The 138879-nt window shown below is 50.7% G+C and overlaps 4 protein-coding genes across 4 annotated transcripts; all 4 read right to left on the bottom strand.

Annotated features, from left to right (window-relative positions):
• Positions 1-56323: 56323 nt before the first annotated feature.
• LOC130159883 (T-cell activation Rho GTPase-activating protein-like) lies at positions 56324-63085 on the bottom strand. Its single transcript, XM_056361913.1, has 9 exons — positions 63000-63085; positions 61372-61491; positions 60368-60452; positions 59221-59280; positions 58834-58995; positions 58640-58749; positions 58235-58430; positions 57953-58009; positions 56324-56413 (listed from the first exon to the last, which is right to left on the bottom strand). Exons 1-9 carry the CDS (start codon positions 63083-63085, stop codon positions 56324-56326), a joined length of 966 nt encoding a protein of 321 aa, XP_056217888.1.
• A 13181-nt stretch (positions 63086-76266) lies between these two features.
• Positions 76267-79467, bottom strand: LOC130159882 (T-cell activation Rho GTPase-activating protein-like). Its single transcript, XM_056361912.1, has 6 exons — positions 79164-79467; positions 78777-78938; positions 78583-78692; positions 78178-78373; positions 77896-77952; positions 76267-76356 (listed from the first exon to the last, which is right to left on the bottom strand). The coding sequence occupies exons 1-6, from the start codon at positions 79311-79313 to the stop codon at positions 76267-76269; spliced, it is 765 nt and encodes a 254-aa protein (XP_056217887.1). The 5' UTR covers positions 79314-79467.
• Positions 79468-79655: 188 nt separating this feature from the next.
• LOC130159881 (T-cell activation Rho GTPase-activating protein-like) lies at positions 79656-101497 on the bottom strand. Its single transcript, XM_056361911.1, has 9 exons — positions 101194-101497; positions 100807-100968; positions 100613-100722; positions 100208-100403; positions 99926-99982; positions 83006-83064; positions 81317-81436; positions 80311-80395; positions 79656-79691 (listed from the first exon to the last, which is right to left on the bottom strand). Exons 1-9 carry the CDS (start codon positions 101341-101343, stop codon positions 79656-79658), a joined length of 975 nt encoding a protein of 324 aa, XP_056217886.1. The 5' UTR covers positions 101344-101497.
• Positions 101498-101685: 188 nt separating this feature from the next.
• On the bottom strand, positions 101686-123523 carry LOC130159880 (T-cell activation Rho GTPase-activating protein-like). Its single transcript, XM_056361909.1, has 9 exons — positions 123220-123523; positions 122833-122994; positions 122639-122748; positions 122234-122429; positions 121952-122008; positions 105033-105091; positions 103344-103463; positions 102338-102422; positions 101686-101721 (listed from the first exon to the last, which is right to left on the bottom strand). Exons 1-9 carry the CDS (start codon positions 123367-123369, stop codon positions 101686-101688), a joined length of 975 nt encoding a protein of 324 aa, XP_056217884.1. The 5' UTR covers positions 123370-123523.
• Positions 123524-138879: the final 15356 nt, after the last annotated feature.

Below are 138879 nucleotides of genomic sequence, written 5' to 3'. Positions count from 1 at the left end.
GGTTTGGGGGCAACAAGGTTATGGTATGCCAGAGGTCAGGCGAGTTAGTGTCAAAGTGTGTTATTGTTATGGACAGAACCTGTGTTTGTTGGCCCTGTGTTCCTGGGGTTATGGCATTTTTATCATGTGTTCTGTGTGGTGATTTTTTTTTTTTGTGGAGAGTGCCTTTTTTCAGCTATTTTGCCTTTGTAGGGTTTGCATGGGGGCCTCTGGTTTGTGTACCAAGTTTCTTCTGGTTGTTTTTCTGCTGTGCTGGTGGACGGTGGTGTTTTTTTCTGTCTTGAAACCATCGTTACAGGCCTAGTATATCTCCTGCAGGTCAGGCAGTGTCACTTCTGGTGTGGTCTGACTCATTTCTGGTGAGTTGGTAGGTAGGTATGGAGGACTTGTGGTCCCTCCATGGAGGATGACTGCTAGAGGACTAAGAGGCAGATCTGTGGAGGGGTGAGAGGACTGCTGGCCCATAAGTAGTGACTGTCAGAGGACTAAGTGTACTTGAATTTACGTGGGCTTCCAAATTCATGGTTGTTTCTCCTGCCTTGCGGAAGAGCCATGGGAAGTCACCAGCCACACGGAAGGATAAAGGGTTTCCCACGGCTACGTGGCTTTTTGGGTTTTGCTTTTGAATAAGAAAGTCCTGTCTCTACATGAGTAGAACTATAAACGGTCAATTTTGCCAACTTTAGAAAGCAGGGAGCAGCACTTTTCTGCTGTGCCTCACATGGCGGCCAGGGCACGGTGAGAAACAGCAAGTGAGTTTCTTCCTGGAACCTTCTCCAGGGGAGCAGTGCTGCACTTGTCAAGGTGAGGGGTTTTTTGGCTCTATACGATTGCAAATGTGAGGGGTTCATTTTCAGAACACAGCTATTAGGGAGCAGAACATTTGTGCTGTGCCTCACATGGCTGCAAGGACAGAGTGAGAAACAGCAAGAAAATTCCTTCCTGGCACCTGCTCCAGGGGAACAGTGCTGCCCTTTCCCAAGATGTATTTTTTTTTTGGCTCTTAAGGTCTGCAGCTCTGCAGGGTCAGTTTTGCTCACCACAGAAAGCAGGGAGCAGAACTTTTGTGCTGTGCTGTTCCTCACATGGGTGCCAGGGCAGGGTGAGAAACAGCAAGAGGATTCCTTCCTGGCCCCTTCTCCAGGGGAGCAGTGCTGCCCTTTCACAAAGTGAGCACTGGTTCTGCATGAGTGCAAAATGTTTGGGTCAAATTTCTCACCACAGGAAGTAGGGAGGTGAACTTTTGTGCTGTGCCTCACATGGCTGCCAGGGCAGGGTGAGAACAGCAAGAGAATTCCTTCCTGGAACCTTCTTTATGGGAGGAGTGCTGTACTTTGCCAAAGGGACTTTTTTTGGATCTTAACGACTGCACCGCTGAGGGATTAATTTTTGCTCACCACGGAAAGCAGGGAGCAGCACTTTTGTGCTGTGCCTGACATGGCTGCCAGGGCAGGGTGAGAAGCAGCAAGAGAATTCCTTCCTGCCACCTTCTCCAGGGGAGCAGTGCTGCAGTTTGCCAAGGTGAGGTTTCTGGGCTCTGCGCAATTTCAAAGGTGAGGGGTCCATTTTCTGACCACAGAAAGCAGGGAGCAGAACATTTGTGCTGTGCCTGACATGGCTGCCAGGGCAGGGTGAGAAGCAGCAAGAGAATTCCTTCCTGCCACCTTCTCCAGGGGAGCAGGGCTGCACTTTGTCAAGGTGAGTTTTTTGGGCTGTGCATTATTGCCAGTGTAAAGGTGTCCAGTTTCTCCCCACAGAGAGCAGGGTGCACAACTTCTCTGCTGTGCCTGAGGTGGCTGCAAGGACATGGTGAGAAGTAGCAATAAAATTCCTTCTGGAACCCTCTCCAGGGGAGCAGCCCTGCACTTCCCCAGGCCATGTTTTTTGGTTCATGGTTTCCCAGGCCATGAGTTCAAAAGTGCTGTGTCAATTTTCTCACCAGAGAAAGCAGGGAGCAGAACTCTTGTGCTGTGCCTCACATGGCTACCATGCACGGTGGGAAGCAGCAAGAGAATTCCTTCCTGGTACCTTCTCCAGGGGAATTTCCCAGCTCCCGAGAGACTCCTGGCACTGGCTGCAAGGGGGCTCCCAGCCGAAGGGTGGGCCTGGGTGTTGTTGGGGTGTTAATTGGTGATGTCTCCTTTCCTTAGTCACGTTAACACTTTGGGATAACAAATGGATGCTTCGCTCCTGTTGCTCTTTTATCATATCGCTCACAGTAACTGCCACTGGTTCCTTTTATCATATTGCATGCTATTTTCTTTTATTGCAATATAAGAAACTGCATTTGATATATTCCATTATGTGATATACTTGATAGATTAGATTATATTTGATGTGGAGTTCAGCTTTGCTGTCTATCCAGTCAGCCAGCAAAACAGAATTTGATGTAGTCGGCAGCATACGAAGTAAAACTCTCTCTATTTAGGAAAAAAAAAAAAATGTTCCTCGACTTGCTATTGTCAGGTGGGAACCATTGCCTTATGGTGTTTGGGCCAGAGTGGTCTGGTGGTGCTGGGCAGTTGGGCCATGCCAGGGACAGAGGTTGTGGTGTCTGGCGGGACGTTTGATGCCACTGTATAGATTCCACTGTGTATACGTTTATGTCCAGGGATTCTGTTAAGGGAAGGCTGCTGGCTCGGCAAAGGGACAAGATGTCTGAGCTCCCCAGTTACCACGCTCTGATTTGCTGTGTAGCTCTACGTTAAACACACCTGCGCACAAAGGTTAGGCCAAGCTGACTCTCTAAAGCTGTTAGAAGTGACGAATTAAGGGACCTCTCATGCAGGGAGTCAGCCTTGGGAAGGATGGGGAACAAAGAATGGATGGGGAAAAGATCGGCGTTCTCTTCAGTGATGCAGAAAGAGCCTCTGGGTGAGGACGTTGTGGTCGCAGGAGGAGACAAGCCGATAAGAGTGCTGCGATCCGCAGAATGTTGGTTGGAATTCGGACAAAGGTAATTGTTGTGGGGGGAGATCGTGACCTCTGACTCAGATAGCCCCCCGAGAGAGGGCAAGGCCCCGCTTGGGGAGCACGGGGAGCTAGTAAAAAACCTCAGCAGTGCTGTCTGAGGGTGTGTGCTCGTTTGCATTAAAGCAAGCAACTTGTAACCCATCCCGTGCCTGACTGAAAATGCATGTGTAATGCGCTATGAGTGTGCAAGTGCTCTGCTGTCCATAGTGCGTACCCTCGAGGAACTGGGTGAGCACGCTCAGAGGAAACATTCCCCCGTGCTCCCAGCACTGCCATAAAGAATGCCGGCCTTCTGAAACTTGCAAGCAAGGCTTAGAGGGTTTTTCTCCCTGACCGACTTTATGGTATCATTCCCACCATACTGGAGAAAGCAAATCTTTTTCTGTTTGGTGGTGAAAGCAGCTTGGGGAGCGTCACTGAAGTGCAGCACTTTTTTAACCTCAGGTCTAAAGTGCCACCGGTCCTACCGTGGAATACATCCTTCCTCAGGCTTTCAGCAAACGGAAAGGATGCAACAAACCCACCCCACTAAGACGTCCTGCGCTTTTTTTATCTTCCCTGGAAGGTGGGGACATGACCCTGCTGGGCCATCTGTGCCACCTGCCTGGGAGCCAAGATGGTGCCTTTGCATTTCAGGCTAAGCACTTACCTTCTTTTTTTTCCTTTTCAGCGACTTTAGAGCCACCCTTAGGGAGGCTGGTTAAGCTGGTTTATGTACAGCTGGTCACCAGTGGAGGGAAACGGTAAGCTCCGCTATTGCCTCTGGTGTTTACTTGTTACCTTGTCGCTCGTTTGAGTGATCTTACCGTGCCCCGGCAAGCAGAAGCTAGCACGCCACTTTAGGCCTTGGTCTAATAGTCATGCAAAGCAATACTGAAAGTCATTCTGAGATCTGGAACAGGCCCCAATGTGCATTTTATAAAAGTGCATCTTGGCTGCTCTTTATCTTTGCATGGGTTTTTTTCCCGTTTCTCCAGACTGTTGAAGCTCTGAAAGGCGCCAGTGAGCTGCTCTCCCTCAGTTTGCTCCTTTGCCTTTGGGGAGTGCGGTTCATGTTTTCTTCATGGCTTTGCAGAGGAGAAAATCCATGAATACACCACCCTGCTTTTTTCACCTAAGCTAATTTCAGAAACTGCCTCCTTTAACTTAGACATGAAACTCTTCTTAACCTCTTTGTGCACTTGTAGAAAAGCAGGGTGGGGTGGGGGTTGGGGGATGGGGGTGTCTTCAGGAAGTGCCCGCAAAAGAGCCTGTGGGAGACCCTGTCCCTTGACTCACATGTGGGGTAGTGAAGAGCCTGAGAAAGTCATGGGTGTTTTGGTGTTCACCAAAGCAGGTTTTCGGTTTGGGTGGTTTTTTTTTTCTTATTTTCTTGTTATCTTATGTAGCTTATGCCACCAGGTAGTGACAGCCCGGGGGTGACAGGAGGGGACAGCAGGCAATGGCAGCCTGGAGGGTGACAGGAGGGGACAGTAGGTGGGGACAGGCCTGGGGGGGGGGGTACAGGAGAGGACAGCTGTTGGGGACAGCCTGGGGGGTGACAGGAGGGGAGAGCAGGTATTGAAAGCCTGGCGGTGACAGGACCTCAGGCGCCAGATCAGGCCGCGAGAGGCTGAAGGCGACTCACTGCGACCTGCAGGTCACCAACGCCTAGACCATGGAAGGTGCGTGGGGGCGGCGGGCGCGGGATGCGGGGACCGGCCGGCTGGCGGTGGCGCAGGTGGCCAGTGAGGCGATTGGGCCGCGGCCGGCAGCGGTGACTTGTGCTGGGGCCTCAGAGCTGCTCTTCCGTGGTTGTGCGCTGGCAGCTGGCGTGAGGGCTGTGTGCGCAGCCAGGCACAGCAGCGTACGGGGTCGATGTGCGGCACCGCGCGTGGAAGAGGTTTGGTTTCTGGGAACCCTTCTAGGTAAAACGATAAGGAAATGTGGGACAATGCCTTGTAATCACAAACCTGCCAGATTTCTTTGAAACCCGGCAGAGAATGCTGAACGTGATAGAAAAGGAGTGGGTGGCTAATTGGAAGGGGAAAAAAGTGGGTTTGGTGACTGAAATTTGTCTTCAACTACTTTTACTCCACCGCATTGCAAAAGTGGCGCTTGGCTGCTGCAGAAACTGCTCAGTAGCAACGTTTTGGATCAAGAGTGTATCTGTGAGTGAGAATCTATGCAGACCCTGGAAAGCCATCTTGTAGACGGGTGTTCTGTCTCAAGTATACTTGGCATTTCTTGCTAATACAGCTTCTTTGCTACACCAAAGACATTTTCATTCAGATGTTATTGAGCATCATTTCTTCGTTTCTTTCAAACGGTGCATTTTTTTCCTGGTACTGCGTGTTAAACGGTGTCAGGGCAATACTGAAGTTTTATGGCAGATCACTTATGGTGAATATACCTAGAAATGTTCTTCGAGAAGCCCTAAGTTCTTTTGAATCTCAGAAATGGTGCTTGATTCTCAGAGACGGTAATGGTTTCGTATTACTTAGCGTGCTGTTTCAGTTTGGTAATCTACCATCTGGCAAAGCTTGCATGTGATTAAAGACTTTGGGATATGACAGAAATAAAAAGACTTGGAAACCGTTGCCATTCCTTAAACATTCAAATTTTATCGGGTGTTTTGTTTTGGTTTTTTTCTTTTTTTTTTCCTGTGGTTCTGTGACATTCTCACAACAGTCTTTTCTTTACAATGTGTACTCATAGGTTTTTTCCCTCTTCCTGTTTGATGTATTAAAACTTAAACAGAATAACATGTCTGCTGCGGTAACTGTAACTTTGGCCCTAGCCTTTCAAGTGGTTGGACCTAAGCACGCTGTTTACCTGCAGATAGGTAAAGTATGTTCAGGAGAGTATCTGTGAGGAGACTTAACAGCACGGTGTTAGGGGTCTTGGGGGTGTTACGGGATCGCGTGTCATACGGCGGTAGAGATAGACATGCAGGTAGAGGCAGATGTACAGGTTGTGACACAGATACTTAGTGGAACTTCTGTAAGGGTGTCTTCCCTGTGAAAATGCAAAAATCCCCCAGTGGTTGTCAGAGCAAAGCTAAGGAATACATTTCAGTGTCATACACATGTATGCGAGATTTTGGGGTTTTACACATAACCGTGAATTTCCGTTTTTATTGAACAGCCTCTACGTGCTTAAAGTCACCTTCAGAAGATGAAGGAAAGAACTCGGCCAGGATGTTCTGCCTAAAGGGGGTTCTCGGAGATCTTCCCTGTGGAGATACGGTCGTGGGTTTTATAACTTGGTGCAGGAGTCCTGACTAAATGGTGACGTGATCTTGGAAAGACCTTTCAGTGAACCTTGAGTGAAGATGGCCAACTTGTTCAGATTTTTCGGGGCCGCGTGATCGCGGAAATCTCGTAATAGCAGCAATGCTAATAGAAGCTAAAAGTAAACAGGATTTTAAACATCACTGGGGGAAAAAAAAGAAAGAGATGGTGGACTCTCTTTGAAGATGGTGGGAAGGCAAAATGGATGGTTGGGATGTGTTTGAAAAGGTGGGAGGCAGGGTGGGGGTGTCCTCTTCCGTGCTCGCTGTTATAGAGACATGTTCTAGGGTTTTGTAAGCTAACAGGAGCAAAAGCAATGTAAGTGAGATCAGGAAAGAACCTCATGCTTTAGCAGACTCTGCTTTAGTGACTTTAGAGACCATTTTGCTGTTGGCATTGAAACGATTCCAAAAAAATGGAAAAGATTTTGCTGCTTGTGTTTGACTATCAGACCTGAAGATTTCTGGAAAGGTAACCTGAGACGATAAAAGCATGACGCTGTGTGTAAAATGTTGGGTTTGTATCTGTAAAGGGATTCCCTGAAGTGCTACGTCACGACGTGTCAATATCACTCTTACAAACTGACTGATGCTTTCTCTGTATTGATGTTGTTTCCAGAATACACAGATGATAATGCCCTGATTCCGGGGAACTCATCGGTAACTGTTAGGGGAGTCCCCGTCAGAGGAGTTAAAGCTACCGGCAAAACAGACCTTAGGTAAGTAGCCATAACACGTTGTGTTCTGTGGGAGGGGTTTCAGTGCGTTCACCTTCTTTGTGGCTGTTAGTTTACGGAGGCATTCAGGTTGTATCTTTCTTGTTAAAGCTGCTGTTAAATTGTGTTGTGACAGGGCAGATTTGAAGGTATCTGTCCCAAAGCAGACTTAGATTTTTCAGCCTGCTGGGACGTGGCATTCAAGCTCCAACAGTGGTAACTGTTCAGACGTTTGAATTGGGTTTGTTCTTGGGCTTGGTTTTTCTGAGAGTCAAGTTCTCCATCCTGTTTCCTCTATGCAGAGAGATTCCTTATTGTATGCTTTTGCTTTTAGTGCTTTTAGAGTAAACGGAGAGACACGTTGCAGTGTGAACCGGTGATTTGTTCCCATCTGCCAGCAGTCCGAGTCTCCGTGTTTGACTGCTTCCTTTGTCTGGGGGAGGGGGGCAGGGTATTCTTACACCCCAAAGGGGGGTGTGTGTGTGTGGGCTGCATGCTGTCTCCAGAGGAAGGACTGAGAGTGGCCAGCTGGCAAACCATGCAAACAAGAAGTTTCATTCTTAAGTGCTTCCTATTAGATTCCTAAAGACAATGTCTATGTCGGGCGAGAGAAAAAGAACAACATCCTAAAGCGTATTGCCTTTTGTGCCAGGACGGTGAAGGAACAGTTGATCTTTTCCAAACCTGAAGCTCAGAAAGCAGTTGAGCACATTCCCAAATGTTAGTAGTTACCTTTCTAAGTTTGTTTTCAGCCTAAGCTGCTCTCTGTGCTCCAGGTATTACTGCTGTATTCCTCAGATTTATGGAGGACAGAGAATCTGATTACAATTGCAGATACTCAAATGTAAGCCTGACTACAGCATTATCGCTGTCATCGATGTATTCGTCCAGTCCAGTTCTGTATCAGCTGCATCAGCATGGTTTGAATGGTCATGTTTTCAAGGCTTCTTCAAGACAGACCTCTCCTCCACCATTAGTAGATACTATTGACTTGTGGTTTTGCCATGTCTTTCTAATGTTAGTTCTCAATACATAAAGTGTACTGGCGAGTTACAGCGTGTCTCAAACAAACAGTACCGCAGCATCCTAGTACCCATGAAGCATCTGCAAGCAAAACCCCCTGAATTTATGTGGCTCTCCTGTAAGCTTTGGGCATATTACTGCAGTAGGTGTTGCAGTGCTTTCAGGCGCTACCAAGGCTTTCTGGATGCCACAGCACTGTGCTTCTAAACATGGCCTGGTTTGGGGGGTTAATTTAGATGGGGATGCTTAGTGCTGTCTTGTCAATATCGCCTCGGTTTCTGGTTGGATGGCACCCTCTCCTGGTGTTGGAATGCTGCCCTAAAATGAGAGGCTAGGTGCCCCTAGCATCAAAGATCCAAGAAATACCTGCCCGTGGGGATCAGGGATGTATGCCGCTGCTCTCCTAAAGTTGCAAATGGATCGGGCAAGTTAGCTTTCTCTTCCTTCAGCTGGAAACATTGTGGAAACAACTGGTAGAGTCGTTAGTGTTTGGGAATGATGAACGCATGGTGTCACGGTGGAGAGGCCTTCAGAAATGCGTTAGTCACCTTGTAGTATCTTCCTCAAGGCAAGTGGATGGAGAAACCATGGTGTGGTAATCTAAAGCGTTTCCTCGCACTTCCTCATGTTCAGGAGGTACGTGGCTGTACTTGCGAGCCTGGTGGTGGTGTAGCAGTGGCAGGACGTATGAGCCTTTCTATTTGTGCAGGACTTGCACAGCAGCCTTTGGGTTGCCTCTGCTCGTGGGACGCTTTGGATGATGTATGAATTGTTTGTTAACTGATGGACGGTTGCATGTGTGATTCATGAGTAGCATGCAGGTACAGACCAATGAGTATGTGGAATCTCGGCAAGGGCTTGTGTGCCATAAGTGTTTCCTAAAATATTGTAGCATGTTCAAGATGATCTTAAAGCAAATTCTGGTAATCCAGGCTTTTTTCCTTATTTTTTTAACACAGGCCTCCTCGACCACAGAAAATCCTTGGAACTGCTTTCAGGTGATGTTTCTACTGCTATTGGTAGTCACTTTAGGCTAGAGGATGGTGGGTACCTGAACACAGTGCTTGGGCCTCCACAAAGAAGCACTTTTCTACAGACACCTGTTCTTGTTTTGTCAGGGGAGTGTAGAAACCAAAGTGCTCTATCTGGTACCTGTTTGTGATAGTGGGGCTATACAGATTGCCTGAAGGTGCCTTCATATTTGGATGGCTGACTATTTAAGAACAGAAAAGTGTAGCACAGTCTTCATCGTTTTGAGACTTAGAGAGAAGAAAGAAAATATGTGAGGACTTCTTCTTGCACTGCTGTATTCTGTATCTTAGAGTAATTGGGGACAAAGAAGGAATGGGATTTGGGGTTTTATTTCAGTTGCACTGAATGTACCAGGAGAGCACACTTTATGTATAGAAATAAATTTCCATATTCATAAGACTATCAGAACACGGTGTTTTGGTGCTCAGGTTTTATAAACTGTTTTCACGGCTTTATGTTGGTTACGAGTGCTTTATTTTAAGTTCTGATCATCTTTCTTTCTTCTTCTAGAAGTCAAACTGAGCCAGCGAGTAGAACATCAAAAGAGGTATGTAAAAACACAAGCTGAAACTTTTTTCTACATGCTGCACCTAAGCCTAAGAAATGTAGCCTTGTACTAATTCTTTTATATATATAAAATATAAATGTTTTATATATAATATTTGTAATATATATATAAAAACATATTTTCCAGTGAAACACAGTGTATGCTGTAAATCCAATGTATTTGATTCAGCATAGTGAAAACTGAGCAATGCCAACTTTTGCACGGTGCTAATGTGAGCAGTGGTATTTGTGCCTAGTAACGCATTGCATTTCGTACTGAATAGGCTAGAATATTTCTTGTATGACTGTGTGTTGTACAGATAATGTGGGCTCATTTTTAGAGCTTGCAGGTTCAAGGTTTGCACCACTGAACTTGGTACCACCCTTCAGTACACCACCACTTTGAATTTACATTTGGAAAAGGGGCAGCATTTTTCTTCAGTTCAGAAAACACTGTCGTTCTGCTGCTAAGACATGAATAAGTAACTCGAGGAGATACTTGACTAGTGATGGCCTAGATCTCCATTTGGCCCTTGGGTGGAATGCTACGTGCAACAATGCATTTCAAAATAGCCCTCACAGTACAAACATTACTTTGTGGTGGTGTTTGGTTTTCATCTGTAAGTATAACTGCTTTTTCTTCACTCGAATGGTGTGAGGCATTACACGAGCTCTAGGTCACGGGATCTGATCACTTTGTAAGCTCTTAGGATAACTTAACCTAGAAATTCATGAACTTGGGGTCTAATGAAAGTAAATGAAAGACAGCGCAAAAACTATGCTGCGCTCGTGAACCATGCCTGTGTGCATTTAGAAAATGTTGAGCTATTAACTGATTAATTTAGAAACTGCACTGGCAATGTTTCCTGTAGTGACACTTCCTTCTCAAATAAACGGAAATATTTTTTTTAGATCCTTTTGAGCTGAAAATGGACAGCTTCCTTAACCCTCCGTCTTTTAAGCAGTTGTGAGCATTTGGCAAGGGTCCCCCTCTGAGGTATCCTGAGCGATAGATTGATCTCAAGAGGGGTTGGTTACTTTAGTTTCTTCCCATTAACAACGTAGGCATACGTAAAGCTGTTTAAGGTTTGGACTTTGTTTTGAACAAATACAAATTCCACTGGCTTGGAGGTGGCTCTTTCAGTGATGCTCAGAGGCTATAGCGCAGGCTTTCATACAGCAGTAGGGGTGAACTCTTGCTATGTTCTGATTGTATGCAGAACTTGAACATGTGTTTAATTTTTCTGAATAGATTGGCGACTCTTCCGCATCTCTTTCTCTGGCCCAGCTTATTAAGGTATGTTTAGATGTACTTTCTTGTGAAATAGTGGTTTTAAACCTTACACTGTGCTCTCTAGCTGGATAACTGCTGTAATATGAGCAAAACATTAATTGTTAATAATTCAGAGTGTTTATCCTAACTTTAAAATGTGCGTATACTTTGATACTATCCTGTAGAGAGTAGTTCCCAGCTTGGGAAGATGGAAGGGGAGCACCTTATTGGCCTCAGTGTGATGCTGCAGTATTACTCATCTGCAAGACACAAAGAAGCAGCACTTCAGAAGCTGTTTACCATTTTTCATACGACCCGTTAATTCTTCATTGGAACCTAACACAATTTTTACAGAAGAATTTAATTGGCTGTAAGTTATGGACATTGCTGGGGCCTTTGCAACAGCCAGAACAGACGTGTTTCTGGAACATGGGCAATAGCATGGCTGTTTTTGAATTTCTAGTCATTACCTAACCCTATGTTAGGTATGACCTAACCCTAAGTCTGAATTTTAAGACATAACCTTAAGACTTAACCCTATGACGTAAGCCTATGCCTTAAGCCTAAGACCTATCTCTAAGACTTAAGACTCAACCTTAAGGTTTAACCCTGAGAGTTAACCCTAATATTAACCCTAAGACTTAACCTTAAGATTTAAACTTGGGACTTAACCTTAAGACTTAAATTTAAAAGTTAATGTTAAGACTTACACCCTAAGGCTTAACATTAAGACTTAAATTTAACACTTAAACTTAAGACTTAAATCCTAAGACTTAACCCTGAGACTTAAACCTCAGACTTAACCTTAATACTTAACCCTAAGACTTAAAATTCAGATTTAACCCTAAGACTCAGTCTATAAGATGTAAACTTAAGACTTAACCTTAAGACTTAAATTTAAGACTTAACCCTAAGACTTAACACAAAGACTTCACCTTAGAACATTAAGACTTAACTCTAGACTTAACCCTAAGACATAATCCTGAGACTTCACCTTAAAACTTAACCCTAAGACTTAACCTATAGTTTAACTTTAAAACTTAACCCTAAGACTGAACCCTAAGAAACAACCTGACGACTTAACCCTGAGACTTAACCTTGAGACTTTACCTTGCGATTTAACCCTGAGGTTTAACCCTGTCTTAATGCTAAGACTTAACTTTAAGATGTACCATTAAGACTTAACCCTAAGACTTAACCTTAAAACATAACCTTAAGATTTACACTAAAAACTTAACCCTATGACTTAAACTTAAGGCTCAACCTTAAGACTTAACTTTAGGACTTAACCCTCAGAATTAACGCTAAGACTTAACCTTAAGACTTAACCCTAAGTCATAACCCTAAGACTTAAATTTTAAGATTAATTCACCACTCATCCCTCTGACTTAACACTGAGACTTAACCCTAAGACTTAATCTTAAAACTTAATCCTAAGACTTATGCCCAAGACTTAACTCTAAGACTTAACTCTAGGAGTTAACTCAAAGACTTAAACTTAAGAATTAAGATGTAGACTTAACTCTAAGGCTCAATACATAAGACTTGAACTTAAGACAACCATAAGGCTTAGCCCTAAGACTTAAAATTAAGACTTAAATTTAAGACATAACATTAAGACGTAACCCTAAAACTTAACCCTAAGACTTAAGCTTAAGACTTAAATTTTAAGACTTAACCCTAAGACTTAACATAAAGACTTCACCTTAAAACTTAACCCTAAGACTGAACCCTAACGTTTAACCCTAAGATATAACCTTAAGACTTAACACTAAGATTGAACCTTAAGAGACAACGTTACGACTTAACCCTGATACTTAACCTTAAAGTTAAGTTGACACTTTACCTTGAGACTTAACCCTGAGATTTAACCCTAAGACTATTAAGCATTCGCTAAGACTTAACTTTAAGATGTACCATTAAGACTTAACCCCAAGACTTAACCTTAAAGATTTAACCTTAAAACTTAACCTTAAGATTTACACTCATGATTTAACCCTAAGACTTCACCCTAAGACTTAACCTTATGACTTAAACTTAAGGCTCAGCCTTAAGACTTAACCCTGAGAATTAAGCCTAAGACATAACCTTAAAACTTGACCCTAAAGTCATAACCCTAAGACTTAAATTTTAAGACTTAACCCAAAGAGTTATCCCTAAGACTTATCCCCAAGACTTAACTCTTAAGGGTTAACCCTAAGACTTAAACTTAAGCATTAAACTTTATAGTTAACCCCAAGACTCAATCCATAAGTCTTAAACTTAAGAGTTAACTTTAAGACTTAACCTTAAGACTTGACCTAAAGACTTAACCCTAAGGCTTAACCTTAACACTTAAATATTAAGACTTAACCCAAAAGACTTATCCCTAAGATAAATTTTAAGACTTAACCTGAAGACTTAACCTTAAAACCTAACCCTAAGAACGAAGCCTAAGACTTAACCCTAAGATATAACCTTAAGCCCTAACACTAAGACTGAACCTTAAGACAGGCCCTGGGCCTGAGCCATCTCTGCAGGGATGAGGCCTTCCTCGGCGTCCGTCCCTCAAACCCTCCCTCCGGCCCCCACGATCCGTCCCTAAAACACTTCCCCTCTGGCCCCCAGTCCCTGCTGGCCCTGAAGGCCGGCCACAGCACTTGGTTTCAAGCCTGAGCTGGTCATGTCATGGCTGTTCTGGAATGTGGTACAGTGAAAGAAGAGATTGAAATGGCAAATGTTCCCCCCCAGAGTGGTCCCATGCTGGCAAAGGTTGTCCGAGGAGGTTGTGGGCTCTCTGTCCTTGCAGATCTTCAAAGGCCAAGGGCACACAGTTCTCTGCAACCTGCTCTAGATGAGCGTGCTGGAGCAGAGGGCTTGGCCCAGAGGACCTCCACGGGTCCCTTCCAACCCCACCCTCCTGTGTGGCTCTGTGCTTTGCTTTTCCTCCTAAAGCTCCTCAACTCAGCCCCGATGCCCGCTGGAAAGGGTGCTGGGGCAAGGGATGATCCCAAACTCCTCCCCGAGGGTCCTTCCCAGCACAAGAGCTCCCCACTCCGGAAGACACGATGGCAGACACGGTCAGGAGAGGGAAAAGATTCTTTTATTGTCAACACCAGCTGCGAGGGCCCAGGAGTCACAGCGGTTCAGCCGGTGAAAGTCAGTCAGCACCTGCAACGACAGAGTCAGAAAGCTCTGCTAAGCCCCCAGAGGCAGGAAGAGGCAGGATTTGGTTCCCCCTTCTTTGGAGGACACTGTTTCTGAGGAATTCCTCATGGCCCAGAAGGGAGAGCTCTTGCTGGCCTCCACTAGGGGCCTTCTCCCCAGGGGTGACCTCCCTAGGGAGCTGTGCGTGCGCAGGGATGCTGACAGTGCCCCTGTGCCACGCAGCAGGGCTCGATGGGGAGCCCCTGGGGAGCTGCCGTGGGGCTCATCCCAAACCCTGCTCAGCAGCAGCCCTCGCCGGCCCTTGCCAGCCAGCTGGGCTGACTTAGGGCCGTGTTCAGACTCGGGAAAGATGGGCAGCAGCGCCTGGTACGCACCTGGCCTTCCTGACGTGCTGCACCTTCCTGAATTTTCTCAGGTTTGGGCCCGCAAAGTCATTTCCTCTCTTCTCCGTTTTATTTTTGCTGTGCTGTCCCTCTCCTCTGCCCAGATTTCTTTTCTCTTTCTTTGTCTCGAGTTTTCCTTCTCCTGGTGGGATCCTGAAAAACTTTCCACCCCACAGCGTGATGAGAGGGGGAAAGCCCCAAGCCCCTGCAGTGAGCTCTCAGGTCAGGCAAGGGGAGCTCTTCCTACCTGGTTTCCTGGGGCAGGCTGGTCAGTTGTTGCAGGCATGCCGGGGACTCTGCCGTGCCCTCGGGGGTGGCTGGAGGCAAATCTGGAGGTGCCTAAACCAGAAGCGTGGGAGGTAACGGGTGGCAAGTAAGGGCCTGGGGTAGTGAGGGCCTGACTGCCAAATTGCCATCTTAGCTCTACAGAGGAGATGCTGGTTTGCATCATGCACATTTTGCACAGTCCAGCCACTGCAGCCTAGACTTGATGAAGCTGCGATGGAATAGGATCTGAGCAAAAGCCCTCTCAAGGTGACAGCTACTCCCTTCTGTCCCTTTGTGGGTGTTTTGTAGGTATGTTTTGTTTGATGAAGCAGATCATACTTCATGAAATGCATTCCAGAAACAGCCTTTCCAGTTTTCCTTAACACGTACCACGCTGGGGGGAGAGGAGGAGCCCCAAAGGCACAAGAGAGCGGCTGCCAGGAGGAGGCCCAGCGGCTGCTTGGCCTCCTGGGAAATTACTGTCCCACTTGAGACATGTTGTCCCAGTGTCTGTGGAGCTGCCGTACCTCTGCCGCTTTGGGCCCTGCCCCTGTGTCTCCCCCAGCTCCTCTGTCGATGTCCAGCAGAGAGGCGTCTGCATCCAGAAAGGCTTCTGCCGGACGCTGGGTGTCTGCTGTGCCTGCAGGGCCACTTTGCTCTTCGCACTGCAGCTCTGGAAAGCAAAAGCACGTGCAGCAGCGCGACTTCTTGGAAGTCAAGAACATCTCAAGCAAAGCCCAGCCAAGCCCTACACCGCTTGTCTCCTCAACGTTGAGGTTTCTGGCATCCCGAGCCCCAGTGTCTGTGACAAGCCTCAGCCCCTCCTCCTACCTGTGCGCCTGTCCATGGGTGCTGGCACCTCCTCGGCTGATGGAGGGGAGAGGCCGGCCACCTCCCCCCCAAAGATGTCCCCGCAGTTTTCAATGAGGAACTCCACCAGCACGTTCACCTGCAGACATGAAAGCCTTGGTCTCAAGCCAGGTGCCTGCAGACATGTCAAGCAGCCTTTCCCACTGCTGACCCTTTGTCTGCGCAGGTGGCTGCGGCTGGGGGTTGCTCTTCCAGGCACCCAGCCCACCAGCCCTGGCTCAAGGGAGGAGGCAGCCAGGGACCTCGCAACAGCCAAGCTCCGATGGGCCGGGAAGGCAGCAGCCGGCTGCTGGGTAGGGCGTACCTTCTCGGTCACTGCCAGCATGGCCTGCAGCGGGAGCAGGTCCTCGTTGGGTGGGCTCAGCAGGTTGGGCCCGATGCAGATGGCCAGGTTGCTGCAGCTCATTCTGCTGGTGGCTGCGTTGTGGCCGATGTGCTGCAGCAGGGCCATCAGCCGCTTCAGGAGGAGGAGATTGGCCACAGGCAACTTGTCAGCCACCCTGAGGGAAGAGGAAGACAAGGCTGATGAAGCAGAGGGTGCCCACAGCCGTCCCTGCAGCTGGCCCCAGGCGGGTGGGAGCCAGCAGCCGTGTTGCACAGCTTTGCAGCTGCCCGAAAAGACAGCTTTCTGAGGAACCCATGCCTTTGCAGGCAGGTCCCAGAACTCTCCCGGTCCCTGCTCAACAGGCCGGCGGCTGCCCACACTTACGCTTTCAGCTCCTCCACCTTGGCCTGCTTGCTGGCCCTCTCCATGGCTGCCATCCAGTCCTCGTAGAGGTCGATGACGAGGAGCTTGGTGGGGATGCTTCGCAGGAATTCCTGCAATGCCAAGGGCTGCAGGTGAGCCTTTGAACGCTGCAGGCCAGCCAGGAGCTCCTCCAGCTGCAGCTCAGAAGCGCTCACCTTCAAGATGACGGCCAGCAGCAGTGCAGGCTGGCTTCCCACATCGACTTCCGTGCCGCGGTCCAGGGCCTCGCGTAGCTGCCGAAGTTCTGTGCCGCCGGCAGCTCTGCGGAATATCCCCTCCGTCGTCGGTCCTTCCTGGTGCAGGACAGCCAGCAGCTCCTGCAAGAGATGCAGGACAGTGGCTTGGCTGAGGAGCTGCCCTGCAGCAGCGGTGGCCATGGCCAGCGCTCTTCCCCAGGCTGGGCTCTGTCCTCCTGCAAAGGGGCTGGGAGCAGAGAAGCGTGAGCCATGGGCAGAGAGCCCAATTCCCCAGTACCTGGAGCCAGGGGACGCTGCCTGTGGACTGAGTGGGGGGCTGGGGACCCCGTGTCCAGGCTGGCTTACCTGGATGGGCCGGGGCAGCGTGTTGTCCTCCCCACAGAGGGCTGCCAGGGGCTGCCCAAAGAGCGCCCTGCTGCAGCCGGAGCCCGCCTGCCCTGGTGCCTGGGCAGCGGCCGGGGTGCGCCGTAGAGCAAAGGGCCAGGGCAGCCCCATCCTCCTCCTGCTGCTGCTGCTGCTCCCTCCTGCTGCAAAGGAAAACAGAGTAAGACGCCATCAACGGAGAACCCCAGGCCAGCGGTCCCAGAGCCTGCCCTGCCCTGCTCTGTCCTGCCCGCAGCGCGATGCTGTGTAGTGCGGCAGGACAGGCAGGGAGCCAGCAGCTGGAACCGTGGCTTTGGCCCAGCAGCTGTGGCTTGGAGGCTGCCGAGAGCTGGTGTGCCACCAGGACAGCCTGTCCCAGCCCTTGCCCTGCCCTCCTGCAAGCTGTGGGCAGCCGCAGAGGCTCTGTGTCCTGCAGAAGCTCATGCAGCGGCCGCTCTCCAGCAGGTGTCCTTGCTAGTCCAGGTGCTGTCCTCCCGTGCGGTGCCCAACCTGCATGGCGACACTCAGGGGACAAGTGAGCACAGTTCAGTCCACTGCAGGAGGCTGCCTTTCTTTCCCAAACTCACCTGGCTCGTGGCAAAGTCCCCCTGCGTTTGCAGATGGGGCCGTCGCAGGCCCTTGCTTGGGATGAGCCTGCAAGAACCAAGAATCGGGCTGCGCTTGGAGAGCAGCCCCGCAGCAGAAAGGGCCAGCGGCGAGCTGCCCCCCGGCACCAGCAGCCTGAGCATGGCAGAGCTGGGACCCTCTGGCCTCCCAGGCTCTCTGCCCCGTGCGGCAGGTTTCGTCCCAGCTCCGCCAGCCAGCCAGTACGTACCAGCGTTCCTGGTGTCTCCCCCACCCCCTCTGCTGCGGAGTGGTACTGTGGGAACCCCCGCCCTCCTGCACATGGTCACCCCACTGGCTGCACATCCCAGCACAGCCAGAGATGGGTGCAAGGCAGCCATTCTCACCTCTGCCTGTGCCTCCATCAGCCTCTCCAGGCTCCTGGCGCGCACTGTCCTCCACTGGGCGGGACAGAAGGAGGGGAAGAAGGTGAGCAGCCATGGGTCTGCTGCTCGGCTGCAGGAGCAGTGCTTGGGGACAGGGCCCAGAGCAGAGAGACACTCACGGCGTGGCGGCGGCTCAGCTCCTTCTCCAGGAGCTTGATGGATGTTAGGCGGGTGACGCGGGCTCCCGTGCGTCCTTCTGGTGTCCTGTGCACCGGGAAGGGAGAGGGAGAGAGCTGGGTGAGCCCCAAGCCGTCTCTTGTCTCTTGTCAGGCAGCTGTGCGCGAGAGCTGCCTGCAGCCCCAGGGGCACCTTCCCCAGCTGGGGGCTGTGTTCCCCCGTGGGCCCAGCTTCTCCTGGAGCACCCCCCCCCGGCTTACCCCAGCAGCGTGGCCACCCACAGCTCCTTCAGTGCCTGGGAGCTGCAGAAAGAGAGGAGAGACAGCGTCAGGCCCTGCTGCCCCCAGCCCTGGGCAAAGGTGGGGGCCTGCACAGCCCTGCCCCGTGGGGCAGGACAGAGGCGCTGTCCAAGCCCTGGGTCGCTCTGTCCTGCCTGAGCAGCTGTATTTGCCCTTCCCTTCTGGGGGCCAAAAGGTGACGAGGGGATGCAGGATGGGGAAACATCCCCCATCCCTCCCTCCCTGCCACCGAGCTGCCTGCTCCCTGCCCAGGCTCTGCACGCAAGGCAGAGGCCAGTCTTCACGGGATGGCGTGGGCACGGCTGGGAAGCTCTCCTGCCCGACCACGACTCACCCAAAAGTGGCAATGCAGGAGCCGGTGGGCCAGGCGAGGATGACAGAGGTGCTGTCCTCATCGGTGCCTTGCTCCTCCTCCTCCTGTCCCTCCTGCCCCGCAGCCTCCTTCCCGCTGCTGAGCACCCACAGCTGGTCCAGGGCCAGGCGGAGCTGTGGGCGCAGGCTGGTGCCATGTCTGCAGAGAGCAGAAGCCGGCCCTGAGCTGGAGGGGGGCTCCTTGGGCTGGGTCCCCACGCGCAGAGCCCTGTCCCCCACCTGCCCTTGGGACGGACGTTGGTGCCTCCAGCACTGAGGGGCCGGGGCCTGGGGCTGGTGCCAGGGTGTCCCTGGGCCGGGGCTGGGGGGAAGGATCTGGGCTCTGAGGGTCTTACCGCAACTTGGCGACCACCAGTTCCTTGTGGAGGAGGAGCAGGCGCCTCTCGCTCCTCTTGCGGCCCCGGGTCAGCCGCACGTCTGCGCTCAGCACCGGCTCGGCGTCGCTGAGAGCCTCCCTGCAGAGCAGAGAGCGGCGGGCATGAGCAACGCCAGTGCTGCGTGGCCCAGCTGTGCCCGCGTGTCCCCGAGCCCTGGGGGAGCCCACCTGGAGCTGCAGCAGCAGCTGGCCTGGCCCATCCTGCCCGGGAGAGGAGGGCCCTGGCCGTGCAGCGAGGAGGGGGCCCAGCCGGCGACGGCGAGGCTGGGAAGCGGGGTGCTGGTGCTGCGGCAGCGCTGCTGGGCCAGAGGCTGCCTCCTGCCAGCGCCGCTGCGTGCCAGCACAGCTCTGCCCTGCTGCCTGTGGTGGCCGTGGGCTCCCCGTGACCAACGGTCTGAGCCCAACGGAAAGTGGGCGGGGCCTGCGGGGGCGGGGCTGGGGCCCTCTCCAGTATGGCCGGGCCTGCCTTGCCCGGGGGAGCCCCGAGCAGGACAGGGCAGGGGGCAAGGGCCACCTCCCTGCGCCTGCGGCCAGCGCTTTCACCTGGCTTTTTGACAGGGTCCCGCTCAATAAACGAAGCTGTTTTTCCTAGAGATGACCATTGTGGCTAGAGGCAGACTCCTCTTGGTGGAGGCCGGCCTAGCCGTTGGAAGGCCTCTGGCACACAGGCCGTGCTAGGCCTCAGGCCCCAAGGCGCTGGAATTGGAGCAGGCCCACCGGGAGGAAAAACTTCCATTTTTACCAAAAGACGGGGGGACTAGCAGCAGTAAAGAGCCGCTCGGGTCCTGCCAGGCGCCACAGGGAAATGAAATGTGTGGTGAGCTTCGGCAGGAATTGTGGTGCCCCTGGAGCACCACCCTTGCTTGGGAAGGCTTTATCCCACCTGGGTGTTAAGGCTTCACCCTTGGCGATCAGGGCTGGATGAGCACCACCCAGGAGCCCCTGCCCTGTTAGCCATGACCTTCACCCAGCCGGTGGCCAACACGGCCAGGGGCGAGTTTGTGGGGTAGGCCATGACCATGGCAAAGAAGGGACCCGTAGCCAGCTTTTGATGGCCCGTGTCTCGTTTCACTGTTGACCCTAAGCAATGCCTTGCTTCAAATAGAAGCGATGCAGAGAGTTACACACCCGCCCTTTTCAGGAAAAATGCAGGACATCAGAGACATGTAGCAACTTCTCTGCTGGCTGTTGTACACTGCAGCAAGAAGCAGCGTGGGTCCAGTGGCTAATGCTGGAAGGGGAATTCAGCACTTCTGGGAAAGGGATATAAAGGCACTCTTGTGGGCCAGGCTGGGATTGGGGAGGCTGGGTGGGTGTCTGGGGTCCCAGCTTTCCTGCAGTGCTGACTGTGTGCCTGCTGCTTGTTCTTCCCTGCAACGCCGGTTGCATCCACCTGCTGGGGCTGTGCTTGGGAAGGGCACCGGGGGTGAGCAAGCCCATGGGAGAGGGCTGGGGGGAAGCTCTTCTCCAGAGATCTACCAGAAACTGTCCAGAGCATCCGAGAGGATGCTCTGTGTGACAAGGGAAGGTGCCCGATGGTCCAATGTATGGAGCCTGCAGGGCTCCCATCAGGGTCCTTTGACCTACCCATCCTCCAGCCAGCAATCCAGGTGCCCCTGGGGGGTCCCATGTTGGTCTCCTGAGGTACCCTTTAGCCCCGGTGAAGGTGTCATGCCTCAGTGTGTGCTTGCCGGGCATGTTTCCTTCCTGCTGACAAGGGCGGAATTGCAGTTAAATGCCCCTGGGCGATCCCGAGCCAAAAGCAGATTTTTTTCTATGGGCCACACTGCTTTGCAGTCCATGTGTGTGGTTCAGCTCCTGCATGGGAGCTGAGGACACGAGGTGACCTAGCTCTGAAGCTGGCCACTCTTGCTCCAGGCAACTCCAGTTGCTTGCGTTTTCCTTCAGCTTCCCCAGCCTGATGATCTCCACTGTCACCTCCTCCCTGTCCTACAAGAAGTATCCCTCTCCAGGCCATTAGGACAGTGGCACAGCACTCAGAATCCAGATCACTGGTAGAGAAGTAGGACAGAGGAAAAGAGAAGTTCTCCTTTGAAAGAAATCCTTGTTTGTCCTCCTTTAGCTACCAGTGGATGAAAAATACGGGGACAGACTTTCAGGCCAGCCACAGCACTGGCTTTCAAGCCTGAGCTTGTAATGTCATGGCTGTTCTGGAATGTGGTACAGTGAAATGAGAGATAGAAATGGCAAATTTCCCCCCCCCCAGAGCGGTCAAATGCTGGCAGAGGTTGTCCAAGGAGGGTGTGCAGCCTCTGTCCTTGGAGATCTTCAAAGGCCAAGGGCACACATTTCTCTGCGACCTGCTCTAGGTGAGCGTGATGGAGCAGAGGGCTTGGCCCAGAGGACCTCCACGGGTCCCTTCCAACCCCACCCTCCCGTGTGGCTCTGTGCTTTGCTTTTGCCCTGGCGGAGATCTTCAGGGACTTTGCGTTCCATTTTGTGTTGCCTTAGGGCTACAATGTGCTGTGGTTTGGGGGCAACAAGGTTATGGTATGCCAGAGGTCAGGCGAGTTAGTGTCAAAGTGTGTTATTGTTATGGACAGAACCTGTGTTTGTTGGCCCTGTGTTCCTGGGGTTATGGCATTTTTATCATGTGTTCTGTGTGGTGATTTTTTTTTTTTGTGGAGAGTGCCTTTTTTCAGCTATTTTGCCTTTGTAGGGTTTGCATGGGGGCCTCTGGTTTGTGTACCAAGTTTCTTCTGGTTGTTTTTCTGCTGTGCTGGTGGACGGTGGTGTTTTTTTCTGTCTTGAAACCATCGTTACAGGCCTAGTATATCTCCTGCAGGTCAGGCAGTGTCACTTCTGGTGTGGTCTGACTCATTTCTGGTGAGTTGGTAGGTAGGTATGGAGGACTTGTGGTCCCTCCATGGAGGATGACGGCTAGAGGACTAAGAGGCAGATCTGTGGAGGGGTGAGAGGACTGCTGGCCCATAAGTAGTGACTGTCAGAGGACTAAGTGTACTTGAATTTACGTGGGCTTCCAAATTCATGGTTGTTTCTCCTGCCTTGCGGAAGAGCCATGGGAAGTCACCAGCCACACGGAAGGATAAAGGGTTTCCCACGGCTACGTGGCTTTTTGGGTTTTGCTTTTGAATAAGAAAGTCCTGTCTCTACATGAGTAGAACTATAAACGGTCAATTTTGCCAACTTTAGAAAGCAGGGAGCAGCACTTTTCTGCTGTGCCTCACATGGCGGCCAGGGCACGGTGAGAAACAGCAAGTGAGTTTCTTCCTGGAACCTTCTCCAGGGGAGCAGTGCTGCACTTGTCAAGGTGAGGGGTTTTTTGGCTCTATACGATTGCAAATGTGAGGGGTTCATTTTCAGAACACAGCTATTAGGGAGCAGAACATTTGTGCTGTGCCTCACATGGCTGCAAGGACAGAGTGAGAAACAGCAAGAAAATTCCTTCCTGGCACCTGCTCCAGGGGAACAGTGCTGCCCTTTCCCAAGATGTATTTTTTTTTTGGCTCTTAAGGTCTGCAGCTCTGCAGGGTCAGTTTTGCTCACCACAGAAAGCAGGGAGCAGAACTTTTGTGCTGTGCTGTTCCTCACATGGGTGCCAGGGCAGGGTGAGAAACAGCAAGAGGATTCCTTCCTGGCCCCTTCTCCAGGGGAGCAGTGCTGCCCTTTCACAAAGTGAGCACTGGTTCTGCATGAGTGCAAAATGTTTGGGTCAAATTTCTCACCACAGGAAGTAGGGAGGTGAACTTTTGTGCTGTGCCTCACATGGCTGCCAGGGCAGGGTGAGAAGCAGCAAGAGAATTCCTTCCTGCCACCTTCTCCAGGGGAGCAGGGCTGCACTTTGTCAAGGTGAGTTTTTTGGGCTGTGCATTATTGCCAGTGTAAAGGTGTCCAGTTTCTCCCCACAGAGAGCAGGGTGCACAACTTCTCTGCTGTGCCTGACGTGGCTGCAAGGACATGGTGAGAAGTAGCAATAAAATTCCTTCTGGAACCCTCTCCAGGGGAGCAGCCCTGCACTTCCCCAGGCCATGTTTTTTGGTTCATGGTTTCCCAGGCCATGAGTTCAAAAGTGCTGTGTCAATTTTCTCACCAGAGAAAGCAGGGAGCAGAACTCTTGTGCTGTGCCTCACATGGCTACCATGCACGGTGGGAAGCAGCAAGAGAATTCCTTCCTGGTACCTTCTCCAGGGGAATTTCCCAGCTCCCGAGAGACTCCTGGCACTGGCTGCAAGGGGGCTCCCAGCCGAAGGGTGGGCCTGGGTGTTGTTGGGGTGTTAATTGGTGATGTCTCCTTTCCTTAGTCACGTTAACACTTTGGGATAACAAATGGATGCTTCGCTCCTGTTGCTCTTTTATCATATCGCTCACAGTAACTGCCACTGGTTCCTTTTATCATATTGCATGCTATTTTCTTTTATTGCAATATAAGAAACTGCATTTGATATATTCCATTATGTGATATACTTGATAGATTAGATTATATTTGATGTGGAGTTCAGCTTTGCTGTCTATCCAGTCAGCCAGCAAAACAGAATTTGATGTAGTCGGCAGCATACGAAGTAAAACTCTCTCTATTTAGGAAAAAAAAAAAAATGTTCCTCGACTTGCTATTGTCAGGTGGGAACCATTGCCTTATGGTGTTTGGGCCAGAGTGGTCTGGTGGTGCTGGGCAGTTGGGCCATGCCAGGGACAGAGGTTGTGGTGTCTGGCGGGACGTTTGATGCCACTGTATAGATTCCACTGTGTATACGTTTATGTCCAGGGATTCTGTTAAGGGAAGGCTGCTGGCTCGGCAAAGGGACAAGATGTCTGAGCTCCCCAGTTACCACGCTCTGATTTGCTGTGTAGCTCTACGTTAAACACACCTGCGCACAAAGGTTAGGCCAAGCTGACTCTCTAAAGCTGTTAGAAGTGACGAATTAAGGGACCTCTCATGCAGGGAGTCAGCCTTGGGAAGGATGGGGAACAAAGAATGGATGGGGAAAAGATCGGCGTTCTCTTCAGTGATGCAGAAAGAGCCTCTGGGTGAGGACGTTGTGGTCGCAGGAGGAGACAAGCCGATAAGAGTGCTGCGATCCGCAGAATGTTGGTTGGAATTCGGACAAAGGTAATTGTTGTGGGGGGAGATCGTGACCTCTGACTCAGATAGCCCCCCGAGAGAGGGCAAGGCCCCGCTTGGGGAGCACGGGGAGCTAGTAAAAAACCTCAGCAGTGCTGTCTGAGGGTGTGTGCTCGTTTGCATTAAAGCAAGCAACTTGTAACCCATCCCGTGCCTGACTGAAAATGCATGTGTAATGCGCTATGAGTGTGCAAGTGCTCTGCTGTCCATAGTGCGTACCCTCGAGGAACTGGGTGAGCACGCTCAGAGGAAACATTCCCCCGTGCTCCCAGCACTGCCATAAAGAATGCCGGCCTTCTGAAACTTGCAAGCAAGGCTTAGAGGGTTTTTCTCCCTGACCGACTTTATGGTATCATTCCCACCATACTGGAGAAAGCAAATCTTTTTCTGTTTGGTGGTGAAAGCAGCTTGGGGAGCGTCACTGAAGTGCAGCACTTTTTTAACCTCAGGTCTAAAGTGCCACCGGTCCTACCGTGGAATACATCCTTCCTCAGGCTTTCAGCAAACGGAAAGGATGCAACAAACCCACCCCACTAAGACGTCCTGCGCTTTTTTTATCTTCCCTGGAAGGTGGGGACATGACCCTGCTGGGCCATCTGTGCCACCTGCCTGGGAGCCAAGATGGTGCCTTTGCATTTCAGGCTAAGCACTTACCTTCTTTTTTTTCCTTTTCAGCGACTTTAGAGCCACCCTTAGGGAGGCTGGTTAAGCTGGTTTATGTACAGCTGGTCACCAGTGGAGGGAAACGGTAAGCTCCGCTATTGCCTCTGGTGTTTACTTGTTACCTTGTCGCTCGTTTGAGTGATCTTACCGTGCCCCGGCAAGCAGAAGCTAGCACGCCACTTTAGGCCTTGGTCTAATAGTCATGCAAAGCAATACTGAAAGTCATTCTGAGATCTGGAACAGGCCCCAATGTGCATTTTATAAAAGTGCATCTTGGCTGCTCTTTATCTTTGCATGGGTTTTTTTCCCGTTTCTCCAGACTGTTGAAGCTCTGAAAGGCGCCAGTGAGCTGCTCTCCCTCAGTTTGCTCCTCTGCCTTTGGGGAGTGCGGTTCATGTTTTCTTCATGGCTTTGCAGAGGAGAAAATCCATGAATACACCACCCTGCTTTTTTCACCTAAGCTAATTTCAGAAACTGCCTCCTTTAACTTAGACATGAAACTCTTCTTAACCTCTTTGTGCACTTGTAGAAAAGCAGGGTGGGGTGGGGGTTGGGGGATGGGGGTGTCTTCAGGAAGTGCCCGCAAAAGAGCCTGTGGGAGACCCTGTCCCTTGACTCACATGTGGGGTAGTGAAGAGCCTGAGAAAGTCATGGGTGTTTTGGTGTTCACCAAAGCAGGTTTTCGGTTTGGGTGGTTTTTTTTTTCTTATTTTCTTGTTATCTTATGTAGCTTATGCCACCAGGTAGTGACAGCCCGGGGGTGACAGGAGGGGACAGCAGGCAATGGCAGCCTGGAGGGTGACAGGAGGGGACAGTAGGTGGGGACAGGCCTGGGGGAGGGGTACAGGAGAGGACAGCTGTTGGGGACAGCCTGGGGGGTGACAGGAGGGGAGAGCAGGTATTGAAAGCCTGGCGGTGACAGGACCTCAGGCGCCAGATCAGGCCGCGAGAGGCTGAAGGCGACTCACTGCGACCTGCAGGTCACCAACGCCTAGACCATGGAAGGCGCGTGGGGGCGGCGGGCGCGGGATGCGGGGACCGGCCGGCTGGCGGTGGCGCAGGTGGCCAGTGAGGCGATTGGGCCGCGGCCGGCAGCGGTGACTTGTGCTGGGGCCTCAGAGCTGCTCTTCCGTGGTTGTGCGCTGGCAGCTGGCGTGAGGGCTGTGTGCGCAGCCAGGCACAGCAGCGTACGGGGTCGATGTGCGGCACCGCGCGTGGAAGAGGTTTGGTTTCTGGGAACCCTTCTAGGTAAAACGATAAGGAAATGTGGGACAATGCCTTGTCATCACAAACCTGCCAGATTTCTTTGAAACCCGGCAGAGAATGCTGAACGTGATAGAAAAGGAGTGGGTGGCTAATTGGAAGGGGAAAAAAGTGGGTTTGGTGACTGAAATTTGTCTTCAACTACTTTTACTCCACCGCATTGCAAAAGTGGCGCTTGGCTGCTGCAGAAACTGCTCAGTAGCAACGTTTTGGATCAAGAGTGTATCTGTGAGTGAGAATCTATGCAGACCCTGGAAAGCCATCTTGTAGACGGGTGTTCTGTCTCAAGTATACTTGGCATTTCTTGCTAATACAGCTTCTTTGCTACACCAAAGACATTTTCATTCAGATGTTATTGAGCATCATTTCTTCGTTTCTTTCAAACGGTGCATTTTTTTCCTGGTACTGCGTGTTAAACGGTGTCAGGGCAATACTGAAGTTTTATGGCAGATCACTTATGGTGAATATACCTAGAAATGTTCTTCGAGAAGCCCTAAGTTCTTTTGAATCTCAGAAATGGTGCTTGATTCTCAGAGACGGTAATGGTTTCGTATTACTTAGCGTGCTGTTTCAGTTTGGTAATCTACCATCTGGCAAAGCTTGCATGTGATTAAAGACTTTGGGATATGACAGAAATAAAAAGACTTGGAAACCGTTGCCATTCCTTAAACATTCAAATTTTATCGGGTGTTTTGTTTTGGTTTTTTTCTTTTTTTTTTCCTGTGGTTCTGTGACATTCTCACAACAGTCTTTTCTTTACAATGTGTACTCATAGGTTTTTTCCCTCTTCCTGTTTGATGTATTAAAACTTAAACAGAATAACATGTCTGCTGCGGTAACTGTAACTTTGGCCCTAGCCTTTCAAGTGGTTGGACCTAAGCACGCTGTTTACCTGCAGATAGGTAAAGTATGTTCAGGAGAGTATCTGTGAGGAGACTTAACAGCACGGTGTTAGGGGTCTTGGGGGTGTTACGGGATCGCGTGTCATACGGCGGTAGAGATAGACATGCAGGTAGAGGCAGATGTACAGGTTGTGACACAGATACTTAGTGGAACTTCTGTAAGGGTGTCTTCCCTGTGAAAATGCAAAAATCCCCCAGTGGTTGTCAGAGCAAAGCTAAGGAATACATTTCAGTGTCATACACATGTATGCGAGATTTTGGGGTTTTACACATAACCGTGAATTTCCGTTTTTATTGAACAGCCTCTACGTGCTTAAAGTCACCTTCAGAAGATGAAGGAAAGAACTCGGCCAGGATGTTCTGCCTAAAGGGGGTTCTCGGAGATCTTACCTGTGGAGATACGGTCGTGGGTTTTATAACTTGGTGCAGGAGTCCTGACTAAATGGTGACGTGATCTTGGAAAGACCCTTCAGTGAACCTTGAGTGAAGATGGCCAACTTGTTCAGATTTTTTGGGGCCGCGTGATCGCGGAAATCTCTTAATAGCAGCAATGCTAATAGAAGCTAAAAGTAAACAGGATTTTAAACATCACTGGGGGAAAAAAAAGAAAGAGATGGTGGACTCTCTTTGAAGATGGTGGGAAGGCAAAATGGATGGTTGGGATGTGTTTGAAAAGGTGGGAGGCAGGGTGGGGGTGTCCTCTTCCGTGCTCGCTGTTATAGAGACATGTTCTAGGGTTTTGTAAGCTAACAGGAGCAAAAGCAATGTAAGTGAGATCAGGAAAGAACCTCATGCTTTAGCAGACTCTGCTTTAGTGACTTTAGAGACCATTTTGCTGTTGGCATTGAAACGATTCCAAAAAAATGGAAAAGATTTTGCTGCTTGTGTTTGACTATCAGACCTGAAGATTTCTGGAAAGGTACCGTGAGATGATAAAAGCATGACGCTGTGTGTAAAATGTTGGGTTTGTATCTGTAAAGGGATTCCCTGAAGTGCTACGTCACGACGTGTCAATATCACTCTTACAAACTGACTGATGCTTTCTCTGTATTGATGTTGTTTCCAGAATACACAGATGATAATGCCCTGATTCCGGGGAACTCATCGGTAACTGTTAGGGGAGTCCCCGTCAGAGGAGTTAAAGCTACCGGCAAAACAGACCTTGGGTAAGTAGCCATAACACGTTGTGTTCTGTGGGAGGGGTTTCAGTGCGTTCACCTTCTTTGTGGCTGTTAGTTTACGGAGGCATTCAGGTTGTATCTTTCTTGTTAAAGCTGCTGTTAAATTGTGTTGTGACAGGGCAGATTTGAAGGTATCTGTCCCAAAGCAGACTTAGATTTTTCAGCCTGCTGGGACGTGGCATTCAAGCTCCAACAGTGGTAACTGTTCAGACGTTTGAATTGGGTTTGTTCTTGGGCTTGGTTTTTCTGAGAGTCAAGTTCTCCATCCTGTTTCCTCTATGCAGAGAGATTCCTTATTGTATGCTTTTGCTTTTAGTGCTTTTAGAGTAAACGGAGAGACACGTTGCAGTGTGAACCGGTGATTTGTTCCCATCTGCCAGCAGTCCGAGTCTCCGTGTTTGACTGCTTCCTTTGTCTGGGGGAGGGGGGCAGGGTATTCTTACACCCCAAAGGGGGGTGTGTGTGTGTGGGCTGCATGCTGTCTCCAGAGGAAGGACTGAGAGTGGCCAGCTGGCAAACCATGCAAACAAGAAGTTTCATTCTTAAGTGCTTCCTATTAGATTCCTAAAGACAATGTCGATGTCGGGCGAGAGAAAAAGAACAACATCCTAAAGCGTATTGCCTTTTGTGCCAGGACGGTGAAGGAACAGTTGATCTTTTCCAAACCTGAAGCTCAGAAAGCAGTTGAGCACATTCCCAAATGTTAGTAGTTACCTTTCTAAGTTTGTTTTCAGCCTAAGCTGCTCTCTGTGCTCCAGGTATTACTGCTGTATTCCTCAGATTTATGGAGGACAGAGAATCTGATTACAATTGCAGATACTCAAATGTAAGCCTGACTACAGCATTATCGCTGTCATCGATGTATTCGTCCAGTCCAGTTCTGTATCAGCTGCATCAGCATGGTTTGAATGGTCATGTTTTCAAGGCTTCTTCAAGACAGACCTCTCCTCCACCATTAGTAGATACTATTGACTTGTGGTTTTGCCATGTCTTTCTAATGTTAGTTCTCAATACATAAAGTGTACTGGCGAGTTACAGCGTGTCTCAAACAAACAGTACCGCAGCATCCTAGTACCCATGAAGCATCTGCAAGCAAAACCCCCTGAATTTATGTGGCTCTCCTGTAAGCTTTGGGCATATTACTGCAGTAGGTGTTGCAGTGCTTTCAGGCGCTGCCAAGGCTTTCTGGATGCCACAGCACTGTGCTTCTAAACATGGCCTGGTTTGGGGGGTTAATTTAGATGGGGATGCTTAGTGCTGTCTTGTCAATATCGCCTCGGTTTCTGGTTGGATGGCACCCTCTCCTGGTGTTGGAATGCTGCCCTAAAATGAGAGGCTAGGTGCCCCTAGCATCAAAGATCCAAGAAATACCTGCCCGTGGGGATCAGGGATGTATGCCGCTGCTCTCCTAAAGTTGCAAATGGATCGGGCAGGTTAGCTTTCTCTTCCTTCAGCTGGAAACATTGTGGAAACAACTGGTAGAGTCGTTAGTGTTTGGGAATGATGAACGCATGGTGTCACGGTGGAGAGGCCTTCAGAAATGCGTTAGTCACCTTGTAGTATCTTCCTCAAGGCAAGTGGATGGAGAAACCATGGTGTGGTAATCTAAAGCGTTTCCTCGCACTTCCTCATGTTCAGGAGGTACGTGGCTGTACTTGCGAGCCTGGTGGTGGTGTAGCAGTGGCAGGAAGTATGAGCCTTTCTATTTGTGCAGGACTTGCACAGCAGCCTTTGGGTTGCCTCTGCTCGTGGGACGCTTTGGATGATGTATGAATTGTTTGTTAACTGATGGACGGTTGCATGTGTGATTCATGAGTAGCATGCAGGTACAGACCAATGAGTATGTGGAATCTCGGCAAGGGCTTGTGTGCCATAAGTGTTTCCTAAAATATTGTAGCATGTTCAAGATGATCTTAAAGCAAATTCTGGTAATCCAGGCTTTTTTCCTTATTTTTTTAACACAGGCCTCCTCGACCACAGAAAATCCTTGGAACTGCTTTCAGGTGATGTTTCTACTGCTATTGGTAGTCACTTTAGGCTAGAGGATGGTGGGTACCTGAACACAGTGCTTGGGCCTCCACAAAGAAGCACTTTTCTACAGACACCTGTTCTTGTTTTGTCAGGGGAGTGTAGAAACCAAAGTGCTCTATCTGGTACCTGTTTGTGATAGTGGGGCTATACAGATTGCCTGAAGGTGCCTTCATATTTGGATGGCTGACTATTTAAGAACAGAAAAGTGTAGCACAGTCTTCATCGTTTTGAGACTTAGAGAGAAGAAAGAAAATATGTGAGGACTTCTTCTTGCACTGCTGTATTCTGTATCTTAGAGTAATTGGGGACAAAGAAGGAATGGGATTTGGGGTTTTATTTCAGTTGCACTGAATGTACCAGGAGAGCACACTTTATGTATAGAAATAAATTTCCATATTCATAAGACTATCAGAACACGGTGTTTTGGTGCTCAGGTTTTATAAACTGTTTTCACGGCTTTATGTTGGTTACGAGTGCTTTATTTTAAGTTCTGATCATCTTTCTTTCTTCTTCTAGAAGTCAAACTGAGCCAGCGAGTAGAACATCAAAAGAGGTATGTAAAAACACAAGCTGAAACTTTTTTCTGCATGCTGCACCTAAGCCTAAGAAATGTAGCCTTGTACTAATTCTTTTATATATATAAAATATAAATGTTTTATATATAATATTTGTAATATATATATAAAAACATACTTTCCAGTGAAACACAGTGTATGCTGTAAATCCAATGTATTTGATTCAGCATAGTGAAAACTGAGCAATGCCAACTTTTGCACGGTGCTAATGTGAGCAGTGGTATTTGTGCCTAGTAACGCATTGCATTTCGTACTGAATAGGCTAGAACATTTCTTGTATGACTGTGTGTTGTACAGATAATGTGGGCTCATTTTTAGAGCTTGCAGGTTCAAGGTTTGCACCACTGAACTTGGTACCACCCTTCAGTACACCACCACTTTGAATTTACATTTGGAAAAGGGGCAGCATTTTTTTCAGTTCAGAAAACACTGTCGTTCTGCTGCTAAGACATGAATAAGTAACTCGAGGAGATACTTGACTAGTGATGGCCTAGATCTCCATTTGGCCCTTGGGTGGAATGCTACGTGCAACAATGCATTTCAAAATAGCCCTCACAGTACAAACATTACTTTGTGGTGGTGTTTGGTTTTCATCTGTAAGTATAACTGCTTTTTCTTCACTCGAATGGTGTGAGGCATTACACGAGCTCTAGGTCACGGGATCTGATCACTTTGTAAGCTCTTAGGATAACTTAACCTAGAAATTCATGAACTTGGGGTCTAATGAAAGTAAATGAAAGACAGCGCAAAAACTATGCTGCGCTCGTGAACCGTGCCTGTGTGCATTTAGAAAATGTTGAGCTATTAACTGATTAATTTATAAACTGCACTGGCAATGTTTCCTGTAGTGACACTTCCTTCTCAAATAAACGGAAATATTTTTTTTAGATCCTTTTGAGCTGAAAATGGACAGCTTCCTTAACCCTCCGTCTTTTAAGCAGTTGTGAGCATTTGGCAAGGGTCCCCCTCTGAGGTATCCTGAGCGATAGATTGATCTCAAGAGGGGTTGGTTACTTTAGTTTCTTCCCATTAACAACGTAGGCATACGTAAAGCTGTTTAAGGTTTGGACTTTGTTTTGAACAAATACAAATTCCACTGGCTTGGAGGTGGCTCTTTCAGTGATGCTCAGAGGCTATAGCGCAGGCTTTCATACAGCAGTAGGGGTGAACTCTTGCTATGTTCTGATTGTATGCAGAACTTGAACATGTGTTTAATTTTTCTGAATAGATTGGCGACTCTTCCGCATCTCTTTCTCTGGCCCAGCTTATTAAGGTATGTTTAGATGTACTTTCTTGTGAAATAGTGGTTTTAAACCTTACACTGTGCTCTCTAGCTGGATAACTGCTGTAATATGAGCAAAACATTAATTGTTAATAATTCAGAGTGTTTATCCTAACTTTAAAATGTGCGTATACTTTGATACTATCCTGTAGAGAGTAGTTCCCAGCTTGGGAAGATGGAAGGGGAGCACCTTATTGGCCTCAGTGTGATGCTGCAGTATTACTCATCTGCAAGACACAAAGAAGCAGCACTTCAGAAGCTGTTTACCATTTTTCATACGACCCGTTAATTCTTCATTGGAACCTAACACAATTTTTACAGAAGAATTTAATTGGCTGTAAGTTATGGACATTGCTGGGGCCTTTGCAACAGCCAGAACAGACGTGTTTCTGGAACATGGGCAATAGCATGGCTGTTTTTGAATTTCTAGTCATTACCTAACCCTATGTTAGGTATGACCTAACCCTAAGTCTGAATTTTAAGACATAACCTTAAGACTTAACCCTATGACGTAAGCCTATGCCTTAAGCCTAAGACCTATCTCTAAGACTTAAGACTCAACCTTAAGGTTTAACCCTGAGAGTTAACCCTAATATTAACCCTAAGACTTAACCTTAAGATTTAAACTTGGGACTTAACCTTAAGACTTAAATTTAAAAGTTAATGTTAAGACTTACACCCTAAGGCTTAACATTAAGACTTAAATTTAACACTTAAACTTAAGACTTAAATCCTAAGACTTAACCCTGAGACTTAAACCTCAGACTTAACCTTAATACTTAACCCTAAGACTTAAAATTCAGATTTAACCCTAAGACTCAGTCTATAAGATGTAAACTTAAGACTTAACCTTAAGACTTAAATTTAAGACTTAACCCTAAGACTTAACACAAAGACTTCACCTTAGAACATTAAGACTTAACTCTAGACTTAACCCTAAGACATAATCCTGAGACTTCACCTTAAAACTTAACCCTAAGACTTAACCTATAGTTTAACTTTAAAACTTAACCCTAAGACTGAACCCTAAGAAACAACCTGACGACTTAACCCTGAGACTTAACCTTGAGACTTTACCTTGCGATTTAACCCTGAGGTTTAACCCTGTCTTAATGCTAAGACTTAACTTTAAGATGTACCATTAAGACTTAACCTCAAGACTTAACCCTAAGACTTAACCTTAAAACATAACCTTAAGATTTACACTAAAAACTTAACCCTATGACTTAAACTTAAGGCTCAACCTTAAGACTTAACTTTAGGACTTAACCCTCAGAATTAACGCTAAGACTTAACCTTAAGACTTAACCCTAAGTCATAACCCTAAGACTTAAATTTTAAGATTAATTCACCACTCATCCCTCTGACTTAACACTGAGACTTAACCCTAAGACTTAATCTTAAAACTTAATCCTAAGACTTATGCCCAAGACTTAACTCTAAGACTTAACTCTAGGAGTTAACTCAAAGACTTAAACTTAAGAATTAAGATGTAGACTTAACTCTAAGGCTCAATACATAAGACTTGAACTTAAGACAACCATAAGGCTTAGCCCTAAGACTTAAAATTAAGACTTAAATTTAAGACATAACATTAAGACGTAACCCTAAAACTTAACCCTAAGACTTAAGCTTAAGACTTAAATTTTAAGACTTAACCCTAAGACTTAACATAAAGACTTCACCTTAAAACTTAACCCTAAGACTGAACCCTAACGTTTAACCCTAAGATATAACCTTAAGACTTAACACTAAGATTGAACCTTAAGAGACAACGTTACGACTTAACCCTGATACTTAACCTTAAAGTTAAGTTGACACTTTACCTTGAGACTTAACCCTGAGATTTAACCCTAAGACTATTAAGCATTCGCTAAGACTTAACTTTAAGATGTACCATTAAGACTTAACCCCAAGACTTAACCTTAAAGATTTAACCTTAAAACTTAACCTTAAGATTTACACTCATGATTTAACCCTAAGACTTCACCCTAAGACTTAACCTTATGACTTAAACTTAAGGCTCAACCTTAAGACTTAACCCTGAGAATTAAGCCTAAGACATAACCTTAAAACTTGACCCTAAAGTCATAACCCTAAGACTTAAATTTTAAGACTTAACCCAAAGAGTTATCCCTAAGACTTATCCCCAAGACTTAACTCTTAAGGGTTAACCCTAAGACTTAAACTTAAGCATTAAACTTTATAGTTAACCCCAAGACTCAATCCATAAGTCTTAAACTTAAGAGTTAACTTTAAGACTTAACCTTAAGACTTGACCTAAAGACTTAACCCTAAGGCTTAACCTTAACACTTAAATATTAAGACTTAACCCAAAAGACTTATCCCTAAGATAAATTTTAAGACTTAACCTGAAGACTTAACCTTAAAACCTAACCCTAAGAACGAAGCCTAAGACTTAACCCTAAGATATAACCTTAAGCCCTAACACTAAGACTGAACCTTAAGACAGGCCCTGGGCCTGAGCCATCTCTGCAGGGATGAGGCCTTCCTCGGCGTCCGTCCCTCAAACCCTCCCTCCGGCCCCCACGATCCGTCCCTAAAACACTTCCCCTCTGGCCCCCAGTCCCTGCTGGCCCTGAAGGCCGGCCACAGCACTTGGTTTCAAGCCTGAGCTGGTCATGTCATGGCTGTTCTGGAATGTGGTACAGTGAAAGAAGAGATTGAAATGGCAAATGTTCCCCCCCAGAGTGGTCCCATGCTGGCAAAGGTTGTCCGAGGAGGTTGTGGGCTCTCTGTCCTTGCAGATCTTCAAAGGCCAAGGGCACACAGTTCTCTGCAACCTGCTCTAGATGAGCGTGCTGGAGCAGAGGGCTTGGCCCAGAGGACCTCCACGGGTCCCTTCCAACCCCACCCTCCTGTGTGGCTCTGTGCTTTGCTTTTCCTCCTAAAGCTCCTCAACTCAGCCCCGATGCCCGCTGGAAAGGGTGCTGGGGCAAGGGATGATCCCAAACTCCTCCCCGAGGGTCCTTCCCAGCACAAGAGCTCCCCACTCCGGAAGACACGATGGCAGACACGGTCAGGAGAGGGAAAAGATTCTTTTATTGTCAACACCAGCTGCGAGGGCCCAGGAGTCACAGCGGTTCAGCCGGTGAAAGTCAGTCAGCACCTGCAACGACAGAGTCAGAAAGCTCTGCTAAGCCCCCAGAGGCAGGAAGAGGCAGGATTTGGTTCCCCCTTCTTTGGAGGACACTGTTTCTGAGGAATTCCTCATGGCCCAGAAGGGAGAGCTCTTGCTGGCCTCCACTAGGGGCCTTCTCCCCAGGGGTGACCTCCCTAGGGAGCTGTGCGTGCGCAGGGATGCTGACAGTGCCCCTGTGCCACGCAGCAGGGCTCGATGGGGAGCCCCTGGGGAGCTGCCGTGGGGCTCATCCCAAACCCTGCTCAGCACCAGCCCTCGCCGGCCCTTGCCAGCCAGCTGGGCTGACTTAGGGCCGTGTTCAGACTCGGGAAAGATGGGCAGCAGCGCCTGGTACGCACCTGGCCTTCCTGACGTGCTGCACCTTCCTGAATTTTCTCAGGTTTGGGCCCGCAAAGTCATTTCCTCTCTTCTCCGTTTTATTTTTGCTGTGCTGTCCCTCTCCTCTGCCCAGATTTCTTTTCTCTTTCTTTGTCTCGAGTTTTCCTTCTCCTGGTGGGATCCTGAAAAACTTTCCACCCCACAGCGTGATGAGAGGGGGAAAGCCCCAAGCCCCTGCAGTGAGCTCTCAGGTCAGGCAAGGGGAGCTCTTCCTACCTGGTTTCCTGGGGCAGGCTGGTCAGTTGTTGCAGGCATGCCGGGGACTCTGCCGTGCCCTCGGGGGTGGCTGGAGGCAAATCTGGAGGTGCCTAAACCAGAAACGTGGGAGGTAACGGGTGGCAAGTAAGGGCCTGGGGTAGTGAGGGCCTGACTGCCAAATTGCCATCTTAGCTCTACAGAGGAGATGCTGGTTTGCATCATGCACATTTTGCACAGTCCAGCCACTGCAGCCTAGACTTGATGAAGCTGCGATGGAATAGGATCTGAGCAAAAGCCCTCTCAAGGTGACAGCTACTCCCTTCTGTCCCTTTGTGGGTGTTTTGTAGGTATGTTTTGTTTGATGAAGCAGATCATACTTCATGAAATGCATTCCAGAAACAGCCTTTCCAGTTTTCCTTAACACGTACCACGCTGGGGGGAGAGGAGGAGCCCCAAAGGCACAAGAGAGCGGCTGCCAGGAGGAGGCCCAGCGGCTGCTTGGCCTCCTGGGAAATTACTGTCCCACTTGAGACATGTTGTCCCAGTGTCTGTGGAGCTGCCGTACCTCTGCCGCTTTGGGCCCTGCCCCTGTGTCTCCCCCAGCTCCTCTGTCGATGTCCAGCAGAGAGGCGTCTGCATCCAGAAAGGCTTCTGCCGGACGCTGGGTGTCTGCTGTGCCTGCAGGGCCACTTTGCTCTTCGCACTGCAGCTCTGGAAAGCAAAAGCACGTGCAGCAGCGCGACTTCTTGGAAGTCAAGAACATCTCAAGCAAAGCCCAGCCAAGCCCTACACCGCTTGTCTCCTCAACGTTGAGGTTTCTGGCATCCCGAGCCCCAGTGTCTGTGACAAGCCTCAGCCCCTCCTCCTACCTGTGCGCCTGTCCATGGGTGCTGGCACCTCCTCGGCTGATGGAGGGGAGAGGCCGGCCACCTCCCCCCCAAAGATGTCCCCGCAGTTTTCAATGAGGAACTCCACCAGCACGTTCACCTGCAGACATGAAAGCCTTGGTCTCAAGCCAGGTGCCTGCAGACATGTCAAGCAGCCTTTCCCACTGCTGACCCTTTGTCTGCGCAGGTGGCTGCGGCTGGGGGTTGCTCTTCCAGGCACCCAGCCCACCAGCCCTGGCTCAAGGGAGGAGGCAGCCAGGGACCTCGCAACAGCCAAGCTCCGATGGGCCGGGAAGGCAGCAGCCGGCTGCTGGGTAGGGCGTACCTTCTCGGTCACTGCCAGCATGGCCTGCAGCGGGAGCAGGTCCTCGTTGGGTGGGCTCAGCAGGTTGGGCCCGACGCAGATGGCCAGGTTGCTGCAGCTCATCCTGCTGGTGGCTGCGTTGTGGCCGATGTGCTGCAGCAGGGCCATCAGCCGCTTCAGGAGGAGGAGATTGGCCACAGGCAACTTGTCAGCCACCCTGAGGGAAGAGGAAGACAAGGCTGATGAAGCAGAGGGTGCCCACAGCCGTCCCTGCAGCTGGCCCCAGGCGGGTGGGAGCCAGCAGCCGTGTTGCACAGCTTTGCAGCTGCCCGAAAAGACAGCTTTCTGAGGAACCCATGCCTTTGCAGGCAGGTCCCAGAACTCTCCCGGTCCCTGCTCAACAGGCCGGCGGCTGCCCACACTTACGCTTTCAGCTCCTCCACCTTGGCCTGCTTGCTGGCCCTCTCCATGGCTGCCATCCAGTCCTCGTAGAGGTCGATGACGAGGAGCTTGGTGGGGATGCTTCGCAGGAATTCCTGCAATGCCAAGGGCTGCAGGTGAGCCTTTGAACGCTGCAGGCCAGCCAGGAGCTCCTCCAGCTGCAGCTCAGAAGCGCTCACCTTCAAGATGACGGCCAGCAGCAGTGCAGGCTGGCTTCCCACATCGACTTCCGTGCCGCGGTCCAGGGCCTCGCGTAGCTGCCGAAGTTCTGTGCCACCGGCAGCTCTGCGGAATATCCCCTCCGTCGTCGGTCCTTCCTGGTGCAGGACAGCCAGCAGCTCCTGCAAGGGATGCAGGACAGTGGCTTGGCTGAGGAGCTGCCCTGCAGCAGCGGTGGCCATGGCCAGCGCTCTTCCCCAGGCTGGGCTCTGTCCTCCTGCAAAGGGGCTGGGAGCAGAGAAGCGTGAGCCATGGGCAGAGAGCCCAATTCCCCAGTACCTGGAGCCAGGGGACGCTGCCTGTGGACTGAGTGGGGGGCTGGGGACCCCGTGTCCAGGCTGGCTTACCTGGATGGGCCGGGGCAGCGTGTTGTCCTCCCCACAGAGGGCTGCCAGGGGCTGCCCAAAGAGCGCCCTGCTGCAGCCGGAGCCCGCCTGCCCTGGTGCCTGGGCAGCGGCCGGGGTGCGCCGTAGAGCAAAGGGCCAGGGCAGCCCCATCCTCCTCCTGCTGCTGCTGCTGCTCCCTCCTGCTGCAAAGGAAAACAGAGTAAGACGCCATCAACGGAGAACCCCAGGCCAGCGGTCCCAGAGCCTGCCCTGCCCTGCTCTGTCCTGCCCGCAGCGCGATGCTGTGTAGTGCGGCAGGACAGGCAGGGAGCCAGCAGCTGGAACCGTGGCTTTGGCCCAGCAGCTGTGGCTTGGAGGCTGCCGAGAGCTGGTGTGCCACCAGGACAGCCTGTCCCAGCCCTTGCCCTGCCCTCCTGCAAGCTGTGGGCAGCCGCAGAGGCTCTGTGTCCTGCAGAAGCTCATGCAGCGGCCGCTCTCCAGCAGGTGTCCTTGCTAGTCCAGGTGCTGTCCTCCCGTGCGGTGCCCAACCTGCATGGCGACACTCAGGGGACAAGTGAGCACAGTTCAATCCCCTGCAGGAGGCTGCCTTTCTTTCCCAAACTCACCTGGCTCGTGGCAAAGTCCCCCTGCGTTTGCAGATGGGGCCGTCGCAGGCCCTTGCTTGGGATGAGCCTGCAAGAACCAAGAATCGGGCTGCGCTTGGAGAGCAGCCCCGCAGCAGAAAGGGCCAGCGGCGAGCTGCCCCCCGGCACCAGCAGCCTGAGCATGGCAGAGCTGGGACCCTCTGGCCTCCCAGGCTCTCTGCCCCGTGCGGCAGGTTTCGTCCCAGCTCCGCCAGCCAGCCAGTACGTACCAGCGTTCCTGGTGTCTCCCCAACCCCCTCTGCTGCGGAGTGGTACTGTGGGAACCCCCGCCCTCCTGCACATGGTCACCCCACTGGCTGCACATCCCAGCACAGCCAGAGATGGGTGCAAGGCAGCCATTCTCACCTCTGCCTGTGCCTCCATCAGCCTCTCCAGGCTCCTGGCGCGCACTGTCCTCCACTGGGCGGGACAGAAGGAGGGGAAGAAGGTGAGCAGCCATGGGTCTGCTGCTCGGCTGCAGGAGCAGTGCTTGGGGACAGGGCCCAGAGCAGAGAGACACTCACGGCGTGGCGGCGGCTCAGCTCCTTCTCCAGGAGCTTGATGGATGTTAGGCGGGTGACGCGGGCTCCCGTGCGTCCTTCTGGTGTCCTGTGCACCGGGAAGGGAGAGGGAGAGAGCTGGGTGAGCCCCAAGCCGTCTCTTGTCTCTTGTCAGGCAGCTGTGCGCGAGAGCTGCCTGCAGCCCCAGGGGCACCTTCCCCAGCTGGGGGCTGTGTTCCCCCGTGGGCCCAGCTTCTCCTGGAGCACCCCCCCCCGGCTTACCCCAGCAGCGTGGCCACCCACAGCTCCTTCAGTGCCTGGGAGCTGCAGAAAGAGAGGAGAGACAGCGTCAGGCCCTGCTGCCCCCAGCCCTGGGCAAAGGTGGGGGCCTGCACAGCCCTGCCCCGTGGGGCAGGACAGAGGCGCTGTCCAAGCCCTGGGTCGCTCTGTCCTGCCTGAGCAGCTGTATTTGCCCTTCCCTTCTGGGGGCCAAAAGGTGACGAGGGGATGCAGGATGGGGAAACATCCCCCATCCCTCCCTCCCTGCCACCGAGCTGCCTGCTCCCTGCCCAGGCTCTGCACGCAAGGCAGAGGCCAGTCTTCACGGGATGGCGTGGGCACGGCTGGGAAGCTCTCCTGCCCGACCACGACTCACCCAAAAGTGGCAATGCAGGAGCCGGTGGGCCAGGCGAGGATGACAGAGGTGCTGTCCTCATCGGTGCCTTGCTCCTCCTCCTCCTGTCCCTCCTGCCCCGCAGCCTCCTTCCCGCTGCTGAGCACCCACAGCTGGTCCAGGGCCAGGCAGAGCTGTGGGCGCAGGCTGGTGCCATGTCTGCAGAGAGCAGAAGCCGGCCCTGAGCTGGAGGGGGGCTCCTTGGGCTGGGTCCCCACGCGCAGAGCCCTGTCCCCCACCTGCCCTTGGGACGGACGTTGGTGCCTCCAGCACCGAGGGGCCGGGGCCTGGGGCTGGTGCCAGGGTGTCCCTGGGCCGGGGCTGGGGGGAAGGATCTGGGCTCTGAGGGTCTTACCGCAACTTGGCGACCACCAGTTCCTTGTGGAGGAGGAGCAGGCGCCTCTCGCTCCTCTTGCGGCCCCGGGTCAGCCGCACGTCTGCGCTCAGCACCGGCTCGGCGTCGCTGAGAGCGTCCCTGCAGAGCAGAGAGCGGCGGGCATGAGCAACGCCAGTGCTGCGTGGCCCAGCTGTGCCCGCGTGTCCCCGAGCCCTGGGGGAGCCCACCTGGAGCTGCAGCAGCAGCTGGCCTGGCCCATCCTGCCCGGGAGAGGAGGGCCCTGGCCGTGCAGCGAGGAGGGGGCCCAGCCGGCGACGGCGAGGCTGGGAAGCGGGGTGCTGGTGCTGCGGCAGCGCTGCTGGGCCAGAGGCTGCCTCCTGCCAGCGCCGCTGCGTGCCAGCACAGCTCTGCCCTGCTGCCTGTGGTGGCCGTGGGCTCCCCGTGACCAACGGTCTGAGCCCAACGGAAAGTGGGCGGGGCCTGCGGGGGCGGGGCTGGGGCCCTCTCCAGTATGGCCGGGCCTGCCTTGCCCGGGGGAGCCCCGAGCAGGACAGGGCAGGGGGCAAGGGCCACCTCCCTGCGCCTGCGGCCAGCGCTTTCACCTGGCTTTTTGACAGGGTCCCGCTCAATAAAAGAAGCTGTTTTTCCTAGAGATGACCATTGTGGCTAGAGGCAGACTCCTCTTGGTGGAGGCCGGCCTAGCCGTTGGAAGGCCTCTGGCACACAGGCCGTGCTAGGCCTCAGGCCCCAAGGCGCTGGAATTGGAGCAGGCCCACCGGGAGGAAAAACTTCCATTTTTACCAAAAGACGGGGGGACTAGCAGCAGTAAAGAGCCGCTCGGGTCCTGCCAGGCGCCACAGGGAAATGAAAGGTGTGGTGAGCTTCGGCAGGAATTGTGGTGCCCCTGGAGCACCACCCTTGCTTGGGAAGGCTTTATCCCACCTGGGTGTTAAGGCTTCACCCTTGGCGATCAGGGCTGGATGAGCACCACCCAGGAGCCCCTGCCCTGTTAGCCATGACCTTCACCCAGCCGGTGGCCAACACGGCCAGGGGCGAGTTTGTGGGGTAGGCCATGACCATGGCAAAGAAGGGACCCGTAGCCAGCTTTTGATGGCCCGTGTCTCGTTTCACTGTTGACCCTAAGCAATGCCTTGCTTCAAATAGAAGCGATGCAGAGAGTTACACACCCGCCCTTTTCAGGAAAAATGCAGGACATCAGAGACATGTAGCAACTTCTCTGCTGGCTGTTGTACACTGCAGCAAGAAGCAGCGTGGGTCCAGTGGCTAATGCTGGAAGGGGAATTCAGCACTTCTGGGAAAGGGATATAAAGGCACTCTTGTGGGCCAGGCTGGGATTGGGGAGGCTGGGTGGGTGTCTGGGGTCCCAGCTTTCCTGCAGTGCTGACTGTGTGCCTGCTGCTTGTTCTTCCCTGCAACGCCGGTTGCATCCACCTGCTGGGGCTGTGCTTGGGAAGGGCACCGGGGGTGAGCAAGCCCATGGGAGAGGGCTGGGGGGAAGCTCTTCTCCAGAGATCTACCAGAAACTGTCCAGAGCATCCGAGAGGATGCTCTGTGTGACAAGGGAAGGTGTCCGTTGGTCCAATGTATGGAGCCTGCAGGGCTCCCATCAGGGTCCTTTGACCTACCCATCCTCCAGCCAGCAATCCAGGTGCCCCTGGGGGGTCCCATGTTGGTCTCCTGAGGTACCCTTTAGCCCCGGTGAAGGTGTCATGCCTCAGTGTGTGCTTGCCGGGCACGTTTCCTTCCTGCTGACAAGGGCGGAATTGCAGTTAAATGCCCCTGGGCGATCCCGAGCCAAAAGCAGATTTTTTTCTATGGGCCACACTGCTTTGCAGTCCATGTGTGTGGTTCAGCTCCTGCATGGGAGCTGAGGACACGAGGTGACCTAGCTCTGAAGCTGGCCACTCTTGCTCCAGGCAACTCCAGTTGCTTGCGTTTTCCTTCAGCTTCCCCAGCCTGATGATCTCCACTGTCACCTCCTCCCTGTCCTACAAGAAGTATCCCTCTCCAGGCCATTAGGACAGTGGCACAGCACTCAGAATCCAGATCACTGGTAGAGAAGTAGGACAGAGGAAAAGAGAAGTTCTCCTTTGAAAGAAATCCTTGTTTGTCCTCCTTTAGCTACCAGTGGATGAAAAATACGGGGACAGACTTTCAGGCCAGCCACAGCACTGGCTTTCAAGCCTGAGCTTGTAATGTCATGGCTGTTCTGGAATGTGGTACAGTGAAATGAGAGATAGAAATGGCAAATTTCCCCCCCCAGAGCGGTCAAATGCTGGCAGAGGTTGTCCAAGGAGGGTGTGCAGCCTCTGTCCTTGGAGATCTTCAAAGGCCAAGGGCACACATTTCTCTGCGACCTGCTCTAGGTGAGCGTGATGGAGCAGAGGGCTTGGCCCAGAGGACCTCCACGGGTCCCTTCCAACCCCACCCTCCCGTGTGGCTCTGTGCTTTGCTTTTGCCCTGGCGGAGATCTTCAGGGACTTTGCGTTCCATTTTGTGTTGCCTTAGGGCTACAATGTGCTGTGGTTTGGGGGCAACAAGGTTATGGTATGCCAGAGGTCAGGCGAGTTAGTGTCAAAGTGTGTTATTGTTATGGACAGAACCTGTGTTTGTTGGCCCTGTGTTCCTGGGGTTATGGCATTTTTATCATGTGTTCTGTGTGGTGATTTTTTTTTTTTGTGGAGAGTGCCTTTTTTCAGCTATTTTGCCTTTGTAGGGTTTGCATGGGGGCCTCTGGTTTGTGTACCAAGTTTCTTCTGGTTGTTTTTCTGCTGTGCTGGTGGACGGTGGTGTTTTTTTCTGTCTTGAAACCATCGTTACAGGCCTAGTATATCTCCTGCAGGTCAGGCAGTGTCACTTCTGGTGTGGTCTGACTCATTTCTGGTGAGTTGGTAGGTAGGTATGGAGGACTTGTGGTCCCTCCATGGAGGATGACGGCTAGAGGACTAAGAGGCAGATCTGTGGAGGGGTGAGAGGACTGCTGGCCCATAAGTAGTGACTGTCAGAGGACTAAGTGTACTTGAATTTACGTGGGCTTCCAAATTCATGGTTGTTTCTCCTGCCTTGCGGAAGAGCCATGGGAAGTCACCAGCCACACGGAAGGATAAAGGGTTTCCCACGGCTACGTGGCTTTTTGGGTTTTGCTTTTGAATAAGAAAGTCCTGTCTCTACATGAGTAGAACTATAAACGGTCAATTTTGCCAACTTTAGAAAGCAGGGAGCAGCACTTTTCTGCTGTGCCTCACATGGCGGCCAGGGCACGGTGAGAAACAGCAAGTGAGTTTCTTCCTGGAACCTTCTCCAGGGGAGCAGTGCTGCACTTGTCAAGGTGAGGGGTTTTTTGGCTCTATACGATTGCAAATGTGAGGGGTTCATTTTCAGAACACAGCTATTAGGGAGCAGAACATTTGTGCTGTGCCTCACATGGCTGCAAGGACAGAGTGAGAAACAGCAAGAAAATTCCTTCCTGGCACCTGCTCCAGGGGAACAGTGCTGCCCTTTCCCAAGATGTATTTTTTTTTTGGCTCTTAAGGTCTGCAGCTCTGCAGGGTCAGTTTTGCTCACCACAGAAAGCAGGGAGCAGAACTTTTGTGCTGTGCTGTTCCTCACATGGGTGCCAGGGCAGGGTGAGAAACAGCAAGAGGATTCCTTCCTGGCCCCTTCTCCAGGGGAGCAGTGCTGCCCTTTCACAAAGTGAGCACTGGTTCTGCATGAGTGCAAAATGTTTGGGTCAAATTTCTCACCACAGGAAGTAGGGAGGTGAACTTTTGTGCTGTGCCTCACATGGCTGCCAGGGCAGGGTGAGAACAGCAAGAGAATTCCTTCCTGGAACCTTCTTTATGGGAGGAGTGCTGTACTTTGCCAAAGGGACTTTTTTTGGATCTTAACGACTGCACCGCTGAGGGATTAATTTTTGCTCACCACGGAAAGCAGGGAGCAGCACTTTTGTGCTGTGCCTGACATGGCTGCCAGGGCAGGGTGAGAAGCAGCAAGAGAATTCCTTCCTGCCACCTTCTCCAGGGGAGCAGTGCTGCAGTTTGCCAAGGTGAGGTTTTTGGGCTCTGTGCAATTTCAAAGGTGAGGGGTCCATTTTCTGACCACAGAAAGCAGGGAGCAGAACATTTGTGCTGTGCCTGACGTGGCTGCAAGGACATGGTGAGAAGTAGCAATAAAATTCCTTCTGGAACCCTCTCCAGGGGAGCAGCCCTGCACTTCCCCAGGCCATGTTTTTTGGTTCATGGTTTCCCAGGCCATGAGTTCAAAAGTGCTGTGTCAATTTTCTCACCAGAGAAAGCAGGGAGCAGAACTCTTGTGCTGTGCCTCACATGGCTACCATGCACGGTGGGAAGCAGCAAGAGAATTCCTTCCTGGTACCTTCTCCAGGGGAATTTCCCAGCTCCCGAGAGACTCCTGGCACTGGCTGCAAGGGGGCTCCCAGCCGAAGGGTGGGCCTGGGTGTTGTTGGGGTGTTAATTGGTGATGTCTCCTTTCCTTAGTCACGTTAACACTTTGGGATAACAAATGGATGCTTCGCTCCTGTTGCTCTTTTATCATATCGCTCACAGTAACTGCCACTGGTTCCTTTTATCATATTGCATGCTATTTTCTTTTATTGCAATATAAGAAACTGCATTTGATATATTCCATTATGTGATATACTTGATAGATTAGATTATATTTGATGTGGAGTTCAGCTTTGCTGTCTATCCAGTCAGCCAGCAAAACAGAATTTGATGTAGTCGGCAGCATACGAAGTAAAACTCTCTCTATTTAGGAAAAAAAAAAAAATGTTCCTCGACTTGCTATTGTCAGGTGGGAACCATTGCCTTATGGTGTTTGGGCCAGAGTGGTCTGGTGGTGCTGGGCAGTTGGGCCATGCCAGGGACAGAGGTTGTGGTGTCTGGCGGGACGTTTGATGCCACTGTATAGATTCCACTGTGTATACGTTTATGTCCAGGGATTCTGTTAAGGGAAGGCTGCTGGCTCGGCAAAGGGACAAGATGTCTGAGCTCCCCAGTTACCACGCTCTGATTTGCTGTGTAGCTCTACGTTAAACACACCTGCGCACAAAGGTTAGGCCAAGCTGACTCTCTAAAGCTGTTAGAAGTGACGAATTAAGGGACCTCTCATGCAGGGAGTCAGCCTTGGGAAGGATGGGGAACAAAGAATGGATGGGGAAAAGATCGGCGTTCTCTTCAGTGATGCAGAAAGAGCCTCTGGGTGAGGACGTTGTGGTCGCAGGAGGAGACAAGCCGATAAGAGTGCTGCGATCCGCAGAATGTTGGTTGGAATTCGGACAAAGGTAATTGTTGTGGGGGGAGATCGTGACCTCTGACTCAGATAGCCCCCCGAGAGAGGGCAAGGCCCCGCTTGGGGAGCACGGGGAGCTAGTAAAAAACCTCAGCAGTGCTGTCTGAGGGTGTGTGCTCGTTTGCATTAAAGCAAGCAACTTGTAACCCATCCCGTGCCTGACTGAAAATGCATGTGTAATGCGCTATGAGTGTGCAAGTGCTCTGCTGTCCATAGTGCGTACCCTCGAGGAACTGGGTGAGCACGCTCAGAGGAAACATTCCCCCGTGCTCCCAGCACTGCCATAAAGAATGCCGGCCTTCTGAAACTTGCAAGCAAGGCTTAGAGGGTTTTTCTCCCTGACCGACTTTATGGTATCATTCCCACCATACTGGAGAAAGCAAATCTTTTTCTGTTTGGTGGTGAAAGCAGCTTGGGGAGCGTCACTGAAGTGCAGCACTTTTTTAACCTCAGGTCTAAAGTGCCACCGGTCCTACCGTGGAATACATCCTTCCTCAGGCTTTCAGCAAACGGAAAGGATGCAACAAACCCACCCCACTAAGACGTCCTGCGCTTTTTTTATCTTCCCTGGAAGGTGGGGACATGACCCTGCTGGGCCATCTGTGCCACCTGCCTGGGAGCCAAGATGGTGCCTTTGCATTTCAGGCTAAGCACTTACCTTCTTTTTTTTCCTTTTCAGCGACTTTAGAGCCACCCTTAGGGAGGCTGGTTAAGCTGGTTTATGTACAGCTGGTCACCAGTGGAGGGAAACGGTAAGCTCCGCTATTGCCTCTGGTGTTTACTTGTTACCTTGTCGCTCGTTTGAGTGATCTTACCGTGCCCCGGCAAGCAGAAGCTAGCACGCCACTTTAGGCCTTGGTCTAATAGTCATGCAAAGCAATACTGAAAGTCATTCTGAGATCTGGAACAGGCCCCAATGTGCATTTTATAAAAGTGCATCTTGGCTGCTCTTTATCTTTGCATGGGTTTTTTTCCCGTTTCTCCAGACTGTTGAAGCTCTGAAAGGCGCCAGTGAGCTGCTCTCCCTCAGTTTGCTCCTCTGCCTTTGGGGAGTGCGGTTCATGTTTTCTTCATGGCTTTGCAGAGGAGAAAATCCATGAATACACCACCCTGCTTTTTTCACCTAAGCTAATTTCAGAAACTGCCTCCTTTAACTTAGACATGAAACTCTTCTTAACCTCTTTGTGCACTTGTAGAAAAGCAGGGTGGGGTGGGGGTTGGGGGATGGGGGTGTCTTCAGGAAGTGCCCGCAAAAGAGCCTGTGGGAGACCCTGTCCCTTGACTCACATGTGGGGTAGTGAAGAGCCTGAGAAAGTCATGGGTGTTTTGGTGTTCACCAAAGCAGGTTTTCGGTTTGGGTGGTTTTTTTTTTCTTATTTTCTTGTTATCTTATGTAGCTTATGCCACCAGGTAGTGACAGCCCGGGGGTGACAGGAGGGGACAGCAGGCAATGGCAGCCTGGAGGGTGACAGGAGGGGACAGTAGGTGGGGACAGGCCTGGGGGAGGGGTACAGGAGAGGACAGCTGCTGGGGACAGCCTGGGGGGTGACAGGAGGGGAGAGCAGGTATTGAAAGCCTGGCGGTGACAGGACCTCAGGCGCCAGATCAGGCCGCGAGAGGCTGAAGGCGACTCACTGCGACCTGCAGGTCACCAACGCCTAGACCATGGAAGGCGCGTGGGGGCGGCGGGCGCGGGATGCGGGGACCGGCCGGCTGGCGGTGGCGCAGGTGGCCAGTGAGGCGATTGGGCCGCGGCCGGCAGCGGTGACTTGTGCTGGGGCCTCAGAGCTGCTCTTCCGTGGTTGTGCGCTGGCAGCTGGCGTGAGGGCTGTGTGCGCAGCCAGGCACAGCAGCGTACGGGGTCGATGTGCGGCACCGCGCGTGGAAGAGGTTTGGTTTCTGGGAACCCTTCTAGGTAAAACGATAAGGAAATGTGGGACAATGCCTTGTCATCACAAACCTGCCAGATTTCTTTGAAACCCGGCAGAGAATGCTGAACGTGATAGAAAAGGAGTGGGTGGCTAATTGGAAGGGGAAAAAAGTGGGTTTGGTGACTGAAATTTGTCTTCAACTACTTTTACTCCACCGCATTGCCAAAGTGGCGCTTGGCTGCTGCAGAAACTGCTCAGTAGCAACGTTTTGGATCAAGAGTGTATCTGTGAGTGAGAATCTAGGCAGACCCTGGAAAGCCATCTTGTAGACGGGTGTTCTGTCTCAAGTATACTTGGCATTTCTTGCTAATACAGCTTCTTTGCTACACCAAAGACATTTTCATTCAGATGTTATTGAGCATCATTTCTTCGTTTCTTTCAAACGGTGCATTTTTTTCCTGGTACTGCGTGTTAAACGGTGTCAGGGCAATACTGAAGTTTTATGGCAGATCACTTATGGTGAATATACCTAGAAATGTTCTTCGAGAAGCCCTAAGTTCTTTTGAATCTCAGAAATGGTGCTTGATTCTCAGAGACGGTAATGGTTTCGTATTACTTAGCGTGCTGTTTCAGTTTGGTAATCTACCATCTGGCAAAGCTTGCATGTGATTAAAGACTTTGGGATATGACAGAAATAAAAAGACTTGGAAACCGTTGCCATTCCTTAAACATTCAAATTTTATCGGGTGTTTTGTTTTGGTTTTTTTCTTTTTTTTTTCCTGTGGTTCTGTGACATTCTCACAACAGTCTTTTCTTTACAATGTGTACTCATAGGTTTTTTCCCTCTTCCTGTTTGATGTATTAAAACTTAAACAGAATAACATGTCTGCTGCGGTAACTGTAACTTTGGCCCTAGCCTTTCAAGTGGTTGGACCTAAGCACGCTGTTTACCTGCAGATAGGGAAAGTATGTTCAGGAGAGTATCTGTGAGGAGACTTAACAGCACGGTGTTAGGGGTCTTGGGGGTGTTACGGGATCGCGTGTCATACGGCGGTAGAGATAGACATGCAGGTAGAGGCAGATGTACAGGTTGTGACACAGATACTTAGTGGAACTTCTGTAAGGGTGTCTTCCCTGTGAAAATGCAAAAATCCCCCAGTGGTTGTCAGAGCAAAGCTAAGGAATACATTTCAGTGTCATACACATGTATGCGAGATTTTGGGGTTTTACACATAACCGTGAATTTCCGTTTTTATTGAACAGCCTCTACGTGCTTAAAGTCACCTTCAGAAGATGAAGGAAAGAACTCGGCCAGGATGTTCTGCCTAAAGGGGGTTCTCGGAGATCTTACCTGTGGAGATACGGTCGTGGGTTTTATAACTTGGTGCAGGAGTCCTGACTAAATGGTGACGTGATCTTGGAAAGACCCTTCAGTGAACCTTGAGTGAAGATGGCCAACTTGTTCAGATTTTTCGGGGCCGCGTGATCGCGGAAATCTCTTAATAGCAGCAATGCTAATAGAAGCTAAAAGTAAACAGGATTTTAAACATCACTGGGGGAAAAAAAAGAAAGAGATGGTGGACTCTCTTTGAAGATGGTGGGAAGGCAAAATGGATGGTTGGGATGTGTTTGAAAAGGTGGGAGGCAGGGTGGGGGTGTCCTCTTCCGTGCTCGCTGTTATAGAGACATGTTCTAGGGTTTTGTAAGCTAACAGGAGCAAAAGCAATGTAAGTGAGATCAGGAAAGAACCTCATGCTTTAGCAGACTCTGCTTTAGTGACTTTAGAGACCATTTTGCTGTTGGCATTGAAACGATTCCAAAAAAATGGAAAAGATTTTGCTGCTTGTGTTTGACTATCAGACCTGAAGATTTCTGGAAAGGTACCGTGAGATGATAAAAGCATGACGCTGTGTGTAAAATGTTGGGTTTGTATCTGTAAAGGGATTCCCTGAAGTGCTACGTCACGACGTGTCAATATCACTCTTACAAACTGACTGATGCTTTCTCTGTATTGATGTTGTTTCCAGAATACACAGATGATAATGCCCTGATTCCGGGGAACTCATCGGTAACTGTTAGGGGAGTCCCCGTCAGAGGAGTTAAAGCTACCGGCAAAACAGACCTTGGGTAAGTAGCCATAACACGTTGTGTTCTGTGGGAGGGGTTTCAGTGCGTTCACCTTCTTTGTGGCTGTTAGTTTACGGAGGCATTCAGGTTGTATCTTTCTTGTTAAAGCTGCTGTTAAATTGTGTTGTGACAGGGCAGATTTGAAGGTATCTGTCCCAAAGCAGACTTAGATTTTTCAGCCTGCTGGGACGTGGCATTCAAGCTCCAACAGTGGTAACTGTTCAGACGTTTGAATTGGGTTTGTTCTTGGGCTTGGTTTTTCTGAGAGTCAAGTTCTCCATCCTGTTTCCTCTATGCAGAGAGATTCCTTATTGTATGCTTTTGCTTTTAGTGCTTTTAGAGTAAATGGAGAGACACGTTGCAGTGTGAACCGGTGATTTGTTCCCATCTGCCAGCAGTCCGAGTCTCCGTGTTTGACTGCTTCCTTTGTCTGGGGGAGGGGGGCAGGGTATTCTTACACCCCAAAGGGGGGTGTGTGTGTGTGGGCTGCATGCTGTCTCCAGAGGAAGGACTGAGAGTGGCCAGCTGGCAAACCATGCAAACAAGAAGTTTCATTCTTAAGTGCTTCCTATTAGATTCCTAAAGACAATGTCGATGTCGGGCGAGAGAAAAAGAACAACATCCTAAAGCGTATTGCCTTTTGTGCCAGGACGGTGAAGGAACAGTTGATCTTTTCCAAACCTGAAGCTCAGAAAGCAGTTGAGCACATTCCCAAATGTTAGTAGTTACCTTTCTAAGTTTGTTTTCAGCCTAAGCTGCTCTCTGTGCTCCAGGTATTACTGCTGTATTCCTCAGATTTATGGAGGACAGAGAATCTGATTACAATTGCAGATACTCAAATGTAAGCCTGACTACAGCATTATCGCTGTCATCGATGTATTCGTCCAGTCCAGTTCTGTATCAGCTGCATCAGCATGGTTTGAATGGTCATGTTTTCAAGGCTTCTTCAAGACAGACCTCTCCTCCACCATTAGTAGATACTATTGACTTGTGGTTTTGCCATGTCTTTCTAATGTTAGTTCTCAATACATAAAGTGTACTGGCGAGTTACAGCGTGTCTCAAACAAACAGTACCGCAGCATCCTAGTACCCATGAAGCATCTGCAAGCAAAACCCCCTGAATTTATGTGGCTCTCCTGTAAGCTTTGGGCATATTACTGCAGTAGGTGTTGCAGTGCTTTCAGGCGCTGCCAAGGCTTTCTGGATGCCACAGCACTGTGCTTCTAAACATGGCCTGGTTTGGGGGGTTAATTTAGATGGGGATGCTTAGTGCTGTCTTGTCAATATCGCCTCGGTTTCTGGTTGGATGGCACCCTCTCCTGGTGTTGGAATGCTGCCCTAAAATGAGAGGCTAGGTGCCCCTAGCATCAAAGATCCAAGAAATACCTGCCCGTGGGGATCAGGGATGAATGCCGCTGCTCTCCTAAAGTTGCAAATGGATCGGGCAGGTTAGCTTTCTCTTCCTTCAGCTGGAAACATTGTGGAAACAACTGGTAGAGTCGTTAGTGTTTGGGAATGATGAACGCATGGTGTCACGGTGGAGAGGCCTTCAGAAATGCGTTAGTCACCTTGTAGTATCTTCCTCAAGGCAAGTGGATGGAGAAACCATGGTGTGGTAATCTAAAGCGTTTCCTCGCACTTCCTCATGTTCAGGAGGTACGTGGCTGTACTTGCGAGCCTGGTGGTGGTGTAGCAGTGGCAGGAAGTATGAGCCTTTCTATTTGTGCAGGACTTGCACAGCAGCCTTTGGGTTGCCTCTGCTCGTGGGACGCTTTGGATGATGTATGAATTGTTTGTTAACTGATGGACGGTTGCATGTGTGATTCATGAGTAGCATGCAGGTACAGACCAATGAGTATGTGGAATCTCGGCAAGGGCTTGTGTGCCATAAGTGTTTCCTAAAATATTGTAGCATGTTCAAGATGATCTTAAAGCAAATTCTGGTAATCCAGGCTTTTTTCCTTATTTTTTTAACACAGGCCTCCTCGACCACAGAAAATCCTTGGAACTGCTTTCAGGTGATGTTTCTACTGCTATTGGTAGTCACTTTAGGCTAGAGGATGGTGGGTACCTGAACACAGTGCTTGGGCCTCCACAAAGAAGCACTTTTCTACAGACACCTGTTCTTGTTTTGTCAGGGGAGTGTAGAAACCAAAGTGCTCTATCTGGTACCTGTTTGTGATAGTGGGGCTATACAGATTGCCTGAAGGTGCCTTCATATTTGGATGGCTGACTATTTAAGAACAGAAAAGTGTAGCACAGTCTTCATCGTTTTGAGACTTAGAGAGAAGAAAGAAAATATGTGAGGACTTCTTCTTGCACTGCTGTATTCTGTATCTTAGAGTAATTGGGGACAAAGAAGGAATGGGATTTGGGGTTTTATTTCAGTTGCACTGAATGTACCAGGAGAGCACACTTTATGTATAGAAATAAATTTCCATATTCATAAGACTATCAGAACACGGTGTTTTGGTGCTCAGGTTTTATAAACTGTTTTCACGGCTTTATGTTGGTTACGAGTGCTTTATTTTAAGTTCTGATCATCTTTCTTTCTTCTTCTAGAAGTCAAACTGAGCCAGCGAGTAGAACATCAAAAGAGGTATGTAAAAACACAAGCTGAAACTTTTTTCTGCATGCTGCACCTAAGCCTAAGAAATGTAGCCTTGTACTAATTCTTTTATATATATAAAATATAAATGTTTTATATATAATATTTGTAATATATATATAAAAACATACTTTCCAGTGAAACACAGTGTATGCTGTAAATCCAATGTATTTGATTCAGCATAGTGAAAACTGAGCAATGCCAACTTTTGCACGGTGCTAATGTGAGCAGTGGTATTTGTGCCTAGTAACGCATTGCATTTCGTACTGAATAGGCTAGAACATTTCTTGTATGACTGTGTGTTGTACAGATAATGTGGGCTCATTTTTAGAGCTTGCAGGTTCAAGGTTTGCACCACTGAACTTGGTACCACCCTTCAGTACACCACCACTTTGAATTTACATTTGGAAAAGGGGCAGCATTTTTTTCAGTTCAGAAAACACTGTCGTTCTGCTGCTAAGACATGAATAAGTAACTCGAGGAGATACTTGACTAGTGATGGCCTAGATCTCCATTTGGCCCTTGGGTGGAATGCTACGTGCAACAATGCATTTCAAAATAGCCCTCACAGTACAAACATTACTTTGTGGTGGTGTTTGGCTTTCATCTGTAAGTATAACTGCTTTTTCTTCACTCGAATGGTGTGAGGCATTACACGAGCTCTAGGTCACGGGATCTGATCACTTTGTAAGCTCTTAGGATAACTTAACCTAGAAATTCATGAACTTGGGGTCTAATGAAAGTAAATGAAAGACAGCGCAAAAACTATGCTGCGCTCGTGAACCGTGCCTGTGTGCATTTAGAAAATGTTGAGCTATTAACTGATTAATTTATAAACTGCACTGGCAATGTTTCCTGTAGTGACACTTCCTTCTCAAATAAACGGAAATATTTTTTTTAGATCCTTTTGAGCTGAAAATGGACAGCTTCCTTAACCCTCCGTCTTTTAAGCAGTTGTGAGCATTTGGCAAGGGTCCCCCTCTGAGGTATCCTGAGCGATAGATTGATCTCAAGAGGGGTTGGTTACTTTAGTTTCTTCCCATTAACAACGTAGGCATACGTAAAGCTGTTTAAGGTTTGGACTTTGTTTTGAACAAATACAAATTCCACTGGCTTGGAGGTGGCTCTTTCAGTGATGCTCAGAGGCTATAGCGCAGGCTTTCATACAGCAGTAGGGGTGAACTCTTGCTATGTTCTGATTGTATGCAGAACTTGAACATGTGTTTAATTTTTCTGAATAGATTGGCGACTCTTCCGCATCTCTTTCTCTGGCCCAGCTTATTAAGGTATGTTTAGATGTACTTTCTTGTGAAATAGTGGTTTTAAACCTTACACTGTGCTCTCTAGCTGGATAACTGCTGTAATATGAGCAAAACATTAATTGTTAATAATTCAGAGTGTTTATCCTAACTTTAAAATGTGCGTATACTTTGATACTATCCTGTAGAGAGTAGTTCCCAGCTTGGGAAGATGGAAGGGGAGCACCTTATTGGCCTCAGTGTGATGCTGCAGTATTACTCATCTGCAAGACACAAAGAAGCAGCACTTCAGAAGCTGTTTACCATTTTTCATACGACCCGTTAATTCTTCATTGGAACCTAACACAATTTTTACAGAAGAATTTAATTGGCTGTAAGTTATGGACATTGCTGGGGCCTTTGCAACAGCCAGAACAGACGTGTTTCTGGAACATGGGCAATAGCATGGCTGTTTTTGAATTTCTAGTCATTACCTAACCCTATGTTAGGTATGACCTAACCCTAAGTCTGAATTTTAAGACATAACCTTAAGACTTAACCCTATGACGTAAGCCTATGCCTTAAGCCTAAGACCTATCTCTAAGACTTAAGACTCAACCTTAAGGTTTAACCCTGAGAGTTAACCCTAATATTAACCCTAAGACTTAACCTTAAGATTTAAACTTGGGACTTAACCTTAAGACTTAAATTTAAAAGTTAATGTTAAGACTTACACCCTAAGGCTTAACATTAAGACTTAAATTTAACACTTAAACTTAAGACTTAAATCCTAAGACTTAACCCTGAGACTTAAACCTCAGACTTAACCTTAATACTTAACCCTAAGACTTAAAATTCAGATTTAACCCTAAGACTCAGTCTATAAGATGTAAACTTAAGACTTAACCTTAAGACTTAAATTTAAGACTTAACCCTAAGACTTAACACAAAGACTTCACCTTAGAACATTAAGACTTAACTCTAGACTTAACCCTAAGACATAATCCTGAGACTTCACCTTAAAACTTAACCCTAAGACTTAACCTATAGTTTAACTTTAAAACTTAACCCTAAGACTGAACCCTAAGAAACAACCTGACGACTTAACCCTGAGACTTAACCTTGAGACTTTACCTTGCGATTTAACCCTGAGGTTTAACCCTGTCTTAATGCTAAGACTTAACTTTAAGATGTACCATTAAGACTTAACCTCAAGACTTAACCCTAAGACTTAACCTTAAAACATAACCTTAAGATTTACACTAAAAACTTAACCCTATGACTTAAACTTAAGGCTCAACCTTAAGACTTAACTTTAGGACTTAACCCTCAGAATTAACGCTAAGACTTAACCTTAAGACTTAACCCTAAGTCATAACCCTAAGACTTAAATTTTAAGATTAATTCACCACTCATCCCTCTGACTTAACACTGAGACTTAACCCTAAGACTTAATCTTAAAACTTAATCCTAAGACTTATGCCCAAGACTTAACTCTAAGACTTAACTCTAGGAGTTAACTCAAAGACTTAAACTTAAGAATTAAGATGTAGACTTAACTCTAAGGCTCAATACATAAGACTTGAACTTAAGACAACCATAAGGCTTAGCCCTAAGACTTAAAATTAAGACTTAAATTTAAGACATAACATTAAGACGTAACCCTAAAACTTAACCCTAAGACTTAAGCTTAAGACTTAAATTTTAAGACTTAACCCTAAGACTTAACATAAAGACTTCACCTTAAAACTTAACCCTAAGACTGAACCCTAACGTTTAACCCTAAGATATAACCTTAAGACTTAACACTAAGATTGAACCTTAAGAGACAACGTTACGACTTAACCCTGATACTTAACCTTAAAGTTAAGTTGACACTTTACCTTGAGACTTAACCCTGAGATTTAACCCTAAGACTATTAAGCATTCGCTAAGACTTAACTTTAAGATGTACCATTAAGACTTAACCCCAAGACTTAACCTTAAAGATTTAACCTTAAAACTTAACCTTAAGATTTACACTCATGATTTAACCCTAAGACTTCACCCTAAGACTTAACCTTATGACTTAAACTTAAGGCTCAACCTTAAGACTTAACCCTGAGAATTAAGCCTAAGACATAACCTTAAAACTTGACCCTAAAGTCATAACCCTAAGACTTAAATTTTAAGACTTAACCCAAAGAGTTATCCCTAAGACTTATCCCCAAGACTTAACTCTTAAGGGTTAACCCTAAGACTTAAACTTAAGCATTAAACTTTATAGTTAACCCCAAGACTCAATCCATAAGTCTTAAACTTAAGAGTTAACTTTAAGACTTAACCTTAAGACTTGACCTAAAGACTTAACCCTAAGGCTTAACCTTAACACTTAAATATTAAGACTTAACCCAAAAGACTTATCCCTAAGATAAATTTTAAGACTTAACCTGAAGACTTAACCTTAAAACCTAACCCTAAGAACGAAGCCTAAGACTTAACCCTAAGATATAACCTTAAGCCCTAACACTAAGACTGAACCTTAAGACAGGCCCTGGGCCTGAGCCATCTCTGCAGGGATGAGGCCTTCCTCGGCGTCCGTCCCTCAAACCCTCCCTCCGGCCCCCACGATCCGTCCCTAAAACACTTCCCCTCTGGCCCCCAGTCCCTGCTGGCCCTGAAGGCCGGCCACAGCACTTGGTTTCAAGCCTGAGCTGGTCATGTCATGGCTGTTCTGGAATGTGGTACAGTGAAAGAAGAGATTGAAATGGCAAATGTTCCCCCCCAGAGTGGTCCCATGCTGGCAAAGGTTGTCCGAGGAGGTTGTGGGCTCTCTGTCCTTGCAGATCTTCAAAGGCCAAGGGCACACAGTTCTCTGCAACCTGCTCTAGATGAGCGTGCTGGAGCAGAGGGCTTGGCCCAGAGGACCTCCACGGGTCCCTTCCAACCCCACCCTCCTGTGTGGCTCTGTGCTTTGCTTTTCCTCCTAAAGCTCCTCAACTCAGCCCCGATGCCCGCTGGAAAGGGTGCTGGGGCAAGGGATGATCCCAAACTCCTCCCCGAGGGTCCTTCCCAGCACAAGAGCTCCCCACTCCGGAAGACACGATGGCAGACACGGTCAGGAGAGGGAAAAGATTCTTTTATTGTCAACACCAGCTGCGAGGGCCCAGGAGTCACAGCGGTTCAGCCGGTGAAAGTCAGTCAGCACCTGCAACGACAGAGTCAGAAAGCTCTGCTAAGCCCCCAGAGGCAGGAAGAGGCAGGATTTGGTTCCCCCTTCTTTGGAGGACACTGTTTCTGAGGAATTCCTCATGGCCCAGAAGGGAGAGCTCTTGCTGGCCTCCACTAGGGGCCTTCTCCCCAGGGGTGACCTCCCTAGGGAGCTGTGCGTGCGCAGGGATGCTGACAGTGCCCCTGTGCCACGCAGCAGGGCTCGATGGGGAGCCCCTGGGGAGCTGCCGTGGGGCTCATCCCAAACCCTGCTCAGCACCAGCCCTCGCCGGCCCTTGCCAGCCAGCTGGGCTGACTTAGGGCCGTGTTCAGACTCGGGAAAGATGGGCAGCAGCGCCTGGTACGCACCTGGCCTTCCTGACGTGCTGCACCTTCCTGAATTTTCTCAGGTTTGGGCCCGCAAAGTCATTTCCTCTCTTCTCCGTTTTATTTTTGCTGTGCTGTCCCTCTCCTCTGCCCAGATTTCTTTTCTCTTTCTTTGTCTCGAGTTTTCCTTCTCCTGGTGGGATCCTGAAAAACTTTCCACCCCACAGCGTGATGAGAGGGGGAAAGCCCCAAGCCCCTGCAGTGAGCTCTCAGGTCAGGCAAGGGGAGCTCTTCCTACCTGGTTTCCTGGGGCAGGCTGGTCAGTTGTTGCAGGCATGCCGGGGACTCTGCCGTGCCCTCGGGGGTGGCTGGAGGCAAATCTGGAGGTGCCTAAACCAGAAACGTGGGAGGTAACGGGTGGCAAGTAAGGGCCTGGGGTAGTGAGGGCCTGACTGCCAAATTGCCATCTTAGCTCTACAGAGGAGATGCTGGTTTGCATCATGCACATTTTGCACAGTCCAGCCACTGCAGCCTAGACTTGATGAAGCTGCGATGGAATAGGATCTGAGCAAAAGCCCTCTCAAGGTGACAGCTACTCCCTTCTGTCCCTTTGTGGGTGTTTTGTAGGTATGTTTTGTTTGATGAAGCAGATCATACTTCATGAAATGCATTCCAGAAACAGCCTTTCCAGTTTTCCTTAACACGTACCACGCTGGGGGGAGAGGAGGAGCCCCAAAGGCACAAGAGAGCGGCTGCCAGGAGGAGGCCCAGCGGCTGCTTGGCCTCCTGGGAAATTACTGTCCCACTTGAGACATGTTGTCCCAGTGTCTGTGGAGCTGCCGTACCTCTGCCGCTTTGGGCCCTGCCCCTGTGTCTCCCCCAGCTCCTCTGTCGATGTCCAGCAGAGAGGCGTCTGCATCCAGAAAGGCTTCTGCCGGACGCTGGGTGTCTGCTGTGCCTGCAGGGCCACTTTGCTCTTCGCACTGCAGCTCTGGAAAGCAAAAGCACGTGCAGCAGCGCGACTTCTTGGAAGTCAAGAACATCTCAAGCAAAGCCCAGCCAAGCCCTACACCGCTTGTCTCCTCAACGTTGAGGTTTCTGGCATCCCGAGCCCCAGTGTCTGTGACAAGCCTCAGCCCCTCCTCCTACCTGTGCGCCTGTCCATGGGTGCTGGCACCTCCTCGGCTGATGGAGGGGAGAGGCCGGCCACCTCCCCCCCAAAGATGTCCCCGCAGTTTTCAATGAGGAACTCCACCAGCACGTTCACCTGCAGACATGAAAGCCTTGGTCTCAAGCCAGGTGCCTGCAGACATGTCAAGCAGCCTTTCCCACTGCTGACCCTTTGTCTGCGCAGGTGGCTGCGGCTGGGGGTTGCTCTTCCAGGCACCCAGCCCACCAGCCCTGGCTCAAGGGAGGAGGCAGCCAGGGACCTCGCAACAGCCAAGCTCCGATGGGCCGGGAAGGCAGCAGCCGGCTGCTGGGTAGGGCGTACCTTCTCGGTCACTGCCAGCATGGCCTGCAGCGGGAGCAGGTCCTCGTTGGGTGGGCTCAGCAGGTTGGGCCCGACGCAGATGGCCAGGTTGCTGCAGCTCATCCTGCTGGTGGCTGCGTTGTGGCCGATGTGCTGCAGCAGGGCCATCAGCCGCTTCAGGAGGAGGAGATTGGCCACAGGCAACTTGTCAGCCACCCTGAGGGAAGAGGAAGACAAGGCTGATGAAGCAGAGGGTGCCCACAGCCGTCCCTGCAGCTGGCCCCAGGCGGGTGGGAGCCAGCAGCCGTGTTGCACAGCTTTGCAGCTGCCCGAAAAGACAGCTTTCTGAGGAACCCATGCCTTTGCAGGCAGGTCCCAGAACTCTCCCGGTCCCTGCTCAACAGGCCGGCGGCTGCCCACACTTACGCTTTCAGCTCCTCCACCTTGGCCTGCTTGCTGGCCCTCTCCATGGCTGCCATCCAGTCCTCGTAGAGGTCGATGACGAGGAGCTTGGTGGGGATGCTTCGCAGGAATTCCTGCAATGCCAAGGGCTGCAGGTGAGCCTTTGAACGCTGCAGGCCAGCCAGGAGCTCCTCCAGCTGCAGCTCAGAAGCGCTCACCTTCAAGATGACGGCCAGCAGCAGTGCAGGCTGGCTTCCCACATCGACTTCCGTGCCGCGGTCCAGGGCCTCGCGTAGCTGCCGAAGTTCTGTGCCACCGGCAGCTCTGCGGAATATCCCCTCCGTCGTCGGTCCTTCCTGGTGCAGGACAGCCAGCAGCTCCTGCAAGGGATGCAGGACAGTGGCTTGGCTGAGGAGCTGCCCTGCAGCAGCGGTGGCCATGGCCAGCGCTCTTCCCCAGGCTGGGCTCTGTCCTCCTGCAAAGGGGCTGGGAGCAGAGAAGCGTGAGCCATGGGCAGAGAGCCCAATTCCCCAGTACCTGGAGCCAGGGGACGCTGCCTGTGGACTGAGTGGGGGGCTGGGGACCCCGTGTCCAGGCTGGCTTACCTGGATGGGCCGGGGCAGCGTGTTGTCCTCCCCACAGAGGGCTGCCAGGGGCTGCCCAAAGAGCGCCCTGCTGCAGCCGGAGCCCGCCTGCCCTGGTGCCTGGGCAGCGGCCGGGGTGCGCCGTAGAGCAAAGGGCCAGGGCAGCCCCATCCTCCTCCTGCTGCTGCTGCTGCTCCCTCCTGCTGCAAAGGAAAACAGAGTAAGACGCCATCAACGGAGAACCCCAGGCCAGCGGTCCCAGAGCCTGCCCTGCCCTGCTCTGTCCTGCCCGCAGCGCGATGCTGTGTAGTGCGGCAGGACAGGCAGGGAGCCAGCAGCTGGAACCGTGGCTTTGGCCCAGCAGCTGTGGCTTGGAGGCTGCCGAGAGCTGGTGTGCCACCAGGACAGCCTGTCCCAGCCCTTGCCCTGCCCTCCTGCAAGCTGTGGGCAGCCGCAGAGGCTCTGTGTCCTGCAGAAGCTCATGCAGCGGCCGCTCTCCAGCAGGTGTCCTTGCTAGTCCAGGTGCTGTCCTCCCGTGCGGTGCCCAACCTGCATGGCGACACTCAGGGGACAAGTGAGCACAGTTCAATCCCCTGCAGGAGGCTGCCTTTCTTTCCCAAACTCACCTGGCTCGTGGCGAAGTCCCCCTGCGTTTGCAGATGGGGCCGTCGCAGGCCCTTGCTTGGGATGAGCCTGCAAGAACCAAGAATCGGGCTGCGCTTGGAGAGCAGCCCCGCAGCAGAAAGGGCCAGCGGCGAGCTGCCCCCCGGCACCAGCAGCCTGAGCATGGCAGAGCTGGGACCCTCTGGCCTCCCAGGCTCTCTGCCCCGTGCGGCAGGTTTCGTCCCAGCTCCGCCAGCCAGCCAGTACGTACCAGCGTTCCTGGTGTCTCCCCAACCCCCTCTGCTGCGGAGTGGTACTGTGGGAACCCCCGCCCTCCTGCACATGGTCACCCCACTGGCTGCACATCCCAGCACAGCCAGAGATGGGTGCAAGGCAGCCATTCTCACCTCTGCCTGTGCCTCCATCAGCCTCTCCAGGCTCCTGGCGCGCACTGTCCTCCACTGGGCGGGACAGAAGGAGGGGAAGAAGGTGAGCAGCCATGGGTCTGCTGCTCGGCTGCAGGAGCAGTGCTTGGGGACAGGGCCCAGAGCAGAGAGACACTCACGGCGTGGCGGCGGCTCAGCTCCTTCTCCAGGAGCTTGATGGATGTTAGGCGGGTGACGCGGGCTCCCGTGCGTCCTTCTGGTGTCCTGTGCACCGGGAAGGGAGAGGGAGAGAGCTGGGTGAGCCCCAAGCCGTCTCTTGTCTCTTGTCAGGCAGCTGTGCGCGAGAGCTGCCTGCAGCCCCAGGGGCACCTTCCCCAGCTGGGGGCTGTGTTCCCCCGTGGGCCCAGCTTCTCCTGGAGCACCCCCCCCCGGCTTACCCCAGCAGCGTGGCCACCCACAGCTCCTTCAGTGCCTGGGAGCTGCAGAAAGAGAGGAGAGACAGCGTCAGGCCCTGCTGCCCCCAGCCCTGGGCAAAGGTGGGGGCCTGCACAGCCCTGCCCCGTGGGGCAGGACAGAGGCGCTGTCCAAGCCCTGGGTCGCTCTGTCCTGCCTGAGCAGCTGTATTTGCCCTTCCCTTCTGGGGGCCAAAAGGTGACGAGGGGATGCAGGATGGGGAAACATCCCCCATCCCTCCCTCCCTGCCACCGAGCTGCCTGCTCCCTGCCCAGGCTCTGCACGCAAGGCAGAGGCCAGTCTTCACGGGATGGCGTGGGCACGGCTGGGAAGCTCTCCTGCCCGACCACGACTCACCCAAAAGTGGCAATGCAGGAGCCGGTGGGCCAGGCGAGGATGACAGAGGTGCTGTCCTCATCGGTGCCTTGCTCCTCCTCCTCCTGTCCCTCCTGCCCCGCAGCCTCCTTCCCGCTGCTGAGCACCCACAGCTGGTCCAGGGCCAGGCAGAGCTGTGGGCGCAGGCTGGTGCCATGTCTGCAGAGAGCAGAAGCCGGCCCTGAGCTGGAGGGGGGCTCCTTGGGCTGGGTCCCCACGCGCAGAGCCCTGTCCCCCACCTGCCCTTGGGACGGACGTTGGTGCCTCCAGCACCGAGGGGCCGGGGCCTGGGGCTGGTGCCAGGGTGTCCCTGGGCCGGGGCTGGGGGGAAGGATCTGGGCTCTGAGGGTCTTACCGCAACTTGGCGACCACCAGTTCCTTGTGGAGGAGGAGCAGGCGCCTCTCGCTCCTCTTGCGGCCCCGGGTCAGCCGCACGTCTGCGCTCAGCACCGGCTCGGCGTCGCTGAGAGCGTCCCTGCAGAGCAGAGAGCGGCGGGCATGAGCAACGCCAGTGCTGCGTGGCCCAGCTGTGCCCGCATGTCCCCGAGCCCTGGGGGAGCCCACCTGGAGCTGCAGCAGCAGCTGGCCTGGCCCATCCTGCCCGGGAGAGGAGGGCCCTGGCCGTGCAGCGAGGAGGGGGCCCAGCCGGCGACGGCGAGGCTGGGAAGCGGGGTGCTGGTGCTGCGGCAGCGCTGCTGGGCCAGAGGCTGCCTCCTGCCAGCGCCGCTGCGTGCCAGCACAGCTCTGCCCTGCTGCCTGTGGTGGCCGTGGGCTCCCCGTGACCAACGGTCTGAGCCCAACGGAAAGTGGGCGGGGCCTGCGGGGGCGGGGCTGGGGCCCTCTCCAGTATGGCCGGCCCTGCCTTGCCCGGGGGAGCCCCGAGCAGGACAGGGCAGGGGGCAAGGGCCACCTCCCTGCGCCTGCGGCCAGCGCTTTCACCTGGCTTTTTGACAGGGTCCCGCTCAATAAAAGAAGCTGTTTTTCCTAGAGATGACCATTGTGGCTAGAGGCAGACTCCTCTTGGTGGAGGCCGGCCTAGCCGTTGGAAGGCCTCTGGCACACAGGCCGTGCTAGGCCTCAGGCCCCAAGGCGCTGGAATTGGAGCAGGCCCACCGGGAGGAAAAACTTCCATTTTTACCAAAAGACGGGGGGACTAGCAGCAGTAAAGAGCCGCTCGGGTCCTGCCAGGCGCCACAGGGAAATGAAAGGTGTGGTGAGCTTCGGCAGGAATTGTGGTGCCCCTGGAGCACCACCCTTGCTTGGGAAGGCTTTATCCCACCTGGGTGTTAAGGCTTCACCCTTGGCGATCAGGGCTGGATGAGCACCACCCAGGAGCCCCTGCCCTGTTAGCCATGACCTTCACCCAGCCGGTGGCCAACACGGCCAGGGGTGAGTTTGTGGGGTAGGCCATGACCATGGCAAAGAAGGGACCCGTAGCCAGCTTTTGATGGCCCGTGTCTCGTTTCACTGTTGACCCTAAGCAATGCCTTGCTTCAAATAGAAGCGATGCAGAGAGTTACACACCCGCCCTTTTCAGGAAAAATGCAGGACATCAGAGACATGTAGCAACTTCTCTGCTGGCTGTTGTACACTGCAGCAAGAAGCAGCGTGGGTCCAGTGGCTAATGCTGGAAGGGGAATTCAGCACTTCTGGGAAAGGGATATAAAGGCACTCTTGTGGGCCAGGCTGGGATTGGGGAGGCTGGGTGGGTGTCTGGGGTCCCAGCTTTCCTGCAGTGCTGACTGTGTGCCTGCTGCTTGTTCTTCCCTGCAACGCCGGTTGCATCCACCTGCTGGGGCTGTGCTTGGGAAGGGCACCGGGGGTGAGCAAGCCCATGGGAGAGGGCTGGGGGGAAGCTCTTCTCCAGAGATCTACCAGAAACTGTCCAGAGCATCCGAGAGGATGCTCTGTGTGACAAGGGAAGGTGTCCGTTGGTCCAATGTATGGAGCCTGCAGGGCTCCCATCAGGGTCCTTTGACCTACCCATCCTCCAGCCAGCAATCCAGGTGCCCCTGGGGGGTCCCATGTTGGTCTCCTGAGGTACCCTTTAGCCCCGGTGAAGGTGTCATGCCTCAGTGTGTGCTTGCCGGGCACGTTTCCTTCCTGCTGACAAGGGCGGAATTGCAGTTAAATGCCCCTGGGCGATCCCGAGCCAAAAGCAGATTTTTTTCTATGGGCCACACTGCTTTGCAGTCCATGTGTGTGGTTCAGCTCCTGCATGGGAGCTGAGGACACGAGGTGACCTAGCTCTGAAGCTGGCCACTCTTGCTCCAGGCAACTCCAGTTGCTTGCGTTTTCCTTCAGCTTCCCCAGCCTGATGATCTCCACTGTCACCTCCTCCCTGTCCTACAAGAAGTATCCCTCTCCAGGCCATTAGGACAGTGGCACAGCACTCAGAATCCAGATCACTGGTAGAGAAGTAGGACAGAGGAAAAGAGAAGTTCTCCTTTGAAAGAAATCCTTGTTTGTCCTCCTTTAGCTACCAGTGGATGAAAAATACGGGGACAGACTTTCAGGCCAGCCACAGCACTGGCTTTCAAGCCTGAGCTTGTAATGTCATGGCTGTTCTGGAATGTGGTACAGTGAAATGAGAGATAGAAATGGCAAATTTCCCCCCCCAGAGCGGTCAAATGCTGGCAGAGGTTGTCCAAGGAGGGTGTGCAGCCTCTGTCCTTGGAGATCTTCAAAGGCCAAGGGCACACATTTCTCTGCGACCTGCTCTAGGTGAGCGTGATGGAGCAGAGGGCTTGGCCCAGAGGACCTCCACGGGTCCCTTCCAACCCCACCCTCCCGTGTGGCTCTGTGCTTTGCTTTTGCCCTGGCGGAGATCTTCAGGGACTTTGCGTTCCATTTTGTGTTGCCTTAGGGCTACAATGTGCTGTGGTTTGGGGGCAACAAGGTTATGGTATGCCAGAGGTCAGGCGAGTTAGTGTCAAAGTGTGTTATTGTTATGGACAGAACCTGTGTTTGTTGGCCCTGTGTTCCTGGGGTTATGGCATTTTTATCATGTGTTCTGTGTGGTGATTTTTTTTTTTTTGTGGAGAGTGCCTTTTTTCAGCTATTTTGCCTTTGTAGGGTTTGCATGGGGGCCTCTGGTTTGTGTACCAAGTTTCTTCTGGTTGTTTTTCTGCTGTGCTGGTGGACGGTGGTGTTTTTTTCTGTCTTGAAACCATCGTTACAGGCCTAGTATATCTCCTGCAGGTCAGGCAGTGTCACTTCTGGTGTGGTCTGACTCATTTCTGGTGAGTTGGTAGGTAGGTATGGAGGACTTGTGGTCCCTCCATGGAGGATGACGGCTAGAGGACTAAGAGGCAGATCTGTGGAGGGGTGAGAGGACTGCTGGCCCATAAGTAGTGACTGTCAGAGGACTAAGTGTACTTGAATTTACGTGGGCTTCCAAATTCATGGTTGTTTCTCCTGCCTTGCGGAAGAGCCATGGGAAGTCACCAGCCACACGGAAGGATAAAGGGTTTCCCACGGCTACGTGGCTTTTTGGGTTTTGCTTTTGAATAAGAAAGTCCTGTCTCTACATGAGTAGAACTATAAACGGTCAATTTTGCCAACTTTAGAAAGCAGGGAGCAGCACTTTTCTGCTGTGCCTCACATGGCGGCCAGGGCACGGTGAGAAACAGCAAGTGAGTTTCTTCCTGGAACCTTCTCCAGGGGAGCAGTGCTGCACTTGTCAAGGTGAGGGGTTTTTTGGCTCTATACGATTGCAAATGTGAGGGGTTCATTTTCAGAACACAGCTATTAGGGAGCAGAACATTTGTGCTGTGCCTCACATGGCTGCAAGGACAGAGTGAGAAACAGCAAGAAAATTCCTTCCTGGCACCTGCTCCAGGGGAACAGTGCTGCCCTTTCCCAAGATGTATTTTTTTTTTGGCTCTTAAGGTCTGCAGCTCTGCAGGGTCAGTTTTGCTCACCACAGAAAGCAGGGAGCAGAACTTTTGTGCTGTGCTGTTCCTCACATGGGTGCCAGGGCAGGGTGAGAAACAGCAAGAGGATTCCTTCCTGGCCCCTTCTCCAGGGGAGCAGTGCTGCCCTTTCACAAAGTGAGCACTGGTTCTGCATGAGTGCAAAATGTTTGGGTCAAATTTCTCACCACAGGAAGTAGGGAGGTGAACTTTTGTGCTGTGCCTCACATGGCTGCCAGGGCAGGGTGAGAACAGCAAGAGAATTCCTTCCTGGAACCTTCTTTATGGGAGGAGTGCTGTACTTTGCCAAAGGGACTTTTTTTGGATCTTAACGACTGCACCGCTGAGGGATTAATTTTTGCTCACCACGGAAAGCAGGGAGCAGCACTTTTGTGCTGTGCCTGACATGGCTGCCAGGGCAGGGTGAGAAGCAGCAAGAGAATTCCTTCCTGCCACCTTCTCCAGGGGAGCAGTGCTGCAGTTTGCCAAGGTGAGGTTTTTGGGCTCTGTGCAATTTCAAAGGTGAGGGGTCCATTTTCTGACCACAGAAAGCAGGGAGCAGAACATTTGTGCTGTGCCTGACGTGGCTGCAAGGACATGGTGAGAAGTAGCAATAAAATTCCTTCTGGAACCCTCTCCAGGGGAGCAGCCCTGCACTTCCCCAGGCCATGTTTTTTGGTTCATGGTTTCCCAGGCCATGAGTTCAAAAGTGCTGTGTCAATTTTCTCACCAGAGAAAGCAGGGAGCAGAACTCTTGTGCTGTGCCTCACATGGCTACCATGCACGGTGGGAAGCAGCAAGAGAATTCCTTCCTGGTACCTTCTCCAGGGGAATTTCCCAGCTAGCTCCCGAGGGACTCCTGGCACTGGCTGCAAGGGGGCTCCCAGCCGAAGGGTGGGCCTGGGTGTTGTTGGGGTGTTAATTGGTGATGTCTCCTTTCCTTAGTCACGTTAACACTTTGGGATAACAAATGGATGCTTCGCTCCTGTTGCTCTTTTATCATATCGCTCACAGTAACTGCCACTGGTTCCTTTTATCATATTGCATGCTATTTTCTTTTATTGCAATATAAGAAACTGCATTTGATATATTCCATTATGTGATATACTTGATAGATTTGATTATATTTGATGTGGAGTTCAGCTTTGCTGTCTATCCAGTCAGCCAGCAAAACAGAATTTGATGTAGTCGGCAGCATACGAAGTAAAACTCTCTCTATTTAGGAAAAAAAAAAAATGTTCCTCGACTTGCTGTTGTCAGGTGGGAACCATTGCCTTATGGTGTTTGGGCCAGAGTGGTCTGGTGGTGCTGGGCAGTTGGGCCATGCCAGGGACAGAGGTTGTGGTGTCTGGCGGGACGTTTGATGCCACTGTATAGATTCCACTGTGTATACGTTTATGTCCAGGGATTCTGTTAAGGGAAGGCTGCTGGCTCGGCAAAGGGACAAGATGTCTGAGCTCCCCGGTTACCACGCTCTGATTTGCTGTGTAGCTCTACGTTAAACACACCTGCGCACAAAGGTTAGGCCAAGCTGACTCTCTAAAGCTGTTAGAAGTGACGAATTAAGGGACCTCTCATGCAGGGAGTCAGCCTTGGGAAGGATGGGGAACAAAGAATGGATGGGGAAAAGATCGGCGTTCTCTTCAGTGATGCAGAAAGAGCCTCTGGGTGAGGACGTTGTGGTCGCAGGAGGAGACAAGCCGATAAGAGTGCTGCGATCCGCAGAATGTTGGTTGGAATTCGGACAAAGGTAATTGTTGTGGGGGGAGATCGTGACCTCTGACTCAGATAGCCCCCCGAGAGAGGGCAAGGCCCCGCTTGGGGAGCACGGGGAGCTAGTAAAAAACCTCAGCAGTGCTGTCTGAGGGTGTGTGCTTGTTTGCATTAAAGCAAGCAACTTGTAACCCATCCCGTGCCTGACTGAAAATGCATGTGTAATGTGCTATGAGTGTGCAAGTGCTCTGCTGTCCATAGTGCGTACCCTCGAGGAACTGGGTGAGCACGCTCAGAGGAAACATTCCCCCGTGCTCCCAGCACTGCCATAAAGAATGCCGGCCTTCTGAAACTTGCAAGCAAGTCTTAGAGGGTTTTTCTCCCTGACCGACTTTATGGTATCATTCCCACCATACTGGAGAAAGCAAATCTTTTTCTGTTTGGTGGTGAAAGCAGCTTGGGGAGCGTCACTGAAGTGCAGCACTTTTTTAACCTCAGGTCTAAAGTGCCACCGGTCCTACCGTGGAATACATCCTTCCTCAGGCTTTCAGCAAACGGAAAGGATGCAACAAACCCACCCCACTAAGACGTCCTGCGCTTTTTTTATCTTCCCTGGAAGGTGGGCACATGACCCTGTTGGGCCATCTGTGCCACCTGCCTGGGAGCCAAGATGGTGCCTTTGCATTTCAGGCTAAGCACTTACCTTCTTTTTTTTCCTTTTCAGCGACTTTAGAGCCACCCTTAGGGAGGCTGGTTAAGCTGGTTTATGTACAGCTGGTCACCAGTGGAGGGAAACGGTAAGCTCCGCTATTGCCTCTGGTGTTTACTTGTTACCTTGTCGCTCGTTTGAGTGATCTTACCGTGCCCCGGCAAGCAGAAGCTATCACGCCACTTTAGGCCTTGGTCTAATAGTCATGCAAAGCAATACTGAAAGTCATTCTGAGATCTGGAACAGGCCCCAATGTGCATTTTATAAAAGTGCATCTTGGCTGCTCTTTATCTTTGCATGGGTTTTTTTCCCGTTTCTCCAGACTGTTGAAGCTCTGAAAGGCGCCAGTGAGCTGCTCTCCCTCAGTTTGCTCCTTTGCCTTTGGGGAGTGCGGTTCATGTTTTCTTCATGGCTTTGCAGAGGAGAAAATCCATGAATACACCACCTTGCTTTTTTCACCTAAGCTAATTTCAGAAACTGCCTCCTTTAACTTAGACATGAAACTCTTCTTAACCTCTTTGTGCACTTGTAGAAAAGCAGGGTGGGGTGGGGGTTGGGGGATGGGGGTGTCTTCAGGAAGTGCCCGCAAAAGAGCCTGTGGGAGACCCTGTCCCTTGACTCACATGTGGGGTAGTGAAGAGCCTGAGAAAGTCATGGGTGTTTTGGTGTTCACCAAAGCAGGTTTTCGGTTTGGTTTTTTTTTTTCTTATTGTCTTGTTATCTTATGTAGCTTATGCCACCAGGTAGTGACAGCCCGGGGGTGACAGGAGGGGACAGCAGGCAATGGCAGCCTGGAGGGTGACAGGAGGGGACAGTAGGTGGGGACAGGCCTGGGGGAGGGGTACAGGAGAGGACAGCTGTTGGGGACAGCCTGGGGGGTGACAGGAGGGGAGAGCAGGTATTGAAAGCCTGGCGGTGACAGGACCTCAGGCGCCAGATCAGGCCGCGAGAGGCTGAAGGCGACTCACTGCGACCTGCAGGTCACCAACGCCTAGACCATGGAAGGCGCGTGGGGGCGGCGGGCGCGGGATGCGGGGACCGGCCGGCTGGCGGTGGCGCAGGTGGCCAGTGAGGCGATTGGGCCGCGGCCGGCAGCGGTGACTCGTGCTGGGGCCTCAGAGCTGCTCTTCCGTGGTTGTGCGCTGGCAGCTGGCGTGAGGGCTGTGTGCGCAGCCAGGCACAGCAGCGTACGGGGTCGATGTGCGGCACCGCGCGTGGAAGAGGTTTGGTTTCTGGGAACCCTTCTAGGTAAAACGATAAGGAAATGTGGGACAATGCCTTGTAATCACAAACCTGCCAGATTTCTTTGAAACCCGGCAGAGAAGGCTGAACGTGATAGAAAAGGAGTGGATGGCTAATTTGAAGGGGAAAAAAGTGGGTTTGGTGACTGAAATTTGTCTTCAACTACTTTTACTCCACCGCATTGCCAAAGTGGCGCTTGGCTGCTGCAGAAACTGCTCAGTAGCAACGTTTTGGATCAAGAGTGTATCTGTGAGTGAGAATCTATGCAGACCCTGGAAAGCCATCTTGTAGACGGGTGTTCTGTCTCAAGTATACTTGGCATTTCTTGCTAATACAGCTTCTTTGCTACGCCAAAGACATTTTCATTCAGATGTTATTGAGCATCATTTCTTCGTTTCTTTCAAACGGTGCATTTTTTTCCTGGTACTGCGTGTTAAACGGTGTCAGGGCAATACTGAAGTTTTATGGCAGATCACTTATGGTGAATATACCTAGAAATGTTCTTCGAGAAGCCCTAAGTTCTTTTGAATCTCAGAAATGGTGCTTGATTCTCAGAGACGGTAATGGTTTCGTATTACTTAGCGTGCTGTTTCAGTTTGGTAATCTACCATCTGGCAAAGCTTGCATGTGATTAAAGACTTTGGGATATGACAGAAATAAAAAGACTTGGAAACCGTTGCCATTCCTTAAACATTCAAATTTTATCGGGTGTTTTGTTTTGGTTTTTTTCTTTTTTTTTTCCTGTGGTTCTGTGACATTCTCACAACAGTCTTTTCTTTACAATGTGTACTCATAGGTTTTTTCCCTCTTCCTGTTTGATGTATTAAAACTTAAACAGAATAACATGTCTGCTGCGGTAACTGTAACTTTGGCCCTAGCCTTTCAAGTGGTTGGACCTAAGCACGCTGTTTACCTGCAGATAGGTAAAGTATGTTCAGGAGAGTATCTGTGAGGAGACTTAACAGCACGGTGTTAGGGGTCTTGGGGGTGTTACGGGATCGCGTGTCATACGGCGGTAGAGATAGACATGCAGGTAGAGGCAGATGTACAGGTTGTGACACAGATACTTAGTGGAACTTCTGTAAGGGTGTCTTCCCTGTGAAAAGGCAAAAATCCCCCAGTGGTTGTCAGAGCAAAGCTAAGGAATACATTTCAGTGTCATACACATGTATGCGAGATTTTGGGGTTTTACACACAACCGTGAATTTCTGTTTTTATTGAACAGCCTCTACGTGCTTAAAGTCACCTTCAGAAGATGAAGGAAAGAACTCGGCCAGGATGTTCTGCCTAAAGGGGGTTCTCGGAGATCTTCCCTGTGGAGATACGGTCGTGGGTTTTATAACTTGGTGCAGGAGTCCTGACTAAATGGTGACGTGATCTTGGAAAGACCCTTCAGTGAACCTTGAGTGAAGATGGCCAACTTGTTCAGATTTTTCGGGGCCGCGTGATCACGGAAATCTCTTAATAGCAGCAATGCTAATAGAAGCTAAAAGTAAACAGGATTTTAAACATCACTGGGGGAAAAAAAAGAAAGAGATGGTGGACTCTCTTTGAAGATGGTGGGAAGGCAAAATGGATGGTTGGGATGTGTTTGAAAAGGTGGGAGGCAGGGTGGGGGTGTCCTCTTCCGTGCTCGCTGTTATAGAGACATGTTCTAGGGTTTTGTAAGCTAACAGGAGCAAAAGCAATGTAAGTGAGATCAGGAAAGAACCTCATGCTTTAGCAGACTCTGCTTTAGTGACTTTAGAGACCATTTTGCTGTTGGCATTGAAACGATTCCAAAAAAATGGAAAAGATTTTGCTGCTTGTGTTTGACTATCAGACCTGAAGATTTCTGGAAAGGTAACCTGAGACGATAAAAGCATGACGCTGTGTGTAAAATGTTGGGTTTGTATCTGTAAAGGGATTCCCTGAAGTGCTACGTCACGACATGTCAATATCACTCTTACAAACTGACTGATGCTTTCTCTGTATTGATGTTGTTTCCAGAATACACAGATGATAATGCCCTGATTCCGGGGAACTCATCGGTAACTGTTAGGGGAGTCCCCGTCAGAGGAGTTAAAGCTACCGGCAAAACAGACCTTGGGTAAGTAGCCATAACACGTTGTGTTCTTTGGGAGGGGTTTCAGTGCGTTCACCTTCTTTGTGGCGGTTAGTTTACGGAGGCATTCCGGTTGTATCTTTCTTGTTAAAGCTGCTGTTAAATTGTGTTGTGACAGGGCAGATTTGAAGGTGTCTGTCCCAAAGCAGACTTAGATTTTTCAGCCTGCTGGGACGTGGCATTCAAGCTCCAACAGTGGTAACTGTTCAGACGTTTGAATTGGGTTTGTTCTTGGGCTTGGTTTTTCTGAGAGTCAAGTTCTCCATCCTGTTTCCTCTATGCAGAGAGATTCCTTATTGTATGCTTTTGCTTTTAGTGCTTTTAGAGTAAACGGAGAGACACATTGCAGTGTGAACCGGTGATTTGTTCCCATCTGCCAGCAGTCCGAGTCTCCGTGTTTGACTGCTTCCTTTGTCTGGGGGAGGGGGGCAGGGTATTCTTACACCCCAAAGGGGGGTGTGTGTGTGTGGGCTGCATGCTGTCTCCAGAGGAAGGACTGAGAGTGGCCAGCTGGCACCCCATGCAAACAAGAAGTTTCATTCTTAAGTGCTTCCTATTAGATTCCTAAAGACAATGTCTATGTCGGGCAAGAGAAAAAGAACAACATCCTAAAGCGTATTGCCTTTTGTGCCAGGACGGTGAAGGAACAGTTGATCTTTTCCAAACCTGAAGCTCAGAAAGCAGTTGAGCACATTCCCAAATGTTAGTAGTTACCTTTCTAAGTTTGTTTTCAGCCTAAGCTGCTCTCTGTGCTCCAGGTATTACTGCTGTATTCCTCAGATTTATGGAGGACAGAGAATCTGATTACAATTGCAGATACTCAAATGTAAGCCTGACTACAGCATTATCGCCGTCATCGATGTATTCGTCCAGTCCAGTTCTGTATCAGCTGCATCAGCATGGTTTGAATGGTCATGTTTTCAAGGCTTCTTCAAGACAGACCTCTCCTCCACCATTAGTAGATACTATTGACTTGTGGTTTTGCCATGTCTTTCTAATGTTAGTTCTCAATACATAAAGTGTACTGGCGAGTTACAGCGTGTCTCAAACAAACAGTACCGCAGCATCCTAGTACCCATGAAGCATCTGCAAGCAAAACCCCCTGAATTTATGTGGCTCTCCTGTAAGCTTTGGGCATATTACTGCAGTAGGTGTTGCAGTGCTTTCAGGCGCTGCCAAGGCTTTCTGGATGCCACAGCACTGTGCTTCTAAACATGGCCTGGTTTGGGGGGTTAATTTAGATGGGGATGCTTAGTGCTGTCTTGTCAATATCGCCTCGGTTTCTGGTTGGATGGCACCCTCTCCTGGTGTTGGAATGCTGCCCTAAAATGAGAGGCTAGGTGCCCCTAGCATCAAAGATCCAAGAAATACCTGCCCGTGGGGATCAGGGATGTATGCCGCTGCTCTCCTAAAGTTGCAAATGGATCGGGCAGGTTAGCTTTCTCTTCCTTCAGCTGGAAACATTGTGGAAACAACTGGTAGAGTCGTTAGTGTTTGGGAATGATGAACGCATGGTGTCACGGTGGAGAGGCCTTCAGAAATGCGTTAGTCACCTTGTAGTATCTTCCTCAAGGCAAGTGGATGGAGAAACCATGGTGTGGTAATCTAAAGCATTTCCTCGCACTTCCTCATGTTCAGGAGGTACGTGGCTGTACTTGCGAGCCTGGTGGTGGTTTAGCAGTGGCAGGAAGTATGAGCCTTTCTATTTGTGCAGGACTTGCACAGCAGCCTTTGGGTTGCCTCTGCTCGTGGGACGCTTTGGATGATGTATGAATTGTTTGTTAACTGATGGACGGTTGCATGTGTGATTCATGAGTAGCATGCAGGTACAGACCAATGAGTATGTGGAATCTCGGCAAGGGCTTGTGTGCCATAAGTGTTTCCTAAAATATTGTAGCATGTTCAAGATGATCTTAAAGCAAATTCTGGTAATCCAGGCTTTTTTCCTTATTTTTTTAACACAGGCCTCCTCGACCACAGAAAATCCTTGGAACTGCTTTCAGGTGATGTTTCTACTGCTATTGGTAGTCACTTTAGGCTAGAGGATGGTGGGTACCTGAACACAGTGCTTGGGCCTCCACAAAGAAGCACTTTTCTACAGACACCTGTTCTTGTTTTGTCAGGGGAGTGTAGAAACCAAAGTGCTCTATCTGGTACCTGTTTGTGATAGTGGGGCTATACAGATTGCCTGAAGGTGCCTTCATATTTGGATGGCTGACTATTTAAGAACAGAAAAGTGTAGCACAGTCTTCATCGTTTTGAGACTTAGAGAGAAGAAAGAAAATATGTGAGGACTTCTTCTTGCACTGCTGTATTCTGTATCTTAGAGTAATTGGGGACAAAGAAGGAATGGGATTTGGGGTTTTATTTCAGTTGCACTGAATGTACCAGGAGAGCACACTTTATGTATAGAAATAAATTTCCATATTCATAAGACTATCAGAACACAGTGTTTTGGTGCTCAGGTTTTATAAACTGTTTTCACGGCTTTATGTTGGTTACGAGTGCTTTATTTTAAGTTCTGATCATCTTTCTTCTTCTAGAAGTCAAACTGAGCCAGCGAGTAGAACATCAAAAGAGGTATGTAAAAACACAAGCTGAAACTTTTTTCTGCATGCTGCACCTAAGCCTAAGAAATGTAGCCTTGTACTAATTCTTTTATATATATAAAATATAAATGTTTTATATATAATATTTGTAATATATATATAAAAACATACTTTCCAGTGAAACACAGTGTATGCTGTAAATCCAATGTATTTGATTCAGCATAGTGAAAACTGAGCAATGCCAACTTTTGCACGGTGCTAATGTGAGCAGTGGTATTTGTGCCTAGTAGTGCATTGCATTTCGTACTGAATAGGCTAGAACATTTCTTGTATGACTGTGTGTTGTACAGATAATGTGGGCTCATTTTTAGAGCTTGCAGGTTCAAGGTTTGCACCACTGAACTTGGTGCCACCCTTCAGTACACCACCACTTTGAATTTACATTTGGAAAAGGGGCAGCATTTTTCTTCAGTTCAGAAAACACTGTCGTTCTGCTGCTAAGACATGAATAAGTAACGCGAGGAGATACTTGACTAGTGATGGCCTAGATCTCCATTTGGCCCTTGGGTGGAATGCTACGTGCAACAATGCATTTCAAAATAGCCCTCATAGTACAAACATTACTTTGTGGTGGTGTTTGGTTTTCATCTGTAAGTATAACTGCTTTTTCTTCACTCGAATGGTGTGAGGCATTACACGAGCTCTAGGTCACGGGATCTGATCACTTTGTAAGCTCTTAGGATAACTTAACCTAGAAATTCATGAACTTGGGGTCTAATGAAAGTAAATGAAAGACAGCGCAAAAACTGTGCTGCGCTCATGAACCGTGCCTGTGTGCATTTAGAAAATGTTGAGCTATTAACTGATTAATTTATAAACTGCACTGGCAATGTTTCCTGTAGTGACACTTCCTTCTCAAATAAACGGAAATATTTTTTTTAGATCCTTTTGAGCTGAAAATGGACAGCTTCCTTAACCCTCCGTCTTTTAAGCAGTTGTGAGCATTTGGCAAGGGTCCCCCTCTGAGGTATCCTGAGTGATAGATTGATCTCAGGAGGGGTTGGTTACTTTAGTTTCTTCCCATTAACAACGTAGGCATACGTAAAGCTGTTTAAGGTTTGGACTTTGTTTTGAACAAATACAAATTCCACTGGCTTGGAGGTGGCTCTTTCAGTGATGCTCAGAGGCTATAGCGCAGGCTTTCATACAGCAGTAGGGGTGAACTCTTGCTATGTTCTGATTGTATGCAGAACTTGAACATGTGTTTAATTTTTCTGAATAGATTGGCGACTCTTCCGCATCTCTTTCTCTGGCCCAGCTTATTAAGGTATGTTTAGATGTACTTTCTTGTGAAATAGTGGTTGTAAACCTTACACTGTGCTCTCTAGCTGGATAACTGCTGTAATATGAGCAAAACATTAATTGTTAATAATTCAGAGTGTTTATCCTAACTTTAAAATGTGCGTATACTTTGATACTATCCTGTAGAGAGTAGTTCCCAGCTTGGGAAGATGGAAGGGGAGCACCTTATTGGCCTCAGTGTAATGCTGCAGTATTACTCATCTGCAAGACACAAAGAAGCAGCAATTCAGAAGCTGTTTACCATTTTTCATACGACCCGTTAATTCTTCACTGGAACCTAACACAATTTTTACAGAAGAATTTAATTGGCTGTAAGTTATGGACATTGCTGGGGCCTTTGCAACAGCCAGAACAGACGTGTTTCTGGAACATGGGCAATAGCATGGCTGTTTTTGAATTTCTAGTCATTACCTAACCCTATGTTAGGTATGACCTAACCCTAAGTCTGATACTTAACGTTGACACTTTACCTTGAGACTTAACCCTGAGATTTAACCCTAAGACTATTAAGCATTCGCTAAGACTTAACTTTAAGATGTACCATTAAGACTTAACCCCAAGACTTAACCTTAAAGATTTAACCTTAAAACTTAACCTTAAGATTTACACTCATGATTTAACCCTAAGACTTAACCTTATGACTTAAACTTAAGGCTCAACCTTAAGACTTAACCCTGAGAATTAAGCCTAAGACATAACCTTAAAACTTGACCCTAAAGTCATAACCCTAAGACTTAAATTTTAAGACTTAACCCAAAGAGTTATCCCTAAGACTTATCCCCAAGACTTAACTCTTAAGGGTTAACCCTAAGACTTAAACTTAAGCATTAAACTTTATAGTTAACCCCAAGACTCAATCCATAAGTCTTAAACTTAAGAGTTAACTTTAAGACTTAACCTTAAGACTTGACCTAAAGACTTAACCTTAACACTTAAATATTAAGACTTAACCCAAAGACTTATCCCTAAGATAAATTTTAAGACTTAACCTGAAGACTTAACCTTAAAAGCTAACCCTAAGAATGAAGCCTAAGACTTAACCCTAAGATATAACCTTAAGCCCTAACACTAAGACTGAACCTTAAGACAGGCCCTGGGCCTGAGCCATCTCTGCAGGGATGAGGCCTTCCTCGGCGTCCGTCCCTCAAACCCTCCCTCCGGCCCCCACGATCCGTCCCTAAAACACTTCCCCTCTGGCCCCCAGTCCCTGCTGGCCCTGAAGGCCGGCCACAGCACTTGGTTTCAAGCCTGAGCTGGTCATGTCATGGCTGTTCTGGAATGTGGTACAGTGAAAGAAGAGATTGAAATGGCAAATGTTCCCCCCCAGAGTGGTCCCATGCTGGCAAAGGTTGTCCGAGGAGGTTGTGGGCTCTCTGTCCTTGCAGATCTTCAAAGGCCAAGGGCACACAGTTCTCTGCAACCTGCTCTAGATGAGCGTGCTGGAGCAGAGGGCTTGGCCCAGAGGACCTCCACGGGTCCCTTCCAACCCCACCCTCCTGTGTGGCTCTGTGCTTTGCTTTTCCTCCTAAAGCTCCTCAACTCAGCCCCGATGCCCGCTGGAAAGGGTGCTGGGGCAAGGGATGATCCCAAACTCCTCCCCGAGGGTCCTTCCCAGCACAAGAGCTCCCCACTCCGGAAGACACGATGGCAGACACGGTCAGGAGAGGGAAAAGATTCTTTTATTGTCAACACCAGCTGCGAGGGCCCAGGAGTCACAGCGGTTCAGCCGGTGAAAGTCAGTCAGCACCTGCAACGACAGAGTCAGAAAGCTCTGCTAAGCCCCCAGAGGCAGGAAGAGGCAGGATTTGGTTCCCCCTTCTTTGGAGGACACTGTTTCTGAGGAATTCCTCATGGCCCAGAAGGGAGAGCTCTTGCTGGCCTCCACTAGGGGCCTTCTCCCCAGGGGTGACCTCCCTAGGGAGCTGTGCGTGCGCAGGGATGCTGACAGTGCCCCTGTGCCACGCAGCAGGGCTCGATGGGGAGCCCCTGGGGAGCTGCCGTGGGGCTCATCCCAAACCCTGCTCAGCACCAGCCCTCGCCGGCCCTTGCCAGCCAGCTGGGCTGACTTAGGGCCGTGTTCAGACTCGGGAAAGATGGGCAGCCGCGCCTGGTACGCACCTGGCCTTCCTGACGTGCTGCACCGTCCTGAATTTTCTCAGGTTTGGGCCCGCAAAGTCATTTCCTCTCTTCTCCGTTTTATTTTTGCTGTGCTGTCCCTCTCCTCTGCCCAGATTTCTTTTCTCTTTCTTTGTCTCGAGTTTTCCTTCTCCTGGTGGGATCCTGAAAAACTTTCCACCCCACAGCGTGATGAGAGGGGGAAAGCCCCAAGCCCCTGCAGTGAGCTCTCAGGTCAGGCAAGGGGAGCTCTTCCTACCTGGTTTCCTGGGGCAGGCTGGTCAGTTGTTGCAGGCATGCCGGGGACTCTGCCGTGCCCTCGGGGGTGGCTGGAGGCAAATCTGGAGGTGCCTAAACCAGAAACGTGGGAGGTAACGGGTGGCAAGTAAGGGCCTGGGGTAGTGAGGGCCTGACTGCCAAATTGCCATCTTAGCTCTACAGAGGAGATGCTGGCTTGCATCATGCACATTTTGCACAGTCCAGCCACTGCAGCCTAGACTTGATGAAGCTGCGATGGAATAGGATCTGAGCAAAAGCCCTCTCAAGGTGACAGCTACTCCCTTCTGTCCTTTTGTGGGTGTTTTGTAGGTATGTTTTGTTTGATGAAGCAGATCATACTTCATGAAATGCATTCCAGAAACAGCCTTTCCAGTTTTCCTTAACACGTACCACGCTGGGGGGAGAGGAGGAGCCCCAAAGGCACAAGAGAGCGGCTGCCAGGAGGAGGCCCAGCGGCTGCTTGGCCTCCTGGGAAATTACTGTCCCACTTGAGACATGTTGTCCCAGTGTCTGTGGAGCTGCCGTACCTCTGCCGCTTTGGGCCCTGCCCCTGTGTCTCCCCCAGCTCCTCTGTCGATGTCCAGCAGAGAGGCGTCTGCATCCAGAAAGGCTTCTGCCGGACGCTGGGTGTCTGCTGTGCCTGCAGGGCCACTTTGCTCTTCGCACTGCAGCTCTGGAAAGCAAAAGCACGTGCAGCAGCGCGACTTCTTGGAAGTCAAGAACATCTCAAGCAAAGCCCAGCCAAGCCCTACACCGCTTGTCTCCTCAACGTTGAGGTTTCTGGCATCCCGAGCCCCAGTGTCTGTGACAAGCCTCAGCCCCTCCTCCTACCTGTGCGCCTGTCCATGGGTGCTGGCACCTCCTCGGCTGATGGAGGGGAGAGGCCGGCCACCTCCCCCCCAAAGATGTCCCCGCAGTTTTCAATGAGGAACTCCACCAGCACGTTCACCTGCAGACATGAAAGCCTTGGTCTCAAGCCAGGTGCCTGCAGACATGTCAAGCAGCCTTTCCCACTGCTGACCCTTTGTCTGCGCAGGTGGCTGCGGCTGGGGGTTGCTCTTCCAGGCACCCAGCCCACCAGCCCTGGCTCAAGGGAGGAGGCAGCCAGGGACCTCTCAACAGCCAAGCTCCGATGGGCCGGGAAGGCAGCAGCCGGCTGCTGGGTAGGGCGTACCTTCTCGGTCACTGCCAGCATGGCCTGCAGCGGGAGCAGGTCCTCGTTGGGTGGGCTCAGCAGGTTGGGCCCGATGCAGATGGCCAGGTTGCTGCAGCTCATTCTGCTGGTGGCTGCGTTGTGGCCGATGTGCTGCAGCAGGGCCATCAGCCGCTTCAGGAGGAGGAGATTGGCCACAGGCAACTTGTCAGCCACCCTGAGGGAAGAGGAAGACAAGGCTGATGAAGCAGAGGGTGCCCACAGCCGTCCCTGCAGCTGGCCCCAGGCGGGTGGGAGCCAGCAGCCGTGTTGCACAGCTTTGCAGCTGCCCGAAAAGACAGCTTTCTGAGGAACCCATGCCTTTGCAGGCAGGTCCCAGAACTCTCCCGGTCCCTGCTCAACAGGCCGGCGGCTGCCCACACTTACGCTTTCAGCTCCTCCACCTTGGCCTGCTTGCTGGCCCTCTCCATGGCTGCCATCCAGTCCTCGTAGAGGTCGATGACGAGGAGCTTGGTGGGGATGCTTCGCAGGAATTCCTGCAATGCCAAGGGCTGCAGGTGAGCCTTTGAACGCTGCAGGCCAGCCAGGAGCTCCTCCAGCTGCAGCTCAGAAGCGCTCACCTTCAAGATGACGGCCAGCAGCAGTGCAGGCTGGCTTCCCACATCGACTTCCGTGCCGCGGTCCAGGGCCTCGCGTAGCTGCCGAAGTTCTGTGCCGCCGGCAGCTCTGCGGAATATCCCCTCCGTCGTCGGTCCTTCCTGGTGCAGGACAGCCAGCAGCTCCTGCAAGAGATGCAGGACAGTGGCTTGGCTGAGGAGCTGCCCTGCAGCAGCGGTGGCCATGGCCAGCGCTCTTCCCCAGGCTGGGCTCTGTCCTCCTGCAAAGGGGCTGGGAGCAGAGAAGCGTGAGCCATGGGCAGAGAGCCCAATTCCCCAGTACCTGGAGCCAGGGGACACTGCCTGTGGACTGAGTGGGGGGCTGGGGACCCCGTGTCCAGGCTGGCTTACCTGGATGGGCCGGGGCAGCGTGTTGTCCTCCCCACAGAGGGCTGCCAGGGGCTGCCCAAAGAGCGCCCTGCTGCAGCCGGAGCCCGCCTGCCCTGGTGCCTGGGCAGCGGCCGGGGTGCGCCGTAGAGCAAAGGGCCAGGGCAGCCCCATCCTCCTCCTGCTGCTGCTGCTGCTCCCTCCTGCTGCAAAGGAAAACAGAGTAAGACGCCATCAACGGAGAACCCCAGGCCAGCGGTCCCAGAGCCTGCCCTGCCCTGCTCTGTCCTGCCCGCAGCGCGATGCTGTGTAGTGCGGCAGGACAGGCAGGGAGCCAGCAGCTGGAACCGTGGCTTTGGCCCAGCAGCTGTGGCTTGGAGGCTGCCGAGAGCTGGTGTGCCACCAGGACAGCCTGTCCCAGCCCTTGCCCTGCCCTCCTGCAAGCTGTGGGCAGCCGCAGAGGCTCTGTGTCCTGCAGAAGCTCATGCAGCGGCCGCTCTCCAGCAGGTGTCCTTGCTAGTCCAGGTGCTGTCCTCCCGTGCGGTGCCCAACCTGCATGGCGACACTCAGGGGACAAGTGAGCACAGTTCAATCCACTGCAGGAGGCTGCCTTTCTTTCCCAAACTCACCTGGCTCGTGGCAAAGTCCCCCTGCGTTTGCAGATGGGGCCGTCGCAGGCCCTTGCTTGGGATGAGCCTGCAAGAACCAAGAATCGGGCTGCGCTTGGAGAGCAGCCCCGCAGCAGAAAGGGCCAGCGGCGAGCTGCCCCCCGGCACCAGCAGCCTAAGCATGGCAGAGCTGGGACCCTCTGGCCTCCCAGGCTCTCTGCCCCGTGCGGCAGGTTTCGTCCCAGCTCCGCCAGCCAGCCAGTACGTACCAGCATTCCTGGTGTCTCCCCAACCCCCTCTGCTGCGGAGTGGTACTGTGGGAACCCCCGCCCTCCTGCACATGGTCACCCCACTGGCTGCACATCCCAGCACAGCCAGAGATGGGTGCAAGGCAGCCATTCTCACCTCTGCCTGTGCCTCCATCAGCCTCTCCAGGCTCCTGGCGCGCACTGTCCTCCACTGGGCGGGAGAGAAGGAGGGGAAGAAGGTGAGCAGCCATGGGTCTGCTGCTCGGCTGCAGGAGCAGTGCTTGGGGACAGGGCCCAGAGCAGAGAGACACTCACGGCGTGGCGGCGGCTCAGCTCCTTCTCCAGGAGCTTGATGGATGTTAGGCGGGTGACGCGGGCTCCCGTGTGTCCTTCTGGTGTCCTGTGCACCGGGAAGGGAGAGGGAGAGAGCTGGGTGAGCCCCAAGCCGTCTCTTGTCTCTTGTCAGGCAGCTGTGCGCGAGAGCTGCCTGCAGCCCCAGGGGCACCTTCCCCAGCTGGGGGCTGTGTTCCCCCGTGGGCCCAGCTTCTCCTGGAGCACCCCCCCCCCCGGCTTACCCCAGCAGCGTGGCCACCCACAGCTCCTTCAGTGCCTGGGAGCTGCAGAAAGAGAGGAGAGACAGCGTCAGGCCCTGCTGCCCCCAGCCCTGGGCAAAGGTGGGGGCCTGCACAGCCCTGCCCCGTGGGGCAGGACAGAGGCGCTGTCAAAGCCCTGGGTTGCTCTGTCCTGCCTGAGCAGCTGTATTTGCCCTTCCCTTCTGGGGGCCAAAAGGTGACGAGGGGATGCAGGATGGGGAAGCATCCCCCATCCCTCCCTCCCTGCCACCGAGCTGCCTGCTCCCTGCCCAGGCTCTGCACGCAAGGCAGAGGCCAGTCTTCACGGGATGGCGTGGGCACGGCTGGGAAGCTCTCCTGCCCGACCACGACTCACCCAAAAGTGGCAATGCAGGAGCCGGTGGGCCAGGCGAGGATGACAGAGGTGCTGTCCTCATCGGTGCCTTGCTCCTCCTCCTCCTGTCCCTCCTGCCCCGCAGCCTCCTTCCCGCTGCTGAGCACCCACAGCTGGTCCAGGGCCAGGCAGAGCTGTGGGCGCAGGCTGGTGCCATGTCTGCAGAGAGCAGAAGCCGGCCCTGAGCTGGAGGGGGGCTCCTTGGGCTGGGTCCCCACGCGCAGAGCCCTGTCCCCCACCTGCCCTTGGGACGGACGTTGGTGCCTCCAGCACCGAGGGGCCGGGGCCTGGGGCTGGTGCCAGGGTGTCCCTGGGCCGGGGCTGGGGGGAAGGATCTGGGCTCTGAGGGTCTTACCGCAACTTGGCGACCACCAGTTCCTTGTGGAGGAGGAGCAGGCGCCTCTCGCTCCTCTTGCGGCCCCGGGTCAGCCGCACGTCTGCGCTCAGCACCGGCTCGGCATCGCTGAGAGCCTCCCTGCAGAGCAGAGAGTGGCGGGCATGAGCAACGTCAGTGCTGCGTGGCCCAGCTGTGCCCGCGTGTCCCCGAGCCCTGGGGGAGCCCACCTGGAGCTGCAGCAGCAGCTGGCCTGGCCCATCCTGCCCGGGAGAGGAGGGCCCTGGCCGTGCAGCGAGGAGGGGGCCCAGCCGGCGACGGGGAGGCTGGGAAGCGGGGTGCTGGTGCTGTGGCAGCGCTGCTGGGCCAGAGGCTGCCTCCTGCCAGCGCCGCTGCGTGCCAGCACAGCTCTGCCCTGCTGCCTGTGGTGGCCGTGGGCTCCCCGTGACCAACGGTCTGAGCCCAACGGAAAGTGGGCGGGGCCTGCGGGGGCGGGGCTGGGGCCCTCTCCAGTATGGCCGGCCCTGCCTTGCCCGGGGGAGCACCGAGCAGGACAGGGCAGGGGGCAAGGGCCACCTCCCTGCGCCTGCGGCCAGCGCTTTCACCTGGCTTTTTGACAGGGTCCCGCTCAATAAAAGAAGCTGTTTTTCCTAGAGATGACCATTGTGGCTAGAGGCAGACTCCTCTTGGTGGAGGCCAGCCTAGCCGTTGGAAGGCCTCTGGCACACAGGCCGTGCTAGGCCTCAGGCCCCAAGGCGCTGGAATTGGAGCAGGCCCACCGGGAGGAAAAACTTCCATTTTTACCAAAAGACGGGGGGACTAGCAGCAGTAAAGAGCCGCTCGGGTCCTGCCAGGCGCCACAGGGAAATGAAAGGTGTGGTGAGCTTCGGCAGGAATTGTGGTGCCCCTGGAGCACCACCCTTGCTTGGGAAGGCTTTATCCCACCTGGGTGTTAAGGCTTCACCCTTGGCGATCAGGGCTGGATGAGCACCACCCAGGAGCCCCTGCCCTGTTAGCCATGACCTTCACCCAGCCGGTGGCCAACACGGCCAGGGGCGAGTTTGTGGGGTAGGCCATGACCATGGCAAAGAAGGGACCCGTAGCCAGCTTTTGATGGCCCGTGTCTGGTTTCACTGTTGACCCTAAGCAATGCCTTGCTCCAAATAGAAGCGATGCAGAGAGTTACACACCCGCCCTTTTCAGGAAAAATGCAGGACATCAGAGACATGTAGCAAGTTCTCTGCTGGCTGTTGTACACTGCAGCAAGAAGCAGCGTGGGTCCAGTGGCTAATGCTGGAAGGGGAATTCAGCACTTCTGGGAAAGGGATATAAAGGCACTCTTGTGGGCCAGGCTGGGATTGGGGAGGCTGGGTGGGTGTCTGGGGTCCCAGCTTTCCTGCAGTGCTGACTGTGTGCCTGCTGCTTGTTCTTCCCTGCAACGCCGGTTGCATCCACCTGCTGGGGCTGTGCTTGGGAAGGGCACCGGGGGTGAGCAAGCCCATGGGAGAGGGCTGGGGGGAAGCTCTTCTCCAGAGATCTACCAGAAACTGTCCAGAGCATCCGAGAGGATGCTCTGTGTGACAAGGGAAGGTGCCCGTTGGTCCAATGTATGGAGCCTGCAGGGCTCCCATCAGGGTCCTTTGACCTACCCGTCCTCCAGCCAGCAATCCAGGTGCCCCTGGGGGGTCCCATGTTGGTCTCCTGAGGTACCCTTTAGCCCCGGTGAAGGTGTCATGCCTCAGTGTGTGCTTGCAGGGCATGTTTCCTTCCTGCTGACAAGGGCGGAATTGCAGTTAAATGCCCCTGGGCGATCCCGAGCCAAAAGCAGATTTTTTTCTATGGGCCACACTGCTTTGCAGTCCATGTGTGTGGTTCAGCTCCTGCATGGGAGCTGAGGACACGAGGTGACCTAGCTCTGAAGCTGGCCACTCTTGCTCCAGGCAACTCCAGTTGCTTGCGTTTTCCTTCAGCTTCCCCAGCCTGATGATCTCCACTGTCACCTCCTCCCTGTCCTACAAGAAGTATCCCTCTCCAGGCCATTAGGACAGTGGCACAGCACTCAGAATCCAGATCACTGGTAGAGAAGTAGGACAGAGGAAAAGAGAAGTTCTCCTTTGAAAGAAATCCTTGTTTGTCCTCCTTTAGCTACCAGTGGATGAAAAATACGGGGACAGAATTTCAGGCCAGCCACAGCACTGGCTTTCAAGCCTGAGCTTGTAATGTCATGGCTGTTCTGGAATGTGGTACAGTGAAATGAGAGATAGAAATGGCAAATTTTCCCCCCCAGAGCGGTCAAATGCTGGCAGAGGTTGTCCAAGGAGGGTGTGCAGCCTCTGTCCTTGGAGATCTTCAAAGGCCAAGGGCACACATTTCTCTGCGACCTGCTCTAGGTGAGCGTGATGGAGCAGAGGGCTTGGCCCAGAGGACCTCCACGGGTCCCTTCCAACCCCACCCTCCCGTGTGGCTCTGTGCTTTGCTTTTGCCCTGGCGGAGATCTTCAGGGACTTTGCGTTCCATTTTGTGTTGCCTTAGGGCTACAATGTGCTGTGGTTTGGGGGCAACAAGGTTATGGTATGCCAGAGGTCAGGCGAGTTAGTGTCAAAGTGTGTTATTGTTATGGACAGAACCTGTGTTTGTTGGCCCTGTGTTCCTGGGGTTATGGCATTTTTATCATGTGTTCTGTGTGGTGATTTTTTTTTTTGTGGAGAGTGCCTTTTTTCAGCTATTTTGCCTTTGTAGGGTTTGCATGGGGGCCTCTGGTTTGTGTACCAAGTTTCTTCTGGTTGTTTTTCTGCTGTGCTGGTGGACGGTGGTGTTTTTTTCTGTCTTGAAACCATCGTTACAGGCCTAGTATATCTCCTGCAGGTCAGGCAGTGTCACTTCTGGTGTGGTCTGACTCATTTCTGGTGAGTTGGTAGGTAGGTATGGAGGACTTGTGGTCCCTCCATGGAGGATGACTGCTAGAGGACTAAGAGGCAGATCTGTGGAGGGGTGAGAGGACTGCTGGCCCATAAGTAGTGACTGTCAGAGGACTAAGTGTACTTGAATTTACGTGGGCTTCCAAATTCATGGTTGTTTCTCCTGCCTTGCGGAAGAGCCATGGGAAGTCACCAGCCACACGGAAGGATAAAGGGTTTCCCACGGCTACGTGGCTTTTTGGGTTTTGCTTTTGAATAAGAAAGTCCTGTCTCTACATGAGTAGAACTATAAACGGTCAATTTTGCCAACTTTAGAAAGCAGGGAGCAGCACTTTTCTGCTGTGCCTCACATGGCGGCCAGGGCACGGTGAGAAACAGCAAGTGAGTTTCTTCCTGGAACCTTCTTCAGGGGAGCAGTGCTGCACTTGTCAAGGTGAGGGGTTTTTTGGCTCTATACGATTGCAAATGTGAGGGGTTCATTTTCAGAACACAGCTATTAGGGAGCAGAACATTTGTGCTGTGCCTCACATGGCTGCAAGGACAGAGTGAGAAACAGCAAGAAAATTCCTTCCTGGCACCTGCTCCAGGGGAACAGTGCTGCCCTTTCCCAAGATGTATTTTTTTTTGGCTCTTAAGGTCTGCAGCTCTGAAGGGTCAATTTTGCTCACCACAGAAAGCAGGGAGCAGAACTTTTGTGCTGTGCTGTTCCTCACATGGGTGCCAGGGCAGGGTGAGAAACAGCAAGAGGATTCCTTCCTGGCCCCTTCTCCAGGGGAGCAGTGCTGCCCTTTCACAAAGTGAGCACTGGTTCTGCATGAGTGCAAAATGTTTGGGTCAAATTTCTCACCACAGGAAGTAGGGAGGTGAACTTTTGTGCTGTGCCTCACATGGCTGCCAGGGCAGGGTGAGAACAGCAAGAGAATTCCTTCCTGGAACCTTCTTTATGGGAGGAGTGCTGTACTTTGCCAAAGGGACTTTTTTTGGATCTTAACGACTGCACCGCTGAGGGATTAATTTTTGCTCACCACGGAAAGCAGGGAGCAGCACTTTTGTGCTGTGCCTGACATGGCTGCCAGGGCAGGGTGAGAAGCAGCAAGAGAATTCCTTCCTGCCACCTTCTCCAGGGGAGCAGTGCTGCAGTTTGCCAAGGTGAGGTTTTTGGGCTCTGCGCAATTTCAAAGGTGAGGGGTCCATTTTCTGACCACAGAAGGCAGGGAGCAGAACATTTGTGCTGTGCCTGACATGGCTGCCAGGGCAGGGTGAGAAGCAGCAAGAGAATTCCTTCCTGCCACCTTCTCCAGGGGAGCAGCCCTGCACTTTGTCAAGGTGAGTTTTTTGGGCTGTGCATTATTGCCAGTGTAAAGGTGTCCAGTTTCTCCCCACAGAGAGCAGGGTGCACAACTTCTCTGCTGTGCCTGACGTGGCTGCAAGGACATGGTGAGAAGTAGCAATAAAATTCCTTCTGGAACCCTCTCCAGGGGAGCAGCCCTGCACTTCCCCAGGCCATGTTTTTTGGTTCATGGTTTCCCAGGCCATGAGTTCAAAAGTGCTGTGTCAATTTTCTCACCAGAGAAAGCAGGGAGCAGAACTCTTGTGCTGTGCCTCACATGGCTACCATGCACGGTGGGAAGCAGCAAGAGAATTCCTTCCTGGTACCTTCTCCAGGGGAATTTCCCAGCTCCCGAGGGACTCCTGGCACTGGCTGCAAGGGGGCTCCCAGCCGAAGGGTGGGCCTGGGTGTTGTTGGGGTGTTAATTGGTGATGTCTCCTTTCCTTAGTCACGTTAACACTTTGGGATAACAAATGGATGCTTCGCTCCTGTTGCTCTTTTATCATATCGCTCACAGTAACTGCCACTGGTTCCTTTTATCATATTGCATGCTATTTTCTTTTATTGCAATATAAGAAACTGCATTTGATATATTCCATTATGTGATATACTTGATAGATTTGATTATATTTGATGTGGAGTTCAGCTTTGCTGTCTATCCAGTCAGCCAGCAAAACAGAATTTGATGTAGTCGGCAGCATACGAAGTAAAACTCTCTCTATTTAGGAAAAAAAAAAAAATGTTCCTCGACTTGCTGTTGTCAGGTGGGAACCATTGCCTTATGGTGTTTGGGCCAGAGTGGTCTGGTGGTGCTGGGCAGTTGGGCCATGCCAGGGACAGAGGTTGTGGTGTCTGGCGGGACGTTTGATGCCACTGTATAGATTCCACTGTGTATACGTTTATGTCCAGGGATTCTGTTAAGGGAAGGCTGCTGGCTCGGCAAAGGGACAAGATGTCTGAGCTCCCCGGTTACCACGCTCTGATTTGCTGTGTAGCTCTACGTTAAACACACCTGCGCACAAAGGTTAGGCCAAGCTGACTCTCTAAAGCTGTTAGAAGTGACGAATTAAGGGACCTCTCATGCAGGGAGTCAGCCTTGAGAAGGATGGGGAACAAAGAATGGATGGGGAAAAGATCGGCGTTCTCTTCAGTGATGCAGAAAGAGCCTCTGGGTGAGGACGTTGTGGTCGCAGGAGGAGACAAGCCGATAAGAGTGCTGCGATCCGCAGAATGTTGGTTGGAATTCGGACAAAGGTAATTGTTGTGGGGGGAGATCGTGACCTCTGACTCAGATAGCCCCCCGAGAGAGGGCAAGGCCCCGCTTGGGGAGCACGGGGAGCTAGTAAAAAACCTCAGCAGTGCTGTCTGAGGGTGTGTGCTCGTTTGCATTAAAGCAAGCAACTTGTAACCCATCCCGTGCCTGACTGAAAATGCATGTGTAATGCGCTATGAGTGTGCAAGTGCTCTGCTGTCCATAGTGCGTACCCTCGAGGAACTGGGTGAGCACGCTCAGAGGAAACATTCCCCCGTGCTCCCAGCACTGCCATAAAGAATGCCGGCCTTCTGAAACTTGCAAGCAAGTCTTAGAGGGTTTTTCTCCCTGACCGACTTTATGGTATCATTCCCACCATACTGGAGAAAGCAAATCTTTTTCTGTTTGGTGGTGAAAGCAGCTTGGGGAGCGTCACTGAAGTGCAGCACTTTTTTAACCTCAGGTCTAAAGTGCCACCGGTCCTACCGTGGAATACATCCTTCCTCAGGCTTTCAGCAAACGGAAAGGATGCAACAAACCCACCCCACTAAGACGTCCTGCGCTTTTTTTATCTTCCCTGGAAGGTGGGCACATGACCCTGTTGGGCCATCTGTGCCACCTGCCTGGGAGCCAAGATGGTGCCTTTGCATTTCAGGCTAAGCACTTACCTTCTTTTTTTTCCTTTTCAGCGACTTTAGAGCCACCCTTAGGGAGGCTGGTTAAGCTGGTTTATGTACAGCTGGTCACCAGTGGAGGGAAACGGTAAGCTCCGCTATTGCCTCTGGTGTTTACTTGTTACCTTGTCGCTCGTTTGAGTGATCTTACCGTGCCCCGGCAAGCAGAAGCTATCACGCCACTTTAGGCCTTGGTCTAATAGTCATGCAAAGCAATACTGAAAGTCATTCTGAGATCTGGAACAGGCCCCAATGTGCATTTTATAAAAGTGCATCTTGGCTGCTCTTTATCTTTGCATGGGTTTTTTTCCCGTTTCTCCAGACTGTTGAAGCTCTGAAAGGCGCCAGTGAGCTGCTCTCCCTCAGTTTGCTCCTTTGCCTTTGGGGAGTGCGGTTCATGTTTTCTTCATGGCTTTGCAGAGGAGAAAATCCATAAATACACCACCTTGCTTTTTTCACCTAAGCTAATTTCAGAAACTGCCTCCTTTAACTTAGACATGAAACTCTTCTTAACCTCTTTGTGCACTTGTAGAAAAGCAGGGTGGGGTGGGGGTTGGGGGGTGGGGGTGTCTTCAGGAAGTGCCCGCAAAAGAGCCTGTGGGAGACCCTGTCCCTTGACTCACATGTGGGGTAGTGAAGAGCCTGAGAAAGTCATGGGTGTTTTGGTGTTCACCAAAGCAGGTTTTCGGTTTGGTTTTTTTTTTTCTTATTGTCTTGTTATCTCATGTAGCTTATGCCACCAGGTAGTGACAGCCCGGGGGTGACAGGAGGGGACAGCAGGCAATGGCAGCCTGGAGGGTGACAGGAGGGGACAGTAGGTGGGGACAGGCCTGGGGGGGGGGGTACAGGAGAGGACAGCTGTTGGGGACAGCCTGGGGGGTGACAGGAGGGGAGAGCAGGTATTGAAAGCCTGGCGGTGACAGGACCTCAGGCGCCAGATCAGGCCGCGAGAGGCTGAAGGCGACTCACTGCGACCTGCAGGTCACCAACGCCTAGACCATGGAAGGCGCGTGGGGGCGGCAGGCGCGGGATGCGGGGACCGGCCGGCTGGCGGTGGCGCAGGTGGCCAGTGAGGCGATTGGGCCGCGGCCGGCAGCGGTGACTTGTGCTGGGGCCTCAGAGCTGCTCTTCCGTGGTTGTGCGCTGGCAGCTGGCGTGAGGGCTGTGTGCGCAGCCAGGCACAGCAGCGTACGGGGTCGATGTGCGGCACCGTGCGTGGAAGAGGTTTGGTTTCTGGGAACCCTTCTAGGTAAAACGATAAGGAAATGTGGGACAATGCCTTGTAATCACAAACCTGCCAGATTTCTTTGAAACCCGGCAGAGAAGGCTGAACGTGATAGAAAAGGAGTGGATGGCTAATTGGAAGGGGAAAAAAGTGGGTTTGGTGACTGAAATTTGTCTTCAACTACTTTTACTCCACCGCATTGCCAAAGTGGCGCTTGGCTGCTGCAGAAACTGCTCAGTAGCAACGTTTTGGATCAAGAGTGTATCTGTGAGTGAGAATCTATGCAGACCCTGGAAAGCCATCTTGTAGACGGGTGTTCTGTCTCAAGTATACTTGGCATTTCTTGCTAATACAGCTTCTTTGCTACGCCAAAGACATTTTCATTCAGATGTTATTGAGCATCATTTCTTCGTTTCTTTCAAACGGTGCATTTTTTTCCTGGTACTGCGTGTTAAACGGTGTCAGGGCAATACTGAAGTTTTATGGCAGATCACTTATGGTGAATATACCTAGAAATGTTCTTCGAGAAGCCCTAAGTTCTTTTGAATCTCAGAAATGGTGCTTGATTCTCAGAGACGGTAATGGTTTCGTATTACTTAGCGTGCTGTTTCAGTTTGGTAATCTACCATCTGGCAAAGCTTGCATGTGATTAAAGACTTTGGGATATGACAGAAATAAAAAGACTTGGAAACCGTTGCCATTCCTTAAACATTCAAATTTTATCGGGTGTTTTGTTTTGGTTTTTTTCTTTTTTTTTTCCTGTGGTTCTGTGACATTCTCACAACAGTCTTTTCTTTACAATGTGTACTCATAGGTTTTTTCCCTCTTCCTGTTTGATGTATTAAAACTTAAACAGAATAACATGTCTGCTGCGGTAACTGTAACTTTGGCCCTAGCCTTTCAAGTGGTTGGACCTAAGCACGCTGTTTACCTGCAGATAGGTAAAGTATGTTCAGGAGAGTATCTGTGAGGAGACTTAACAGCACGGTGTTAGGGGTCTTGGGGGTGTTACGGGATCGCGTGTCATACGGCGGTAGAGATAGACATGCAGGTAGAGGCAGATGTACAGGTTGTGACACAGATACTTAGTGGAACTTCTGTAAGGGTGTCTTCCCTGTGAAAAGGCAAAAATCCCCCAGTGGTTGTCAGAGCAAAGCTAAGGAATACATTTCAGTGTCATACACATGTATGCGAGATTTTGGGGTTTTACACACAACCGTGAATTTCTGTTTTTATTGAACAGCCTCTACGTGCTTAAAGTCACCTTCAGAAGATGAAGGAAAGAACTCGGCCAGGATGTTCTGCCTAAAGGGGGTTCTCGGAGATCTTCCCTGTGGAGATACGGTCGTGGGTTTTATAACTTGGTGCAGGAGTCCTGACTAAATGGTGACGTGATCTTGGAAAGACCCTTCAGTGAACCTTGAGTGAAGATGGCCAACTTGTTCAGATTTTTCGGGGCCGCGTGATCACGGAAATCTCGTAATAGCAGCAATGCTAATAGAAGCTAAAAGTAAACAGGATTTTAAACATCACTGGGGGAAAAAAAAAGAAAGAGATGGTGGACTCTCTTTGAAGATGGTGGGAAGGCAAAATGGATGGTTGGGATGTGTTTGAAAAGGTGGGAGGCAGGGTGGGGGTGTCCTCTTCCGTGCTCGCTGTTATAGAGACATGTTCTAGGGTTTTGTAAGCTAACAGGAGCAAAAGCAATGTAAGTGAGATCAGGAAAGAACCTCATGCTTTAGCAGACTCTGCTTTAGTGACTTTAGAGACCATTTTGCTGTTGGCATTGAAACGATTCCAAAAAAATGGAAAAGATTTTGCTGCTTGTGTTTGACTATCAGACCTGAAGATTTCTGGAAAGGTAACCTGAGACGATAAAAGCATGACGCTGTGTGTAAAATGTTGGGTTTGTATCTGTAAAGGGATTCCCTGAAGTGCTACGTCACGACATGTCAATATCACTCTTACAAACTGACTGATGCTTTCTCTGTATTGATGTTGTTTCCAGAATACACAGATGATAATGCCCTGATTCCGGGGAACTCATCGGTAACTGTTAGGGGAGTCCCCGTCAGAGGAGTTAAAGCTACCGGCAAAACAGACCTTGGGTAAGTAGCCATAACACGTTGTGTTCTTTGGGAGGGGTTTCAGTGCGTTCACCTTCTTTGTGGCGGTTAGTTTACGGAGGCATTCAGGTTGTATCTTTCTTGTTAAAGCTGCTGTTAAATTGTGTTGTGACAGGGCAGATTTGAAGGTGTCTGTCCCAAAGCAGACTTAGATTTTTCAGCCTGCTGGGACGTGGCATTCAAGCTCCAACAGTGGTAACTGTTCAGACGTTTGAATTGGGTTTGTTCTTGGGCTTGGTTTTTCTGAGAGTCAAGTTCTCCATCCTGTTTCCTCTATGCAGAGAGATTCCTTATTGTATGCTTTTGCTTTTAGTGCTTTTAGAGTAAACGGAGAGACACATTGCAGTGTGAACCGGTGATTTGTTCCCATCTGCCAGCAGTCCGAGTCTCCGTGTTTGACTGCTTCCTTTGTCTGGGGGAGGGGGGCAGGGTATTCTTACACCCCAAAGGGGTGTGTGTGTGTGTGGGCTGCATGCTGTCTCCAGAGGAAGGACTGAGAGTGGCCAGCTGGCAAACCATGCAAACAAGAAGTTTCATTCTTAAGTGCTTCCTATTAGATTCCTAAAGACAATGTCTATGTCGGGCAAGAGAAAAAGAACAACATCCTAAAGCGTATTGCCTTTTGTGCCAGGACGGTGAAGGAACAGTTGATCTTTTCCAAACCTGAAGCTCAGAAAGCAGTTGAGCACATTCCCAAATGTTAGTAGTTACCTTTCTAAGTTTGTTTTCAGCCTAAGCTGCTCTCTGTGCTCCAGGTATTACTGCTGTATTCCTCAGATTTATGGAGGACAGAGAATCTGATTACAATTGCAGATACTCAAATGTAAGCCTGACTACAGCATTATCGCCGTCATCGATGTATTCGTCCAGTCCAGTTCTGTATCAGCTGCATCAGCATGGTTTGAATGGTCATGTTTTCAAGGCTTCTTCAAGACAGACCTCTCCTCCACCATCAGTAGATACTATTGACTTGTGGTTTTGCCATGTCTTTCTAATGTTAGTTCTCAATACATAAAGTGTACTGGCGAGTTACAGCGTGTCTCAAACAAACAGTACCGCGTCATCCTAGTACCCATGAAGCATCTGCAAGCAAAACCCCCTGAATTTATGTGGCTCTCCTGTAAGCTTTGGGCATATTACTGCAGTAGGTGTTGCAGTGCTTTCAGGCGCTGCCAAGGCTTTCTGGATGCCACAGCACTGTGCTTCTAAACATGGCCTGGTTTGGGGGGTTAATTTAGATGGGGATGCTTAGTGCTGTCTTGTCAATATCGCCTCGGTTTCTGGTTGGATGGCACCCTCTCCTGGTTTTGGAATGCTGCCCTAAAATGAGAGGCTAGGTGCCCCTAGCATCAAAGATCCAAGAAATACCTGCCCGTGGGGATCAGGGATGTATGCCGCTGCTCTCCTAAAGTTGCAAATGGATCGGGCAGGTTAGCTTTCTCTTCCTTCAGCTGGAAACATTGTGGAAACAACTGGTAGAGTCGTTAGTGTTTGGGAATGATGAACGCATGGTGTCACGGTGGAGAGGCCTTCAGAAATGCGTTAGTCACCTTGTAGTATCTTCCTCAAGGCAAGTGGATGGAGAAACCATGGTGTGGTAATCTAAAGCGTTTCCTCGCACTTCCTCATGTTCAGGAGGTACGTGGCTGTACTTGCGAGCCTGGTGGTGGTGTAGCAGTGGCAGGAAGTATGAGCCTTTCTATTTGTGCAGGACTTGCACAGCAGCCTTTGGGTTGCCTCTGCTCGTGGGACGCTTTGGATGATGTATGAATTGTTTGTTAACTGATGGACGGTTGCATGTGTGATTCATGAGTAGCATGCAGGTACAGACCAATGAGTATGTGGAATCTCGGCAAGGGCTTGTGTGCCATAAGTGTTTCCTAAAATATTGTAGCATGTTCAAGATGATCTTAAAGCAAATTCTGGTAATCCAGGCTTTTTTCCTTATTTTTTTAACACAGGCCTCCTCGACCACAGAAAATCCTTGGAACTGCTTTCAGGTGATGTTTCTACTGCTATTGGTAGTCACTTTAGGCTAGAGGATGGTGGGTACCTGAACACAGTGCTTGGGCCTCCACAAAGAAGCACTTTTCTACAGACACCTGTTCTTGTTTTGTCAGGGGAGTGTAGAAACCAAAGTGCTCTATCTGGTACCTGTTTGTGATAGTGGGGCTATACAGATTGCCTGAAGGTGCCTTCATATTTGGATGGCTGACTATTTAAGAACAGAAAAGTGTAGCACAGTCTTCATCGTTTTGAGACTTAGAGAGAAGAAAGAAAATATGTGAGGACTTCTTCTTGCACTGCTGTATTCTGTATCTTAGAGTAATTGGGGACAAAGAAGGAATGGGATTTGGGGTTTTATTTCAGTTGCACTGAATGTACCAGGAGAGCACACTTTATGTATAGAAATAAATTTCCATATTCATAAGACTATCAGAACACGGTGTTTTGGTGCTCAGGTTTTATAAACTGTTTTCACGGCTTTATGTTGGTTACGAGTGCTTTATTTTAAGTTCTGATCATCTTTCTTCTTCTAGAAGTCAAACTGAGCCAGCGAGTAGAACATCAAAAGAGGTATGTAAAAACACAAGCTGAAACTTTTTTCTTCATGCTGCACCTAAGCCTAAGAAATGTAGCCTTGTACTAATTCTTTTATATATATAAAATATAAATGTTTTATATATAATATTTGTAATATATATATAAAAACATACTTTCCAGTGAAACACAGTGTTGTATGCTGTAAATCCAATGTATTTGATTCAGCATAGTGAAAACTGAGCAATGCCAACTTTTGCACGGTGCTAATGTGAGCAGTGGTATTTGTGCCTAGTAACGCATTGCATTTCGTACTGAATAGGCTAGAACATTTCTTGTATGACTGTGTGTTGTACAGATAATGTGGGCTCATTTTTAGAGCTTGCAGGTTCAAGGTTTGCACCACTGAACTTGGTGCCACCCTTCAGTACACCACCACTTTGAATTTACATTTGGAAAAGGGGCAGCATTTTTCTTCAGTTCAGAAAACACTGTCGTTCTGCTGCTAAGACATGAATAAGTAACGCGAGGAGATACTTGACTAGTGATGGCCTAGATCTCCATTTGGCCCTTGGGTGGAATGCTACGTGCAACAATGCATTTCAAAATAGCCCTCATAGTACAAACATTACTTTGTGGTGGTGTTTGGTTTTCATCTGTAAGTATAACTGCTTTTTCTTCACTCGAATGGTGTGAGGCATTACACGAGCTCTAGGTCACGGGATCTGATCACTTTGTAAGCTCTTAGGATAACTTAACCTAGAAATTCATGAACTTGGGGTCTAATGAAAGTAAATGAAAGACAGCGCAAAAACTATGCTGCGCTCATGAACCGTGCCTGTGTGCATTTAGAAAATGTTGAGCTATTAACTGATTAATTTATAAACTGCACTGGCAATGTTTCCTGTAGTGACACTTCCTTCTCAAATAAACGGAAATATTTTTTTTAGATCCTTTTGAGCTGAAAATGGACAGCTTCCTTAACCCTCCGTCTTTTAAGCAGTTGTGAGCATTTGGCAAGGGTCCCCCTCTGAGGTATCCTGAGCGATAGATTGATCTCAAGAGGGGTTGGTTACTTTAGTTTCTTCCCATTAACAACGTAGGCATACGTAAAGCTGTTTAAGGTTTGGACTTTGTTTTGAACAAATACAAATTCCACTGGCTTGGAGGTGGCTCTTTCAGTGATGCTCAGAGGCTATAGCGCAGGCTTTCATACAGCAGTAGGGGTGAACTCTTGCTATGTTCTGATTGTATGCAGAACTTGAACATGTGTTTAATTTTTCTGAATAGATTGGCGACTCTTCCGCATCTCTTTCTCTGGCCCAGCTTATTAAGGTATGTTTAGATGTACTTTCTTGTGAAATAGTGGTTGTAAACCTTACACTGTGCTCTCTAGCTGGATAACTGCTGTAATATGAGCAAAACATTAATTGTTAATAATTCAGAGTGTTTATCCTAACTTTAAAATGTGCGTATACTTTGATACTATCCTGTAGAGAGTAGTTCCCAGCTTGGGAAGATGGAAGGGGAGCACCTTATTGGCCTCAGTGTGATGCTGCAGTATTACTCATCTGCAAGACACAAAGAAGCAGCACTTCAGAAGCTGTTTACCGTTTTTCATACGACCCGTTAATTCTTCATTGGAACCTAACACAATTTTTACAGAAGAATTTAATTGGCTGTAAGTTATGGACATTGCTGGGGCCTTTGCAACAGCCAGAACAGACGTGTTTCTGGAACATGGGCAATAGCATGGCTGTTTTTGAATTTCTAGTCATTACCTAACCCTATGTTAGGTATGACCTAACCCTAAGTCTGAATTTTAAGACATAACCTTAAGACTTAACCCTATGACGTAAGCCTATGCCTTAAGCCTAAGACCTATCTCTAAGACTTAAGACTCAACCTTAAGGTTTAACCCTGAGAGTTAACCCTAACATTAACCCTAAGACTTAACCTTAAGATTTAAACTTGGGACTTAACCTTAAGACTTAAATTTAAAAGTTAATGTTAAGACTTACACCCTAAGGCTTAACATTAAGACTTAAATTTAACACTTAAACTTAAGACTTAAATCCTAAGACTTAACCCTGAGACTTAAACCTCAGACTTACCCTTAATACTTAACCCTAAGACTTAAAATTCAGATTTAACCCTAAGACTCAGTCTATAAGATGTAAACTTAAGACTTAACCTTAAGACTTAAATTTAAGACTTAACCCTAAGACTTCACCTTAGAACATTAAGACTTAACTCTAGACTTAACCCTAAGACACAATCTTGAGACTTAACCCTAAGACTTAACCTAAAGTTTAACTTTAAAACTTAACCCTAAGACTGAACCCTAAGACTTAACCCTATGACTTAAACTTAAGGCTCAACCTTAAGACTTAACTTTAGGACTTAACCCTCAGAATTAACGCTAAGACTTAACCTTAAGACTTAACCCTAAGTCATAACCCTAAGACTTAAATTTTAAGATTAATTCACCACTCATCCCTCTGACTTAACACTGAGACTTAACCCTAAGACTTAATCTTAAAACTTAATCCTAAGACTTATGCCCAAGACTTAACTCTAAGACTTAACACTAGGAGTTTACTCTAAGACTTAAACTTAAGAATTAAAATTTAGACTTAACTCTAAGTCTCAATACATAAGACGTGAACTTAAGACAACCATAAGACTTAGCCCTAAGACTTAAAATTAAGACTTAAATTTAAGACATAACATTAAGACGTAACCCTAAAACTTAACCCTAAGACTTAAGCTTAAGACTTAAATTTAAGACTTAACCCTGAGACTTAACACAAAGACTTCACCTTAGAACATTAAGACTTAACTCTAGACTTAACCCTAAGACATAATCCTGAGACTTCACCTTAAAACTTAACCCTAAGACTTAACCTATAGTTTAACTTTAAAACTTAACCCTAAGACTGAACCCTAAGAAACAACCTGACGACTTAACCCTGAGACTTAACCTTGAGACTTTACCTTGCGATTTAACCCTGAGGTTTAACCCTGTCTTAATGCTAAGACTTAACTTTAAGATGTACCATTAAGACTTAACCTCAAGACTTAACCCTAAGACTTAACCTTAAAACGTAACCTTAAGATTTACACTAAAAACTTAACCCTATGACTTAAACTTAAGGCTCAACCTTAAGACTTAACTTTAGGACTTAACCCTCAGAATTAACGCTAAGACTTAACCTTAAGACTTAACCCTAAGTCATAACCCTAAGACTTAAATTTTAAGATTAATTCACCACTCATCCCTCTGACTTAACACTGAGACTTAACCCTAAGACTTAATCTTAAAACTTAATCCTAAGACTTATGCCCAAGACTTAACTCTAAGACTTAACTCTAGGAGTTAACTCAAAGACTTAAACTTAAGAATTAAGATGTAGACTTAACTCTAAGGCTCAATACATAAGACTTGAACTTAAGACAACCATAAGGCTTAGCCCTAAGACTTAAAATTAAGACTTAAATTTAAGACATAACATTAAGACGTAACCCTAAAACTTAACCCTAAGACTTAAGCTTAAGACTTAAATTTTAAGACTTAACCCTAAGGCTTAACATAAAGACTTCACCTTAAAACTTAACCCTAAGACTGAACCCTAACGTTTAACCCTAAGATATAACCTTAAGACTTAACACTAAGATTGAACCTTAAGAGACAACGTTACGACTTAACCCTGATACTTAACGTTGACACTTTACCTTGAGACTTAACCCTGAGATTTAACCCTAAGACTATTAAGCATTCGCTAAGACTTAACTTTAAGATGTACCATTAAGACTTAACCCCAAGACTTAACCTTAAAGATTTAACCTTAAAACTTAACCTTAAGATTTACACTCATGATTTAACCCTAAGACTTCACCCTAAGACTTAACCTTATGACTTAAACTTAAGGCTCAACCTTAAGACTTAACCCTGAGAATTAAGCCTAAGACATAACCTTAAAACTTGACCCTAAAGTCATAACCCTAAGACTTAAATTTTAAGACTTAACCCAAAGAGTTATCCCTAAGACTTATCCCCAAGACTTAACTCTTAAGGGTTAACCCTAAGACTTAAACTTAAGCATTAAACTTTATAGTTAACCCCAAGACTCAATCCATAAGTCTTAAACTTAAGAGTTAACTTTAAGACTTAACCTTAAGACTTGACCTAAAGACTTAACCTTAACACTTAAATATTAAGACTTAACCCAAAGACTTATCCCTAAGATAAATTTTAAGACTTAACCTGAAGACTTAACCTTAAAAGCTAACCCTAAGAATGAAGCCTAAGACTTAACCCTAAGATATAACCTTAAGCCCTAACACTAAGACTGAACCTTAAGACAGGCCCTGGGCCTGAGCCATCTCTGCAGGGATGAGGCCTTCCTCGGCGTCCGTCCCTCAAACCCTCCCTCCGGCCCCCACGATCCGTCCCTAAAACACTTCCCCTCTGGCCCCCAGTCCCTGCTGGCCCTGAAGGCCGGCCACAGCACTTGGTTTCAAGCCTGAGCTGGTCATGTCATGGCTGTTCTGGAATGTGGTACAGTGAAAGAAGAGATTGAAATGGCAAATGTTCCCCCCCAGAGTGGTCCCATGCTGGCAAAGGTTGTCCGAGGAGGTTGTGGGCTCTCTGTCCTTGCAGATCTTCAAAGGCCAAGGGCACACAGTTCTCTGCAACCTGCTCTAGATGAGCGTGCTGGAGCAGAGGGCTTGGCCCAGAGGACCTCCACGGGTCCCTTCCAACCCCACCCTCCTGTGTGGCTCTGTGCTTTGCTTTTCCTCCTAAAGCTCCTCAACTCAGCCCCGATGCCCGCTGGAAAGGGTGCTGGGGCAAGGGATGATCCCAAACTCCTCCCCGAGGGTCCTTCCCAGCACAAGAGCTCCCCACTCCGGAAGACACGATGGCAGACACGGTCAGGAGAGGGAAAAGATTCTTTTATTGTCAACACCAGCTGCGAGGGCCCAGGAGTCACAGCGGTTCAGCCGGTGAAAGTCAGTCAGCACCTGCAACGACAGAGTCAGAAAGCTCTGCTAAGCCCCCAGAGGCAGGAAGAGGCAGGATTTGGTTCCCCCTTCTTTGGAGGACACTGTTTCTGAGGAATTCCTCATGGCCCAGAAGGGAGAGCTCTTGCTGGCCTCCACTAGGGGCCTTCTCCCCAGGGGTGACCTCCCTAGGGAGCTGTGCGTGCGCAGGGATGCTGACAGTGCCCCTGTGCCACGCAGCAGGGCTCAATGGGGAGCCCCTGGGGAGCTGCCGTGGGGCTCATCCCAAACCCTGCTCAGCACCAGCCCTCGCCGGCCCTTGCCAGCCAGCTGGGCTGACTTAGGGCCGTGTTCAGACTCGGGAAAGATGGGCAGCCGCGCCTGGTACGCACCTGGCCTTCCTGACGTGCTGCACCGTCCTGAATTTTCTCAGGTTTGGGCCCGCAAAGTCATTTCCTCTCTTCTCCGTTTTATTTTTGCTGTGCTGTCCCTCTCCTCTGCCCAGATTTCTTTTCTCTTTCTTTGTCTCGAGTTTTCCTTCTCCTGGTGGGATCCTGAAAAACTTTCCACCCCACAGCGTGATGAGAGGGGGAAAGCCCCAAGCCCCTGCAGTGAGCTCTCAGGTCAGGCAAGGGGAGCTCTTCCTACCTGGTTTCCTGGGGCAGGCTGGTCAGTTGTTGCAGGCATGCCGGGGACTCTGCCGTGCCCTCGGGGGTGGCTGGAGGCAAATCTGGAGGTGCCTAAACCAGAAACGTGGGAGGTAACGGGTGGCAAGTAAGGGCCTGGGGTAGTGAGGGCCTGACTGCCAAATTGCCATCTTAGCTCTACAGAGGAGATGCTGGTTTGCATCATGCACATTTTGCACAGTCCAGCCACTGCAGCCTAGACTTGATGAAGCTGCGATGGAATAGGATCTGAGCAAAAGCCCTCTCAAGGTGACAGCTACTCCCTTCTGTCCTTTTGTGGGTGTTTTGTAGGTATGTTTTGTTTGATGAAGCAGATCATACTTCATGAAATGCATTCCAGAAACAGCCTTTCCAGTTTTCCTTAACACGTACCACGCTGGGGGGAGAGGAGGAGCCCCAAAGGCACAAGAGAGCGGCTGCCAGGAGGAGGCCCAGCGGCTGCTTGGCCTCCTGGGAAATTACTGTCCCACTTGAGACATGTTGTCCCAGTGTCTGTGGAGCTGCCGTACCTCTGCCGCTTTGGGCCCTGCCCCTGTGTCTCCCCCAGCTCCTCTGTCGATGTCCAGCAGAGAGGCGTCTGCATCCAGAAAGGCTTCTGCCGGACGCTGGGTGTCTGCTGTGCCTGCAGGGCCACTTTGCTCTTCGCACTGCAGCTCTGGAAAGCAAAAGCACGTGCAGCAGCGCGACTTCTTGGAAGTCAAGAACATCTCAAGCAAAGCCCAGCCAAGCCCTACACCGCTTGTCTCCTCAACGTTGAGGTTTCTGGCATCCCGAGCCCCAGTGTCTGTGACAAGCCTCAGCCCCTCCTCCTACCTGTGCGCCTGTCCATGGGTGCTGGCACCTCCTCGGCTGATGGAGGGGAGAGGCCGGCCACCTCCCCCCCAAAGATGTCCCCGCAGTTTTCAATGAGGAACTCCACCAGCACGTTCACCTGCAGACATGAAAGCCTTGGTCTCAAGCCAGGTGCCTGCAGACATGTCAAGCAGCCTTTCCCACTGCTGACCCTTTGTCTGCGCAGGTGGCTGCGGCTGGGGGTTGCTCTTCCAGGCACCCAGCCCACCAGCCCTGGCTCAAGGGAGGAGGCAGCCAGGGACCTCTCAACAGCCAAGCTCCGATGGGCCGGGAAGGCAGCAGCCGGCTGCTGGGTAGGGCGTACCTTCTCGGTCACTGCCAGCATGGCCTGCAGCGGGAGCAGGTCCTCGTTGGGTGGGCTCAGCAGGTTGGGCCCGATGCAGATGGCCAGGTTGCTGCAGCTCATTCTGCTGGTGGCTGCGTTGTGGCCGATGTGCTGCAGCAGGGCCATCAGCCGCTTCAGGAGGAGGAGATTGGCCACAGGCAACTTGTCAGCCACCCTGAGGGAAGAGGAAGACAAGGCTGATGAAGCAGAGGGTGCCCACAGCCGTCCCTGCAGCTGGCCCCAGGCGGGTGGGAGCCAGCAGCCGTGTTGCACAGCTTTGCAGCTGCCCGAAAAGACAGCTTTCTGAGGAACCCATGCCTTTGCAGGCAGGTCCCAGAACTCTCCCGGTCCCTGCTCAACAGGCCGGCGGCTGCCCACACTTACGCTTTCAGCTCCTCCACCTTGGCCTGCTTGCTGGCCCTCTCCATGGCTGCCATCCAGTCCTCGTAGAGGTCGATGACGAGGAGCTTGGTGGGGATGCTTCGCAGGAATTCCTGCAATGCCAAGGGCTGCAGGTGAGCCTTTGAACGCTGCAGGCCAGCCAGGAGCTCCTCCAGCTGCAGCTCAGAAGCGCTCACCTTCAAGATGACGGCCAGCAGCAGTGCAGGCTGGCTTCCCACATCGACTTCCGTGCCGCGGTCCAGGGCCTCGCGTAGCTGCCGAAGTTCTGTGCCGCCGGCAGCTCTGCGGAATATCCCCTCCGTCGTCGGTCCTTCCTGGTGCAGGACAGCCAGCAGCTCCTGCAAGAGATGCAGGACAGTGGCTTGGCTGAGGAGCTGCCCTGCAGCAGCGGTGGCCATGGCCAGCGCTCTTCCCCAGGCTGGGCTCTGTCCTCCTGCAAAGGGGCTGGGAGCAGAGAAGCGTGAGCCATGGGCAGAGAGCCCAATTCCCCAGTACCTGGAGCCAGGGGACACTGCCTGTGGACTGAGTGGGGGGCTGGGGACCCCGTGTCCAGGCTGGCTTACCTGGATGGGCCGGGGCAGCGTGTTGTCCTCCCCACAGAGGGCTGCCAGGGGCTGCCCAAAGAGCGCCCTGCTGCAGCCGGAGCCCGCCTGCCCTGGTGCCTGGGCAGCGGCCGGGGTGCGCCGTAGAGCAAAGGGCCAGGGCAGCCCCATCCTCCTCCTGCTGCTGCTGCTGCTCCCTCCTGCTGCAAAGGAAAACAGAGTAAGACGCCATCAACGGAGAACCCCAGGCCAGCGGTCCCAGAGCCTGCCCTGCCCTGCTCTGTCCTGCCCGCAGCGCGATGCTGTGTAGTGCGGCAGGACAGGCAGGGAGCCAGCAGCTGGAACCGTGGCTTTGGCCCAGCAGCTGTGGCTTGGAGGCTGCCGAGAGCTGGTGTGCCACCAGGACAGCCTGTCCCAGCCCTTGCCCTGCCCTCCTGCAAGCTGTGGGCAGCCGCAGAGGCTCTGTGTCCTGCAGAAGCTCATGCAGCGGCCGCTCTCCAGCAGGTGTCCTTGCTAGTCCAGGTGCTGTCCTCCCGTGCGGTGCCCAACCTGCATGGCGACACTCAGGGGACAAGTGAACACAGTTCAATCCACTGCAGGAGGCTGCCTTTCTTTCCCAAACTCACCTGGCTCGTGGCAAAGTCCCCCTGCGTTTGCAGATGGGGCCGTCGCAGGCCCTTGCTTGGGATGAGCCTGCAAGAACCAAGAATCGGGCTGCGCTTGGAGAGCAGCCCCGCAGCAGAAAGGGCCAGCGGCGAGCTGCCCCCCGGCACCAGCAGCCTGAGCATGGCAGAGCTGGGACCCTCTGGCCTCCCAGGCTCTCTGCCCCGTGCGGCAGGTTTCGTCCCAGCTCCGCCAGCCAGCCAGTACGTACCAGCGTTCCTGGTGTCTCCCCAACCCCCTCTGCTGCGGAGTGGTACTGTGGGAACCCCCGCCCTCCTGCACATGGTCACCCCACTGGCTGCACATCCCAGCACAGCCAGAGATGGGTGCAAGGCAGCCATTCTCACCTCTGCCTGTGCCTCCATCAGCCTCTCCAGGCTCCTGGCGCGCACTGTCCACTGGGCGGGAGAGAAGGAGGGGAAGAAGGTGAGCAGCCATGGGTCTGCTGCTCGGCTGCAGGAGCAGTGCTTGGGGACAGGGCCCAGAGCAGAGAGACACTCACGGCGTGGCGGCGGCTCAGCTCCTTCTCCAGGAGCTTGATGGATGTTAGGCGGGTGACGCGGGCTCCCGTGTGTCCTTCTGGTGTCCTGTGCACCGGGAAGGGAGAGGGAGAGAGCTGGGTGAGCCCCAAGCCGTCTCTTGTCTCTTGTCAGGCAGCTGTGCGCGAGAGCTGCCTGCAGCCCCAGGGGCACCTTCCCCAGCTGGGGGCTGTGTTCCCCCGTGGGCCCAGCTTCTCCTGGAGCACCCCCCCCCCCGGCTTACCCCAGCAGCGTGGCCACCCACAGCTCCTTCAGTGCCTGGGAGCTGCAGAAAGAGAGGAGAGACAGCGTCAGGCCCTGCTGCCCCCAGCCCTGGGCAAAGGTGGGGGCCTGCACAGCCCTGCCCCGTGGGGCAGGACAGAGGCGCTGTCAAAGCCCTGGGTTGCTCTGTCCTGCCTGAGCAGCTGTATTTGCCCTTCCCTTCTGGGGGCCAAAAGGTGACGAGGGGATGCAGGATGGGGAAGCATCCCCCATCCCTCCCTCCCTGCCACCGAGCTGCCTGCTCCCTGCCCAGGCTCTGCACGCAAGGCAGAGGCCAGTCTTCACGGGATGGCGTGGGCACGGCTGGGAAGCTCTCCTGCCCGACCACGACTCACCCAAAAGTGGCAATGCAGGAGCCGGTGGGCCAGGCGAGGATGACAGAGGTGCTGTCCTCATCGGTGCCTTGCTCCTCCTCCTCCTGTCCCTCCTGCCCCGCAGCCTCCTTCCCGCTGCTGAGCACCCACAGCTGGTCCAGGGCCAGGCAGAGCTGTGGGCGCAGGCTGGTGCCATGTCTGCAGAGAGCAGAAGCCGGCCCTGAGCTGGAGGGGGGCTCCTTGGGCTGGGTCCCCACGCGCAGAGCCCTGTCCCCCACCTGCCCTTGGGACGGACGTTGGTGCCTCCAGCACCGAGGGGCCGGGGCCTGGGGCTGGTGCCAGGGTGTCCCTGGGCCGGGGCTGGGGGGAAGGATCTGGGCTCTGAGGGTCTTACCGCAACTTGGCGACCACCAGTTCCTTGTGGAGGAGGAGCAGGCGCCTCTCGCTCCTCTTGCGGCCCCGGGTCAGCCGCACGTCTGCGCTCAGCACCGGCTCGGCATCGCTGAGAGCCTCCCTGCAGAGCAGAGAGTGGCGGGCATGAGCAACGTCAGTGCTGCGTGGCCCAGCTGTGCCCGCGTGTCCCCGAGCCCTGGGGGAGCCCACCTGGAGCTGCAGCAGCAGCTGGCCTGGCCCATCCTGCCCGGGAGAGGAGGGCCCTGGCCGTGCAGCGAGGAGGGGGCCCAGCCGGCGACGGGGAGGCTGGGAAGCGGGGTGCTGGTGCTGTGGCAGCGCTGCTGGGCCAGAGGCTGCCTCCTGCCAGCGCCGCTGCGTGCCAGCACAGCTCTGCCCTGCTGCCTGTGGTGGCCGTGGGCTCCCCGTGACCAACGGTCTGAGCCCAACGGAAAGTGGGCGGGGCCTGGGGGGGCGGGGCTGGGGCCCTCTCCAGTATGGCCGGCCCTGCCTTGCCCGGGGGAGCCCCGAGCAGGACAGGGCAGGGGGCAAGGGCCACCTCCCTGCGCCTGCGGCCAGCGCTTTCACCTGGCTTTTTGACAGGGTCCCGCTCAATAAAAGAAGCTGTTTTTCCTAGAGATGACCATTGTGGCTAGAGGCAGACTCCTCTTGGTGGAGGCCGGCCTAGCCGTTGGAAGGCCTCTGGCACACAGGCCGTGCTAGGCCTCAGGCCCCAAGGCGCTGGAATTGGAGCAGGCCCACCGGGAGGAAAAACTTCCATTTTTACCAAAAGACGGGGGGACTAGCAGCAGTAAAGAGCCGCTCGGGTCCTGCCAGGCGCCACAGGGAAATGAAAGGTGTGGTGAGCTTCGGCAGGAATTGTGGTGCCCCTGGAGCACCACCCTTGCTTGGGAAGGCTTTATCCCACCTGGGTGTTAAGGCTTCACCCTTGGCGATCAGGGCTGGATGAGCACCACCCAGGAGCCCCTGCCCTGTTAGCCATGACCTTCACCCAGCCGGTGGCCAACACGGCCAGGGGCGAGTTTGTGGGGTAGGCCATGACCATGGCAAAGAAGGGACCCGTAGCCAGCTTTTGATGGCCCGTGTCTGGTTTCACTGTTGACCCTAAGCAATGCCTTGCTCCAAATAGAAGCGATGCAGAGAGTTACACACCCGCCCTTTTCAGGAAAAATGCAGGACATCAGAGACATGTAGCAAGTTCTCTGCTGGCTGTTGTACACTGCAGCAAGAAGCAGCGTGGGTCCAGTGGCTAATGCTGGAAGGGGAATTCAGCACTTCTGGGAAAGGGATATAAAGGCACTCTTGTGGGCCAGGCTGGGATTGGGGAGGCTGGGTGGGTGTCTGGGGTCCCAGCTTTCCTGCAGTGCTGACTGTGTGCCTGCTGCTTGTTCTTCCCTGCAACGCCGGTTGCATCCACCTGCTGGGGCTGTGCTTGGGAAGGGCACCGGGGGTGAGCAAGCCCATGGGAGAGGGCTGGGGGGAAGCTCTTCTCCAGAGATCTACCAGAAACTGTCCAGAGCATCCGAGAGGATGCTCTGTGTGACAAGGGAAGGTGCCCGTTGGTCCAATGTATGGAGCCTGCAGGGCTCCCATCAGGGTCCTTTGACCTACCCGTCCTCCAGCCAGCAATCCAGGTGCCCCTGGGGGGTCCCATGTTGGTCTCCTGAGGTACCCTTTAGCCCCGGTGAAGGTGTCATGCCTCAGTGTGTGCTTGCAGGGCATGTTTCCTTCCTGCTGACAAGGGCGGAATTGCAGTTAAATGCCCCTGGGCGATCCCGAGCCAAAAGCAGATTTTTTTCTATGGGCCACACTGCTTTGCAGTCCATGTGTGTGGTTCAGCTCCTGCATGGGAGCTGAGGACACGAGGTGACCTAGCTCTGAAGCTGGCCACTCTTGCTCCAGGCAACTCCAGTTGCTTGCGTTTTCCTTCAGCTTCCCCAGCCTGATGATCTCCACTGTCACCTCCTCCCTGTCCTACAAGAAGTATCCCTCTCCAGGCCATTAGGACAGTGGCACAGCACTCAGAATCCAGATCACTGGTAGAGAAGTAGGACAGAGGAAAAGAGAAGTTCTCCTTTGAAAGAAATCCTTGTTTGTCCTCCTTTAGCTACCAGTGGATGAAAAATACGGGGACAGAATTTCAGGCCAGCCACAGCACTGGCTTTCAAGCCTGAGCTTGTAATGTCATGGCTGTTCTGGAATGTGGTACAGTGAAATGAGAGATAGAAATGGCAAATTTTCCCCCCCAGAGCGGTCAAATGCTGGCAGAGGTTGTCCAAGGAGGGTGTGCAGCCTCTGTCCTTGGAGATCTTCAAAGGCCAAGGGCACACATTTCTCTGCGACCTGCTCTAGGTGAGCGTGATGGAGCAGAGGGCTTGGCCCAGAGGACCTCCACGGGTCCCTTCCAACCCCACCCTCCCGTGTGGCTCTGTGCTTTGCTTTTGCCCTGGCGGAGATCTTCAGGGACTTTGCGTTCCATTTTGTGTTGCCTTAGGGCTACAATGTGCTGTGGTTTGGGGGCAACAAGGTTATGGTATGCCAGAGGTCAGGCGAGTTAGTGTCAAAGTGTGTTATTGTTATGGACAGAACCTGTGTTTGTTGGCCCTGTGTTCCTGGGGTTATGGCATTTTTATCATGTGTTCTGTGTGGTGATTTTTTTTTTTGTGGAGAGTGCCTTTTTTCAGCTATTTTGCCTTTGTAGGGTTTGCATGGGGGCCTCTGGTTTGTGTACCAAGTTTCTTCTGGTTGTTTTTCTGCTGTGCTGGTGGACGGTGGTGTTTTTTTCTGTCTTGAAACCATCGTTACAGGCCTAGTATATCTCCTGCAGGTCAGGCAGTGTCACTTCTGGTGTGGTCTGACTCATTTCTGGTGAGTTGGTAGGTAGGTATGGAGGACTTGTGGTCCCTCCATGGAGGATGACTGCTAGAGGACTAAGAGGCAGATCTGTGGAGGGGTGAGAGGACTGCTGGCCCATAAGTAGTGACTGTCAGAGGACTAAGTGTACTTGAATTTACGTGGGCTTCCAAATTCATGGTTGTTTCTCCTGCCTTGCGGAAGAGCCATGGGAAGTCACCAGCCACACGGAAGGATAAAGGGTTTCCCACGGCTATGTGGCTTTTTGGGTTTTGCTTTTGAATAAGAAAGTCCTGTCTCTACATGAGTAGAACTATAAACGGTCAATTTTGCCAACTTTAGAAAGCAGGGAGCAGCACTTTTCTGCTGTGCCTCACATGGCGGCCAGGGCACGGTGAGAAACAGCAAGTGAGTTTCTTCCTGGAACCTTCTTCAGGGGAGCAGTGCTGCACTTGTCAAGGTGAGGGGTTTTTTGGCTCTATACGATTGCAAATGTGAGGGGTTCATTTTCAGAACACAGCTATTAGGGAGCAGAACATTTGTGCTGTGCCTCACATGGCTGCAAGGACAGAGTGAGAAACAGCAAGAAAATTCCTTCCTGGCACCTGCTCCAGGGGAACAGTGCTGCCCTTTCCCAAGATGTATTTTTTTTTGGCTCTTAAGGTCTGCAGCTCTGAAGGGTCAATTTTGCTCACCACAGAAAGCAGGGAGCAGAACTTTTGTGCTGTGCTGTTCCTCACATGGGTGCCAGGGCAGGGTGAGAAACAGCAAGAGGATTCCTTCCTGGCCCCTTCTCCAGGGGAGCAGTGCTGCCCTTTCACAAAGTGAGCACTGGTTCTGCATGAGTGCAAAATGTTTGGGTCAAATTTCTCACCACAGGAAGTAGGGAGGTGAACTTTTGTGCTGTGCCTCACATGGCTGCCAGGGCAGGGTGAGAACAGCAAGAGAATTCCTTCCTGGAACCTTCTTTATGGGAGGAGTGCTGTACTTTGCCAAAGGGACTTTTTTTGGATCTTAACGACTGCACCGCTGAGGGATTAATTTTTGCTCACCACGGAAAGCAGGGAGCAGCACTTTTGTGCTGTGCCTGACATGGCTGCCAGGGCAGGGTGAGAAGCAGCAAGAGAATTCCTTCCTGCCACCTTCTCCAGGGGAGCAGTGCTGCAGTTTGCCAAGGTGAGGTTTTTGGGCTCTGCGCAATTTCAAAGGTGAGGGGTCCATTTTCTGACCACAGAAGGCAGGGAGCAGAACATTTGTGCTGTGCCTGACATGGCTGCCAGGGCAGGGTGAGAAGCAGCAAGAGAATTCCTTCCTGCCACCTTCTCCAGGGGAGCAGCCCTGCACTTTGTCAAGGTGAGTTTTTTGGGCTGTGCATTATTGCCAGTGTAAAGGTGTCCAGTTTCTCCCCACAGAGAGCAGGGTGCACAACTTCTCTGCTGTGCCTGACGTGGCTGCAAGGACATGGTGAGAAGTAGCAATAAAATTCCTTCTGGAACCCTCTCCAGGGGAGCAGCCCTGCACTTCCCCAGGCCATGTTTTTTGGTTCATGGTTTCCCAGGCCATGAGTTCAAAAGTGCTGTGTCAATTTTCTCACCAGAGAAAGCAGGGAGCAGAACTCTTGTGCTGTGCCTCACATGGCTACCATGCACGGTGGGAAGCAGCAAGAGAATTCCTTCCTGGTACCTTCTCCAGGGGAATTTCCCAGCTCCCGAGGGACTCCTGGCACTGGCTGCAAGGGGGCTCCCAGCCGAAGGGTGGGCCTGGGTGTTGTTGGGGTGTTAATTGGTGATGTCTCCTTTCCTTAGTCACGTTAACACTTTGGGATAACAAATGGATGCTTCGCTCCTGTTGCTCTTTTATCATATCGCTCACAGTAACTGCCACTGGTTCCTTTTATCATATTGCATGCTATTTTCTTTTATTGCAATATAAGAAACTGCATTTGATATATTCCATTATGTGATATACTTGATAGATTTGATTATATTTGATGTGGAGTTCAGCTTTGCTGTCTATCCAGTCAGCCAGCAAAACAGAATTTGATGTAGTCGGCAGCATACGAAGTAAAACTCTCTCTATTTAGGAAAAAAAAAAAAATGTTCCTCGACTTGCTGTTGTCAGGTGGGAACCATTGCCTTATGGTGTTTGGGCCAGAGTGGTCTGGTGGTGCTGGGCAGTTGGGCCATGCCAGGGACAGAGGTTGTGGTGTCTGGCGGGACGTTTGATGCCACTGTATAGATTCCACTGTGTATACGTTTATGTCCAGGGATTCTGTTAAGGGAAGGCTGCTGGCTCGGCAAAGGGACAAGATGTCTGAGCTCCCCGGTTACCACGCTCTGATTTGCTGTGTAGCTCTACGTTAAACACACCTGCGCACAAAGGTTAGGCCAAGCTGACTCTCTAAAGCTGTTAGAAGTGACGAATTAAGGGACCTCTCATGCAGGGAGTCAGCCTTGAGAAGGATGGGGAACAAAGAATGGATGGGGAAAAGATCGGCGTTCTCTTCAGTGATGCAGAAAGAGCCTCTGGGTGAGGACGTTGTGGTCGCAGGAGGAGACAAGCCGATAAGAGTGCTGCGATCCGCAGAATGTTGGTTGGAATTCGGACAAAGGTAATTGTTGTGGGGGGAGATCGTGACCTCTGACTCAGATAGCCCCCCGAGAGAGGGCAAGGCCCCGCTTGGGGAGCACGGGGAGCTAGTAAAAAACCTCAGCAGTGCTGTCTGAGGGTGTGTGCTCGTTTGCATTAAAGCAAGCAACTTGTAACCCATCCCGTGCCTGACTGAAAATGCATGTGTAATGTGCTATGAGTGTGCAAGTGCTCTGCTGTCCAAAGTGCGTACCCTCGAGGAACTGGGTGAGCACGCTCAGAGGAAACATTCCCCCGTGCTCCCAGCACTGCCATAAAGAATGCCGGCCTTCTGAAACTTGCAAGCAAGTCTTAGAGGGTTTTTCTCCCTGACCGACTTTATGGTATCATTCCCACCATACTGGAGAAAGCAAATCTTTTTCTGTTTGGTGGTGAAAGCAGCTTGGGGAGCGTCACTGAAGTGCAGCACTTTTTTAACCTCAGGTCTAAAGTGCCACCGGTCCTACCGTGGAATACATCCTTCCTCAGGCTTTCAGCAAACGGAAAGGATGCAACAAACCCACCCCACTAAGACGTCCTGCGCTTTTTTTATCTTCCCTGGAAGGTGGGGACATGACCCTGTTGGGCCATCTGTGCCACCTGCCTGGGAGCCAAGATGGTGCCTTTGCATTTCAGGCTAAGCACTTACCTTCTTTTTTTTCCTTTTCAGCGACTTTAGAGCCACCCTTAGGGAGGCTGGTTAAGCTGGTTTATGTACAGCTGGTCACCAGTGGAGGGAAACGGTAAGCTCCGCTATTGCCTCTGGTGTTTACTTGTTACCTTGTCGCTCGTTTGAGTGATCTTACCGTGCCCCGGCAAGCAGAAGCTATCACGCCACTTTAGGCCTTGGTCTAATAGTCATGCAAAGCAATACTGAAAGTCATTCTGAGATCTGGAACAGGCCCCAATGTGCATTTTATAAAAGTGCATCTTGGCTGCTCTTTATCTTTGCATGGGTTTTTTTCCCGTTTCTCCAGACTGTTGAAGCTCTGAAAGGCGCCAGTGAGCTGCTCTCCCTCAGTTTGCTCCTTTGCCTTTGGGGAGTGCGGTTCATGTTTTCTTCATGGCTTTGCAGAGGAGAAAATCCATGAATACACCACCTTGCTTTTTTCACCTAAGCTAATTTCAGAAACTGCCTCCTTTAACTTAGACATGAAACTCTTCTTAACCTCTTTGTGCACTTGTAGAAAAGCAGGGTGGGGTGGGGGTTGGGGGATGGGGGTGTCTTCAGGAAGTGCCCGCAAAAGAGCCTGTGGGAGACCCTGTCCCTTGACTCACATGTGGGGTAGTGAAGAGCCTGAGAAAGTCATGGGTGTTTTGGTGTTCACCAAAGCAGGTTTTCGGTTTGGTTTTTTTTTTTCTTATTGTCTTGTTATCTTATGTAGCTTATGCCACCAGGTAGTGACAGCCCGGGGGTGACAGGAGGGGACAGCAGGCAATGGCAGCCTGGAGGGTGACAGGAGGGGACAGTAGGTGGGGACAGGCCTGGGGGGGGGGTACAGGAGAGGACAGCTGCTGGGGACAGCCTGGGGGGTGACAGGAGGGGAGAGCAGGTATTGAAAGCCTGGCGGTGACAGGACCTCAGGCGCCAGATCAGGCCGCGAGAGGCTGAAGGCGACTCACTGCGACCTGCAGGTCACCAACGCCTAGACCATGGAAGGTGCGTGGGGGCAGCGGGCGCGGGATGCGGGGACCGGCGGGCTGGTGGTGGCGCAGATGGCCAGTGAGGTGATTGGGCCGTGGCCGGCAGCGGTGACTTGTGCTGGGGCCTCAGAGCTGCTCTTCCGTGGTTGTGCGCTGGCAGCTGGCGTGAGGGCTGTGTGCGCAGCCAGGCACAGCAGCGTACGGGGTCGATGTGCGGCACCGCGCGTGGAAGAGGTTTGGTTTCTGGGAACCCTTCTAGGTAAAACGATAAGGAAATGTGGGACAATGCCTTGTAATCACAAACCTGCCAGATTTCTTTGAAACCCGGCAGAGAAGGCTGAACGTGATAGAAAAGGAGTGGATGGCTAATTGGAAGGGGAAAAAAGTGGGTTTGGTGACTGAAATTTGTCTTCAACTACTTTTACTCCACCGCATTGCCAAAGTGGCGCTTGGCTGCTGCAGAAACTGCTCAGTAGCAACGTTTTGGATCAAGAGTGTATCTGTGAGTGAGAATCTATGCAGACCCTGGAAAGCCATCTTGTAGACGGGTGTTCTGTCTCAAGTATACTTGGCATTTCTTGCTAATACAGCTTCTTTGCTACACCAAAGACATTTTCATTCAGATGTTATTGAGCATCATTTCTTCGTTTCTTTCAAACGGTGCATTTTTTTCCTGGTACTGCGTGTTAAACGGTGTCAGGGCAATACTGAAGTTTTATGGCAGATCACTTATGGTGAATATACCTAGAAATGTTCTTCGAGAAGCCCTAAGTTCTTTTGAATCTCAGAAATGGTGCTTGATTCTCAGAGACGGTAATGGTTTCGTATTACTTAGCGTGCTGTTTCAGTTTGGTAATCTACCATCTGGCAAAGCTTGCATGTGATTAAAGACTTTGGGATATGACAGAAATAAAAAGACTTGGAAACCGTTGCCATTCCTTAAACATTCAAATTTTATCGGGTGTTTTGTTTTGGTTTTTTTCTTTTTTTTTTCCTGTGGTTCTGTGACATTCTCACAACAGTCTTTTCTTTACAATGTGTACTCATAGGTTTTTTCCCTCTTCCTGTTTGATGTATTAAAACTTAAACAGAATAACATGTCTGCTGCGGTAACTGTAACTTTGGCCCTAGCCTTTCAAGTGGTTGGACCTAAGCACGCTGTTTACCTGCAGATAGGTAAAGTATGTTCAGGAGAGTATCTGTGAGGAGACTTAACAGCACGGTGTTAGGGGTCTTGGGGGTGTTACGGGATCGCGTGTCATACGGCGGTAGAGATAGACATGCAGGTAGAGGCAGATGTACAGGTTGTGACACAGATACTTAGTGGAACTTCTGTAAGGGTGTCTTCCCTGTGAAAAGGCAAAAATCCCCCAGTGGTTGTCAGAGCAAAGCTAAGGAATACATTTCAGTGTCATACACATGTATGCGAGATTTTGGGGTTTTACACACAACCGTGAATTTCTGTTTTTATTGAACAGCCTCTACGTGCTTAAAGTCACCTTCAGAAGATGAAGGAAAGAACTCGGCCAGGATGTTCTGCCTAAAGGGGGTTCTCGGAGATCTTCCCTGTGGAGATACGGTCGTGGGTTTTATAACTTGGTGCAGGAGTCCTGACTAAATGGTGACGTGATCTTGGAAAGACCCTTCAGTGAACCTTGAGTGAAGATGGCCAACTTGTTCAGATTTTTCGGGGCCGCGTGATCACGGAAATCTCGTAATAGCAGCAATGCTAATAGAAGCTAAAAGTAAACAGGATTTTAAACATCACTGGGGGAAAAAAAAAGAAAGAGATGGTGGACTCTCTTTGAAGATGGTGGGAAGGCAAAATGGATGGTTGGGATGTGTTTGAAAAGGTGGGAGGCAGGGTGGGGGTGTCCTCTTCCGTGCTCGCTGTTATAGAGACATGTTCTAGGGTTTTGTAAGCTAACAGGAGCAAAAGCAATGTAAGTGAGATCAGGAAAGAACCTCATGCTTTAGCAGACTCTGCTTTAGTGACTTTAGAGACCATTTTGCTGTTGGCATTGAAACGATTCCAAAAAAATGGAAAAGATTTTGCTGCTTGTGTTTGACTATCAGACCTGAAGATTTCTGGAAAGGTAACCTGAGACGATAAAAGCATGACGCTGTGTGTAAAATGTTGGGTTTGTATCTGTAAAGGGATTCCCTGAAGTGCTACGTCACGACATGTCAATATCACTCTTACAAACTGACTGATGCTTTCTCTGTATTGATGTTGTTTCCAGAATACACAGATGATAATGCCCTGATTCCGGGGAACTCATCGGTAACTGTTAGGGGAGTCCCCGTCAGAGGAGTTAAAGCTACCGGCAAAACAGACCTTGGGTAAGTAGCCATAACACGTTGTGTTCTTTGGGAGGGGTTTCAGTGCGTTCACCTTCTTTGTGGCGGTTAGTTTACGGAGGCATTCAGGTTGTATCTTTCTTGTTAAAGCTGCTGTTAAATTGTGTTGTGACAGGGCAGATTTGAAGGTGTCTGTCCCAAAGCAGACTTAGATTTTTCAGCCTGCTGGGACGTGGCATTCAAGCTCCAACAGTGGTAACTGTTCAGACGTTTGAATTGGGTTTGTTCTTGGGCTTGGTTTTTCTGAGAGTCAAGTTCTCCATCCTGTTTCCTCTATGCAGAGAGATTCCTTATTGTATGCTTTTGCTTTTAGTGCTTTTTGAGTAAACGGAGAGACACATTGCAGTGTGAACCGGTGATTTGTTCCCATCTGCCAGCAGTCCGAGTCTCCGTGTTTGACTGCTTCCTTTGTCTGGGGGAGGGGGGCAGGGTATTCTTACACCCCAAAGGGGGGTGTGTGTGTGTGGGCTGCATGCTGTCTCCAGAGGAAGGACTGAGAGTGGCCAGCTGGCAAACCATGCAAACAAGAAGTTTCATTCTTAAGTGCTTCCTATTAGATTCCTAAAGACAATGTCTATGTCGGGCAAGAGAAAAAGAACAACATCCTAAAGCGTATTGCCTTTTGTGCCAGGACGGTGAAGGAACAGTTGATCTTTTCCAAAGCTGAAGCTCAGAAAGCAGTTGAGCACATTCCCAAATGTTAGTAGTTACCTTTCTAAGTTTGTTTTCAGCCTAAGCTGCTCTCTGTGCTCCAGGTATTACTGCTGTATTCCTCAGATTTATGGAGGACAGAGAATCTGATTACAATTGCAGATACTCAAATGTAAGCCTGACTACAGCATTATCGCTGTCATCGATGTATTCGTCCAGTCCAGTTCTGTATCAGCTGCATCAGCATGGTTTGAATGGTCATGTTTTCAAGGCTTCTTCAAGACAGACCTCTCCTCCACCATTAGTAGATATTATTGACTTGTGGTTTTGCCATGTCTTTCTAATGTTAGTTCTCAATACATAAAGTGTACTGGCGAGTTACAGCGTGTCTCAAACAAACAGTACCGCGTCATCCTAGTACCCATGAAGCATCTGCAAGCAAAACCCCCTGAATTTATGTGGCTCTCCTGTAAGCTTTGGGCATATTACTGCAGTAGGTGTTGCAGTGCTTTCAGGCGCTGCCAAGGCTTTCTGGATGCCACAGCACTGTGCTTCTAAACATGGCCTGGTTTGGGGGGTTAATTTAGATGGGGATGCTTAGTGCTGTCTTGTCAATATCGCCTCGGTTTCTGGTTGGATGGCACCCTCTCCTGGTGTTGGAATGCTGCCCTAAAATGAGAGGCTAGGTGCCCCTAGCATCAAAGATCCAAGAAATACCTGCCCGTGGGGATCAGGGATGTATGCCGCTGCTCTCCTAAAGTTGCAAATGGATCGGGCAGGTTAGCTTTCTCTTCCTTCAGCTGGAAACATTGTGGAAACAACTGGTAGAGTCGTTAGTGTTTGGGAATGATGAACGCATGGTGTCACGGTGGAGAGGCCTTCAGAAATGCGTTAGTCACCTTGTAGTATCTTCCTCAAGGCAAGTGGATGGAGAAACCATGGTGTGGTAATCTAAAGCGTTTCCTCGCACTTCCTCATGTTCAGGAGGTACGTGGCTGTACTTGCGAGCCTGGTGGTGGTGTAGCAGTGGCAGGAAGTATGAGCCTTTCTATTTGTGCAGGACTTGCACAGCAGCCTTTGGGTTGCCTCTGCTCGTGGGACGCTTTGGATGATGTATGAATTGTTTGTTAACTGATGGACGGTTGCATGTGTGATTCATGAGTAGCATGCAGGTACAGACCAATGAGTATGTGGAATCTCGGCAAGGGCTTGTGTGCCATAAGTGTTTCCTAAAATATTGTAGCATGTTCAAGATGATCTTAAAGCAAATTCTGGTAATCCAGGCTTTTTTCCTTATTTTTTTAACACAGGCCTCCTCGACCACAGAAAATCCTTGGAACTGCTTTCAGGTGATGTTTCTACTGCTATTGGTAGTCACTTTAGGCTAGAGGATGGTGGGTACCTGAACACAGTGCTTGGGCCTCCACAAAGAAGCACTTTTCTACAGACACCTGTTCTTGTTTTGTCAGGGGAGTGTAGAAACCAAAGTGCTCTATCTGGTACCTGTTTGTGATAGTGGGGCTATACAGATTGCCTGAAGGTGCCTTCATATTTGGATGGCTGACTATTTAAGAACAGAAAAGTGTAGCACAGTCTTCATCGTTTTGAGACTTAGAGAGAAGAAAGAAAATATGTGAGGACTTCTTCTTGCACTGCTGTATTCTGTATCTTAGAGTAATTGGGGACAAAGAAGGAATGGGATTTGGGGTTTTATTTCAGTTGCACTGAATGTACCAGGAGAGCACACTTTATGTATAGAAATAAATTTCCATATTCATAAGACTATCAGAACACGGTGTTTTGGTGCTCAGGTTTTATAAACTGTTTTCACGGCTTTATGTTGGTTACGAGTGCTTTATTTTAAGTTCTGATCATCTTTCTTCTTCTAGAAGTCAAACTGAGCCAGCGAGTAGAACATCAAAAGAGGTATGTAAAAACACAAGCTGAAACTTTTTTCTTCATGCTGCACCTAAGCCTAAGAAATGTAGCCTTGTACTAATTCTTTTATATATATAAAATATAAATGTTTTATATATAATATTTGTAATATATATATAAAAACATACTTTCCAGTGAAACACAGTGTTGTATGCTGTAAATCCAATGTATTTGATTCAGCATAGTGAAAACTGAGCAATGCCAACTTTTGCACGGTGCTAATGTGAGCAGTGGTATTTGTGCCTAGTAACGCATTGCATTTCGTACTGAATAGGCTAGAACATTTCTTGTATGACTGTGTGTTGTACAGATAATGTGGGCTCATTTTTAGAGCTTGCAGGTTCAAGGTTTGCACCACTGAACTTGGTGCCACCCTTCAGTACACCACCACTTTGAATTTACATTTGGAAAAGGGGCAGCATTTTTCTTCAGTTCAGAAAACACTGTCGTTCTGCTGCTAAGACATGAATAAGTAACGCGAGGAGATACTTGACTAGTGATGGCCTAGATCTCCATTTGGCCCTTGGGTGGAATGCTACGTGCAACAATGCATTTCAAAATAGCCCTCATAGTACAAACATTACTTTGTGGTGGTGTTTGGTTTTCATCTGTAAGTATAACTGCTTTTTCTTCACTCGAATGGTGTGAGGCATTACACGAGCTCTAGGTCACGGGATCTGATCACTTTGTAAGCTCTTAGGATAACTTAACCTAGAAATTCATGAACTTGGGGTCTAATGAAAGTAAATGAAAGACAGCGCAAAAACTGTGCTGCGCTCATGAACCGTGCCTGTGTGCATTTAGAAAATGTTGAGCTATTAACTGATTAATTTATAAACTGCACTGGCAATGTTTCCTGTAGTGACACTTCCTTCTCAAATAAACGGAAATATTTTTTTTAGATCCTTTTGAGCTGAAAATGGACAGCTTCCTTAACCCTCCGTCTTTTAAGCAGTTGTGAGCATTTGGCAAGGGTCCCCCTCTGAGGTATCCTGAGCGATAGATTGATCTCAGGAGGGGTTGGTTACTTTAGTTTCTTCCCATTAACAACGTAGGCATACGTAAAGCTGTTTAAGGTTTGGACTTTGTTTTGAACAAATACAAATTCCACTGGCTTGGAGGTGGCTCTTTCAGTGATGCTCAGAGGCTATAGCGCAGGCTTTCATACAGCAGTAGGGGTGAACTCTTGCTATGTTCTGATTGTATGCAGAACTTGAACATGTGTTTAATTTTTCTGAATAGATTGGCGACTCTTCCGCATCTCTTTCTCTGGCCCAGCTTATTAAGGTATGTTTAGATGTACTTTCTTGTGAAATAGTGGTTGTAAACCTTACACTGTGCTCTCTAGCTGGATAACTGCTGTAATATGAGCAAAACATTAATTGTTAATAATTCAGAGTGTTTATCCTAACTTTAAAATGTGCGTATACTTTGATACTATCCTGTAGAGAGTAGTTCCCAGCTTGGGAAGATGGAAGGGGAGCACCTTATTGGCCTCAGTGTGATGCTGCAGTATTACTCATCTGCAAGACACAAAGAAGCAGCACTTCAGAAGCTGTTTACCGTTTTTCATACGACCCGTTAATTCTTCATTGGAACCTAACACAATTTTTACAGAAGAATTTAATTGGCTGTAAGTTATGGACATTGCTGGGGCCTTTGCAACAGCCAGAACAGACGTGTTTCTGGAACATGGGCAATAGCATGGCTGTTTTTGAATTTCTAGTCATTACCTAACCCTATGTTAGGTATGACCTAACCCTAAGTCTGAATTTTAAGACATAACCTTAAGACTTAACCCTATGACGTAAGCCTATGCCTTAAGCCTAAGACCTATCTCTAAGACTTAAGACTCAACCTTAAGGTTTAACCCTGAGAGTTAACCCTAACATTAACCCTAAGACTTAACCTTAAGATTTAAACTTGGGACTTAACCTTAAGACTTAAATTTAAAAGTTAATGTTAAGACTTACACCCTAAGGCTTAACATTAAGACTTAAATTTAACACTTAAACTTAAGACTTAAATCCTAAGACTTAACCCTGAGACTTAAACCTCAGACTTACCCTTAATACTTAACCCTAAGACTTAAAATTCAGATTTAACCCTAAGACTCAGTCTATAAGATGTAAACTTAAGACTTAACCTTAAGACTTAAATTTAAGACTTAACCCTAAGACTTCACCTTAGAACATTAAGACTTAACTCTAGACTTAACCCTAAGACACAATCTTGAGACTTAACCCTAAGACTTAACCTAAAGTTTAACTTTAAAACTTAACCCTAAGACTGAACCCTAAGACTTAACCCTATGACTTAAACTTAAGGCTCAACCTTAAGACTTAACTTTAGGACTTAACCCTCAGAATTAACGCTAAGACTTAACCTTAAGACTTAACCCTAAGTCATAACCCTAAGACTTAAATTTTAAGATTAATTCACCACTCATCCCTCTGACTTAACACTGAGACTTAACCCTAAGACTTAATCTTAAAACTTAATCCTAAGACTTATGCCCAAGACTTAACTCTAAGACTTAACACTAGGAGTTTACTCTAAGACTTAAACTTAAGAATTAAAATTTAGACTTAACTCTAAGTCTCAATACATAAGACGTGAACTTAAGACAACCATAAGACTTAGCCCTAAGACTTAAAATTAAGACTTAAATTTAAGACATAACATTAAGACGTAACCCTAAAACTTAACCCTAAGACTTAAGCTTAAGACTTAAATTTAAGACTTAACCCTGAGACTTAACACAAAGACTTCACCTTAGAACATTAAGACTTAACTCTAGACTTAACCCTAAGACATAATCCTGAGACTTCACCTTAAAACTTAACCCTAAGACTTAACCTATAGTTTAACTTTAAAACTTAACCCTAAGACTGAACCCTAAGAAACAACCTGACGACTTAACCCTGAGACTTAACCTTGAGACTTTACCTTGCGATTTAACCCTGAGGTTTAACCCTGTCTTAATGCTAAGACTTAACTTTAAGATGTACCATTAAGACTTAACCTCAAGACTTAACCCTAAGACTTAACCTTAAAACGTAACCTTAAGATTTACACTAAAAACTTAACCCTATGACTTAAACTTAAGGCTCAACCTTAAGACTTAACTTTAGGACTTAACCCTCAGAATTAACGCTAAGACTTAACCTTAAGACTTAACCCTAAGTCATAACCCTAAGACTTAAATTTTAAGATTAATTCACCACTCATCCCTCTGACTTAACACTGAGACTTAACCCTAAGACTTAATCTTAAAACTTAATCCTAAGACTTATGCCCAAGACTTAACTCTAAGACTTAACTCTAGGAGTTAACTCAAAGACTTAAACTTAAGAATTAAGATGTAGACTTAACTCTAAGGCTCAATACATAAGACTTGAACTTAAGACAACCATAAGGCTTAGCCCTAAGACTTAAAATTAAGACTTAAATTTAAGACATAACATTAAGACGTAACCCTAAAACTTAACCCTAAGACTTAAGCTTAAGACTTAAATTTTAAGACTTAACCCTAAGGCTTAACATAAAGACTTCACCTTAAAACTTAACCCTAAGACTGAACCCTAACGTTTAACCCTAAGATATAACCTTAAGACTTAACACTAAGATTGAACCTTAAGAGACAACGTTACGACTTAACCCTGATACTTAACGTTGACACTTTACCTTGAGACTTAACCCTGAGATTTAACCCTAAGACTATTAAGCATTCGCTAAGACTTAACTTTAAGATGTACCATTAAGACTTAACCCCAAGACTTAACCTTAAAGATTTAACCTTAAAACTTAACCTTAAGATTTACACTCATGATTTAACCCTAAGACTTCACCCTAAGACTTAACCTTATGACTTAAACTTAAGGCTCAACCTTAAGACTTAACCCTGAGAATTAAGCCTAAGACATAACCTTAAAACTTGACCCTAAAGTCATAACCCTAAGACTTAAATTTTAAGACTTAACCCAAAGAGTTATCCCTAAGACTTATCCCCAAGACTTAACTCTTAAGGGTTAACCCTAAGACTTAAACTTAAGCATTAAACTTTATAGTTAACCCCAAGACTCAATCCATAAGTCTTAAACTTAAGAGTTAACTTTAAGACTTAACCTTAAGACTTGACCTAAAGACTTAACCTTAACACTTAAATATTAAGACTTAACCCAAAGACTTATCCCTAAGATAAATTTTAAGACTTAACCTGAAGACTTAACCTTAAAAGCTAACCCTAAGAATGAAGCCTAAGACTTAACCCTAAGATATAACCTTAAGCCCTAACACTAAGACTGAACCTTAAGACAGGCCCTGGGCCTGAGCCATCTCTGCAGGGATGAGGCCTTCCTCGGCGTCCGTCCCTCAAACCCTCCCTCCGGCCCCCACGATCCGTCCCTAAAACACTTCCCCTCTGGCCCCCAGTCCCTGCTGGCCCTGAAGGCCGGCCACAGCACTTGGTTTCAAGCCTGAGCTGGTCATGTCATGGCTGTTCTGGAATGTGGTACAGTGAAAGAAGAGATTGAAATGGCAAATGTTCCCCCCCAGAGTGGTCCCATGCTGGCAAAGGTTGTCCGAGGAGGTTGTGGGCTCTCTGTCCTTGCAGATCTTCAAAGGCCAAGGGCACACAGTTCTCTGCAACCTGCTCTAGATGAGCGTGCTGGAGCAGAGGGCTTGGCCCAGAGGACCTCCACGGGTCCCTTCCAACCCCACCCTCCTGTGTGGCTCTGTGCTTTGCTTTTCCTCCTAAAGCTCCTCAACTCAGCCCCGATGCCCGCTGGAAAGGGTGCTGGGGCAAGGGATGATCCCAAACTCCTCCCCGAGGGTCCTTCCCAGCACAAGAGCTCCCCACTCCGGAAGACACGATGGCAGACACGGTCAGGAGAGGGAAAAGATTCTTTTATTGTCAACACCAGCTGCGAGGGCCCAGGAGTCACAGCGGTTCAGCCGGTGAAAGTCAGTCAGCACCTGCAACGACAGAGTCAGAAAGCTCTGCTAAGCCCCCAGAGGCAGGAAGAGGCAGGATTTGGTTCCCCCTTCTTTGGAGGACACTGTTTCTGAGGAATTCCTCATGGCCCAGAAGGGAGAGCTCTTGCTGGCCTCCACTAGGGGCCTTCTCCCCCGGGGTGACCTCCCTAGGGAGCTGTGCGTGCGCAGGGATGCTGACAGTGCCCCTGTGCCACGCAGCAGGGCTCGATGGGGAGCCCCTGGGGAGCTGCCGTGGGGCTCATCCCAAACCCTGCTCAGCACCAGCCCTCGCCGGCCCTTGCCAGCCAGCTGGGCTGACTTAGGGCCGTGTTCAGACTCGGGAAAGATGGGCAGCCGCGCCTGGTACGCACCTGGCCTTCCTGACGTGCTGCACCTTCCTGAATTTTCTCAGGTTTGGGCCCGCAAAGTCATTTCCTCTCTTCTCCGTTTTATTTTTGCTGTGCTGTCCCTCTCCTCTGCCCAGATTTCTTTTCTCTTTCTTTGTCTCGAGTTTTCCTTCTCCTGGTGGGATCCTGAAAAACTTTCCACCCCACAGCGTGATGAGAGGGGGAAAGCCCCAAGCCCCTGCAGTGAGCTCTCAGGTCAGGCAAGGGGAGCTCTTCCTACCTGGTTTCCTGGGGCAGGCTGGTCAGTTGTTGCAGGCATGCCGGGGACTCTGCCGTGCCCTCGGGGGTGGCTGGAGGCAAATCTGGAGGTGCCTAAACCAGAAACGTGGGAGGTAACGGGTGGCAAGTAAGGGCCTGGGGTAGTGAGGGCCTGACTGCCAAATTGCCATCTTAGCTCTACAGAGGAGATGCTGGTTTGCATCATGCACATTTTGCACAGTCCAGCCACTGCAGCCTAGACTTGATGAAGCTGCGATGGAATAGGATCTGAGCAAAAGCCCTCTCAAGGTGACAGCTACTCCCTTCTGTCCTTTTGTGGGTGTTTTGTAGGTATGTTTTGTTTGATGAAGCAGATCATACTTCATGAAATGCATTCCAGAAACAGCCTTTCCAGTTTTCCTTAACACGTACCATGCTGGGGGGAGAGGAGGAGCCCCAAAGGCACAAGAGAGCGGCTGCCAGGAGGAGGCCCAGCGGCTGCTTGGCCTCCTGGGAAATTACTGTCCCACTTGAGACATGTTGTCCCAGTGTCTGTGGAGCTGCCGTACCTCTGCCGCTTTGGGCCCTGCCCCTGTGTCTCCCCCAGCTCCTCTGTCGATGTCCAGCAGAGAGGCGTCTGCATCCAGAAAGGCTTCTGCCGGACGCTGGGTGTCTGCTGTGCCTGCAGGGCCACTTTGCTCTTCGCACTGCAGCTCTGGAAAGCAAAAGCACGTGCAGCAGCGCGACTTCTTGGAAGTCAAGTACATCTCAAGCAAAGCCCAGCCAAGCCCTACACCGCTTGTCTCCTCAACGTTGAGGTTTCTGGCATCCCGAGCCCCAGTGTCTGTGACAAGCCTCAGCCCCTCCTCCTACCTGTGCGCCTGTCCATGGGTGCTGGCACCTCCTCGGCTGATGGAGGGGAGAGGCCGGCCACCTCCCCCCCAAAGATGTCCCCGCAGTTTTCAATGAGGAACTCCACCAGCACGTTCACCTGCAGACATGAAAGCCTTGGTCTCAAGCCAGGTGCCTGCAGACATGTCAAGCAGCCTTTCCCACTGCTGACCCTTTGTCTGCGCAGGTGGCTGCGGCTGGGGGTTGCTCTTCCAGGCACCCAGCCCACCAGCCCTGGCTCAAGGGAGGAGGCAGCCAGGGACCTCTCAACAGCCAAGCTCCGATGGGCCGGGAAGGCAGCAGCCGGCTGCTGGGTAGGGCGTACCTTCTCGGTCACTGCCAGCATGGCCTGCAGCGGGAGCAGGTCCTCGTTGGGTGGGCTCAGCAGGTTGGGCCCGATGCAGATGGCCAGGTTGCTGCAGCTCATTCTGCTGGTGGCTGCGTTGTGGCCGATGTGCTGCAGCAGGGCCATCAGCCGCTTCAGGAGGAGGAGATTGGCCACAGGCAACTTGTCAGCCACCCTGAGGGAAGAGGAAGACAAGGCTGATGAAGCAGAGGGTGCCCACAGCCGTCCCTGCAGCTGGCCCCAGGCGGGTGGGAGCCAGCAGCCGTGTTGCACAGCTTTGCAGCTGCCCGAAAAGACAGCTTTCTGAGGAACCCATGCCTTTGCAGGCAGGTCCCAGAACTCTCCCGGTCCCTGCTCAACAGGCCGGCGGCTGCCCACACTTACGCTTTCAGCTCCTCCACCTTGGCCTGCTTGCTGGCCCTCTCCATGGCTGCCATCCAGTCCTCGTAGAGGTCGATGACGAGGAGCTTGGTGGGGATGCTTCGCAGGAATTCCTGCAATGCCAAGGGCTGCAGGTGAGCCTTTGAATGCTGCAGGCCAGCCAGGAGCTCCTCCAGCTGCAGCTCAGAAGCGCTCACCTTCAAGATGACGGCCAGCAGCAGTGCAGGCTGGCTTCCCACATCGACTTCCGTGCCGCGGTCCAGGGCCTCGCGTAGCTGCCGAAGTTCTGTGCCGCCGGCAGCTCTGCGGAATATCCCCTCCGTCGTCGGTCCTTCCTGGTGCAGGACAGCCAGCAGCTCCTGCAAGAGATGCAGGACAGTGGCTTGGCTGAGGAGCTGCCCTGCAGCAGCGGTGGCCATGGCCAGCGCTCTTCCCCAGGCTGGGCTCTGTCCTCCTGCAAAGGGGCTGGGAGCAGAGAAGCGTGAGCCATGGGCAGAGAGCCCAATTCCCCAGTACCTGGAGCCAGGGGACACTGCCTGTGGACTGAGTGGGGGGCTGGGGACCCCGTGTCCAGGCTGGCTTACCTGGATGGGCCGGGGCAGCGTGTTGTCCTCCCCACAGAGGGCTGCCAGGGGCTGCCCAAAGAGCGCCCTGCTGCAGCCGGAGCCCGCCTGCCCTGGTGCCTGGGCAGCGGCCGGGGTGCGCCGTAGAGCAAAGGGCCAGGGCAGCCCCATCCTCCTCCTGCTGCTGCTGCTGCTCCCTCCTGCTGCAAAGGAAAACAGAGTAAGACGCCATCAACGGAGAACCCCAGGCCAGCGGTCCCAGAGCCTGCCCTGCCCTGCTCTGTCCTGCCCGCAGCGCGATGCTGTGTAGTGCGGCAGGACAGGCAGGGAGCCAGCAGCTGGAACCGTGGCTTTGGCCCAGCAGCTGTGGCTTGGAGGCTGCCGAGAGCTGGTGTGCCACCAGGACAGCCTGTCCCAGCCCTTGCCCTGCCCTCCTGCAAGCTGTGGGCAGCCGCAGAGGCTCTGTGTCCTGCAGAAGCTCATGCAGCGGCCGCTCTCCAGCAGGTGTCCTTGCTAGTCCAGGTGCTGTCCTCCCGTGCGGTGCCCAACCTGCATGGCGACACTCAGGGGACAAGTGAACACAGTTCAATCCACTGCAGGAGGCTGCCTTTCTTTCCCAAACTCACCTGGCTCGTGGCAAAGTCCCCCTGCGTTTGCAGATGGGGCCGTCGCAGGCCCTTGCTTGGGATGAGCCTGCAAGAACCAAGAATCGGGCTGCGCTTGGAGAGCAGCCCCGCAGCAGAAAGGGCCAGCGGCGAGCTGCCCCCCGGCACCAGCAGCCTGAGCATGGCAGAGCTGGGACCCTCTGGCCTCCCAGGCTCTCTGCCCCGTGCGGCAGGTTTCGTCCCAGCTCCGCCAGCCAGCCAGTACGTACCAGCGTTCCTGGTGTCTCCCCAACCCCCTCTGCTGCGGAGTGGTACTGTGGGAACCCCCGCCCTCCTGCACATGGTCACCCCACTGGCTGCACATCCCAGCACAGCCAGAGATGGGTGCAAGGCAGCCATTCTCACCTCTGCCTGTGCCTCCATCAGCCTCTCCAGGCTCCTGGCGCGCACTGTCCTCCACTGGGCGGGAGAGAAGGAGGGGAAGAAGGTGAGCAGCCATGGGTCTGCTGCTCGGCTGCAGGAGCAGTGCTTGGGGACAGGGCCCAGAGCAGAGAGACACTCACGGCATGGCGGCGGCTCAGCTCCTTCTCCAGGAGCTTGATGGATGTTAGGCGGGTGACGCGGGCTCCCGTGCGTCCTTCTGGTGTCCTGTGCACCGGGAAGGGAGAGGGAGAGAGCTGGGTGAGCCCCAAGCTGTCTCTTGTCTCTTGTCAGGCAGCTGTGCGCGAGAGCTGCCTGCAGCCCCAGGGGCACCTTCCCCAGCTGGGGGCTGTGTTCCCCCGTGGGCCCAGCTTCTCCTGGAGCACCCCCCCCCCCCGCTTACCCCAGCAGCGTGGCCACCCACAGCTCCTTCAGTGCCTGGGAGCTGCAGAAAGAGAGGAGAGACAGCGTCAGGCCCTGCTGCCCCCAGCCCTGGGCAAAGGTGGGGGCCTGCACAGCCTTGCCCCGTGGGGCAGGACAGAGGCGCTGTCCAAGCCCTGGGTCGCTCTGTCCTGCCTGAGCAGCTGTATTTGCCCTTCCCTTCTGGGGGCCAAAAGGTGACGAGGGGATGCAGGATGGGGAAACATCCCCCATCCCTCCCTCCCTGCCACCGAGCTGCCTGCTCCCTGCCCAGGCTCTGCACGCAAGGCAGAGGCCAGTCTTCACGGGATGGCGTGGGCACGGCTGGGAAGCTCTCCTGCCCGACCACGACTCACCCAAAAGTGGCAATGCAGGAGCCGGTGGGCCAGGCGAGGATGACAGAGGTGCTGTCCTCATCGGTGCCTTGCTCCTCCTCCTCCTGTCCCTCCTGCCCCGCAGCCTCCTTCCCGCTGCTGAGCACCCACAGCTGGTCCAGGGCCAGGCAGAGCTGTGGGCGCAGGCTGGTGCCATGTCTGCAGAGAGCAGAAGCCGGCCCTGAGCTGGAGGGGGGCTCCTTGGGCTGGGTCCCCACGCGCAGAGCCCTGTCCCCCACCTGCCCTTGGGACGGACGTTGGTGCCTCCAGCACCGAGGGGCCGGGGCCTGGGGCTGGTGCCAGGGTGTCCCTGGGCCGGGGCTGGGGGGAAGGATCTGGGCTCTGAGGGTCTTACCGCAACTTGGCGACCACCAGTTCCTTGTGGAGGAGGAGCAGGCGCCTCTCGCTCCTCTTGCGGCCCCGGGTCAGCCGCACGTCTGCGCTCAGCACCGGCTCGGCGTCGCTGAGAGCCTCCCTGCAGAGCAGAGAGCGGCGGGCATGAGCAACGTCAGTGCTGCGTGGCCCAGCTGTGCCCGCGTGTCCCCGAGCCCTGGGGGAGCCCACCTGGAGCTGCAGCAGCAGCTGGCCTGGCCCATCCTGCCCGGGAGAGGAGGGCCCTGGCCGTGCAGCGAGGAGGGGGCCCAGCCGGCGACGGGGAGGCTGGGAAGCGGGGTGCTGGTGCTGTGGCAGCGCTGCTGGGCCAGAGGCTGCCTCCTGCCAGCGCCGCTGCGTGCCAGCACGGCTCTGCCCTGCTGCCTGTGGTGGCCGTGGGCTCCCCGTGACCAACGGTCTGAGCCCAACGGAAAGTGGGCGGGGCCTGGGGGGGCGGGGCTGGGGCCCTCTCCAGTATGGCCGGCCCTGCCTTGCCCGGGGGAGCCCCGAGCAGGACAGGGCAGGGGGCAAGGGCCACCTCCCTGCGCCTGCGGCCAGCGCTTTCACCTGGCTTTTTGACAGGGTCCCGCTCAATAAAAGAAGCTGTTTTTCCTAGAGATGACCATTGTGGCTAGAGGCAGACTCCTCTTGGTGGAGGCCGGCCTAGCCGTTGGAAGGCCTCTGGCACACAGGCCGTGCTAGGCCTCAGGCCCCAAGGCGCTGGAATTGGAGCAGGCCCACCGGGAGGAAAAACTTCCATTTTTACCAAAAGACGGGGGGACTAGCAGCAGTAAAGAGCCGCTCGGGTCCTGCCAGGCGCCACAGGGAAATGAAAGGTGTGGTGAGCTTCGGCAGGAATTGTGGTGCCCCTGGAGCACCACCCTTGCTTGGGAAGGCTTTATCCCACCTGGGTGTTAAGGCTTCACCCTTGGCGATCAGGGCTGGATGAGCACCACCCAGGAGCCCCTGCCCTGTTAGCCATGACCTTCACCCAGCCGGTGGCCAACACGGCCAGGGGCGAGTTTGTGGGGTAGGCCATGACCATGGCAAAGAAGGGACCCGTAGCCAGCTTTTGATGGCCTGTGTCTGGTTTCACTGTTGACCCTAAGCAATGCCTTGCTCCAAATAGAAGCGATGCAGAGAGTTACACACCCGCCCTTTTCAGGAAAAATGCAGGACATCAGAGACATGTAGCAAGTTCTCTGCTGGCTGTTGTACACTGCAGCAAGAAGCAGCGTGGGTCCAGTGGCTAATGCTGGAAGGGGAATTCAGCACTTCTGGGAAAGGGATATAAAGGCACTCTTGTGGGCCAGGCTGGGATTGGGGAGGCTGGGTGGGTGTCTGGGGTCCCAGCTTTCCTGCAGTGCTGACTGTGTGCCTGCTGCTTGCTCTTCCCTGCAACGCCGGTTGCATCCACCTGCTGGGGCTGTGCTTGGGAAGGGCACCGGGGGTGAGCAAGCCCATGGGAGAGGGCTGGGGGGAAGCTCTTCTCCAGAGATCTACCAGAAACTGTCCAGAGCATCCGAGAGGATGCTCTGTGTGACAAGGGAAGGTGCCCGTTGGTCCAATGTATGGAGCCTGCAGGGCTCCCATCAGGGTCCTTTGACCTACCCATCCTCCAGCCAGCAATCCAGGTGCCCCTGGGGGGTCCCATGTTGGTCTCCTGAGGTACCCTTTAGCCCCGGTGAAGGTGTCATGCCTCAGTGTGTGCTTGCAGGGCATGTTTCCTTCCTGCTGACAAGGGCGGAATTGCAGTTAAATGCCCCTGGGCGATCCCGAGCCAAAAGCAGATTTTTTTCTATGGGCCACACTGCTTTGCAGTCCATGTGTGTGGTTCAGCTCCTGCATGGGAGCTGAGGACACGAGGTGACCTAGCTCTGAAGCTGGCCACTCTTGCTCCAGGCAACTCCAGTTGCTTGCGTTTTCCTTCAGCTTCCCCAGCCTGATGATCTCCACTGTCACCTCCTCCCTGTCCTACAAGAAGTATCCCTCTCCAGGCCATTAGGACAGTGGCACAGCACTCAGAATCCAGATCACTGGTAGAGAAGTAGGACAGAGGAAAAGAGAAGTTCTCCTTTGAAAGAAATCCTTGTTTGTCCTCCTTTAGCTACCAGTGGATGAAAAATACGGGGACAGAATTTCAGGCCAGCCACAGCACTGGCTTTCAAGCCTGAGCTTGTAATGTCATGGCTGTTCTGGAATGTGGTACAGTGAAATGAGAGATAGAAATGGCAAATTTTCCCCCCCAGAGCGGTCAAATGCTGGCAGAGGTTGTCCAAGGAGGGTGTGCAGCCTCTGTCCTTGGAGATCTTCAAAGGCCAAGGGCACACATTTCTCTGCGACCTGCTCTAGGTGAGCATGATGGAGCAGAGGGCTTGGCCCAGAGGACCTCCACGGGTCCCTTCCAACCCCACCCTCCCGTGTGGCTCTGTGCTTTGCTTTTGCCCTGGCGGAGATCTTCAGGGACTTTGCGTTCCATTTTGTGTTGCCTTAGGGCTACAGTGTGCTGTGGTTTGGGGGCAACAAGGTTATGGTGTGCCAGAGGTCAGGCGAGTTAGTGTCAAAGTGTGTTATTGTTATGGACAGAACCTGTGTTTGTTGGCCCTGTGTTCCTGGGGTTATGGCATTTTTATCATGTGTTCTGTGTGGTGATTTTTTTTTTTTGTGGAGAGTGCCTTTTTTCAGCTATTTTGCCTTTGTAGGGTTTGCATGGGGGCCTCTGGTTTGTGTACCAAGTTTCTTCTGGTTGTTTTTCTGCTGTGCTGGTGGACGGTGGTGTTTTTTTCTGTCTTGAAACCATCGTTACAGGCCTAGTATATCTCCTGCAGGTCAGGCAGTGTCACTTCTGGTGTGGTCTGACTCATTTCTGGTGAGTTGGTAGGTAGGTATGGAGGACTTGTGGTCCCTCCATGGAGGATGACTGCTAGAGGACTAAGAGGCAGATCTGTGGAGGGGTGAGAGGACTGCTGGCCCATAAGTAGTGACTGTCAGAGGACTAAGTGTACTTGAATTTACGTGGGCTTCCAAATTCATGGTTGTTTCTCCTGCCTTGCGGAAGAGCCATGGGAAGTCACCAGCCACACGGAAGGATAAAGGGTTTCCCACGGCTACGTGGCTTTTTGGGTTTTGCTTTTGAATAAGAAAGTCCTGTCTCTACATGAGTAGAACTATAAACGGTCAATTTTGCCAACTTCAGAAAGCAGGGAGCAGCACTTTTCTGCTGTGCCTCACATGGCGGCCAGGGCACGGTGAGAAACAGCAAGTGAGTTTCTTCCTGGAACCTTCTCCAGGGGAGCAGTGCTGCACTTGTCAAGGTGAGGGGTTTTTTGGCTCTATACGATTGCAAATGTGAGGGGTTCATTTTCAGAACACAGCTATTAGGGAGCAGAACATTTGTGCTGTGCCTCACATGGCTGCAAGGACAGAGTGAGAAACAGCAAGAAAATTCCTTCCTGGCACCTGCTCCAGGGGAACAGTGCTGCCCTTTCCCAAGATGTATTTTTTTTTGGCTCTTAAGGTCTGCAGCTCTGAAGGGTCAGTTTTGCTCACCACAGAAAGCAGGGAGCAGAACTTTTGTGCTGTGCTGTTCCTCACATGGGTGCCAGGGCAGGGTGAGAAACAGCAAGAGGATTCCTTCCTGGCCCCTTCTCCAGGGGAGCAGTGCTGCCCTTTCACAAAGTGAGCACTGGTTCTGCATGAGTGCAAAATGTTTGGGTCAAATTTCTCACCACAGGAAGTAGGGAGGTGAACTTTTGTGCTGTGCCTCACATGGCTGCCAGGGCAGGGTGAGAAGCAGCAAGAGAATTCCTTCCTGCCACCTTCTCCAGGGGAGCAGTGCTGCAGTTTGCCAAGGTGAGGTTTTTGGGCTCTGCGCAATTTCAAAGGTGAGGGGTCCATTTTCTGACCACAGAAAGCAGGGAGCAGAACATTTGTGCTGTGCCTGACATGGCTGCCAGGGCAGGGTGAGAAGCAGCAAGAGAATTCCTTCCTGCCACCTTCTCCAGGGGAGCAGCCCTGCACTTTGTCAAGGTGAGTTTTTTGGGCTGTGCATTATTGCCAGTGTAAAGGTGTCCAGTTTCTCCCCACAGAGAGCAGGGTGCACAACTTCTCTGCTGTGCCTGACGTGGCTGCAAGGACATGGTGAGAAGTAGCAATAAAATTCCTTCTGGAACCCTCTCCAGGGGAGCAGCCCTGCACTTCCCCAGGCCATGTTTTTTGGTTCATGGTTTCCCAGGCCATGAGTTCAAAAGTGCTGTGTCAATTTTCTCACCAGAGAAAGCAGGGAGCAGAACTCTTGTGCTGTGCCTCACATGGCTACCATGCACGGTGGGAAGCAGCAAGAGAATTCCTTCCTGGTACCTTCTCCAGGGGAATTTCCCAGCTCCCGAGGGACTCCTGGCACTGGCTGCAAGGGGGCTCCCAGCCAAAGGGTGGGCCTGGGTGTTGTTGGGGTGTTAATTGGTGATGTCTCCTTTCCTTAGTCACGTTAACACTTTGGGATAACAAATGGATGCTTCGCTCCTGTTGCTCTTTTATCATATCGCTCACAGTAACTGCCACTGGTTCCTTTTATCATATTGCATGCTATTTTCTTTTATTGCAATATAAGAAACTGCATTTGATATATTCCATTATGTGATATACTTGATAGATTTGATTATATTTGATGTGGAGTTCAGCTTTGCTGTCTATCCAGTCAGCCAGCAAAACAGAATTTGATGTAGTCGGCAGCATACGAAGTAAAACTCTCTCTATTTAGGAAAAAAAAAAAATGTTCCTCGACTTGCTGTTGTCAGGTGGGAACCATTGCCTTATGGTGTTTGGGCCAGAGTGGTCTGGTGGTGCTGGGCAGTTGGGCCATGCCAGGGACAGAGGTTGTGGTGTCTGGCGGGACGTTTGATGCCACTGTATAGATTCCACTGTGTATACGTTTATGTCCAGGGATTCTGTTAAGGGAAGGCTGCTGGCTCGGCAAAGGGACAAGATGTCTGAGCTCCCCGGTTACCACGCTCTGATTTGCTGTGTAGCTCTACGTTAAACACACCTGCGCACAAAGGTTAGGCCAAGCTGACTCTCTAAAGCTGTTAGAAGTGACGAATTAAGGGACCTCTCATGCAGGGAGTCAGCCTTGGGAAGGATGGGGAACAAAGAATGGATGGGGAAAAGATCGGCGTTCTCTTCAGTGATGCAGAAAGAGCCTCTGGGTGAGGACGTTGTGGTCGCAGGAGGAGACAAGCCGATAAGAGTGCTGCGATCCGCAGAATGTTGGTTGGAATTCGGACAAAGGTAATTGTTGTGGGGGGAGATCGTGACCTCTGACTCAGATAGCCCCCCGAGAGAGGGCAAGGCCCCGCTTGGGGAGCACGGGGAGCTAGTAAAAAACCTCAGCAGTGCTGTCTGAGGGTGTGTGCTCGTTTGCATTAAAGCAAGCAACTTGTAACCCATCCCGTGCCTGACTGAAAATGCATGTGTAATGCGCTATGAGTGTGCAAGTGCTCTGCTGTCCATAGTGCGTACCCTCGAGGAACTGGGTGAGCACGCTCAGAGGAAACATTCCCCCGTGCTCCCAGCACTGCCATAAAGAATGCCGGCCTTCTGAAACTTGCAAGCAAGTCTTAGAGGGTTTTTCTCCCTGACCGACTTTATGGTATCATTCCCACCATACTGGAGAAAGCAAATCTTTTTCTGTTTGGTGGTGAAAGCAGCTTGGGGAGCGTCACTGAAGTGCAGCACTTTTTTAACCTCAGGTCTAAAGTGCCACCGGTCCTACCGTGGAATACATCCTTCCTCAGGCTTTCAGCAAACGGAAAGGATGCAACAAACCCACCCCACTAAGACGTCCTGCGCTTTTTTTATCTTCCCTGGAAGGTGGGCACATGACCCTGTTGGGCCATCTGTGCCACCTGCCTGGGAGCCAAGATGGTGCCTTTGCATTTCAGGCTAAGCACTTACCTTCTTTTTTTTCCTTTTCAGCGACTTTAGAGCCACCCTTAGGGAGGCTGGTTAAGCTGGTTTATGTACAGCTGGTCACCAGTGGAGGGAAACGGTAAGCTCCGCTATTGCCTCTGGTGTTTACTTGTTACCTTGTCGCTCGTTTGAGTGATCTTACCGTGCCCCGGCAAGCAGAAGCTATCACGCCACTTTAGGCCTTGGTCTAATAGTCATGCAAAGCAATACTGAAAGTCATTCTGAGATCTGGAACAGGCCCCAATGTGCATTTTATAAAAGTGCATCTTGGCTGCTCTTTATCTTTGCATGGGTTTTTTTCCCGTTTCTCCAGACTGTTGAAGCTCTGAAAGGCGCCAGTGAGCTGCTCTCCCTCAGTTTGCTCCTTTGCCTTTGGGGAGTGCGGTTCATGTTTTCTTCATGGCTTTGCAGAGGAGAAAATCCATGAATACACCACCTTGCTTTTTTCACCTAAGCTAATTTCAGAAACTGCCTCCTTTAACTTAGACATGAAACTCTTCTTAACCTCTTTGTGCACTTGTAGAAAAGCAGGGTGGGGTGGGGGTTGGGGGGTGGGGGTGTCTTCAGGAAGTGCCCGCAAAAGAGCCTGTGGGAGACCCTGTCCCTTGACTCACATGTGGGGTAGTGAAGAGCCTGAGAAAGTCATGGGTGTTTTGGTGTTCACCAAAGCAGGTTTTCGGTTTGGTTTTTTTTTTTCTTATTGTCTTGTTATCTCATGTAGCTTATGCCACCAGGTAGTGACAGCCCGGGGGTGACAGGAGGGGACAGCAGGCAATGGCAGCCTGGAGGGTGACAGGAGGGGACAGTAGGTGGGGACAGGCCTGGGGGGGGGGTACAGGAGAGGACAGCTGTTGGGGACAGCCTGGGGGGTGACAGGAGGGGAGAGCAGGTATTGAAAGCCTGGCGGTGACAGGACCTCAGGCGCCAGATCAGGCCGCGAGAGGCTGAAGGCGACTCACTGCGACCTGCAGGTCACCAACGCCTAGACCATGGAAGGCGCGTGGGGGCGGCAGGCGCGGGATGCGGGGACCGGCCGGCTGGCGGTGGCGCAGGTGGCCAGTGAGGCGATTGGGCCGCGGCCGGCAGCGGTGACTTGTGCTGGGGCCTCAGAGCTGCTCTTCCGTGGTTGTGCGCTGGCAGCTGGCGTGAGGGCTGTGTGCGCAGCCAGGCACAGCAGCGTACGGGGTCGATGTGCGGCACCGTGCGTGGAAGAGGTTTGGTTTCTGGGAACCCTTCTAGGTAAAACGATAAGGAAATGTGGGACAATGCCTTGTAATCACAAACCTGCCAGATTTCTTTGAAACCCGGCAGAGAAGGCTGAACGTGATAGAAAAGGAGTGGATGGCTAATTTGAAGGGGAAAAAAGTGGGTTTGGTGACTGAAATTTGTCTTCAACTACTTTTACTCCACCGCATTGCCAAAGTGGCGCTTGGCTGCTGCAGAAACTGCTCAGTAGCAACGTTTTGGATCAAGAGTGTATCTGTGAGTGAGAATCTATGCAGACCCTGGAAAGCCATCTTGTAGACGGGTGTTCTGTCTCAAGTATACTTGGCATTTCTTGCTAATACAGCTTCTTTGCTACGCCAAAGACATTTTCATTCAGATGTTATTGAGCATCATTTCTTCGTTTCTTTCAAACGGTGCATTTTTTTCCTGGTACTGCGTGTTAAACGGTGTCAGGGCAATACTGAAGTTTTATGGCAGATCACTTATGGTGAATATACCTAGAAATGTTCTTCGAGAAGCCCTAAGTTCTTTTGAATCTCAGAAATGGTGCTTGATTCTCAGAGACGGTAATGGTTTCGTATTACTTAGCGTGCTGTTTCAGTTTGGTAATCTACCATCTGGCAAAGCTTGCATGTGATTAAAGACTTTGGGATATGACAGAAATAAAAAGACTTGGAAACCGTTGCCATTCCTTAAACATTCAAATTTTATCGGGTGTTTTGTTTTGGTTTTTTTCTTTTTTTTTTCCTGTGGTTCTGTGACATTCTCACAACAGTCTTTTCTTTACAATGTGTACTCATAGGTTTTTTCCCTCTTCCTGTTTGATGTATTAAAACTTAAACAGAATAACATGTCTGCTGCGGTAACTGTAACTTTGGCCCTAGCCTTTCAAGTGGTTGGACCTAAGCACGCTGTTTACCTGCAGATAGGTAAAGTATGTTCAGGAGAGTATCTGTGAGGAGACTTAACAGCACGGTGTTAGGGGTCTTGGGGGTGTTACGGGATCGCGTGTCATACGGCGGTAGAGATAGACATGCAGGTAGAGGCAGATGTACAGGTTGTGACACAGATACTTAGTGGAACTTCTGTAAGGGTGTCTTCCCTGTGAAAAGGCAAAAATCCCCCAGTGGTTGTCAGAGCAAAGCTAAGGAATACATTTCAGTGTCATACACATGTATGCGAGATTTTGGGGTTTTACACACAACCGTGAATTTCTGTTTTTATTGAACAGCCTCTACGTGCTTAAAGTCACCTTCAGAAGATGAAGGAAAGAACTCGGCCAGGATGTTCTGCCTAAAGGGGGTTCTCGGAGATCTTCCCTGTGGAGATACGGTCGTGGGTTTTATAACTTGGTGCAGGAGTCCTGACTAAATGGTGACGTGATCTTGGAAAGACCCTTCAGTGAACCTTGAGTGAAGATGGCCAACTTGTTCAGATTTTTCGGGGCCGCGTGATCACGGAAATCTCGTAATAGCAGCAATGCTAATAGAAGCTAAAAGTAAACAGGATTTTAAACATCACTGGGGGAAAAAAAAAGAAAGATGGTGGACTCTCTTTGAAGATGGTGGGAAGGCAAAATGGATGGTTGGGATGTGTTTGAAAAGGTGGGAGGCAGGGTGGGGGTGTCCTCTTCCGTGCTCGCTGTTATAGAGACATGTTCTAGGGTTTTGTAAGCTAACAGGAGCAAAAGCAATGTAAGTGAGATCAGGAAAGAACCTCATGCTTTAGCAGACTCTGCTTTAGTGACTTTAGAGACCATTTTGCTGTTGGCATTGAAACGATTCCAAAAAAATGGAAAAGATTTTGCTGCTTGTGTTTGACTATCAGACCTGAAGATTTCTGGAAAGGTAACCTGAGACGATAAAAGCATGACGCTGTGTGTAAAATGTTGGGTTTGTATCTGTAAAGGGATTCCCTGAAGTGCTACGTCACGACATGTCAATATCACTCTTACAAACTGACTGATGCTTTCTCTGTATTGATGTTGTTTCCAGAATACACAGATGATAATGCCCTGATTCCGGGGAACTCATCGGTAACTGTTAGGGGAGTCCCCGTCAGAGGAGTTAAAGCTACCGGCAAAACAGACCTTGGGTAAGTAGCCATAACACGTTGTGTTCTTTGGGAGGGGTTTCAGTGCGTTCACCTTCTTTGTGGCGGTTAGTTTACGGAGGCATTCAGGTTGTATCTTTCTTGTTAAAGCTGCTGTTAAATTGTGTTGTGACAGGGCAGATTTGAAGGTGTCTGTCCCAAAGCAGACTTAGATTTTTCAGCCTGCTGGGACGTGGCATTCAAGCTCCAACAGTGGTAACTGTTCAGACGTTTGAATTGGGTTTGTTCTTGGGCTTGGTTTTTCTGAGAGTCAAGTTCTCCATCCTGTTTCCTCTATGCAGAGAGATTCCTTATTGTATGCTTTTGCTTTTAGTGCTTTTAGAGTAAACGGAGAGACACATTGCAGTGTGAACCGGTGATTTGTTCCCATCTGCCAGCAGTCCGAGTCTCCGTGTTTGACTGCTTCCTTTGTCTGGGGGAGGGGGGCAGGGTATTCTTACACCCCAAAGGGGGGTGTGTGTGTGTGGGCTGCATGCTGTCTCCAGAGGAAGGACTGAGAGTGGCCAGCTGGCAAACCATGCAAACAAGAAGTTTCATTCTTAAGTGCTTCCTATTAGATTCCTAAAGACAATGTCTATGTCGGGCAAGAGAAAAAGAACAACATCCTAAAGCGTATTGCCTTTTGTGCCAGGACGGTGAAGGAACAGTTGATCTTTTCCAAAGCTGAAGCTCAGAAAGCAGTTGAGCACATTCCCAAATGTTAGTAGTTACCTTTCTAAGTTTGTTTTCAGCCTAAGCTGCTCTCTGTGCTCCAGGTATTACTGCTGTATTCCTCAGATTTATGGAGGACAGAGAATCTGATTACAATTGCAGATACTCAAATGTAAGCCTGACTACAGCATTATCGCTGTCATCGATGTATTCGTCCAGTCCAGTTCTGTATCAGCTGCATCAGCATGGTTTGAATGGTCATGTTTTCAAGGCTTCTTCAAGACAGACCTCTCCTCCACCATTAGTAGATATTATTGACTTGTGGTTTTGCCATGTCTTTCTAATGTTAGTTCTCAATACATAAAGTGTACTGGCGAGTTACAGCGTGTCTCAAACAAACAGTACCGCGTCATCCTAGTACCCATGAAGCATCTGCAAGCAAAACCCCCTGAATTTATGTGGCTCTCCTGTAAGCTTTGGGCATATTACTGCAGTAGGTGTTGCAGTGCTTTCAGGCGCTGCCAAGGCTTTCTGGATGCCACAGCACTGTGCTTCTAAACATGGCCTGGTTTGGGGGGTTAATTTAGATGGGGATGCTTAGTGCTGTCTTGTCAATATCGCCTCGGTTTCTGGTTGGATGGCACCCTCTCCTGGTGTTGGAATGCTGCCCTAAAATGAGAGGCTAGGTGCCCCTAGCATCAAAGATCCAAGAAATACCTGCCCGTGGGGATCAGGGATGTATGCCGCTGCTCTCCTAAAGTTGCAAATGGATCGGGCAGGTTAGCTTTCTCTTCCTTCAGCTGGAAACATTGTGGAAACAACTGGTAGAGTCGTTAGTGTTTGGGAATGATGAACGCATGGTGTCACGGTGGAGAGGCCTTCAGAAATGCGTTAGTCACCTTGTAGTATCTTCCTCAAGGCAAGTGGATGGAGAAACCATGGTGTGGTAATCTAAAGCGTTTCCTCGCACTTCCTCATGTTCAGGAGGTACGTGGCTGTACTTGCGAGCCTGGTGGTGGTGTAGCAGTGGCAGGAAGTATGAGCCTTTCTATTTGTGCAGGACTTGCACAGCAGCCTTTGGGTTGCCTCTGCTCGTGGGACGCTTTGGATGATGTATGAATTGTTTGTTAACTGATGGACGGTTGCATGTGTGATTCATGAGTAGCATGCAGGTACAGACCAATGAGTATGTGGAATCTCGGCAAGGGCTTGTGTGCCATAAGTGTTTCCTAAAATATTGTAGCATGTTCAAGATGATCTTAAAGCAAATTCTGGTAATCCAGGCTTTTTTCCTTATTTTTTTAACACAGGCCTCCTCGACCACAGAAAATCCTTGGAACTGCTTTCAGGTGATGTTTCTACTGCTATTGGTAGTCACTTTAGGCTAGAGGATGGTGGGTACCTGAACACAGTGCTTGGGCCTCCACAAAGAAGCACTTTTCTACAGACACCTGTTCTTGTTTTGTCAGGGGAGTGTAGAAACCAAAGTGCTCTATCTGGTACCTGTTTGTGATAGTGGGGCTATACAGATTGCCTGAAGGTGCCTTCATATTTGGATGGCTGACTATTTAAGAACAGAAAAGTGTAGCACAGTCTTCATCGTTTTGAGACTTAGAGAGAAGAAAGAAAATATGTGAGGACTTCTTCTTGCACTGCTGTATTCTGTATCTTAGAGTAATTGGGGACAAAGAAGGAATGGGATTTGGGGTTTTATTTCAGTTGCACTGAATGTACCAGGAGAGCACACTTTATGTATAGAAATAAATTTCCATATTCATAAGACTATCAGAACACGGTGTTTTGGTGCTCAGGTTTTATAAACTGTTTTCACGGCTTTATGTTGGTTACGAGTGCTTTATTTTAAGTTCTGATCATCTTTCTTCTTCTAGAAGTCAAACTGAGCCAGCGAGTAGAACATCAAAAGAGGTATGTAAAAACACAAGCTGAAACTTTTTTCTGCATGCTGCACCTAAGCCTAAGAAATGTAGCCTTGTACTAATTCTTTTATATATATAAAATATAAATGTTTTATATATAATATTTGTAATATATATATAAAAACATACTTTCCAGTGAAACACAGTGTATGCTGTAAATCCAATGTATTTGATTCAGCATAGTGAAAACTGAGCAATGCCAACTTTTGCACGGTGCTAATGTGAGCAGTGGTATTTGTGCCTAGTAACGCATTGCATTTCGTACTGAATAGGCTAGAACATTTCTTGTATGACTGTGTGTTGTACAGATAATGTGGGCTCATTTTTAGAGCTTGCAGGTTCAAGGTTTGCACCACTGAACTTGGTGCCACCCTTCAGTACACCACCACTTTGAATTTACATTTGGAAAAGGGGCAGCATTTTTCTTCAGTTCAGAAAACACTGTCGTTCTGCTGCTAAGACATGAATAAGTAACGCGAGGAGATACTTGACTAGTGATGGCCTAGATCTCCATTTGGCCCTTGGGTGGAATGCTACGTGCAACAATGCATTTCAAAATAGCCCTCATAGTACAAACATTACTTTGTGGTGGTGTTTGGTTTTCATCTGTAAGTATAACTGCTTTTTCTTCACTCGAATGGTGTGAGGCATTACACGAGCTCTAGGTCACGGGATCTGATCACTTTGTAAGCTCTTAGGATAACTTAACCTAGAAATTCATGAACTTGGGGTCTAATGAAAGTAAATGAAAGACAGCGCAAAAACTATGCTGCGCTCATGAACCGTGCCTGTGTGCATTTAGAAAATGTTGAGCTATTAACTGATTAATTTATAAACTGCACTGGCAATGTTTCCTGTAGTGACACTTCCTTCTCAAATAAACGGAAATATTTTTTTTAGATCCTTTTGAGCTGAAAATGGACAGCTTCCTTAACCCTCCGTCTTTTAAGCAGTTGTGAGCATTTGGCAAGGGTCCCCCTCTGAGGTATCCTGAGCGATAGATTGATCTCAGGAGGGGTTGGTTACTTTAGTTTCTTCCCATTAACAACGTAGGCATACGTAAAGCTGTTTAAGGTTTGGACTTTGTTTTGAACAAATACAAATTCCACTGGCTTGGAGGTGGCTCTTTCAGTGATGCTCAGAGGCTATAGCGCAGGCTTTCATACAGCAGTAGGGGTGAACTCTTGCTATGTTCTGATTGTATGCAGAACTTGAACATGTGTTTAATTTTTCTGAATAGATTGGCGACTCTTCCGCATCTCTTTCTCTGGCCCAGCTTATTAAGGTATGTTTAGATGTACTTTCTTGTGAAATAGTGGTTGTAAACCTTACACTGTGCTCTCTAGCTGGATAACTGCTGTAATATGAGCAAAACATTAATTGTTAATAATTCAGAGTGTTTATCCTAACTTTAAAATGTGCGTATACTTTGATACTATCCTGTAGAGAGTAGTTCCCAGCTTGGGAAGATGGAAGGGGAGCACCTTATTGGCCTCAGTGTGATGCTGCAGTATTACTCATCTGCAAGACACAAAGAAGCAGCACTTCAGAAGCTGTTTACCATTTTTCATACGACCCGTTAATTCTTCATTGGAA

Source organism: Falco biarmicus, chromosome 16 (genome assembly GCF_023638135.1).
Source record: "Falco biarmicus isolate bFalBia1 chromosome 16, bFalBia1.pri, whole genome shotgun sequence".
In the NCBI taxonomy this organism is placed as follows: Eukaryota; Metazoa; Chordata; class Aves; order Falconiformes; family Falconidae; genus Falco; species Falco biarmicus.
The sequence above is the reverse complement of the archived record's forward strand: the minus strand, read 5'-3'. Positions and strand labels throughout refer to the sequence as shown.

Bases quoted from the DNA above. Each gene is read 5' to 3' on its own strand.
- LOC130159883 (XM_056361913.1), bottom strand. From the start codon at position 63,085: ATGACACCTTCACCGGGGCTAAAGGGTACCTCAGGAGACCAACATGGG. The intron at 58,431-58,639 runs GTAAGTGTGGGC...CTCTTCCCTCAG, and splicing joins AAGGTGGAGGAGCTGAAAGC to GGTGGCTGACAAGTTGCCTG. The intron at 58,010-58,234 runs GTACGCCCTACC...TCATGTCTGCAG, and splicing joins TGCTGGCAGTGACCGAGAAG to GTGAACGTGCTGGTGGAGTT.
- LOC130159882 (XM_056361912.1), bottom strand. From the start codon at position 79,313: ATGGGGCTGCCCTGGCCCTTTGCTCTACGGCGCACCCCGGCCGCTGCC. The intron at 77,953-78,177 runs GTACGCCCTACC...TCATGTCTGCAG, and splicing joins TGCTGGCAGTGACCGAGAAG to GTGAACGTGCTGGTGGAGTT. The intron at 76,357-77,895 runs GTGGCCGGCCTC...CTGTCGTTGCAG, and splicing joins GGGACATCTTTGGGGGGGAG to GTGCTGACTGACTTTCACCG.
- LOC130159881 (XM_056361911.1), bottom strand. From the start codon at position 101,343: ATGGGGCTGCCCTGGCCCTTTGCTCTACGGCGCACCCCGGCCGCTGCC. The intron at 100,723-100,806 runs GTGAGCGCTTCT...TTGGCATTGCAG, and splicing joins TGCTGGCCGTCATCTTGAAG to GAATTCCTGCGAAGCATCCC. The intron at 100,404-100,612 runs GTAAGTGTGGGC...CTCTTCCCTCAG, and splicing joins AAGGTGGAGGAGCTGAAAGC to GGTGGCTGACAAGTTGCCTG.
- LOC130159880 (XM_056361909.1), bottom strand. From the start codon at position 123,369: ATGGGGCTGCCCTGGCCCTTTGCTCTACGGCGCACCCCGGCCGCTGCC. The intron at 122,009-122,233 runs GTACGCCCTACC...TCATGTCTGCAG, and splicing joins TGCTGGCAGTGACCGAGAAG to GTGAACGTGCTGGTGGAGTT. The intron at 102,423-103,343 runs GTAAGACCCTCA...CCCGGTGCACAG, and splicing joins CTGGTGGTCGCCAAGTTGCG to GACACCAGAAGGACACACGG.